Source organism: Chrysemys picta, chromosome 5 (assembly GCF_011386835.1).
Source record: "Chrysemys picta bellii isolate R12L10 chromosome 5, ASM1138683v2, whole genome shotgun sequence".
NCBI classification, from domain to species: domain Eukaryota; kingdom Metazoa; phylum Chordata; order Testudines; family Emydidae; genus Chrysemys; species Chrysemys picta.
The window spans coordinates 106805091-106949269 of record NC_088795.1 but is presented as its reverse complement, the minus strand read 5'-3'; the positions used below and the strand labels follow the sequence as shown (position 1 = coordinate 106949269).

The 144179-nt window shown below is 41.4% G+C and overlaps 1 long non-coding RNA gene across 1 annotated transcript; it reads right to left on the bottom strand.

The window, feature by feature from the left end:
* Nucleotides 1–40550: 40550 nt before the first annotated feature.
* On the bottom strand, nt 40551–109706 carry LOC135983750 (uncharacterized). Its single transcript, XR_010601529.1, has 4 exons — nt 109565–109706; nt 52938–53103; nt 48547–48648; nt 40551–41214 (listed from the first exon to the last, which is right to left on the bottom strand). It is a non-coding gene; the product is annotated as an uncharacterized LOC135983750 (long non-coding RNA).
* Nucleotides 109707–144179: the final 34473 nt, after the last annotated feature.

The following is a 144179-nucleotide window of genomic DNA, read 5'->3' as shown; positions in this document are numbered from 1 at the left end:
TTATCAATCTTCTCAGATTTATTAACAAAGAAATAGTGCAGCTAGCACATGGAAAAAACAAAATACCCCCCCAAAATGTTTTTGGGAGCCCACAAAATAAGATAATGATTTTGCAAGATTTTTCAAAAGATGTGGTTGACCAGCGATCAGCCTTTGGAAGAACTAGGGAACTTATCAAGCAGCAAGGGCATGCATATTTTGTGACGTTTTCAGCTCAGTTTCATGTCAAGATTGGTGAGGAAGAGCATCTGTTTCAAAAGCCACTTGAAGCAGAAAGTATTTTAAACAGCCTATGGTGAACTGAGTATCTGTTCTGTTTTATACTAAGTTTACTTCCCAATTGTTTGTGTGTCCTAATTGCTCATAGTAACTTATCCAGTGACTGTGTCTAACTTCCTTACTTTTTTGGGTTCTCTCTTCTGGCTCAAGCTTATATTTTATTAACTTTTGGAACACGAATCTCAGTTCTCATCAAATGGCTAAATGTGACATGCCTCAACAGCAGAGTTGAGGGAACACCATCCTAAATTGATCTCATGGGAGAGAACTGATTGTGGAAAGTATGTATTTAAACCGTATATTAGCACTATTAAGTGCATTTGCTCCTATATTTCGGTTTGGGAGTTAATGAAACATTTCATATAACTGGACACAAACCAATTGTTTCTAATAGATGAGTAAGGCTAAGATTTTATCATGGATAGTTTTAGTAAAAAAGTCATGGACAGGCCATGGGCAATAAACAAATATTCATGGAAGCCCATGACCTGTCCCTGACTTTCACTAAAAATATCCCCGACAAGAGGGGTGGTGGGTTCAGCACCTACTGCTGCTGGGGCTCCTGGATCTCCCACTGTTGCAGGGGGCTGGAGCTGGGCTGCTGCAAGGGTCCCTTCAGCCCCGGGGCAGCTGGACAGCTAAAGGGTCCCCTGGCCACCCACCGTGCATGAGCACCTGCAGGGGTTCCTGCCACCGCCCACCACGGTGTGGGTGTCCCCCGCTCCCCATGGCAGCTGGGCAGCTGCAGGGTCCGCCAGCCCTCTGCCGCCTGCTGCAGCTGGGCAGTAGCAGGGTGGGAGATGTGGGGGCAGGTCTGGCTGGGAGCTCCAGCCGCAGGACAGAAAATCTCATGGAGGTCAATGGAAGTCACGGATTCCGTGACTTTCGTGACATAATCATAGTCTTATAGATGAGGTCTTTGTTAGCGTGACACTGAAGTATACCAAAGAGATTACCAGAGGGCAGTGCAGCTCCCTGTTGCTCTGTAGGATTTAAGGGCTCTCATTACTCTTTTCAAAATTGGTGCCAATGGGAGACCCTATAGTGTTGCCACATCTCATCACTGGAGGCCTCAAAGCCTGGCAGATTGACATTTGATGTGCTGGACGTGTAATAGGTATTACCTCTCGCTTCAAGACATCATGGAAAGGTTCACAGGAGCCGAGCAATGTAGTTGTATCTCCTGTGGGCCAATGGGCAGAAGAGAGGATCAATGCAAGTTGCTGATCTACATGGAACAGTGATATCTGCCCTCTCTATTACCTTCTAACTACTTCCTTCCTCTCCCCTTGCCCAGGCCATTTCCCCAGATCCCTTGCCTTCTGTTCCTCCCATGTCCTACCTCATGCTCCCTTTACTCCCTCCTCTACTTCCCCCCTCTTTTTTCCACATCACCCTGCCCTCTGAATCCCCTTCCTCAACCTTTTCAGCCCCTTTCCTGACCCTAACACATTCTATAATCTCAGACCCTGACTACATGAACATGGAATATGAAATTTGTATTAAGATTCACTTGCTGAATAGAATTGTTTGTTGTGCTCTTTTGTGCAGAAATTCACAATTTCTGGGAGCAGTTAGTTTTCTCCCCTATGCATTATATGTTCACTTAATATGGGGAGAGGAATGTTTGTTTGCAAACCAAAGAGAGGGGGTTTTGTGGTCCTAGACATAATCCCCACAACATACTTAGTACACTAAACTGTATTACCACTATTCTGGTGTTGTGTGTGGCAAACTGAAAATATTGCATTTGGGGGATAATACACAGGCATATCCTTGGCATATCAGGTTTAGAAATACCATTTGTGAAGTGTGTACTCCCTTTCTATGTCCTTACAATGTACTTTCTACTCTGTGGGATGGAAAATACAGAATACCTCTTAGAAAATATAATGTAAATAGTGGCAATTGGTAGAGCTCATACCTGGAGGTGTCTCACCAGTCCACCCCCTCCAGAATTTACAGTTGCTTTAGTTTTATTTACAGTGTTAAGTGTTTGATAATTGCAGATTTTTCATTGTGATTTTATTTTAAGTGGTAAGTGGAGAGATACCACTTAGGATAGAGTAGGCCTGTAATCCAAGCCCCACACACTGAAGATAGCCAGTCATGCTTGGCAATAGGTTTATGCTTGGCAATATGTGTATATGTTATGTATTTTTATGCTTTTGCTTTCAGCTGTCATTTTGTGCTCTTCCCTCCCCCTCTCCTATATCCCTTTGTCATACCACTCTTCCCTACCCCTTCCCACCTCCTTCTCAATCAGCAACACTCAGGAAAATTACACCCTACATGACTGATTTGCATCAAGCTTCTGCAGTAACATTCCGCAATATTCTCTGTGGATCCTAGGCAACACTTGACACAACAAAAGATTTTATTCAAAATGTATTGGTTTCCACAGAAGTTGCACAAGTGAAAGGCCTTATCCTCTGATGTTTGTTAGCACAGTAACAAAGAAAAAGGAACCCCAAAGCACATGCTATGGGATTGGCCAACAGTCAGGCAGCTGTGGAAAGAGGTGGACACAAGAATTAAAGTAGTTCTTGGCTTCAGCAGCCAAACCTCATCTGGAAATGATATCCTAGGTTACTTATCTGCTAAACTGGGTTTAACTCCACAGGGGGAGGGATAGCTCAGTGGTTTGCACATTGGCCTATTAAATCTAGGGTTGTGAGTTCAATCCTTGAAGGGATCACTTAGGGATCTGGGGCAAAATCAGTACTTGGTCCTGCTAGTGAAGGCAGGGGGCTAGACTCAATGACCTTCCAAGGTCCCTTCCAGTTTTAGGAGATAGGATATCTTTATTAATGTTAATGTAACAAAGACTTTGGTTCTTGAGGGCTGTAATGATCACCAAGCAGATGATTTTACAAAAATGGAAGAGTCAGCTTATGTTCAGAAGAGCAGTATTAGGAGCTGTCTGAGTTAGCAGCCAAAGAAAGAATAGCTTGTCACTATAGAGAACAATTATATGAATTTGAAGAAATTCCAATCCTATTTATAGATACATTTGGAGATAAATGTTGAGATGGTCAAAGAATGCCAGAACTCCATTAAGCACAACCCCTCCTCTTTTTCAATCTCCTTCCTGTCTCTTCCTTCCCACATCTCCATCCATGCATGTCTTCTCTCTTTTATTACATTATCCAAACTTAACAGCTGTTTTCTATGTAGTATAGTCTGGTCATGCAGCTTTGACAAGTTGTAAAATTGTGTAATTTCATAATTCTACTGGTGATCCCATGAATCATGTTTTTTTGGAAACATATACAAGTTATGATTTACCTTTTTGTACTTTCCATTGTCTGTTTCTTTGACTGGAAGTGGTTTAAGATCCATAATTTGAGAGAATGAAAACTTCCCTAGATTAATTAATGGAAAACATACCGTACTGAACAAACTCGCATTGGCAACATCATCCCCAGTAGATTAGCTATCTATAACTCTCTAACCACTACATACAGCTCCAAGTATGCTGAACAGCTGTGCTGAAGAACTTCTGAAAAACTGAGGAACCCTCTCCTACACCCCACATACTCCAGAAGAGACCACGTTAAATAAGAAATCATCACCTACTCCCATACACTGCACAGAGAAAATCAGGAACCTTACCTATAGATCATGCAAGAAACCCAAAACAACTATCAGAAAAACCTGATGACAGCCATCCAAGCATAAATACAGAAAGTGGAACAAACTACAACTCTCAACCTACAGAACACCTCTTTGGGAGAAATCATAACACAGGGACTCACCACGACTACCTGACACTCCAACATCATCAACTTATCAAGACTACCCCTAACCAGAGCTGAATTATCTTTACTCTTCATGAGACCGAACTTCTGCCCCACCACAGAACATGACCCCATACAAATGTGCGGAGAACTAGAAGAACTATTTCTTTAATTCCCCCTCAAATAATTCTGTCACAAGAAATATGACACCACCCAAAACTACCATGTCCCCACCAATAGTAATAAGAAAAAAGAATCATCTGACTGACACCTCACAGCAGATGAAACCAAATACTTGATCATTACATTAATTGCTTCAGGAAAAGAAACTGACTGTGAAATCCTTAAACATTACATCCACCACAATTTCTCCCCTGCAAGAGGACAGCTATACAGTCCCTGAAATCCAACCATCAGATAGTGATCAAACCAGCAGACAAAGGGGTCACCATTGTTGTCCTCAGCCACGTTGACTACATCTACAAGGCCAACCAACAACTCTCCGTCACCACCTATTACGCAGAATTCAAAAAAGATCCCACACTACAGTTCCCACAGGAATTTAAGGATATCATCAAATCCTTCCCCAAACAACTCCAAGAGAAAAATCTACAACCCCATTCCCCCTGCCCCCAGGGACCTTCTACATTGGGTGTTCTCAAACTGGGTGTCGTGACCCTTCAGGGGGTCATGAGGTTATTACGTGGGGGGTTGTGAGCTGTCTGCCTCCACCCTCAAACCCTGATTCACCCCCAGCATTTATAATGGTGTTAAATATAAAAAAAATGTTTTTAATTCATAAAGGGAGTCACACTCATAGGCGTGCTGAGTGAAAGGGGTCACCAATGCAAAAGTTTGAGAACCACTGTTCTACATGCTTCTTAAGATGGAAAATGAAAAAAAAATACAGGGAGGATCTGATGAGAAACAGTCAAATGAAAAAAAGTCCCATTCAATTATGCCATGCAATAGGGGACAGCCAAAAAATGACAAATTTTTAAAATGCTTATATACCAATGCTAGAAGTCTAAATAATAAGATGGGTGAACCAGAGTGCCTTGCATTAAATAAGGATATTGATATAATATGCATCACAGAAATCTGGTAGAATGAGGATAATCAATGAGACACAGTAATACCAGGGTACAAAATATATCAGAAGGACAGAACACGTCGTGCTGGTTGGGGAGTGGCACTATATGTGAAAGAAAGCGTAGAATCAAATGAAGTAAAAATCTTAAATGAGCTAAATTGTACTATAGAATCTCTATGGATAGTAATTCCATGCTTGAAAAAAAAGAATATAGCAGTATGGCTATATTACGGACCACCTGACCAGGATGGTGTTAGTGACTCTGAAATACTCAGGGAGATTAGAGAGGCTATTAAAATGAAAAACTCAATAAAAATAATGGAGGATTTCAACTATCTCCATACTGACTGGATACATATCACCAAAGGAAGGGATGCTGAGATAAAGTTTCTTGACACCTTAAATGACTGCTTCTTGGAGCAGCTTGTCCTGGAACCCACAAGAGAAGAGGCAATTCTTGATTTAGTCCTAAGTGGAGCATAGGATCAGGTCCAAGAGGTGAATATAGCTGGACCACTTGGTAATAGTGACCATAATATAATTAAATTTAACATCCGTGTGGCGGGGAAAACTCCACAGCGGCCCAACGCTGTCACATTTAATTTCAGAAAAAGGAACTACACAAAAATGAGGACATTAGTGAAACAGAAATTAAAAGGTATAGTACCAAAAGTAAAATCTCTGCAAGCTGCGTGGAAACTTTTTAAAGACACCATAATAGAGGCTCAACTTTGATGTATACCACAATTTAAAAAACATAGTAAGAGAACCAAAAAAGAACCACCGTGGTTAAACAACAAAGTAAAGGAAGCAGTGAGAGGCAAAAAGGCATCCTTTAAAAAGTAGAAGATAAATCCTAATGAGGAAAATAGAAAAGAGAATAAACTCTGGCAAATGAAGTGTAAAAATATAATTAGAAAGACCAAAAAAGAATTTGAAGAACAGCTAGCCAAAGACTCCAAAAGTAATAGCAATTTTTTTTTAAATACATCAGAAGCAGAAAGCCTGCTAAACAACCAGTGGGGCCACTGGACGATTGAGATGCTAAAGCAGCACTCAAAGACGATAAGGCCATTGGGGAGAAACTAAATGAATACTTTGCATCATTCTTCACTGTTGAGGATGTGAGGGAGATTCCCAAACCCTAGCCATTCTTTTTGGGTGACAGATTTGAGGAACTGTCCCAAATTGAGGTGTCATTAGAGGAGGTTTTGGAACAAATTGATAAATTAAACAGTAATAAGTCTCCAGGACCTGATGGTATTCACCCAAGAGTTCTGAAGGAACTCAAATGTGAAATTGAGACTAATAATAGACTACTAACTGTCATCTGTAACCTATCATTTAAATCAGGTTCTGTACCAAATGACTGGAGGATAGCTAATGTGACGCCAATTTTTAAAAAGGGCTCCAGAGGTGACCGTTGAAATTACATGCCAGTAAGCCTCACTTCAGTACCGGGCAAATTGGTTGAAATTATCGTAAAGAACAAAATTGTCAGACACATAGATGAACATAATTTGTTGGGAAATAGTCAACAGGTTTTTTGTAAAGGGAAATCACGCCTCACCAATCTACTAGAATTCTTTGAGCGGTTCAACAAGCATGTGGACAAAGGAGATCCAGTGGATATAGTGTATTTAGATTTTCAGAAAGCCTTTGACAAGATCCCTCACCAAAAGCTCTTAAGCAAAATAAGCAGTCATGAGATAAGAGGGAAGGTTCTCTCATGGATTAGTAACTAGTTAAAAGATAGGAAACAAAGGGTAGGAATAAATGGTCAGTTTTCAGAATGGAGAGAGGTAAATAGTGGTGTCCCCCAGGAATCTGTACTGGGAACAGTCCTATTTAACATATTCATAAATGATCTGGAAAAAGGGGCAAACAGTGAGGTGGCAAAATTTGCAGATGATACAGAACTACTCAAGATAGTTAAGTCCCAAGCAGACTGCGAAGAGCTACAAAAGGATCTCACAAAACTGGGTGACTAGGCAACAAAATGGCAGATGAAATTTACTGTTGATAAATGCAAAGTAATGCACATTGGAAAACATAATCCTAACTATACATATACAATGATGGGGTCTAAATGAGCTGTTACCACTCAAAGAGATCTTGGAGTCATTGTGGATGGTTCTCTGAAATCATCCACTCAATGTGCAGCGGCAGTCAAAAAAGCAAACAGAATGCTGGGAATCATCAAGAAAGGGATAGATAATAAGACAGAAAATATAATATTGCCTCTATATAAATCCATGGTATGCCCACACCTTGAATACTGCGTGCAGATGTGGTCGCCCCGTCTCAAAAAAGATATACTGGAATTGGAAAAGGTTCAGAAAAGGGCAACAAAAATTATTAGGGGTATAGAACGGCTTCTGTATGAGGAGAGATTAATAAGACTGGGACTTTTCAGTTTGGAAAAGAGGCAACTAAGGGGGATATGATAGAGGTCTATAAATCATGAGTGATATAGAGAAAGTAAATAAGTAAGTGTTATTTACTCCTTCTCATAATACAAGAACAAGGAGCCACCAAATGAAATTAATAGATAGCAGGTTTAAAACAAACACAAGAAAGTATTTTTTCACACAATGCACTGTCAACCTCTGAAATTCCTTGCCAGAGGGTGTTGTGAAGGCCAATACTATAACGGGGTTCAAAAGGGAGCTAGATAGATTCATGGAAGATAGGTCCATCAATGTCTATTAGCCGGGATGGGCAGGAATGGTGTCCCTAGCATCTGTTTGCCAGAAGCTGGGATTGGGTGACAGGGTATGGATCACTGGATGATAACCTGTCTGTTCTTTCCCTTTGGGGCACCTGCCATTGGCCACTGTCAGAGGACAGGATACTGGGCTTGATGGACTTTTGGTCTGACCCAGTATGGCCATTCTTATGTTCCTAAGATACACAAACAAGGGAATCATATCTGTCCATGTCACTTCTACTGAAGGAATACCAGGACTCATAGAAACCATGTTCAAACCACTCACCACACACAGGGCCAGTTTCCTCCAGGATACAACTGACTTTCTCCAGAAACTCCGCAACATTAACAACCTCTCTCAGAACACCATTGTTGTCAGCATGGATGTCACCTCTCTATACACAAATATCCCTCATAAAGATGGCACTGCTGTCTGCCTTTAAATATATACTAGACCAGGAATTCTCAGGACAAATTATTTGATGACCTCAGATGTGACCACCAACGGTTACTGGTGGCCGTTGTCATACTTTTCCCTAAAATACTTAATTAGTTGTAGGAAAAACAAATAAATATGCCATCACTACCCATTCAAACTGTTCCTAGAACACTGCCACACCAGCATCAACTTCCTGGACAGCACAATCAGCTTCAGCAATGGAACCCTACAGACAACTATTTACAATAAACCCACAAATCACCACTCTTTTGTTCAGAACAAAGTTCAAGATACACATCTTAATACTCCACCAGGGAAGTAGATTGCATTATGGGATGGGCCACCCAAAAATCTTGAGAGAACTTGCTTCAGGACAGAAAAAAAAACCTCTGACTGCACATCTCTAGTTGTCATCTACCAAACCACACTGAATCCCAGATGGGGTATCATTTAAGAATACAACCCAGACTCAATGGGGACCACATCCTGAAAGAAACCTTTCCTGAATCCCCTCTTCTGGCCTTCAAACAACTCCCCCACCTTGCCAAGCTCATCATCAGAAGCAAACTCCCACATATCAGGATCCACCAACTCAAAATGGCACCAGACCCTGCAAGAACAACAGATGCAAAACCTGCAGATATATCTCCTGCTATGATGATCAATACCCTCCACAACACACTTTTCAAGATCATATGTCTACCACAACATGTCTAGCACAATAAAAGCCCTAATAACTATGTAAGTGAAGTGAAACAATCATTACACTCTCAAATGAACTCACACAGAAAAATGATAAAAGATAAAAATGATATATCACTCATAGGCAAAAACTTGTCACAAAATGATCACTCCATACAGAACCTCTTAGTCCTCATCCTCAAAGGAATCCTGCACAATACCTTCAAAAAATGAACCTGGGAGAATAAATTCATAACTTTGTTAGACACTAAAAATCATGGATTTAATAAAGACACTGGATTTATGGCTCATTACAACAACATATCTTCCTTCATCCTATGACTGCAGAGGTGTAAACTGCATGCTTCAGCTTGAATGATCTCTTAAAACAAAAAACTCCTTATGCTAAGCAATCTGTTCCACCCTGTAGTTACCTGTGACACTGAGTACCTTTCTCAGACCTGAAGAAGAACTCTGTGTTAGCTCCAAAGCTTGTCTCTTTCACCAACAGAAGTTAGTCCCATAAAAGATTTTCCCTCACCAACCTTGTCTCTCTAACATCCTTGAACCACCATGCCTACAACAACACTGCATAACAATGTGTCAGGCTCATTTTCTAGATTTGCCTTTTAAGGTGTTTGAAAGTGAAACAAGTAACAACACTGGCAAATGTTATAATTAAGTTTCAAAATTAGCAATAAATGCTGTAAAAAAAGAAAGTTTAAATTTTGCAGCTGCAAAGATTCTTAACACTTCCATGTTTCTAATCATCTCAGGTAATAAATGAACAGAATGGGAAATGGAACAGAGGGTCCTGTGGCACCTTTAAGAATAACAAAAGTATTGGAGCATAAGCTTTCGTGGGTGAATGCCCACTTCATCAGATGCAAGTGGGCAGATGAAGTGGGCATTCACCCACAAAAGCTTATGCTCCAATACTTCTGTTAGTCTTAAAGGTGCCACAGGACCCTCTGTTGCTTTTTACAGATTCAGACTAACATGGCTACCCCTCTGTTACTTGACAGAATGGGAAATGTTATTCGAATAATTCATACTCATCTGGACTAATACAAACACCTTTTGTTCTTACATCAGTACTAGTGCTGACCTGACTTCCTTTTTTTCTTCAGTTCCCCTATCTTTCACCTTTTATTTCTTCCAAGCACCACCACCTACATGTATGAATGACAAAAACTTCCAGAGCTTTAACTGTAAACATAAAAAAGAAAAGAAAAAGAAAAAAAAACAAGAATATTGGAAGGGATACAAACCTTCATACTTCAGTGCATGAACCAACCTCTAACTATAGTCAGGGTTAGAGGGAATCCTGGAGCTAGTTATCCAGTAACTTGTACAGCACTGTTTTAAGCACCTTTCTCTGAAGTATCTGGTACTGTCCAGTGTTGGACACAGGATTCTGGAATAGATGGACCATCGACTAGTATAGCATTTCTTATAATTCTGTGCTCCTAAATTGCTGTGTTGCAGTAGCCATTCCTCCATCCAAGGAGGCTGATGCACTGAGCATCAGCAAATGAAATGATGATGATAATAATGTCTGTGCTATAGCAGTGCGTATGGGACCCATTCTTGGAACAGGGCCCCATGTATTATAAAAACACATACCAAACAGATGGTCCCTGCCCTAAAGAGTTTATAATCTAAGTATAAGATAATCAATTAAGAGCTCCAGTTTATTGTTCAAATGCATAGCTATCAAATATAATTTGCATCAGAATGGAAGATGATAAGCTTTGGATGATACAATATTAGTGATAATTTATTCTTTTATCATTTCTCCTTATTATATGGGTTTTAAAACTTTTTTTAAGACACTGTTTATCAGCCTGGTTCTGTACATTTTCACTTATCTGAGCTAGGAACTTTGAGTACTCCAAAAGCTTCTAATTAGGGATAAAAATGATACTAGGTTGATTTTTCAGAATTTGAAATTTTAAAGATGAATATGTTTGGGACATATTTTATTATAAAGTGAACCTGAGGCAAAATAATTAGGCATAGCCCATATTTCTCAGTAAGAGTTTTAATGAGCCTCAATCTCTGCTGTACTACAGGCAGCCATTCTGCAAGATGATTCATTGTAAGGCATTAGGAAATACAGTAATGAGATTCTGATCTAGAGGAAAAAAAGTGCTTCTAACTGATACCCAATATAGTCACAGCAGAAACAAAATGTGCACTTTCTGATCAGTCAACCTATTATTTCATCAGCAATTTTCCTTATACAAAACTTGAAAAAAACACAACACTAGAGTAAAATAATACATTGGAAAAAGTTAGCCATGCTATAGGACAGTGAATGTGGGCATCATTGTATGTAGGAAAACATCCTTGAATAATATAGAGAGGTTGGCTGTCTCAAAAAGGACAATAGGTGGAATCTTTTCAATTTCACTGAATAACTGGGATTCCATTGGTTTTCTTGTATATCCACTTGAAAGTTTTAAGGATAATTTCAATGTTCCCTACCAAATTTTTGTTTATATAGGGAATTGGTCCATTATCAAATTGTGCTCCTATTTGTATACGTGCTAATTTATTTGCACTAACTATAGGAACCCAGTCATTATCAAAGGAATATTCATTAACATTCTAGAATTATGCTTGGAACTGAAATGCCAAATACCCAACCCACTAATCTCCAATGACATGTCAAATAAAAGGCTGCCATATTACTATTCATATAATCACCAAAATAGCAGAAAGATTCTGATGCCATTTACCTTGAAAGGTTATACTCCCAAGAAAGGTATTTGAATACCGACACCCAAGGCTATGATTTCTAATGACAGGAAGTTGTAATTGTGCTCTTCCGCAATAGTTCTTAGAAAAAAGAAGATTGCTGCTTCTACAAGGAATTGAATTACTGATGCACAAAAAATATTTTAAAAGTTTTGTTTATTCTCTCACTGGTTGCTCACTGCATGCACACATAGATTTCAGTATTACTTGTAAAGTAAACTGCAAAATCAAATATTGCTGTCTGTCCTAAAAATTTCCCTAGTGAGTCTTCAAATCCACTGCACTGTCTCCTCTGAATGGGAAGATCTACAACTAAGGGATTTACCAAGGAAATGGCCAAAAGAATACATAAAAGATGAGGCTCTATTGGATGAACAGTAGAAATTCTGGTGGATATTTCCTTACCTGCATGCAGAAACCTTGACTTCTTGCCAATCCCACCCTTTATAGCACTGCCATCAGGGATGTCATAAATACACTGGTTTCCAACATTGTGTTCCTTGACTTCTCCCTCAAGCTGGTCACCCTCCGTTTCTTTTTGGATTAAGATGTCACTGAGAGACAACTGGTGTCATGTTCTTCTGTTCTTGATATGGACTGGCTAGAAAGCTCACTTCTACAGAAAAGATGAGTTCATCATTATATCCTTTAATGGTTTCCAGGTCTGGCTGAGGTTCATTTAAATGAAGTATTTTCCCCACACCACCACCTAGTGACTGAAGAATGTGATATAGTTCACCATTCCATTACATCTTACCCTTTAAGTTCCACATTTCTTCTATGTACAATATTTACACACTGTCTATGAAGTTCAGTATGTAGCAGTCTATTAAGTTTCTCTGAATTGTACTGGTTTTCTAATTACACAACTGGAATGCATAACAACTTAGTCATCTAGCTGTCCATTACTTGCAACAACTGGCTGCTGTCAGTCCAGAAGCTTTAAGTTTTCTTCTTCTTCTTGTTCTGCATCCGCCATCTGTAGAGTTTGCGCTGTTGATTGTTCTCTCTGAGGGACAAACTGTAGATGTTGACAGTGTCTGTTGAACTCTCCACTGTCAGTCTCAATCACATAAGATCTAGGTGATGAACTCTTTTTCTTTACGACAGCTGGAGTTGTCATGCTGAACAGATCCATCCAATTTGACATGAACACAGTCACCAGGTTCTAGACCTAGCAGTTCTCTGAATGACAACTGTTGTAAAAGAATTAATAAGTTTTTTTTATCCTTTTTATCTGATTTGGCTAGTTTCTTCATGTCTGGTCACTGTGGTATTGCAGAACACTAGTGATGGACAACAGGCCACAAGTCACTGCAACATAATTTAAGTCATTCCAAACAAAATATTACCCACAAATGCCCAATACTTCCCACAAGCAACTGGAGAGGTAGAGAAAGCTGAACAAGACAGCCAATTCTTCCCTCTCACATATTTCATAGCTTTTTCTTAAACACTGGATTTCAAGGTATGTTGTGGATACATCTGTTGGAGACTGAAAGGAATTTTTCCTTCAGTGCAGAATTGCCACAGGGTTTTATGCCTTCTTCATACCAGACTGGAAACCTGCTTGAGAGATAGGTAATTGTTCTTGTATTGTTGGTGCATCTGTTGCCAAGGTACAGTGCAGGACTGTGCTGATGTTAACGGGCCAATACTTGGGTTGAACCCAAGCATGGTAGCGGGAGGCTGTAGATATGTGCTCTGAAGTGGGCTCCAGTGTCCTATGCAGATCCAAGCACGCTTAACATTCATATGAGTTAAGAGTGGTTGGGCTTTCAGCAGTTGGGCTGAATAGGACGCATGGGTGGGGAATAGCTAAGGGTAGACTTTCCATCTTTATTCTGTGTCTTTGATTTAAAGAGCCATGGCACCATTTGTTTCTAGATGTTTGGAGAGGATGTTCACTCCTCAAGGTATGTTTTAGTTCATAAAATTCCAGACTCCACTTTAACAGCTTGTCATGTCTTCTATGTTTGATTTAACCTACTATTTACACTCAGATGATAGGCAATGTAGATTGTAGGGCTGTTTTTGAAAATTTGCTTTTCCTTGGACATATTGCATTGAAAAGAAAAACAAACACCAAACATAAAAATCTGCCTAGCTTTTTACTTTCATATGTAAATTGCATTTTCTTTGGGATTACAGTAATATACCTTCTCGTTTTGATGCGGTAGACTTTATTTTGTCTCATATCATACATCTAGCTGTCTAGCAGAGAGATTGGGGTCAACACTCTTAAAAATTAGAAATGAGATACCAAAATTAGGAAAAGTCTGAATCAAATAAACTCTGAATGTTATCAGATTCAAGAGGTTAAAACATTGAAACAAAGCACAAGTATACAATTTTATTTTCATTTTTTTGAAATGTTCCTCTTAACTGAGGGACTGCCCCAGATCTACAACAAATGAGGAATTTTTTTTCCACAAAGTAGTCATGAGGAAAGACCTGGAAGACCACACACATTTCAACCAATTGATCAGTCTCTGATATTGTACATCTCATACAAACATGAAGAGGAATAAGGGTTTCATGAAATACACATCTTCACTGGCTTTGCAAATATAATTCATAAGTGCCTTCTTGGTTTTCAGTTTTCTATTGCCTCCCTGAACACATATCCAGCTACAGGATTTCCCTGCTGTCTCTCCACATTTAGGGTTCACTCACTTGTGCTTCATTATTTATATGTAAAGGCCTCCTCCCTCCCTCTGAGCCATTTATTTTCTCTAAATTTTGTTTTAAATTCCTTTAGAATGACCAATGTTTGGTACCTTGAATGGAGGAATCTGCATGAAAATAAAAGATATGAAAATGTAATTGTAAAATGGCTCTTATAGCATTTAATTGATGTATGAGCTAATGATATGAATACTGTACAGATTTTCTTGTTCAAGTATGTCCCATCCTCAGAGACCCCAGAAGAGTCCAAGGGATGAAAGACTTGAGAGGAACAGGGGAACAATGAAAGCTGCATGACTATAGACCCATTCCACATAATACAGGAAAAATCCTGCCATAGTTGTGGGTAAAGTGGTCTCCTTGTTCTTTTGGTGGTCCCCAATACAACCAGTCACTGTAACAACTCATGTATACAAGGTTGAAGGCTCAATCAGCAGTTCACTAGTCCAAGCTTCTCTTCACTTGTAGCTCTCTACTCAGCTGCAAGAGTATATGGAGTCCAATCCATGGAGCCACCCATGAAACCTATGTTAAACTGCATGTAGCCTTCTGGTTAGTCATTGGAATTAAAAGGGAGCCACAAGAAAAGAGGAGTGAAAAACATGAGTGAAAATTAATTAAAACAAATTAAAAGAATCATAGAATCATAGAATATCAGAGTTGGAAGGGACCTCAAGAGGTCATCTAGTCCAACCCCCTGCTCAAAGCAGGACCAATTCCCAGCTAAATCATCCCAGCCAGGGCTTTGTCAAGCCGGGCCTTAAAAACCTCCAAGGAAGGAGACTCCACCACCTCCCTAGGTAACGCATTCCAGTGTTTCACCACCCTCCTAGTGAAATAGTTTTTCCTGATATCCAACCTGGACCTCCCCCACTGCAACTTGAGACCATTGCTCCTTGTTCTGTCGTCTGCCACCACTGAGAACAGCCGAGCTCCATCCTCTTTGGAACCCCCCTTCAGGTAGTTGAAGGCTGCTATCAAATCCCCCCTCATTCTTCTCTTCTGGAGACTAAACAATCCCAGTTCCCTCAGCCTCTCCTCATAAGTCATGTGCTCCAGACCCCTAATCATTTTTGTTGCCCTCCGCTGGACTCTTTCCAATTTTTCCACATCCTTCTTGTAGTGTGGGGCCCAAAACTGGACACAGTATTCCAGATGAGGCCTCACCAATGTCGAATAAAGGGGAACTATCATGTCCCTCGATCTGCTGGCAATGCCCCTACTTATACAGCCCAAAATGCCGTTAGCCTTCTTGGCAACAAGAGCACACTGTTGACTCATATCCAGCTTCTCGTCCACTGTGACCCCTAGGTCCTTTTCTGCGGAACTGCTACCTAGCCATTCGGTCCCTAGTCTGTAGCAGTGCATGGGATTCTTCCGTCCTAAGTGCAGGACTCTGCACTTGTCCTTGTTGAACCTCATCAGGTTTTTTTCGGCCCAATCTTCTAATTTGTCTAGGTCCCTCTGTATCCGATCCCTACCCTCTAGTGTATCTACCAGGCCTCCTAGTTTAGTGTCATCTGCAAACTTGCTGAGAGTGCAGTCCACACCATCCTCCAGATCATTAATAAAGATATTAAACAAAACCAGCCCCAGGACTGACCCTTGGGGCACTCTGCTTGAAACCGGCTGCCAACTAGACATGGAGCCATTGATCACTACCCGTTGAGCCCGACGATCTAGCCAGCTTTCTATCCACCTTACAGTCCATTCATCCAGCCCATACTTCTTTAACTTGGCGGCAAGAATACTGTGGGAGACCATATCAAAAGCTTTGCTAAAGTCAAGGAATAACACATCCACTGCTTTCCCCTCATCCACAGAGCCAGTTATCTCATCATAGAAGGCAATTAGGTTAGTCAGGCACGACTTCCCCTTCGTGAATCCATGCTGACTGTTCCTGATCACTTTCCTCTCCTCTAAATGTTTCATAATTGATTCCTTGAGGACCTGCTCCATGATTTTTCCAGGGACTGAGGTGAGGCTGACTGGCCTGTAGTTCCCCGGATCCTCCTTCTTCCCTTTTTTAAAGATGGGCACTACATTAGCCTTTTTCCAGTCATCTGGGACCTCCCCCGATCGCCATGAGTTTTCAAAAATAATGGCTAATGGCTCTGCAATCTCACCCGCCAACTCCTTTAGCACCCTCGGATGCAGCGCATCCGGCCCCATGGACTTGTGCACGTCCAGTTTTTCTAAATAGTCCCGAACCACTTCTTTCTCCACACAGGGTTGGTCACCTTCTCCCCATGCTGTACTGCCCAGTGCAGCAGTCTGGGAGCTGACCTTGTTCGTGAAGACAGAGGCAAAAAAATCATTGAGTACATTAGCTTTTTCCACATCCTCGGTCACTAGGTTGCCTCCCTCATTCAGTAAGGGGCCCACACTTTCCTTGATTTTCTTCTTGTTGCTAACATACCTGAAGAAACCCTTCTTGTTACTCTTAACATCTCTTGCTAACTGCAACTCCAAGTGTGATTTGGCCTTCCTGATTTCACTCCTGCACGCCTGAGCAATATTTTTATACTCCTCCCTGGTCATTTGTCCAATCTTCCACTTCTTGTAAGCTTCTTTTTTGCGTTTAAGATCAGCAAGGATTTCACTGTTTAGCCAAGCTGTTCGCCTGCCATATTTACTATTCTTTCTACACATCGGGATGGTTTGTTCCTGCAACCTCAATAAGGATTCTTTAAAATACAGCGAGCTCTCCTGGACCCCTTTGCCCTTCATGTTATTCTCCCAGGGGATCCTGCCCATCTGTTCCCTGAGGGAGTCAAAGTCTGCTTTTCTGAAGTCCAGGGTCCGTATTCTGCTGCTCTCCTTTCTTCCTTGTGTCAGGATCCTGAACTCGACCATCTCATGGTCACTGCCTCCCAGGTTCCCATCCACTTTTGCTTCCCCTACTAGTTCTTCTCTGTTTGTGAGTAGCAGGTCAAGAAAAGCTTTGCCCCTAGTTGGTTCCTCCAGCACTTGCACCAGGAAATTGTCCCCTACACTATCCAAAAATTTCCTGGATTGCCTGTGCACCGCTGTATTGCTCTCCCAGCAGATATCAGGGTGATTAAAGTCTCCCATGAGAACCAGGGCCTGCAATCTAGCAACTTCTGCTAGTTGCCAGAAGAAAGCCTCGTCCACCTCATCCCCCTGGTCTGGTGGTCTATAGCAGACTCCAACCACGACATCACCCTTGTTGCTCACACTTCTCAACTTTATCCAGAGACTCTCAGGTTTTTCTGTAGTTTCATACCGGAGCTCTGAGCAGTCATACTCCTCTCTTACATACAACGCAACTCCCCCACCTTTTCTGCCCTGCCTGTCCTTCCTGAACAGTTTATATCCATGCATGACAGTACTCCAGTCATGTGAGTTATCCCACCAAGTCTCTGTTATTCCAATCACATCATAGTTCCCTGACTGTGCCAGGACTTCCAGTTCTCCCTGCTTGTTTCCCAGGCTTCTTGCATTTGTGTACAGGCACTTAAGATAACTCATCGATCGTTCCTCTTTCTCAGCATGAGACAGGAGTCCTCCCCTCTTGCGCTCTCCTGCTTGTGCTTCCTCCCAGGATCCCATTTCCCCACTTACCTCAGGGCTTTGGTCTCCTTCCCCCAGTGAACCTAGTTTAAAGCCCTCCTCACTAGGTTAGCCAGCCTGCTGGCGAAGATGCTCTTCCCTCTTTTCGTTAGGTGGAGCCCGTCTCTGCCTAGCACTCCTTCTTCTTGGAACACCATCCCATGGTCGAAGAATCCAAAGCCTTCTCTCCGACACCACCTGCGTAGCCATTCGTTGACTTCCACGATTCGACGGTCTCTACCCCGGCCTTTTCCTTGCACAGGGAGGATGGACGAGAACACCACTTGCGCCTCAAACTCCTTTATCCTTCTTCCCAGAGCCACGTAGTCTGCAGTGATCCGCTCAAGGTCATTCTTGGCAGTATCATTGGTGCCCACGTGGAGAAGCAGGAAGGGATAGCGATCCGAGGGCTTGATGAGTCTCGGCAGTCTCTCCGTCACATCGTGTATCCTAGCTCCTGGCAAGCAGCAGACCTCTCGGTTTTCCCGGTCGGGGAGGCAGATAGATGACTCAGTCCCCCTGAGGAGGGAGTCCCCGACCACCACCACCCTCCTCCTCCCCTTGGGAGTGGTGGTCGTGGAACCCCCATCCCTAGGACAGTGCATCTTTTGCCTTCCAATTGGTGGAGTCTCCTTCTGCTCCCTTCAACAAATATACAGAAAGGACAACAAAACAGAAGGAAGAGTGAACACATTCAGAAATGAAGAGAAGAAATAAAAAGTAGAGACACAAAAGGAGAGGAGGGTAACTTCGCCAGGACTTAGTGTAAATCAACACAGGTACAAAATGGCAGACTGTCAGTGCAAGTGAGTAGGCCTCTCAACAAAAATGTTAAAGGGCTCATCTCCTTATAATGTACATTACACTCCCCATTGACACTAATATCATTTATGAATTTATGCACTGAGTGGAGCACATAGAACAAGCAGTGAATTTCATCCCTGTGGAGTCATCATGAACCTTTTAGAACCCACATAAAACCTAATTTGAGGGCCTAATTTGAGAATGAAAGTGGTGCATAGGCCTTGTGCTGGGCCTATACATAGAGGGAAATTTCACCCCTTGGAGAATTACAATGGTAAAAAAAAATGTATTATGGGAAAAAATGATGTTGGAGCAAAGCAAATGATTCCATCTCTGACTACCTTGAATTAAGGGAAGTTCTGATCCATCTCAGGAGACCAGCTAAGCATGAACCCTTGTAAAAGTTGTTCCTTTGCAAAGCATATAATGTTTATTCAAGATAAAGCTTGAGTGTAACTCCTTATCAGACTGCTCAATGTCTTCATTTGTCATGGTTCTGAGAGACACAGGACATATACTTTTGACCCCCAAAATGGATTATTTCTCTTAGGAGAGAAAATGAGTGGATGAGAGAATAGAAGGTTAGTAATATTCATCTACATTTATTTAACTCCACAATTCCTGCAGATAGTTTTGGGAAAAGCTGAGTTTGAAGAGCAAAAACTGCATGATCCAAGCTTTCACTAAGAAGCTTTCCTCAAGGGGATCTTCTGGAGCAATTATTAGAGTTCTTTCTAGCATGTCCAGATGCTTTCACCACACAGCTCTTTCACTGTTGTTCTCTGCAGTAACTCCTCCTAGTTGCTCAAAAATCTCTCTGTCTGAAGCCTCTCCACAAACACTTTTTTGCTTTCTATAGCCATGGTAGGAGTTAGAGTCTCCTATGGACTAGTACAAATGGAGTGAGAACATTAAAATAGAAATGTTATGAAAAAATAAAGTCCTTCCTTGGAGCTATGCTGATTTATGCCAGTTGAGGATCTGGCCTGCACATTGTTTAAATAATTCTAGTTAACCAAACCAAGCGTTTCATGAATTTCTTGAATGTTGCATGTTTAAGATAACGTCAGGGCTGGCCCACAACTTTTTGGCACCTGAGACAGGGAGCTCAAATGACGCCCCCATGCCACCTCGATTGGGCCAAAACTTTGAAAGGTCTCCATTTTGCCTTCTTCCTGTTCTACTCCTCTCATGGTACAGCTCTGTTACCTACCCCAATAAAGGAGAACTAACAACTTAAAATGACTTGTTCAAAAATTTTAAGTAACACTTAACTTTCAAACACCTGAACAGCAAATGTAACTTTTCTTGTTTGTATAGTAAACACTGGCATTTTTATCTGTTTGAATAATCAAAGTGGTGCTTTCTGTGCCTTCTTGGTTGCAAAGATTTGAACTGCTTCCTGCTGAAGGTCCACAGTCTGGGCCAGCTCATGCTCTATTGAGATGGTTGCAAGGCCGACCAGCCTCTCCTGTGTCATTGTGGAGCGTAGACGTATTTTTATTAACTTCAGCTTGGAGAAGCTGCATTCTCCACAGGCAACTGTTACAGGAAGTGTTAGAAGTATGTTCAGAGCAACAAAAGCATTTGGAAAGAGGGTGGTCATCTTATTTGTGCATATATATTCCAGAACAGCCTTTCGAGTCGATCCTGCTGAAATGTATCTTGAAAGAGCTTTCAGTTCATCACCTAAATCACTTGCATCAATATCGTGCATGTCATTATGTGTCAACACTGTCTCTCGTGCCCTGCATTGCTGGTGTAGGTCGTCTTCAGGTATAGTGAGGAATTTTGGAATATCATATAACATCCCAAATATACTGCTCTGTTCCTTGAGCTTCATGAAACCTTCTTCAACTGACTGTATTGCACAATCTAGCACCTGGTTAAAGAATTCAACTTTGAATTGTTGTTTGGGGTCTCGTAATCAAAATGTCTTCTTCTTTGGTGACTCCTGTATTCTTGAATGGTGGGAAAATAGCTTCAGTATGAAGTTCCCCTGCCAACTTCTGAGCACTCTTCAGAACATTTTGAAATCCCTCATCTGACCGGTAAGACGGTAGGTATGACTTTGCTTTGTCCAGTTGTTACATTGCTCCAGATATATCAAGGTCAACATTTATTTCAAACAGTATGTCATGCCACAACACTAAGCCACACAGAAATTTGAAGTTATGTATGTTTCTGGTGATTCCACAACACTCTTCTCTGATCTACACTTTTCTTAGGAATGTGCCTGGTTACATCTATTTGAGATGGAGATATGGATGCTGCAGTAGCTGCCAGGTCACCTTCATTCTAACTGGAAGATCAGGCATCTCCTCACCACTCACATCCTCACCATGAACATTTGTGTCTATGTATCTCAGGAGAGCTCCTTCCTGTTTAGATAGAAAAGGTTCCTTTGCTTGCTTGCTTTTTCTGAATGCTGCCCCAGAGGGGCATTTTCTTATTTCACTCATGACTTATTTCACTCTGTGCCAGCTACAGTGGCTCTCAATACTCAATTGAAGGGGACAAATAAGCAGGCTGGTAGCAGGGTCTGAGTGAAGGAAGATATCAACATCTTAAGGGCCTAACTGGCTCCTACTACTTCAGTTGACTGCCTGTTCTCCTCAAGTGGGTTCAGGGAAGCAGCAGGAAACAGGAAGCTCCCTGAGAAGCTGGTGTTAATCAGTCCAGGCTCCTGGGGGTGCTAGAGAGGTACATAAGAGGCTCCTCCTCCTCTCTCTCCCTGCAACTCCTGCTGCTTTCTGTTATTCTCTCTCACCGTTTCTCCTGCCTGCCTGTTATGTCTCTTTTGCACTCCTTCCTCCAGCACAGCACTCCACCATCTCTGTGCGTATAGAGCAGAGAGAATACATATGCACCAGCAGCAGACACAATTTTCTTCACTCTGGGTCCTAGTGGCGTGCCCCTCCTGCCCCGCTGTCTGGCATCTGAGGTGTCTGCCTCAGTTCGCCTCATGGTAAGGCCCGCCCTGGCTAAAGTACAGATTTGAGTCTGCTAGAAAATTAGTTTCATTAATTAGAATATAATGATAAATCATTACATAAAATAAAATAAAAATGGTTAGATGGCAGTGTTTGCAATGTAATGAATGAAAGACTGTAGCAAGTGTGTTAAACTGTATCAAGAAGTAATCAAAGCACAATAAATTAAATACTCATCTCAAATTAGTAAACTTATTCTGCAATACCCCCGGATTTGGTTTTTGGTCCAGAGTGGAACTATGACCTCTTACTGCAGCTCCTTACCATGTTGTGAGAAACAGACAAGTTCTTTCCCAACTGAAAGTTATAGGATTGTGCAATCAAAAGTAATACTAAACTTTCGGTAATTTAGAAATCTTTATCATTATTTAACTACTAATATGTCAAATCGGTTAAAAATTACCTTTCCAAACAGTGATAACACAGAACTGTCCCTTTTCTTTTCACATATACACACAAAGACATGACACATTAATCTCAGGTAAGTGCAGGTTTGTAAAGGTATTTAGGCACCTGAAGATGCAAATAGGCATGTAGGGCAATTTTCAAAAGCACCTGGATGACTAACTCCTCTTGATTTCAATGGGAGTTAGGCACCTAGGAACTTTAGAAAATCCCATATCACACTTTAGTCTACTCACCTTCCTCCTTATTCTTACATCAGATGATATCTCCCTGAAAACCACCAGCCCTCTCCTCACCTTTTTCAATCTCTGTCCCCTGCTTCCCTCTGAACCCTCCTTGACATATCTAACAACTGTGCTTGGCTAAATTAAGATTTGTTTAAATATTTCCTTACTTCAGATCACAAGTAGGTTCCTGCCATTAGCATCAGATCATTAACACACTCCTGACTTGCTGGATAATCAGCATGAGCATGAACATGAGCTCCCACTGCAACACAGTGGCTAAAATGGCTAATGCCATATTCAGGTGCATAAAGAAGGGAATCTTGAGCAGGAATAGAGGGATTATATTACCTCTGTATTTAGCACTGGTGCAACCACTGCTGGAATACTGTGTGCAGTTCTGCTGTCCGCAATTCAGGAAGGATGTAGACAAATTGGAGAGGATTCAGAGAAGAGACATGAGAATGATTAAAAGATTTAAAAACTTGCTTTATAGTGATAGAGTCAAGAAGCTTATCTTAGTAAAGGGAAGGTTAAGGGGTGAATTAGTCACGGTCTATAAGTACCTACATGGGGAATAAATATTTGAGAAGAGGTTTTTCAACCTAGCTGACAAAGAACCAATGATTGGAAGTTGAACTTACAAATTCAGACTGGAAATAAGGCCTTTTTTTTTTTTTTGCAGTGAGGGTAATTGATCATTGGACTAATTTACCAAGGGTTATGGTTGATTCTCCATCATTGGCTATTTTTAAATTAATATTGGATGTTTCCTCTTAAAATATATGCTCTAGATTTTATAAAAATATTATGGGGTTGCCCTATGCCAGTGTTTTTCAAACTGGGTCGTGGCATGTAAGGTGCTGGGTCGCTTTTCTCTGGTCAGCATTGCCGACTGGGATGTTAAAAGTCCGTCGGCGGTGCTGCCCAGCTAAGGTAGGCTAGTGCCTACCTTTTCCGACACTGCACTGTGCCCCAGAAGCAGCCAGCAGCGGGTCTGGCTTCTAGGCAGGGGGACCATGGGGCTTTATGCACTGCCCCTGCCCCAAGCACCAGCTTCGCACTCCCATTGGCCGGCAACCAGCCAATGAGAACTGTGGGGAGGTGCCTGTGGGTGAGAGTCATGTGGAGCTGCGCCTCTGCCTAGGAGCCAGACCTGTGGCTGGCCACTTCCAGCGCGCAGCGTGGTCCGCCGTGTACCTCGGCTGCACTGCTGACCGGGAGCCGCAGGAGGTAAGTCCGTGCTCATGCCCCAATCCCCTGCCCCAGCCGTCACCCCCCCAATCTGGAACCCCTTCCTGCACCCCAAATCTCTCATCCCTGGCCCCACACGAATGCCTGCACCCCCAGCTCAGAGCCCTGACCTCCTCCTGCATTCTTGTCCTAGCCCAGAGACCCTCCAAACCTGGAGCCCCTCCTGCACCCCAAGTCCCTCATCCACAGCGCAGAGCCCTGCCCCCCTCCTGTACCTCAACCCCCCTGCCTCAGCCCTGAGCCCCCCCAAACCCAGAACCATTTCCTGCACCCCAAACCCATCATCCCTGGTCCCACCCCAACCCTCTGTCCCAGCCCAGAGCCCCCTCCCATGCCCTGAACCCCTCATTCACAGCCCTCACCCCCACACCCCAATCCTCTGCCCCAGCCCCTGAGCCTCTCCCACTCCCCAAACCCCTCATCCCCAGCTCTCTTGGGTTGCAGGCATCAACAATTTTCTTCAACTAGGTCCCCAGAAAAAAAGTTTGAAAACCATTGCCTTATGTAATACAGGAAGGCAGACTAGATGATCACACAGTGGTCCCTTCTTGTCTTTGGACCTATGACTATCTATAACCTGCTTATGTATAAAGTAAAAGGTTGAAGTGTAGCTAGAATCTAAAGGAACCTTGTTTTTAAATGGTTCTATCCTCCTAATTAAAAATTTATCTATATCGCCAATGTATAAAGTATCAGGAGGTAGCCGTGTTAGTCTGCATCCACAAAAACAACAAGGAGTCTGGTGGCACTTTAAAGGCTAACAGATTTATTTGGGCATAAGCTTTTGGTAAAGAGCCACTTCTTCAGATTTTCACTCCATTCATCTGAAGAAGTGGGTTTTTTACCCACGAAAGCTTATGACCAAATAAATCTGTTAGTCTTTAAGGTGCCATCAGACTCCTTGTTGTTCCAATGTATAAAATCTTTTAAAAGTTTGTATTTTTTTTACCTTTGCCACATCTTCCATATCACTGGAAAACTACAGCACAAGTTTTCAATGTGATCTCAAAGTTAATAGTATATTCCTGTTTTCTGCATCAGAAAATTTAGTTTCAGTTAGTCAGCTGTGGTTGTAAAAGGTCTGATTTTGTCTGGTGAATCACAGCTCAATAGGATTTAAAACAGTCACCCACTGTATTTCTAATCCCCGACTTCTTTAAATTGCAGTTTATTTTCAGATCTTTGTATGACCTTCTCAGGACATTCTGTACCCTGACTACATGTAGCAAGCGCGAGCCTAGCATTCTCCCTTGGATGATGCACACTATGCAGCACATCAGCCTGCTGTCCTGACTGTCATCCTCACTTTCACCATGCATGAGTGCCTCACTTGTTTGCATTCCAAAAAGTCCACGCTGTTGAAAACTGATCAGTTGAACTTTAAAATAAAGCCTATTTGTTTTCCCACAGAAAAAATTGGTGCTCTTTGAAAACAACAACAAATGCTTGATTGGATTTACACAGTTCATAATAAGGGTTCATAGTAAGGATTGGCATGCAGCTGCCACTCTCCAGAGGGAGCACCATGAGGCACTTTGCCTCTGGAAGGCTTCAGGGAAAGCAGTCTCTACTTTCTCCCACACAGCAGCCCAACTCTGCAATCTGAGGGTGGTGTGGATCCAGGTCCCCATCCCTCCCTACTCTGTTAGGGAACCAGGCACTCTTGGAGGCGTAGGAAGGAAGCAGTCACACCACTCTCCTGAGTGTAGGGATTGGAATGTTGCCTCATCTTTACACAGGCTGTTCAAGGGCAGGAGGGGACTCCTTATCGTCTCCTGTCCATGTACACCGATGTAAGAACCATACAGAATCTGACCCCCAGAAACTAAGGGTTTGATCCCATGCCTCTTTAAGCCAATAGAAGTGTTTCAATATATTTAAATGGGCTTTGGATTAGACTGCTGGTTTCTAATTTCTACATTTTTCAGTTAAATGGTATTTCTACTTTCTTGTGGGGGGATGGGGTTGATGGTTTTAGAAAGCCAGTTGTGAAATCCAAAGCCAAACTTCCTTACATAGTCAAAACTCCTGTTTTGACTTCTGTGGCTGTGGTGCTTAAGAAAGGATGAAATAATCCCCTTGGAATTTGGCTCAATATTGGTGGTAGTTATTTTGCTGTGGGGCAACTGATGTCAGGAAGAAATGTTGGTGATGTCATTTTGAGGCAGGAACATGTGTTATTAATGTAAATTAAAAATGTCATTCAAAATCACTGTCAATCAAAATAAATACACATGATGGTCACTTCCTGTTAGCCTTAGATAAGCAAGTTGCACTAACTCTACACTAGCACTTATGTCGGTAAAACTTATGTCACTCAGGGGTGTGAAAAACACACACCCCTGACCAACATAAGTTACACCGACAGACGTGCTGGTGTGGACAGTGCTATGTTTATGGGAGACACTCTCCTGCCAACATAGCTACCGCCACTCTTCCATTGGCATAGAGCGGCTACATCTTACATGGGAGATCTTACAGTGGCACAGCTGCATCAGTACAGTTGGCAATGATATATCAGAACCTATTTTAGATAGGAGGCAATGGGCTTGATAACAGGATCTATCAGGTTGGAATATTTAGGCTAATGAATACATTGGAAGCCTGAGGAACACACGCTATATTGTGGCCACTGTGTGTGTGTGGTAGCCCAGTGGGCTAGTTTACCTTTATTATATTCACTGGTTTGTATTATATTCTGCTTTGCCTATATTCAGCAGTAATGCAAGGAACCTACAGGCCTGTATCCTGTAAGACATTAGCGTCAGCAAGTTAGCATAAGGCTTGAGGCCTATGAACTTTGAACAGATAAACTTTGCACAGATAAACGGCCCAACAGAAAATCCCAAGTATTTGGGGAGCTGAAAATAGAGTTTAAGGGGAAGTTCTGACCACAGGTACAAGAAGTGTCCTGGCAATGAATTGATGTACATAACAGGTACATGAAATACGTCTAAGGCTAGTCTGCTTGCTTGCCTACATATCTTTTCTTATAAGTTTCTTATTTTCTTAAGGGTTTGATTATTTGTTTTATTATAATAGGTTTATATTAGAGTATATTTTGGCTGTAACGCAAGAGACCTACAGGCCTCATCCTGTATGTTGAGCTAATAAAGTTAGCAGACATATGTTTGGGACCTTTCACCTAGATAGATGGTGATGAGTTAAAGCATAAGATCTATAAACGGCTGCGACCTTTATCATGGAGGATGCATTGTAGTAAGTTTATACCCTTTTAAACTTAACAGGTACATCACAACTTGGAACGAGCCAAAATAACCAGTTAGGACAGAAATAACAAATGTGGTACCTAAGCACAAAAGGGCAATTGTATCGAATTGACTTATATTATAATAAGTTGTGATTATTGATATATTAACCTATAGAGAAAGGACACTCTAACATTAGTAAGGTGAGGAAATACAAATAAGGAAAAGGGGAAATATCCCCTCCTAAATATGCATCAAACATAATGGTGTCAGCATAACATGTTATAGAAATGACATCCCAGCATAGAGGTGATAGGAGAAGGGGATGTAATCCTTGGGAGGTGCCAGAATGATGGCCACTGGTGATGATGGGGAAGGTGATGAGGAAGATGATGGCTAACATTTCAGGTTGTTGTACAGGAAATGGTGTGAGTATATGGATGTGCAGATGTATATTCTGTAGTATCTCTATCTACCTTACTGAATTGGGGGTGTTTGTGACTGTTCTAAATGTATCCATAAACTATATTTGTAAATATAAAAGAGTTTCTACAGTGAGTGTTGCAACTGTGCACATCGGGGTTCCCAACTATATAATAATTTAAATACTGAGCCTGATCTTGAGACAAGAACCTGTCAACCCTTAAAGTGATAACTGGGGATTGTTAAGTAATTAATATAATTAATATATAATCTAAAGACCAGGCAACAGTATACATCTAGGCATACAAATAGACACATCTTTTAACTGGTCATTTTCTTTGGGGTATGGGACAGACAAAAACTGTGCTCAATTTCAGTTGCAATTTGCACATTAATGGATAGAAAAATTCATGCATCATACATAATTTAATACACTAAAACATAAAGCATCTGTTCACTGCAGTTCAAATAGTCTCCTTTCTTCCAAGTGCATATTTCTCACTTGTTAGAACTAAAGAGCATTGAGACAAATTGGTATTCCTTTAAGAAAATGAACAGGTGCTGGAGTTTATTATAGTCTTTATCAATTTTAGAAGAGCATAATGAGTTTGTCTTAAGGGCTATATTTGTTAAAAATACCAAAATTCTCTGCCATTTATTCAGTCCTCTCCATGATATCTGTGGTATGTAACTGCCACAGCATTCTATAAATAAAACATGTCCATAAATTCTTTATAAACTAGGTACTTTAGGATATGGTTGTGAATACAGTAAGGATTTGTCTTTAGAATAATATCTCCTTGTTGCCATATTTTTTGTGTAGGATAGGCTCCATGACTGCTTGACTTCTTTTAAAGGAATCCTATGAATACACAAGATATGAGAAGTATGGTTGAAGAAGAAAGTATGGCTGAGAAAATGACACATAGGCCTGGTCTACACTACGACTTTAATTCAGATTTAGCAGCGTTAATTCGAATTAACCCTGCACCCGTCCACACAACGACGCCATAAATAAAGGGCTCTTTACATCGATTTCTGTACTCCACCCCAACGAGCAGAGTAGCGCCAAAATCAATTTTAGCATTTCGAATTAGGGTTAGTGTGGCCGCAATTCGATGGTATTGGCCTCCGGGAGCTATCCCACAGTGCACCATTGTGACCGCTCTGGACAGCAATCTGAACTCGGATGCACTGGCCAGGTAGACAGGAAAAGCCCCGCAAACATTTGAATTTCATTTCCTGTTTGCCCAGCGTGGAGAGCACAGGTGACTACAGATAGCTCATCAGCACAGGTAACCTATGCAGGCCGATAATCAAAAAAGAGCACCAGCATGGACCGTGAGGGAGGTACTGGATCTGATCGCTGTATGGGGAGAGGATTCAGTGCTAGCAGAACTTCGTTCTAAAAGACGAAATGCCAAAACTTTTGAAAAAATCTCCAAGGGCATGATGGAGAGAGGCCACAATAGGGACTCAGATCAGTGCCACGTGAAAGTCAAGGAGCTCAGACAATCCTATCAAAAACAAAGGAGGCAAACGGTCGCTCCGGGTCAGAGCCGCGTACATGCCGCTTCTACGCCAAGCTGCATGCAATTCTAGGGGGGGCCGCCACCACTACCCCACCTGTGACCGTGGATTCCGGGTCGGGGATAGTCTCATCAGCTACACCTGAAGATTCTGCGGATGGGGAGGAGGAGGACGAGCTTGCAGAGAGCACCCAGCACTCCGTTCTCCCCAACAGCCAGGATATTTTTCTCAGCCTGACTGAAGTACCCTCCCAACCCAGTATCCAAGACCATGACGTCATGGAAGGGACCTCAGGTGAATTTACCTTTTAAAACATAAAACTTGTTTTAAAAGCAAGCGTTTTTTAATGATTACTTTGCCCTGAGGACTTGGGATGCATTTGCGGCCAGTACAGCTACTGGAAAAGTCTGTTAACGTGTCTGGGGATGGAGCGGAATCCTGCAGGGACATCTCCATGAAGCTCTCCTGGAGGTACTCCAAAAGTCTTGCCACAAGGTTTCTGGGCAGTGCAGCCTTATTCCGTCCTCCATGGTAGGACACTTGACCACACCATGCATGCAGCAAGTAATCTGGTATCATTGCCTGACAAAGCCTGGCAGCGTATGGTCCCAGTGTTTGCTGGCATTCAAGCAACATCCGTTCTTTATCTTGCTGTGTAATCCTCAGGAGAGTGATATCGCTCATGGTAACCTGGTTGAAATACGGGAACTTAATTAAGGGGACAGAGGTGGCTGTTCCTACTGGGCTGTTTGCCTGTGGCTGAAAAGAAATCCTTCCCTGCAGTTAGCCAAGTGCAGGGGGAGGAATTGGCCCTGAGCTTTTCGCGTTTGTCTAGCAGGGATCTTCCCTGTTACCAGCCACGTGGTGGGGGGAGGGGTACAGCGATCATCCCAGAGAATTCATGGCGGGAGGGGGTGGGGGGGGGGTTAGTTTGGTTTCTGCAGGGATCTTCCCTGATACCTGCCACGCGGTGTAGGGAGGGATAAAGCGATCATCCCAGAGAATTGGATGGGGGGGGTTAGTTTGTTTTCTGCTGCTGAAGGTTAACAGGAAAACCGCAGCAGTCAACGGGCTTTGCTTGGTATGTGGGAAAGGAGGGCGCAGAAGCCGAAAGACAATGGCTTACCATGGCTGCATGCAAGCTGAATTCTATTGCCCGGACCTGCGTCTGTGATCTCTAAAGCCACAGGCACTCAATATTAAGATGGAAATTGCGACCTTGTACTGAAATCACATGTGCTATGTAATGTGAATAGTGTTTTTCACCAAGAAAGAGTATAAGCATTGTTCTGTAAAATGTATCATTTTAAAAACTTCTCTCCTTTTTTTCAACCCTCCCTCCAGCAGCTGCAAATTTTTCAAGGCTCCCTCCTCCATCCCGAAGGCTATCTCAGATAAGGCGGCGTAGAAAGAGGACACGAGACGACATGTTCACGGAAATAATGGAATGCACCCGCAATGAAAAAGCTCATTTGAATGAGTGGAAGGACGCTGTATCTAAATTTAGGAAAGATGCCAGTGAACATGAGGTCATGAGGGACGCTCGAGATGAGAGGTGGCAGGCTGCAATGCTGGGGCTGCTACGTGAGCAAACGGACATGCTCCGGCGTCTGGTGGAGCTTCAGGAACGGCAGCAGGATGACAGAGTGCCACTGCAGCCGCTGTATAACCTCCCTCCCCCCTCACCATGTTTCATATCCTCCTCACCCAGACGTGTAAGAACGCGGTGGGGAGGCTCCGTGCACCCTCCCACTCCATCCCAGTGGACAGCCCAACCAAAAGGCTGTCATAATATTGTATTTGTTCTGTGGCCTTTTACTTCCCTCCTATCCTCCTCCCAAACCTCACCCAGATTACCTTGTTGGTTCTCTCCCTATGTTTATAATCAGTTAATAAAGAATACATGATTTTTAAACGATAGTGACTTTATTTCCTTTGAAAGAAAGCTGGGGGAATAGGGAGGGTGGGTTCCTTACAGAGAATGAATGAGTCAATAAAGGGGGCGGGTTTTCATGAAGGAGAAACAAACAGAAATTTCACACTGTAGCCTGGCCAGTCATGAAACTGGTTTTCAAAGCCTCTCTGATGCACAGCTCTTCCTGGTGTGCTCTTCTAATCGCCCTGGTGTCTGGCTGCACGTAATCAGCAGCCAGACGATTTGCCTCAGCCTCCCACCATGCCATAAAGGTCTCCCCCTTACTTTCACAGAGATTGTGGAGCACACAGCAAGCAGAAATAACAATGGGGAGATTTCTTTCGCTGAGGTCAGAGCGAGTCAGTAGCGATCTCCAGCGACCTTTTAAACGGCCAAATGGACATTCTACCACCACTCTGCACTTGCTCAGCCTGTAGTTAAAGAGCTCCTGACTCCTGTCCAGGCTGCCTGTGTATGGCTTCATGAGCCATGGCATTAAGGGGTAGGCTGGGTCCCCAAGAATAACTATTGGCATTTCAACATCCCCAACGGTTATTTTCTGGTCCGGGAAGTAAGTCCCTTGCTGCAGCCCTTTAAACAGAGTAGTGTTCCTGAAGACGCGAGCATCATGAACCCTTCCCGGCCAGCCCACGTTGATGTTGGTGAAACGTCCCTTGTGATCCGCAAGTGCTTGTAGTACCATTGAAAAGTACCCCTTGCGGTTTATGTACTGGGTACCCTGGTGCTCCGGTGCCAAGATAGGGATGTGGGTTCCATCTATCGCCCCACCACAGTTAGGGAATCTCATTGCAGCAAAGCCATCCACTATGACCTGCACATCTCCCAGAGTCACTAGCTTTCGTAGCAGCACCTCAGTGATTGCTTTGGCTACTTGCATCACAGCAGCCCCCACAGTAGATTTGCCCACTCCAAATTGATTCCCGACTGACTGGTAGCTGTCTGGCGTTGCAAGCTTCCACAGGGCTATTGCCATTCGCTTCTCAACTGTGAGGGCTGCTCTCATCTTGGTATTCTGGCACTTCAGGGCAGGGGAAAGCAAGTCACAAAGTTCCAAGAAAGTGCCCTTACGCATGCGAAAGTTTTGCAACCACTGGGAATTGTCCCACACCTGCAACACTATGCGGTCCCACCAGTCTGTGCTTGTTTCCCGGGCCCAGAATCGGCGTTCCATGGCTATAACCTGCCCCATTAACAGCATGATCTCCAAAGCACCGGGTCCCGTGGTTCGATAGAATTCCATGTCCATATCCTCATCACTCTCCTCGCCGCGCTGCCGTAGCCTGCTCCTCGCCGCCTGGTTTTCCAGGTTCTTGTTCAGCATAAACTGCACAATAAGGCGCGAGGTATTTACAATGTTCATGACTGCTGTCTTGAGCTGAGCAGGCTCCATGCTTGCCGTGGTATGGCGTTTGCACTGTTCACCCAGGAAAAAGGCGCGAAACAGTTGTCTGCCATTGCTTCCTGGAGAGGGGGGAGGATATACCCAGAACCACCCGCGACAATGTTTTTGGCCCCATCAGGCATTGGGATCTCAACCCAGAATTCCAATGGGTGGAGAAGACTGCGGGAACTATGGGATAGCTATGGGATAGCTACCCACAGTGCAACGCTCCGGAAATCGACGCTAGCCCCGGTACATGGACGCACACCGCCGAATTAATATGCTTAGTGTGGTTGCATACATTCGAATTTATACAACCTGTTTTCCAAATTCGAATTATATAAATTCGGATTAATCCCGTAGTGTAGATATACCCATAGGATCCAATTCTCCACTGCCTTGTAATTTGCATTGTCATTTACACCAGTGCATAACACTCAGAGAATTCTGATTTGGTAATGTTTTACAACTCATTTTAGAGAGGTGTAAATGATACTCCCATGGACTGCAAGTAAGTTTTGAATATGAAACTTTCAACAACTAGGCACAGATTTGCCCCTTGAGTTTAAGGAGTAACTCCTTTAGCTGTGAAGAGCACTAAACTGTTATTCTAATTTCGAATTAGCCAATGGTTGTGGATGAGAGACATGTTTTCCAAGCATATTACAACTACACATGGTGAAAGATCCACAGAGAACAATCTTTCCAACCTTCCTTAGGAAAACTCCCAGTGGCTTCATTGTGGAGTTTTGCTCAAGGAAGGAAAAGATTGGGTACACACTAGATAAGGGCTGTCTACTAATCTGAGCAATTTTATAATTTTCTTAGAAATAGTTTTTAAGAAGCATAACAACATCCTGGAGCTGGGCAAAAACAGTACTGCAAAAACTTTGGGTTTACTTCTAATTTACATTCTGTTTGTGTTCACTTTCCATGAATATTCAACATGAAGCTGGACCTCAAGAAAATCATTCTTGATGCTTAATTATTATATCTGCTCTGTTTAAATCTAGCAATAGCCTAAATTCCAGATGTAGTTTCTTTTTTGTTTTTAATAAAATTTACCTTTTTTAAGAACAGGATTGGGTTTGTGTCCTAAGAGGTTTGTGCATATGTTGTTTAATTAGCTGATGGCAACAGCTGATTTCCTTTGTTTTCTTTCTCAGCTCTTCCCTGGAAGGAGGGTGAAAGGGCTTGAGGGTACCCCACAGGGAGGAATTCCCAAGTGCACCTTCCTGGTTTCAAAGGGGCTTTTTTGCATTTGAGTGGTGGCAGCATCTACCCATCCAAGATCAGAGAGAAGCTGTAACCTTGGGAGTTTAATACAAGTGGATACCTATAGTTCAGTCCCCATGCTCATTGACCCATTGCTACATATGCTGAGTTTGGCATTAATGGTGACAAGTAAAATTAGCCACTAATAGCAGTGTGTGAAATTATATACTGTTCTCTAGCAATTGGAGAAAATCCACTAATTCAGTCTACATTGACAACTGAAGAATCATCAGATAGTAAAATGATCTGTTTATTCTATACTAAAAAGATAGTTATAAATTGGTTCTCATTACCAGTCTCCGAAACCATCTAATATCCTGTCTGGCTATAAGTGTAACTTTTATTCATTTGTGCACTGGATACATCACAGCAAACAAGTTCAAGGTCATCTAAGAAAACTCAGGGATACGAAATGGCCAATTATAATAAATATGCATATTTTATATTCCATAACAAATCCAATCCAAAATGCTTGTGCTCTTGTTCTATGATCTCAAATAAGATTGACTACAGTGACCATTATAGTGTACGTCCACTAGTGATGTATACATGTATTATTCTTCCCCACTCTAGTCAATGTCTTGAGTTGCTTAAGTGATATATGTTTTCACAGGTTTTCTCCCCATGCTGGCTCAGCCAACCCTAATTATACAAATATTTAAGATACAGATTTCTTCTTGTGCTGCATATTCACATTAAAAAATGAAATTGATCCCTCGGGGATCTTTCTACTAAAACCTTGATTCTGACTCTCTGTGTGTGTCAAGAGAACTGCCACCTCTGCAGCTAAAGCTCTTGAATGACCAGATAGGATCTTTGTCACACCTGTGAATTAAAACAGCATTGTAATACATAAATTTTACTCTATCTAATGCAGAATTCTGATGATTTTTTTCCCATTTGCTCTGTAGTTTTACACTGAGGTAACTTGCTAACATTCTAGCAAAACCGACAAGTTATTGATGTAGGAAACTTGTTAGATCCCATTTACTCCATCACCATCAAACTATGTTGGTTACAATATGCTAACTATAGCCAGATTTACTAGCTCAGTATTCCCCAAAATACATAAAATAAACTTTCATTATTATTACCAAAATGTGAAGGAACCGATTTGCATATTTTGCTTCTTTGGAGGTCTTTTGCTCTTGATTCATAAATTCCACAGATTGTAATTCTTTATCAAATATCAGATTTTACTTAAAAAAGATACCCAGTAGGTGGTCTGAGTCAATGCCTCTCAAAATGTGTGCTGTCATTCACCCTGGATATGAGCAAAAATGAGCAAAGACTTGCATATAATGATAGATAGTCATTGCAGATATTATAAATATGTTCCATTTTTAAATATGATCTTACTTTTGTGTTTTCTAGTAATCATTAAAGGGAGCATACTGCCCTTCACTGTACAAATGACCGCCTCCAGTATGAACTTGTAATTCATATGTTAATAAAGTGTTACTAAAGATATGCCTGTGAAAGGTTTTACTTACAATCTCAAGCAACACAAAAGAAGTAGTAAAAGCAAAATATACAAAGGGGTTCTTGATCCTGAATGCATATCTCTCTCACAAATGAAACTAACACTAACCTCTAAATCAAAGTAATGTTTGATAGGGATATAAAGTCCCAATGTTTGTCGGAATGAGTGACAAAGGAAAAGATAGCCTAATAAAACACCAATCTGTATATCTTAAGAACCAGGAAGGAAATTAGACTTTTAGGGACAAAGATAGCTTTCCCATGACTGATCTGAGTAGATGAGTTGGGCACTGGACAGCTGTTTGGGGTGAAGGGCAAGGGAGAGGAATCTTCACAAAGAAACCACAGACATGTAAACGCTATTCTGTCCCAATGGCTTCTCAGATGCCATGGTGAGGAGCACTGTATACAATCCTACTTAGACATACTGACAGGCTGGCTCTGAAAAATCCTAATGGATCCTTCAGCCTTGCCCCTCAGCCCATCAGTGCCAAATTCCCCCTTCTCAGTCCCTGCCTAGTGCTACACAGGCAGCTTCTATGAGGCTGATCTCTGTGCGGCAGAGATGGTGTCCATCCTCTGCCTACGCTCGCAGCCCTTGCCCTTGGTGTGAGGCAGTCACACCATTTCTGTTGACAGGGGACTCTTGGTATTTACATTGACAGACTTTGCCTCTTTGTCAATAGTTTGGTTGTCAGAAGAGATTTCCACCATATATTTTACCTGTTTTCCCATAGGTACCTTGTAATCTTAGGGCAGGGCTAGTGTGAAAAGATTGTTATGGTATCCATACCAGGCATTTCATGCTCAATGTATCTGTAAGTTTGTTTTGTCTGCCGTGAACTTTCTGTAGTTTTATTGTTTTATCTAAGCTGCATTATTTTTACACTTATATCTCAAAAAATCTACTGGACAGTGCTGCCTAGAAGAATGTCTCTCTTAAATGGGTTAAGGAAAAGTCTGAGAAACAGCCTTTCCTCTAATTGTGTGCATAAAGAAAGCCACAGTCTTTCCATCGGACTAGAGCCAAAATGACCTGCAAGTGTTGGGCATAAGACTGCTTAGCAGTCCTAGAGTACAAGTTTCCTAATTTTGATTTCTTTGTGCTAATCAAGATTCCTATCAAACATTCAACAGGTTTCAAGGATAAACAGCTGGCTAATCTTCTGTCCTGTGTACCACATCCTTATGGTGACTGGCCTTCTGCACAGGGGACTCAAACATAGTTAGAAAGTGTGTATATTGCAGTCAACAGCAAGTGTTAGTCCAAAGCACATTATACTCCTGCAGAGAGGAACAGTAAACAGAGTCTAGCCAGGGCCAGCGCAACCCATTAGGCGACCTAGGCAGTCGTCTAGGGCGCTAACATTTGGGGGCCGGCGACCGTGGTGGTGGATCTTCAGCCGCCCCGGTTGTTGGGGGTATTTCGGGGGCGGGACCTTCAGCTGCCTCTGTCGGGGGTGGTATTTCGGGGGCGGGACCTTCCACCGCCTAGGGCGTCAAAAAAGCTGGCGGCACTCCTGAGTCTAGCAATGCATTGCAGCAACCTCTCCTAAACTTTCCTGTTCTGGAACTGCAGAATGGTGCTTGTGCTGGACCTATGGCTGAGAGCCCTCCACTATGTCTGCCTATAATGCAATTGCCCATAGTACAATTTGTATTCTATCACTTAAAGTCAGAATGTAGCTAGACCCTGTCTGGGTGCAGAACTGGGGATAAGGAGCCTTTCCCTTTGTTGGTCATGCACAGGTGTCAGAAATGATTACATTTTCTTCCAGAGAGGAGGTATGGAGTTGAGGAGACTTGGTTAGCTGTATAGGGGAGTGTATACTTCATCACTTAATGGTATAGCACAGTTGCCCCTCTGCCTGAATTCCTCCTAACATGGGCCAGTGTTTAATACATCCTTGAAATGTAACACTATCAGAAACCTAGATCAAAAGATTTCAAAGTGCAAATTTAAAAGAGCATGTTTCTTAGGTTTTGAATTTACTCCTGAATGTGTGATATTTTAAAAACATTCATCTTACTAGGAACCTTTACATTAGCTCAATCTAACATAACACCAAACTTAATTGGTGTTAGCATAAGTGACTGCTAAAAGGCTGTTTTACACTATTTTTGATGGAAATGTAAACAAACAAACAAACATAAAATCTTCCCCACTCACATGCTTGAATTAACCAGAAACCAACATACTCAGTAAAGAATAGTATTTTATATAAAAAGAGAATTGTATCTGTATATAAAAAAATAAACCACACTTTTATGGACCAGCTGCTGTCTGATTGGCTGGATCACATAAAGAGTTCGTTCTCTATACTTGTCATCATATAGCTACTCAAATTAACGGTAAAGTCAAGAAATGCCGTTCTACTGTATCCTTCAGACAAAATGATGACATCTACATCAATCATTTGGTGTAAAAGAAATAAAGTCTACTGGAATAGAACAGATTTCCAAGTTAATTTCTGCTGTTTTGAAAATAAATGTACTAGTATGTTTGTCTCTGCTTATTGATGCCAAGGCATTCATTTAATAGCAGAATCCCATTTGTCTGTTACAAAGGTTTATCCCTGACATTACCTCTCATGTAATACAAACCTAATATGATTTTATCTCCTGTTGCTGATACTCATGTGCTCATTGTTATTCAGAATGTGCCCTGTTGCAGTGCAGTTTAGGATCCTAATCTTGCAAACACTTATGCATGTGCTTGACTTTACACATGAGAGTCATAATATTGATTTCACTGGGGACTCCTCACACGTTTAAAGTGAAGCAGGAATGTAAGTGTTTGCAGGTCCTGGGCCTTTGCAGTGCTGCCAAAATAAGTCAATATCCCATAACAAATATGCTCAATAATTTAAAAAGAAAAATCCAGGTGTTTCTGTGTCATTAAAGTATGGCTGGATTTATTTTTTTGATTGATTTGTTTATCTAGGTACTTCTATGGCTCCATGACCATAGTATATAAGCATCTCTTAAACACGAATGAATTTCTCACAACTCACAACAGCCTTGTGAGTTAGGGAAGTATTTTTGTTAGTATCATCCCCATTTTACAGATGTATAACTGGGGTAACTGGGAGAAGAATCTAGGTATCCCAAATCCCAGTGCAATATACTAAACCCAGGACTATCCTTCCTCCTGTTAGTATAAGGGGGAGGATCATGGTAAATTAATGGACAATCTTGTTATAAAAATATATACATTTATTTGATTTTCTTCCTTTTAGCAGGTGAAGCCCTGGCCCTGCTTGGATAGTTTCAGGCACCAGACCAGGGGAAGAGAACAGTGCACCCTCTAGCACCGAAGCAGCAGAGTCTGTCTCTAGAGAAGAGACTGTTACTGCTTTTAAAAGAAGCAACCCACCCATGACCTCCCATGACAAAGACCATTTCTTCGAAATTGAGAAGAAATCACTCCCTCCTAACCATGGCAACACATTTATTGTGGGAACGCCAGGCATCCCAATCAGAATTGGAGAGCCATTGTGCTAGATGCTGTACAAACACACAGGAAAACCTGGTCTGTGCCCAGGAACTTATAATGTGAGAGATAATTAGATTGTAATTATTTCCCAGTTTTAGAGGGTGAAATTATGTTCCTAAGATCAGAACAATATTGTGACATCAGAATTGAGGCCCAGTTTCACTTCAAGTTCTGGTGAATTAAGCCTATGTGAAAAGACAGAAATTTTTCTACATCAAACCCTGTTTATGGGTTCAAACTAAGATTCAGATATGATAAAACTGAATTTATTTAAATGTGAACTTTTATGAGCCTCAATACCTGCAACCCCCAGAACTGTTATGATGCAAAAATTCACAAACATCTTTCCCCACAAAACGTGGAATGTTTTGAACTTCTCTGCTCATGTAGCTGTGCCATCTTGCTCAGAACTGAAGAGTTGTTCTCCCAGCCAGCTTTCACAAAAGGTTATCTGACATCTGTCTGTCACTGATCCAACATGCTCTGAGTTTAACCACATTTAAGATAATTGGTTCAGAAGACATGAGGTCAAACTTACTCCCTGAACTTATTAAGCCTGGAACCTCTCTGAACTTATTAAGTCAATGTGCCTGCATACACCACAGAAAATGGTTGCTTCCCCCTGGAAAGGGTTTTACCCAGCATGGTAGAGTGGCGCTGATTTCTATGCTTCCCCCCAGCAACTCCAGAGCAGAGGCATACTGGGGTGGGGAGGATCCGGGGAAAATTTTGAGGATAGTGGCCAAATGATGCAGATTAAAGCAGCCCACAGGATACTTTTACCTGTGTTGGACCATGATCCAAGAAAACAATTCATGGATCAAATCCCACCCCTCTCTGCTTCACTGAGTATAAACGCAGCAAAGCAGTGAATCTGGACTTATATTTTAGCTTTACCTAGCCAATGCTCATCCCCTGTGTCTAGAGAAATAGTATTAATCACATTGTAAAGTGACAATGTGTGTCACTTTCTTTAAATGTTTGCTAGTTGAACAAACTTCTTTACTGGACCAGACCATCTGAAGTGGTGTCAGCTCTCCTGCAAGAGTTCAATTCTTATCATCTTGTTTAAAATCTATTCTATTCAGTTTATACGTTCTCTCTTGTTCCCACAAATCACAACAGCACTTTGGTCAGTAAGAAAACATGTAGAGACATGAAAACATTTAGTGAAAAATTAAAAACAGCAAAACAAAACTACCAGTAAAGCTGTAGGTTTGCTTCAGTGAAGGCTGCCTGTTGTTTTAATCATCTCTCAACTTGTCCACCAACAGTTAAACTGTAATGAAGAAATTACATCCTTGGCTACAATGAAGTGCCCAATCCTGTTCTTACTGAAGCCAGTGGCAAAACTCCCACTGATTTGAATAGACACAGGCTTGAGCTGCGCAAATTGAGCCAATTCCTGCCTCCCATTCTGGTTAATTTGTGCCACTGTGATGTCACAAAGCAGCTATAAATCCCACATATCCAGTCCTTAGGGTGATTCTAGGGTGGCATGGACTTTTTGTAACAGTTCTTATGCCACCACTTTTTTCTCCAGGGGATAATGGTAGGTGCTCAGGTACCACAATGATGGATGTAGGATAAAAAACTGAATAGAATAGTATAATACAGGCATGCCTACACTTCATTGATCACCAGCTAATGGAAGGGAAAAAGGCAGCTGGACATAAGTCACAATAGCCTTAAGAAACAGGCACAGGACCCAACAAACCCTAGAATTGGAGAAGTGGAAAGATGGCTTGCAGCCACTTTTGCCCAAACTCCTCTGGTTTTGCACAGAATATAATTTGGCCAGAACAGAAAAAAGGTCCATTATCTAAACATATTAACTTCATATTTTTGTGCTGAGCCGTGAAGCAAATTTGATATTCCAGAAACAGCAAAAAAAATAAAATAAATAAATAAATAAATGTGTTGTTCAGTCTTTTAATAGCCAAAAGGATGCATTTAAAAAATCTTTAGCTAACTGAGATTGGTGCCTAAAAAGCTTCTCATAAATAATATATCATTAAAAACTAAATTGCTGTACTTGTTAGCATGTTATAGGCTATGAGAAATGGGTCAACAAGACAAGTAAGGTTTTTATATTTTATTTTAATTATATAAATATTTTTTTCAAGTTGTTTATCCCATAGAGGGCAAGAAACATGAATGACAGACTGGAGATCTTGTACTCTATTAAAAGTTTACCTAATGTGGAATTTGCAAAAAAACTCGCCAGTGTTTGAAATATTTGTGGAAGGTGCATCTTTTAAAATGAAAAACAAAATATTCAGCTAAGTCTCCAATATCATTCAGCATCAACAGAATGCTGAAATCTGTATGCCATCTCAAACATAATCATAAATAGATAGAAGTACAGGAATAATGAAATACAAGGATACAGCATGTCAGAAAGAAATGAATGGGTGACTATATCATGATAAATTTTCAAAAGTGCTAAATTGCATCCACAGTCATGTTGTCAGAGACAAGATGGAATTTGCCAGCATCTTTATGGTACTTCTTTTGGCATATGGCTTATGATGCCACAAAAGATGAATCAGAAGATGGGTAAGCGATGTAACCACTCAGTCATGGCCGCATCAGTCAGACGTCAAATCCATCCATCCATCATCAAGATGATAAAGAGGGCACTCCTTAACCAGATGGCATATTGTTTGTTCTTGACCTCCACAGGGGCAGGAAAGGGAACTCAAGAAGCCCCAATTATAAAGATGCAAGTTAAACCGCCTGTGACCACAACATACCTACTGTAATGAGGAAGGATCTGAGGGGCATGCAAGAGCTGATCTGGAGAGACTAGGGGATGTAGATCTGAGCTGTTTATCTGCAAAGAAAGGCATAGTTAACCCAAAATACACTCCAGCACCACCTTTTGCTGCTGTTCCCTAAGGCCTTCTCTACACTACCGTGGTAAGGCAACCTAAATTATGCTACTCCAGTTATGTGAATAACATAACTGGAATCAATGTAGTTTAGATCGACTTACCGCAGTGTCTAAATCACGCTCCATCAACTTACCTTACTCTTATAATAATATAATATATGGAGATATACCTATCTCATAGAGCTGGAGAGGACCTTGAAAGGTCATTGAGTCCAGCCCCCTGCCTTCACTAGCAGGACCAAGTACTGATTTTTGCCCCTATCCCTAAGTAGCCCCCTCAAGGATTGAACTCACAACCTTAGGTTTAGCAGGCCAATGCTCAAACCACTGAGCTATCCCTCTTCTTGTTCCAATGGAGTACCAGAGATGACCATCTGCCATCGATTTAGGGGGTCTTCACTGGACCCGCTAAATCGACACCTGCTACATCAATTGCAGCAGCGCCAATCTACAGGTAAGTGTAGACATGTCCTTTCTAGACATGGCCTTAGAAAGGTCATGTCTGATGTAGTCTGAGATGCTCAACTATTTCAGAGAAGAGGCATCTTGACTTAGTCACCATTTTTTATGCAATTTTGAGATACAACTGTGAAGTAAACTGTCTTGATAATTGGCTGCATGAAGTAATATGGCATGGGCCCTGCTTTCATGCCTAATTGCCAGGGGAGCAATGCCAACACAGGGCTGGAAGGCTGGACATTGGAATTGTACAGGCTGCACTGGTGATGATATGAAAGACAGAGCTGATTGTTGAGTCCAGCTAGCCACAGTGATGACTGGTAGTGATATGCTCAGAACTTACCATACACAGCATTGTATGTGTGGTTTCAACAGAGAGATAGTCACCTCTCTTCTCCATCATTTTACCCTTTTGCTCTGTGAGCTGATGTTTAATTTGCTGCCCACATACTATTCATTTGGTTGTCAACTCTAAGTATATTTATGCCAGTTGTGTCTCAGGTAATTATTCCTCAGAGGTATTTGCTTGCATTTTTCATGGGTGGTTCTGAGAATTGAACCAACTGAACCTAAATCTATTCTAGATAGTTACCGACATAGAAAGGAAAATATTGCTTTGCTAGACTCTGGGAGGAATCCTATTGTGGAGATCCCCAATATCCTACAGCACCACCTGGGACCACTGTTATGTATGGGTATATTGTTTTTCAACAGATTTCTAAATCTGAGAAATTCATCTTATTTTCATAGAACCCTATACGTATTTACATATAACAGCAAAGCTTTTGTCACGTGGTAGCTAAAATATACCACAGATTCTGCAACCTTTCATTAAGATTTGTGATTATTTGGCAGATGGTTCTCTAATTGGGATTTATAAAGATTATTGTCCTAAGAGCTGCCAGTTCATTGTGCTAATATATACTCAAAACATACTGTTCATGCCACAGCACTGACAATCAATTCAGGTAATGCTAGTGACAATGAAGCTGTCATCTGTTTCAGCAATCTGGACAAAAACATCTGATGTTTTATGGTAAATATATACAATATTGTTTCATAGTTACGTTAATACTAATAAAATACTCCCATGTGGCTTGTGGTTACAGGTAATTTTTATGTGCCATGAGAAAGGATAGAGAGAAAAAAGAATATAAGGATCATATTGTATTTAACTGAAGATTATTTTGATTTTTGAATTTTTCCAACAAATATCTAACGATTTGTGTGTCCTTGTTATTCTACAATAAACCTAAACATGTCACAAATGGTAAAATCTAATTCAACGGTAATCTAACAGGGGTGAGCAAAATGTCTATTTTCAAAACCATGCCCCTTATCCTTGGATCCTAAATCTTAACGTAGTAGTATTTTGTCTGAGATTGATTACATACCAGAAGAACAGTTCAATGAGTATTCAGTGAGAGCAGTAATATGAGAAAATTCTAGGCCAGAACCTCAGATGGTGTAAAATGGCATAGCAGCACTGACATTAATGGAGCTGGAGTGACTTACACCAGCTGAAGATCTAGCCACTGTTCTCAAATGGTTATATCCGGACCTCACTAAAGTCAATTACTTTTGGTTAGGGCCAGGATTTCTTTTTTGCCTTCAGCTTCTCTGCAGCATCTTGCCATGCAGCACTGCTTCCAAACAGTAAACACAACACAACGTGCTGAGAATGGTAGAAGAGATGAAAAATAATTTGGAGATTTTCCTCTAACATCTTCAAATATTTTTTGCTACCCTAAAAACATAGGTGTAGTTTGACTTCTATATGGGGGAGGAGCAGCTCCAGCCAGGCCAATGGAGCCAGGCATGGGGGGAAATTTAATGCCTGCCAGAGGCTTGCACGCCCCCACAAAACTTCACCGTGGCTAAAAATAATCATACATTAAAATAAATTCTGAATCCTCAATGGATACAACTGATAAAACTGAACCTGCTTATTTAAAAAGGCTCATCTTATTGCTTCATCACTGAATCAGCATCTGAGGCTAATATTAAGGAAAAGTTGTGACAGTGTACCCCATAAGGCTTTATGGGGAGGGGGTGCTTATAAATGTATGTATGACATAACTGGAATATGTTTTGTGCTGCCTGTGCCATGTAACATATCTCCGTAAGGGTTGTGATCTACTATATCTATTCATCCTATTTGTACGTATATATCATTTTCTACTCGAGCTTAAGAATATGGGCTGTATGCTTGCCTGATTTCTAAGTAAGCTTTGTGAGGCATTTGGTCAGCTTCTTTAGGAAGGAATTTCCCAGGTTAAGTACCTGATCAGGAGACACTTAGGGAACAATGCATCTTGGAATGCTCCAATCCACATGAGAAGTCTTCCTGGAGACATGCAAGATGCCATGTGGACAATGCAAAGACTGAGTCATGCAGGGGCATGTGACTTGCCCAGGTGACTCCAAAACTCCATCTTGGAGCTGGGCTTTGCAGAGGAGGGAGGTCTCCACCCACAAGAGAGAGTCTACTTAAACCTGTGGGAGACCCCTCCATTTTGTCTTCAGCTGGCTAAAGAAGGAGCCTCTCCACCCCCCCCAGGATACTTGAAGGAGACTGAAACAAAGGACAGTAACTACAGGGGGTGTGAGTGATTGCTGGACCCAGGCTAAAAGGAGCTTAGCCTGTAAAAGGGAGCACTCTGGAACTGGTGAGGAAATTATCTGTATTCAGTTTGATTAGGCATAGATCTGCGCATTTTATTTTATTTTGCTTGGTGACTTACTTTGTTCTGTCTGTTACTACTTTGAACCACTTAAATCCTACTGTCTGTATTTAATAAAATCACTTTCTATTTAGTAATTCACTCAGAGTATGTATTAATACCTGGGGGAGCAAACAACTGTGCATATCTCTCTATCAGTGTTATAGAGGGCGAACAATTTATGAGTTTGCCCTGTATAAGCTTTATACAGGGTAAAACGGATTTATCTGGGTTTAGACCCCATTGGGAGTCGGGCATCTGAGTGCTAAAGACAAGCGCGCTACTGTGAGCTGTTTTCGGGTAAACTTGCAGCTTTGGGACAAGTGATTCAGACCCTGGGTCTGTGTCTGGAGCCAGACGGGAGTGTCTGGCTCAGCAAGACAGGGTGCTGGAGTCCTGAGCTGGCAGGGAAAACAGAAGCAGGGGTAGTCTTTGCACATCGGGTGGCAGCTCCCAAGGGGGTTTCTGTGATCCAACCCGTCACAAAAGTCCTATGCCTTTTATATTCTATTGTTTAGGAAAAGGAAACAAGATCCTACAATATGTAAGACTCCATAGCACATCTGCTATGGAAACGATCCTTCTGCAGTGAGGCTTAGCAGATAGAGCAAAGGACTGGGACTCAGAGCTGGGTTCTGTTCCTGGCTCTGCTGCTGGATGAGATTGGACAAGTCATTTATGTGCCTCAGTTTCCCTATCTATAAAAGGGGATAATGATACTGACCTACTTTGGAAAGCACTTTGAGATCTACTGATGAAAAGTGTGATATAACAGCTAGGTATTATTTAAAAAGTAGAGCTGCTCCTCCTACTCTTCCTAATGCAAGTAAGGATCCAGTTGCTGTAAAGTCTTATGTAATCTCAATAGCTGAGTACCAAGGGAAGTCCAGAACTCCCAGACAGCTTGAATATCCAGTGCTGTGCATTATATTCACAGAAAAAAAAATCCTCCTTCTCTGAAAATTCCCCCAGTTTTATGGTCATCCAAAACTGACCAGCTAAAACCTCCACAGATCATCCAAAGGAACCCTTTGAAAGTTCCCCTGCAGATGAATTGAACAATAGTCATTGCTACTTCTGTAAATTGTAATTTACTCAGATTAGCAGGATACCAAGTATTTGCTCACTCACTTGCTGTTTGAATCTAGACCTTTACAAAGTTGTATAAGGAAGGCTGCAAATTCTGAGGCATGCATCTCACCATTTGTATAGAAGATTATTAACATTTTGCCCATTCTAACATGAACTCTACATTGGTGCAGCAATTAATAGCTCATTCATGAACAAACTATGATGGAATACATTATTTATTTATTTATGTTATTTTATGTATTTATTACATTAAAAGCTGCTGGGTTTTTTGTTTTGTTTTGGTTAATTTTTGCTAACATAGCTATAAGTGCTGGAACTAGGTGTGCTGGGGGTGCTGCCACCTCCGCTGGCTTGAAGTGGTTTCCATTATATACAAGAACGGTTCAATCGTTCTCAGCATTCCCACTGTACAAATTGTTCCAGCACCCTGAACATAGCAACCTAAGTCGGAAAACGGGGCAGTCAAGTTACAGATATAATAAAAAAAAAAAGGCAGCAAAGAACAGGTGTACAACACACAATAATTACAACAACCTAAGAATTAGGCTGAACCTTTTTACCAATAGATGTATGTAACCCAAATATATACAGCCTATCAGAATCAGACTGCTGAACCATTAAAAGCAAAGAATATTCATAAACAACTAATACCCTATGAATGTGGAACCCCGTTCTTGTTTTCTGTAGAATGAAGAAATGCTTTCTTACTTTCTAATACTTTCTTTGTTGCTATGCTTATTGTATTTCATTTTTTCAGAAAATATTTAGGTTCTTCATGCCTTTATTATGAGAATTTTGAGGTGGAAGTTTTGATGACCAAAAAAAAAGTCTTACTTAGGCCCCAATTCGGCAAAGTGTTTAAGCACCTGTTAAAGCCCATCCTCATTCAACAAAATAGTTAAGCATATGCCTACAGTCAGCAGTCCATCCCTCAACTAAAATGTAGAGTCACGTTTATGGTGCTTCATTAGTCCTCACTATATTCAAGGACTTTATGATTCAAATGGGTTTATGCTCTCATTAGATGCAAATAATTTAAAATTAATGAGGTTAAAGTGTGTGCATCAAGAGGAGAATTAATTGTTGTGTAATATACATCTGGGTACGGGAGATGGGATGTAGGAGAGGAGGAGAATCTTAATGGGCCAGAGAGAGTACGGTTGAGCAGCTGAAGTGTTGCAGGAGATGGAGGGGGTGGGATGACAGGAAACTAACAACCAATGGACATGAAAAAGTGCCCTAAACTCAGTGTCAGAATTGAATGAATAGTGATACTGGGAGGATGTGAAAGAGCCTCCTGGTTACTGTTGTTCTTGTCCCCCAGATGAAGTGATAATGTTGGACCTGATGCTCTAAGTGGGTCCTTCTGTGTCAGATAGAGGATGAAGTTATGATGGAAGACCTTAAATTGTTCCCTGTGACCTTGGTTGCAGCTGGTGCTGGAGTCTTTGGAATCAAAACAGTTTGAAATGTACCCCAACAAATTCCTCGTGGCTGTTTCTTTTGATTTCATGGGAAGAGGCCTGGTGACCTGGTGAAATCCAATTGCAAGCAGTATCATGGGAATCTCTCCTGATCATGTAGGGTAAAATCAGTCTGTCAGGAACCAGAAAACCTATCATGTGACTTACCTCATGACCTGGGTATGAATTTTTGCATTGAACTCAAAACAGGTACTATAACAAGTTCATAGGCCCATGTGACATGGTGCACCACTCATTGCTAGGATGGCACCTCCTCCTGGTCATTCTGGGGAATAGCTCACGAGGTCAATGCCCCTTCCAATGGTTGCACACTGTCTCTCTGCCTTTCTCTCTGGGGCCATGGCCCCTCTCTCGCTCCATGAACTGTTGCTGCCTCTTCATGACTTGGCCCTCCATCCAGGTAACCGAATGGTTTCCCTTTCTGGGCTGGAAACTCTCTTCCCACAAACAGATTAAGGCAGTTTTCCTATTCACTGCCTCATAGTACCATTCCTCAGTGGCTGGCAGGGGAACCCGGGCCCACTCTCTACTATGGGTTCTGGCTCAGGGACACTCTAACCAGCAGTCAAAGTCTGTTCCCTTCGAGACCTTAATTGCCTTTCCCTGAGCCCTGTCCTACCTTCCTGGCTTCCCCCTACTCTGGGTTTCCCAACACAGATGAACTTCCCTTCTCCCAGGGAGTGATTGCAGACTTTTCCAGCAACAGCCTCTGCTGCCAATTTCCGGTCTTTATAAATCCCAGCCCAGCTCATTCCTCCTTAGCTGGGCTCCCTCACTGCAGTCTGGGGATTACTTAGCCACCTGAGTCCTCTCAGCTGTGGCCTTTTGGGTTAATTATCCCCATTCTGAGTCATCATTAACCCTTTCAGGGCAAATGTGTAGTGAACACACCCAGCACAGCCCAAAAAAGATTTTGTCTCTACCCAGCATGTATGTGTGAACCCAAGAAGAGTTCTGCATGGCTTCAGTTTTTGAATTAAAACATTTTGACAGCTCTACTTTTGTTATATGAGTTCCTTAACTGGCATCAAACAACAATCTATGATTTGCTGAGTTTCACTGCAGTAAGAAACAAATGCTGGAATTGATAAGGCATGTCTCATTCTGATTTGATAATCCTAGTCTCTCCATATACCATAGACCAGCTAAGAAAATATTTTCCCCACATTTTTTTAAGCTATAGTTAATTAAAATAAAACACTTGTCTAAATAATCACAGAACCAAGACAACCGGAGCTAAATATTCCTTGTTCATTCACTTGCTTATTATTACCATAGTGCTTATGAGTCCGGCTGCATCCTTAACCTAATACATGTGTGCCTAGACTGTAAGCTCTTTTCTGAATCTTGTCCTCATATATGTTTGGAAAGTGCCTGGAACGTATTTGGCATTCTATAAATAAATAAATAAAATACTAACAATAGCCACAGTAAACAAGTTCACAATAAAACTTTCACAATAAACAAGTTCACAATAAAACTTTCACAATAAACAAGTTCACTGACTCACTTACCATTGATGAGCTGGGTGTAGAATTCTCCAAAGACATGGCTTCCAGGATTTGTTCCATGTTATGCTTTAGGGTACCCTTTCAATGATCCTGATAATACCAATCCTGGCAATAACATTCCAGTAAACAGATTGGAAACCAACAAAAGAAGAAGAAAAAATGGAGAGCAAGGCAATATGCTCTTCAGAAATGATAACTGAAACAGGTGAAAAATCACTCAACATCATAATATCTTCAGGAGGCTCTGAGTCAATCTTTGGGTTGCTTTAAACATGAAACCAGGAAAAGGTTAACTAGTCTTGAAAGATTTCCAGCTTTGCATGTTGGTAATAAACGCACAATTTGCACAAGTCTTTTCAGATCTCAGATGTTAAAATTAATCTGCAATAGGATACAGAGAAATCAAGTGATTCTCTTTCCATGTGTACAGTTATTTCCTTTCAGAATGGCTCTGCACACTTTTGATTTGTTTCAAACCGTATTAGTATTTAGAAAGGGAGTGTTATGTTTGAAATTAAAAAATGTGAAAGAGACATATATATTCTTTAAATGGATCAGTGAAGTACAAGAAACCTATGGAGGTGTTCTCCATGCTATGGAGAAAATACTGTGACATAAAATCAGAGTAGATAGTATGTGTGGGGAAATAGAACAGGAGGGCCTTTTTTTTTTTAATAGCCAGAGCTGTGAATCTGAAGGCCCCGAAATAAACCCTCTAACAGAGGACTGTTATGCTGACTGCGTTTATAAAAAGTAGTACAGGCCAGGGCCTGAACAAGACTGAACTGCACAGTTCTGTGCCAAATTCGGTCAAGGGTCATGACCAGAGGAGGGAGGGGGGGGGAGTAACAGTGGTAAAGGCCTCGGCAACCTAATAACCGCAAGTTTATGAAATATAATAACCGCTTGTATGAAGAAATTGCTTTTGCAAATGCCAACGTCTCCTGTGATTCCAGCTATCTGCAAAATTAGCCAATCATAGATCTTCTTTTAGCGTCCCCTGATAAACCCCCCCTTAACCCTTCACCAAACCCCCCCAGAAAATAACATGTGCCTTGCCGAAAAATGTACTCAAACTGGTGCCAAGTACCACCCCTGGGGAAAACCACCAAACGCCCCTCTACCCAAATAAACGCCCAGCTCTTGGGAAATAATGAGGAGGGTACCGGGTGGAGGAGGGGGGGGCTGACCCCAACCCCAATTTCTTAACTCATGACGTATTGTTTGTACTTTGCTTGCGGTTTAATGAAATAAAAACCCGCCGGCGAGCGGTCCTCGGGGTGTCAGTCTTCGGACTGCATCCCAGTGCACTGGTATGTATGTCAATAAACTGGCCTCAGGCTTGAGTCTTTGAACTAAAATCACTGCGTGAGTGTCTTTGACTACAACATATGTATTTGCAGCATCTTTCATGTACCAAAATCTGTAAAACTAATTATCTAGTATTGAATTTTATATAACATAATGCATAGCTGGTAATCTCATCATTCTCATGGATATACCCATCTTTCTGATGAGACATAAAACCAAGGTTTTGACCATTGGTAGCCAAATAAAAGATCCCAAGGCATTTTCATCACAATAGGAATGTTTAACCTGAATTTCTAGCCAAATTCAAACTTCATTCTGCCTTCCTCTGTTATAATTAAAAATATTGCCACTAATTTCAAAGATATTATTCTTTGTTTCACTTATTAAAAGTTGTATGTAGCTATGGGCTGGCTCAGAGCTAATGTCATGTTTCACCCTAGAAGTGGCTGCATTTCAATACTAGGCAAAAGTTTATAATGTGTATTGTGAGCCCTCTGAAAGGAAGTTGCTACATAAATATTTAATCTTAATTTTTCATTGTAATCTATTTTAATTTCCTTCTTATCTGAAACCAAGTTTATCTGAAAAATGTCAGAGTTTTGCATGGAACTAAGCTGAATTTTCTTTAAGATTATTTATTTGTACGATAATTATTTGAAAAGTTACATTTCTGAAAAATGAACTTGAAATCTATTTCCTGTCCCTGTCCACCTGATATAGTACATGGTTGATGACCATCTGCAAACTCAGTTACCTGATATTTACAAGATAAATATATAATCTTACTTAATCTAACCAAATTTGAACAAAGGTGCCATGTGTTCAAATGTACATGCCATGTGTTCATGTGTACATGACTGCAGTGGATGTATATACAGTGGATCAAATTCTTTATTTTGTTAAGCCAACTTCATACCCACTGAACAGCACAAAGCAGACTTACATTGTCCATAAATGACATGGAAAGAATTCCTTCTGTGCAAGAGAACTCTCTGATAGAATGCTGGTACTAGTAGCCTACATGGCTCCTGCACCACTGCTCACTCCTACCAGCAGTTCAGGGATGGAGAAGGTTTTGGTGGAACAGCACATTTCTGTGCCCAGTCCTCCACTGTCAGCAGATCATTGAGGGACCATGTGCCAGAGCCATAAATTAGAGCTGTTCATCAGCAACTCTAATTTATGCTAGGGAGCTGCAACTGACTTTCTGTGCCTATTTCCTTCTTCAAAATTTGGGCAGGCTGGAGAAGAGAGAAGATGGTCTCATGGTGAGAGCAGTTGAATGCCATTCTGGTGAACTGGATTCTATTCCTTTGCCACCGAGTTCTTGTGTGATGCTGTTCTTAACCGCTTAGGCCAAACACTTAACCCAAAGTTTTCACAGGTAGCCACTAACTGTATGTTTCTCATCTTCTGAGTATCCAAAATGAGACACTCGTGGCCACATTTGCAAAACTGCTGAGCACTTGCTCATGCAACTGAAGTTGTTCGGAGCTGTGCTTTGAATGCATAAAGTTGATATAAAACTGCTAAGTATTCTGGACATTTTTGACAATTTTGGCCTCAATCTGTGTGACTCCATTCCACAGCTGTAAAATGGGGATATAATTCCATCAGATTCCACAGGGAAGTTGTGAAGATTAATTGATTAATGTTTGTAAAGCACTTAGGCTTTACACATGCTACACATGAACAGCTATAGTTGCACTTGTGGCACCTTAGAGACTAACAAATTTATTAGAGCATAAGCTTTCATGGGCTACTGCCCACTTCTTCGGATGCATAAAGCTTATGCTCTAATAAATTTGTTAGTCTCTAAGGTGCCACTAGTACTCCTGTTCTTTTTGCGGTACGGACTAACACGGCTGCTACTCTGAAACCTATAGTTGCACTGTATATATACTGGAGGTATAGCTGTATCTGTGCTGATATAGCTGTTCAGTGAAGATGCTACCTACACTGACAAGAGAGGTTTGCCCATTGGCGTAGGTAATCCATCTCTCCGAAAGGTAGTAGCTACGTCAATGGGAGAATTCTCCTATCGACCTAATGCTGTCTACACCAGTGGTTAGGTCAGTTTAAATGCGTTGCTCAGGGGTGTGGATTTTTCACATCCCTGAACAACTTAGTTATACTCACTGAATTTCCTACTGTAGACCAGGCCTTAGATTCCCTGGTGAGAGCACCACAGAGAGAGCACCATGAGGTAATTAATAATTTTATATTCGGTGCAGCATTTCAACAGTGTGCATTAAATAAGGTCTGGTGCAAAACACCGAATGAGGCGGATACAAATAATATTAAATAACTACCCAGTCACTGAATTAAGCAATCATGTAATTAAAGACTGTATCATAATGAAGATGCACAAGGAGAGCGAATTAAGATTGCATGGTCAGCTTGAAGTCTAGCATTTTTTAACTTTTGAGGGCATAGCTTTCCATCCTTATTTTAAGGTAGTTTTTGGATTACACAGATGTGCACAACCTTTTAGATGGGGTTCAGATGTCATTCAGCTAAAATTATTATTAAAAAAAATAAGTTAGGCTTTATCTACTTCTCTACATGACCAACTGGCATCATAAAAAAGAAACAGAATTCCCTCCTGCACTCTACCACTTATGATTTCAAAGATAGCAATTTTGTTATATACTCAAAATTGTGAGAGCGCTCCACAATTGCTTGAAATTTGGGCGTTGTAAATTGTTGATCTATATTTTTTTCTGGGCCAGTTTCCCTTTAAAATCAGCTTGACATTTGAAACTGCAGCTTTTTAACAGGGGAGCATCTCATCTGCAATTATGCTGAAGCCCACTCAGCAATCTCCTCGCTATAATAATAAACCTGTTAAAAGAACACGTTTTATGTGCCAGTCAGTACAAATAAAACATAAAACAGTGAATCCTGTTAACTGACTGGACCTCCCCCAAACCAAACAATAAAATATATTGTGTGGTGTGTAGTGCTTGTTCTGAGAAGCATATTATATAGCAGAGTCCCTCTGCTGCTTTAATGAACACTGGCCCAATGATGATCAAATCCTTTCATGTCTAACAAGAATATTAATTAACAGTAATGCTTACCTCTTTTTACCTCATACATTTCTTTTGTAATGTGGAAGAGACACTGAGTTAATAACAGTCCTTGTGTCCTTTGTAATGATGAGAAGCTTTTGAATGGAAGTTTCCATTAGAGGATGATGGAATGTCTGGATTCCGCTAGATGCAGGTTACAATTAGACTGTTGCAGCTGAAGAAACATGAGTGAATAGTTCATGAGTTTTAGTAGGTATGGTGAGCCTGAGTCTCTTCACACACAGGTTGTACACTGGGGTAGCTCCATTGACTACAGTTATTCATTATTCACACTGCTGTAAAGTGAGAGGAGAATGATTATCAAGTCAAAAACTTGGTGAAGAGAATAATTGTTTAGGACTAGTGTACTTAAAAGTCACTTTGGGTGCATCTAAATGGACAAATTTAGGACATATAGTTCAGCATCATTGCACCTTCAGTGGCAGTAGCAATTGTGGAGGTTTCAGTGTAGACAAGGCTGAGATGTTTTGACTACTAGGTCATCTAGGCCTGTCCTAAAATGGAAAGTGCTTTAGGTATGGCACTACTGTTTACACATTTAAATTAGTATGCCTCCTAAGTAATAATAATGGCCACATTTATCAAATTTGAGCATCCGGAGTTAGGGTCCTAACTCCATAGTTAGGTTTAATTTAAATTAAAATGTTCTGAGCTGCAGAAGTGCTCAGCACCCACAACTTTCACTGAAGTCAATGGCAACTCTAGATGCTCAACATACTTGTCTATTCCACACAACAAATGCAAGTTTACCAACAATAACCCCACTAAACTGGCATTTTTTGTAACTTTTTTCCATGCCTGGGTATTGATTTGCAAACTCGTGATACAGTTTTTACATACATGTAATTTGACATGGAAATCTCTGAAAACTTAATATCTTGAACTTATATATAACAATAAAGGAAATTAAGTGTGTGCAAAATTACCTATGAATGATAAAATCATTAAGAGAAAGGAATCTTCACAAAAACTCCCCACTGTGTGGTATAAAATATAAAGGACCAATATCTTTATGTGCTCAAGTAGGGTATTAACTTTGGTTCTATAAGAAGTTGCCTCCTTAATCCAGAAGTTGGTAGAAGATAGTATTCTGTCCTAGTTCACTTCCTGGTCATTAAACCCATACCATAAAACATCCCTAATGGAATTTTCAAGAGTTTTGTTTACCTTCCTAGGTATTAAAGAAACTGACGTTTTGAAACATCGGATTTTAAACCTAGCTGCAGTGAGTTGTTTTTATTTATGTTCCATTATGTGTTTTTCTGAGGCATGTACAAAAGTAATCTTCAAAAAGCTATTTGTACTATTTGGAATTTCTTAAGTATTTAAGCCTTAGTTTGAAAAACCATCTGGAAAATATATATAGCTTACATCCTGGACATTAAGCTCAAACTATAAATATACCTAATAGGTTTTTCAACATTTTCTTTTATCTCTCTGAAGACAAAAGAAACCTGTCATAGTAAACCATCAGTTTTTTAAATGGCACTGCATGCCACAGTTGCTGTGAGGTTTTATTTATGACTTCCCATTCGTTTTCTGAAAACTAGAGGTGTGTGGGGTCACAGTTAACTATTGCTGTCTTATCTTGGGTAGATAAGAAATATCCAAGTTGTTTTCTGGTTAATTGCCTGCCCATACACATGCAATCTCTTTTTGTCAGTGACTGTGCTGATGACAGAAAATGACACACCAATACAAGCACTGCATTTGGTATACTTTTTAGGGGGTGGGAGAGTGCTTGATACAGCAGGGCAATGAGGTTTCCAAAATCGCTTCCCAGAGTCCTGTCATAGAGGCAGTTATTTGTGTCTGAAAAGGACCTGACTGCATTCTTTGCAACTAGTTGCATACATTGAAGCAGAATTATTTTATATAAATGTGATGAGAGTAAATAAAATGTAGATTTCACACTAAGCTAATAAATGTTCCACTATCCTATTTTTCCCGTGGCAATAATCCCACAAGAATGGCCAGCATAGCCCAGAAAGTATAAGGCTTAACTGATTTATAAAATTCCCTAATCCTGTACATCTTCTAACTCTTAGCAATAGTCAAAGCCCCATGGAATTCTTCAGGATCCCATTTTGATTATGAATTTGTCGCTCATAGGTGTAAGTGGTAGTAGTGTGCACAGTGCTATGTCAGCAAGAGAGAACATAAGAACATAAGAACGGCCATACTGTGTCAGACCAAAGGTCCATCCAGCCCAGTATCCTGTCTAACGACAGTGGCCACTGCTAAGTGCCCCAGGGGAGTGAATCTAACAGGTAATGATCAAGTGATCTGTCTCCTGCCATCCATCTCCACCCTCTGACAAACAGGCTAGGGACACCATTCCTTACCCATCCTGTCTAATAGCCATTAATGGACTTAACCTCCATGAATTTATCCAGTTCTCTTTTAAACCCTGTTATAGTCCTCCTAGCCTTCACAACCTCCTCAGGCAAGGAGTTCTACAGGTTGACTGTGCACTGTGTGAAGAAGAACTTCCTTTTATTTGTTTTAAACCTGCTATACATTAATTTCATTTGGTGGCCCCTAGTTCTTATATTATGGGAACAAGTAAATAACTTTTCCTTATTTACTTTCTCCACACCACTCATGATTTTATATACTTCTATCATATCCCCCCTTAGTCTCATCTTTTCCAAGCTGAAAAGTCCTAGCCTCTTTAATCTCTCCTCATATGGGACCCGTTCCAAACCCCTAATCATTTTAGTTGCCCTTTTGTGAACTTTTTCTAATGCCAGTATATCTTTTTTGAGATGAGGAGACCACATTTGTATGCAGTATTCAAGATGTGGGTGTACCATGGGTTTATATAAGGGCAAAAAGATATTCTCTCTTTATCCCTTTTTTAATGATTTCTAACATCCTGTTTGGTTTTTTGACTGCCGCTGCACATTGCATGGACATTTACAGAGAACTATCCACGATGACTCCAAGATCTCTTTCCTGATTAGCTGTATCTAAATTAGCCCCCATCATATTATATGTATAGTTGGGGTTATTTTTTCCAATGTGCATTACTTTACATTTATCCACATTAAATTTCATTTGCCATTTTGTTGCCCAATCACTTTGTTTTGTGAGATCTTTTTGAAGTTCTTCACAGTCTGCTTTGGTCTTAACTATCTTGAGCAGTTTAGTATCACCTGCAAACTTTGCCACCTCACTGTTTACCCCTTTCTCCACGTCATTTATGAATAAGTGAATAGGATTGGTCTTAGGACTGACCCTTGGGGAACACCACTAGTTACCCCTCTCCATTCTGAAAATGTACCATTTATTCCTACCCTTTGTTCTCTGTCTTTTAACCAGTTCTCAATCCATGAGAAGATCTTCCCTCTTATTGCACGACAACTTAATTCATATAAGAGCCTTTGGTGAGGGAGGTCAAAGGCTTTCTTGAAATCTAAGTACACTATGTCCACTGGATCCCCCTTGTCCACATGTTTGTTGACCCCTTCAAAGAACTCTAATAGATTAGTAAGACATGATTTCCCTTTACAGAAACCATGTTGACTTTTGCCCAACAAGAGCTTCTCCCATGACATAGCTACCGCCATTCATTGAGCTCTCTCTCATTGGCACAGAGCAGCTACGCAAGCAATCTTACAGCAGTGCAGCTGCATAGGTACAGCTGTGCCGCTGTAAGCTCGTTAGTGTAGACATGGGCTAAGCGGCCACCTTGCATTCCCTTATCCTTGTGTGTGATCCAAGAAGGGCAGAACAAAATCCTAGCCACAATCCTGCACACCATTTGCCAACAGCTTCCACACTGTAGCATTTGTACTCTTTGTTGCAAATAACTCATGTTGTAAATTTAGCCCTGTTTTCTGTTTGTGAATTTTTTTTACAACAAATCCTGATTTCTGAAAATGTATTAGCTATTTGCAAGTGTTCTTAAAATAGATTTGACAAATAATTTTCAGCCTATAGGTTTGTATTGAATCTAGTTGCTTTGAATATGCATTATCTGTGTTGTGTGATTGGACAACTAAATCACACAGCATTGTTCCTGCTCTCTTTTTAGATGAATTTTAAGCAAGAAAATAAGGAAACATCAACTTTTGCCATGAATTTTTGGATTAATAAACTTTAATGCTAAAATTCCTGAAGTTTTCATTTAAGAATGTGAATGCTCTGCAAATCTGAATACATGTAAATATAAAAATTCAGGTATCAACCAATGGGTACCTTTAAATTTGCAAGACTGAATAGAGAGATATCTTCTTTTATGCAACTACAAAACTATCAACCAGAGAAGGTAATGTTCTGTTCCTTATTTGCTTTCCTTCTCATAAGTATAATAATATCCCAAGAAGGAGTACCAAAAGCAAATAAATAAATAAATAAATTCAAAACAAAAAATTGTTCGAACTATTCGGTTACATCATTAGCAGACCTGTCAGAATGCAAAAGGCTTATGAGAATGTAGTTGATCGTAAATATGTGGATATATGCATAATCTGAAGGCAGTTGTAGGTACATGACTTTAGTATCTACTGAATTTCTCATAGGGCCGTTCCAAGATAAAGTTCTGGGCCATATTCTGATCACAGTGACACTGGTGTAAATCCACACTAGCTGTGTTCCAGTCAATGCAGCTACTTTGGATTTACAATGGTGTCACAAAATTTTAACTATAGCCCTGTGAGTGTAATTTTTGTTTTAAGAGGAATGTCAGACATAAGAATTTTAAAGGTGAGCTGCAAAGCTACAATGACTGTCGAGGAGAGCCCAAAAATATGTGCTAAATGACCCCATTAATCAAGCTGTGGGAGGCATTCAGTATATGCTTAATTTAACCTTTTAAAAACTTTTTTTCCTCTATGAAGTCTTCTGGTGTTCTTGAGTTGTTAAAAACATATAAAATGCATCAGTAGGTGACACGATTCTATTTTTATATGTCATATTGTAATCACACTATGCTTGTTGTATCAATTAATTATATGATACTATACATGTACTACAAAGTTAGCATATAGACTGTTCAAACCCTTCAGTAATTCACCATATTTGGTTGGGATTTAGTCTGTTGCTGTTAGGCATAGGTAAAAAGGTTCTGAAAAAATCAGAACTATTTTAAATGGCAGGTAGGGGAGGTGCTTGAACCTATCAACATATTTTAAGGATTCACATTGTTTCATTGACTCCTGCCTCTCTCTCAAAAACTGTGTGCAATATTTCCCTTCCCTGCTTGCAATATAAGCACAGCTGTGCAGCAAGGAACTACCCAGAGCTGGGCACAATCTAAGGTGAATAAGTAGTATTTGCAGGATGTGGTCTTACGCAAGCAGAAAATAACAGAAGGGCCAGCAGTCTGGCTTTCGAGCAGATAGAGTGAAAAATAACTTCTCATTCAGTTGGGGTATATTCTTTGTCTTCTAATGACAAATAAAACAGAAGGTTTAGAAAAGAATGTGAAATATCTAGTTCTCAGAAGTAGAAGGCTAGTGAGAAGGATAAAGTTTAAACTCAGACTTATGATAACTACAATACTGGGTCCAGAACTATGGCATATGAGTGTTAACTTTTGCCAAGGCAGATGATATGTTATTCCATCTCCTACATAAAAAATGTTGCTTTTTTACTAGTTCCTCATGCACAAATGTCCAGAATGTAAAAATCAAAATTGCACTTCTTTTGGTATTCTCCTTTGAGACATCACTCTTGGGCTGGCGAGAGTGAGAATTGTAGTCCCATGTTTTCAGATTTGTCGGAAAGGTTCTGTGTAATTTGTCCCTTGATCCACAGCATTCTGGTGTAGCAGTTTGCAAATTTGATTCATTTAAATTTAAAAATGGAAATTTTTCTTAGATACATACCTTAATAGCTGTTAAGGTAGAAGAGACTAAGGATCAACTCTGACTGGCATAACATAGGCCATAGGATTTCACTCAGTAATTCTTGCAGCAAGCACATCATTTTTTGTATGAGCTAGAGCATATATTTTAGCGATACCCAATCTTGATTTAAGTAAAGACTTTAAATGATGGAGATTCTATCACATTACCGGGTATGTTGTTCCAATCATTAATTCCCCTTACTGTTAAAATTTTGTGTCTTACTTCCAGTTTGAATGTATCTAGCTTCATATTCCAGCTACTGGATTTTTTTTATGCCTTTGTTGGCAAAATTAAAGAGCCCTCTACTATCAGATACCTTCTCCCTATGCCAATTCTTATAAGATATGATCAAGTCATCTCTTAATCTTTTTTAATAAATTAAATAGTTTGAGCTACTTAACTCTTTCACTGTAAAACAGATTTTCTTCAAATCATTCTCCTAGCATTTTTTTGCATATCCTTTTCAATTTTTCACATCATTTTTGAAGCATAGACACCAGAACTGGACAAGGTATTCCAGTAATTGTTTAACCACTGCCTTGCATAAGAGTAACATTACCTCCATATTCATACTTGAAATTCCCTGTTAATACCCCAGGATAGAGTTCCTAATCCAGTAAGTGTGACCTACATTTTTTTCCCTTGGACATATCACCTTGCATTTGGCAGTATCAATACATGTTGTTTGCATAAGCCCAGTTTACTAAGTAATGCATTTAGTGCCATATAACTGAACTGTCATTATCATTATTTCATTAATTTAATTTGCAAATGACCAACACATTGGTACAGTATCACCGCTTATTTAGATATTACATCTCAATTTTCAATATGCTGTAGATTTTTGAACTGACAATTCATTCTGGTAACTGCAACCGGATAGCGGGAGGTTAACATACTTGGAAAATGGGAAGGGTGTAGACACAGTTTCAGATTATAGGATATTCCGTTAGCTGGATATTTCTGATAAAAAGATCAGCAATTAAATAGTTAACATTGGAATTAAAATGGAGATATTTAGGATTTAGAATTAGCAACACATTGAGATAAATGTGACAGTCCACAGTTCTCTGAACTATTATTTTTGGCCGTAGACTCAGGAGGCAGTAGTACATAGATGTACACTCGGTTCCTGCTTTCAAAGTTCATACAATCTTCAGAGAACTATGATGCTTAGAATATAAAGAGAATCATAAAATCATAGGGGCCTTGAGCAGTCATCTAGTTCAGTCCCCAGCACTCATGGCAGGACTAAGCATTATCTAGACCATCCCTGACAGGTGTTTGTCTAACCCGCTCTTAAAAATCCCCAATGATGGAGATTCCACAACCTCCCTAGGCAATTTATTCCAGTGCTTAGCCCCCCTGACATAAATACATATATAAATACTGTGACAAAGTTCCTCCTCTAGCTTGGTGGGTCCTGCGCTTATTGGCAGATTTGCTCACCTCAGAGATTCACCTTGTGGGTCAGGAAACAGCCCAGAGACCTTCGCCTCTGATAGAAGCCACAGTCCAGGTCAATTCCTCCTGTGTCTGATCAGGAGTTGGGAGGTTTGGGGGGAACCCGGGCCCGCCCTCTACTCCGGGTTCCAGCCCAGGGTCCTGTGGACTGCACCTGTCTAGAGTGCCTCCTGGTACACCTGCATGACAGCTACAACTCCCTGAGCTACTTCCCCATAGCCTTCTCCCAACATCTTCTTTATCCTCACCACAGGACCTTTCTCCAGGTGTCTGATAATGCTTGTACTCCTCAGTCCTCCAGCAATACGCCTTCCCACTCTCAGCTCCTAGTGCCTCTTGTTCCCAGCTCCTCACATGCACGCTACAAATTGAAGTGAGGTCCTTTTTAACTCAGGTGCCCTGATTAGCCAGCCTATCCTAATTGATTCTAGCAGTTTCTTCTTAATTGGCTCCAGGTGTCCTAATTAGCCAGCCTGCCTTAATTGGTTCCAGCAAGTTCCTGTTTGTTCTGGAACTGCCCCTGTTCCCTTACCCAGGGAAAAGGGATCTACTTAATCAGGGACTAATATATCTGCCTTCTAACATTCTCCTGTACCCATCTGGCCTGACCCTGTCACATACCCCCTCCCCCCCCGCTCAGCACCACGGGGTTGGGCAACTTGGTACGTCAGGCAGTGTACCCGTGACAAGCCATCTGCATTGCCATGATGGCTGCCAGACCGGTGTTGTATGGTGAATTGAAAAGGTTGTAGGAGGGACAGGAACCATCTGGTAACCCTTCTGTTCTTCTCTTTATTTCGCTGCATCGACTGGAAGGGTGCATGGTTGGTCACAAGGGTAAACCATCATCCCAGAAGGTAATAACATAGTGTTTCCATGGTCCACTTCACAGCTAAGCACTCTCTCTCAACCATGGCATACTTCTGCTCTCGGGAGGAGTTTTCTGCTGAGGTAGAGGATTGGGTGTTCTTCATCTCCAACCATCTGCGACAGGACAGCTCCCAATCCTACTTCAGATGCGTCTGTTTGTAAAATTAATTCTTTGTTGAAATCCGGGGCTATAAGCATGGGGTTACTGCAGAGGGCTGTCGTAGATCCATGAATGCGTTCTCCGCAGCGTCAGTCCACTTCACCATGTCTGGACCCTGGGCTTTTATCAGGTCTGTCAGGGGACTTGCTCTGGTAGCGAAATGGGGAATAAATTGCCGGTAGTACCCCACCACACCCAGGAATGCCTGGGACTTGCTTTTTCCGATTGACCCATGGTATTTAGCCTCAGCTAGCCCTATAGCACACTTGGCTGGGTTGGCTGTGAGGCCAGCCCGTCTTAGTGTGTCCAGAACCGCTTCCACCTTTTTCAAGTGGGTCTCCCAGTCAGGGATATGGATAATTACATCATCCAGGTATGCAGCTGCATAACCGTTATGGGGCCGCAGAAGCTTGTCCATGAGATGCTGGAAGGTGGCAGGTGCCCCATGCAGTCCAAAAGGAAGAACAGTATATTGAAACAGACCCTCTGGTGTAGAGAATGCCGTCTTTTCTTTTGCATCTTTGTCAAGGGGAATCTGCCAGTATCCCTTTGTTAAATCAAGGGTTGTCAAAAATCGGGCATTGCCCTGGCAGTCAACTAACTCATCCATGCGGCGTATGGGGTATGCATCAAATTTGGATATCTCGTTCAGCTGGCAAAAGCCATTACAAAATCTAGTAGTGCCATCGGGTTTGGGCACCAACACAATTGGGCTCGACCATTGACTGTGGGATTCTTCAATAACTCCTAGTTCCAACATCCTTTTTACCTCTGCCTTGATCTCCTACCTTTTTGCCGCTGGGACCCGGTAGGGCCTTAAAGTTACCTTTGCCCCAGGGTCTGTGATAATGTGGTGATATGCTTCGGTGGTCCAGCCTGGTTTGGTTGAAAACACATCCTGGTACCGGTTGATCATCTCAGTTACCTCCTTCTTCTGGTTCGGTGTCAGATCAGGGGATATCCTGATCTGCTCATGTAGGTTATTTCCCTGGATGGGGGCCTCTTGGGCCACCACACATGCCTCTTGCTGGTGCCAAGGTTTCAAGAGGTTAATGTGATAAATCTGTTCTTGTTTCCAGTGTCCTGGCTGCCACATCTTGTAGGTTACTTCCCCCACGGGGCTACACCTATAAAAATGAATATCAGTCTTTACACTAACTGTAAAGGATGTTCAGAGACATAAGTCAGCCACTAACTGCCTGTTGCTGGAAAGTAACTTCTGTTATGAACATATTATCAGCATTATATAAAGTTACATCTTTTTCTGAAGCATCTGATATTTGGTGTCATTGGAGAGAGGATACTAATTTATGTTAATCATTAGTCTGAACTGGTCTTACATAAGAATATCCATATTCCTAAAAGAAAACAGGGATGAAATCCTGGCTTCCCTAAAGTCAATGGGAGTTTTGCCACTGATTTCAGTGGATCTAGGACTTTTCTACAGGATGAGAATAACAAAATAAATACAAATTCTGAATGACAGTTATAATGATTTGTGTGACAACCTCTGGCTTGTTTCTTTTCTTTTATGAGCAATAACATTTTTATGCAATAATGAGCAATTTCTGAGTGCCAATGTATTTTCTTCTACTAAAGAAACATACTGAATGTTAGACATGATTTTAAAAAAATCTTATGAGTCAAACAGTATCAATTAAGTGTATTAAAAAAGTTGAATGTTAGAAAAACACCCTGAATTAATCACTGTTATTTACTTTTGCAACACACAGAAATTGCTGGAGGTGCTCAATAGTACTAATAGAGAGGAATGATCTCTGCCTTGAAGCACTTGCAATCCAAGATCCTGATCCTGCAACAGGATTCATGAGAATGGACCCACACAGCAGTGGACTCATCTGCTCCCATGTGCTAGGCTCAATTAATGCATAGGCAAACTAGGCTCATGCTGAGGGCCCAAATGTGTTTTGTGGGACACAAGGCCCAACGAACAGCTGTACAGTACCTTTATAATACGCAATTGGGCAGGCCTTGCCATGGACCCGCTGGGACCAGCTGCTCATCCTCTCTGCTGTTTGGGGCATCGCTCGCCACGATGGAGGTCAAAATGCCCCAAGCAGTATCAGAATGAGCATCTGGTTCTGGCAGATTTACAGCATGGCCACCCCAGCCATAGTGAGAGTATTGTATGGCTGTTTGTTGTTATTCATGAGACAGCATGGTCCCTTAAGTATGTTTTGCTTAAGGCTCACTGATGGGTTAATCCAGCCTTGCTTATGCAGAGTCCCACTGATCTCAATGTGTAGATTCAGGGATCTACTCATACAGATCCAAATTCAAGATCAGGACTTAATTTAAGATGTAATGCAATGATCTCAAATAGCAAACGTTAGGAACGACATGAGGTGGTGGAGAACAAGGGTTACAAAGAAAAGGCAGCCCATGCTATTATTTAGATTCGGTACATGAATTTTATAGGTAACGTTAAAACATTGGGGATTTGCTGTTGGTGATTAATAAAAGTATGTTAGAGAAACTTAGATTGTTAATTTATGTGGTAGTGAACAAAATGATGAAGCCCAAACTCCACATCAACAAACTTCAAGAGCGAAAGTTCTAAACATCTATAAGGAGTTCTGAAATTTTTCCTGGATCTGCCTGGCTGCAAAAATCATGTTGGTTGTGCCTCGTGATGGTCTGAAGCCACACTGGGACTCTGGAAGTACTTCCTCTGCAAGAGGAAGCAGGCAATTCAGTAAGATTCTAGCAAGAATCTTCCCAGCAATGGAGAGGAGGCCAGTGTCTCGATAGTTGCTATAGTCGACCCTGTCTCCCTTTTTGAAAATGGTGACAATGTTAGCATTACATAAGTCAGCAGGGATTTCTTTGGTGTGCCAGATTTTGAGGAGCAGCAAGTGAAACTTGTTAGTCGGTGTTTCTCCCCCCTCTTTCAGTACTTCAGCTGGTATGCCATTAAGACCTAGTGCTTTATTGTTCTTCATTTGTTTAATTGCTCTGCAGACCTCCTCAGGTGTTGGTGCATTGGCAAGAGTTTCCCAGATTGGTGCTGAGGGTTGGAGTCAATGGTGTCGTCAGTCAGTCAATTATCGATTTAGAAGTTTTTGAGAGTGTTCCTTCCAGCACTCTTTGATGGATTCATTATCTTTAAGAAGGGTACTACCATCTTCGGATCTCAGAAATCTGAGGCTACACGAGCTTGGTCCATACAAGGTCTTTGTCTCACAAAAAAAGCTCCACATATCATGTCTGTCAGTGAATGTTTGGATTTCTTTTGCTTTGTCCTCCCACCATATGTTTTTGATTTATCAGATCCTCCTTTCAACTTCAACTTTAAGCTGATGGTAAGAGCTCTGCTTCTGACTGGATAGTGGTTGGTTTTGCCAGTCGCAGAAAGCTTTTTTCTTCTGGTCTAAAAGGGCTGTAATCTCAATGTTGTTGTTGTCAAATCAGTCCTGATGGTGGTGGGTAGCAAGGCCAATGGATTCCTCGCAAACCTCATGGATGGTCTGTTTTAGGGGTTCCCAGTCTTCTTCGACACTTGTGTTGTCCTTTCCAGGTTTGCATGTGGCCAGTTTTTCACTGTGGAGTACCGGAGTCGACTGAAGAGCACTCTGCCATCGATTTAGTGGGTCTTCACTAGATGTGCTAAATTGACACCCGCTGCATCGCTTGCAGCTGCATCGGTTGCAGCAGCATCGATCTCCCCAGTAGTGAGGACAAGCCCTAAATATGCCAGGCAGACAATACATGCCTAACACCTGGGCTTGCCTAACACCTGGGCTATCTTAGCTAGGCTCGAGCCTGTGTTCATGGGCCAGGAATGAATACATAACTCTGCTCCTTGATAGAAGGGTGTGACACCTGCTGCTCATGTGATCTTTGACAGCAGAGACTGTTACCACATGAACTGCCCACACAACCATGGGAAGAAGTGGGAGTTGACATATTTACTTTCAAGGAAAAGAAGTACTTAATTACAGTATACTACTACTGACATTTCTGGGAGGTCAATGTCCTACCTGATACATGAAGCAAGTGAGTGACTGAGAAACTGAAGCCCAGTTATACCCAGATGTATGGCATTCCAGACATTCCATTTCAATTTGCCTTGGAACAATTCAAGTAATTTGCATCAAATGGGAGTATGACCACCACAACACCTCTCCAGCTTACCAATAGATTAATAATACCCAAGGCTATTTCTTCTGATTCAGACCCCTGTTTAGCATTTTTGAAACATAGGAATACTGCATCACAGGGGTGCCAAAATGCTATAGAATAGGCACTGATGGGACAAAGGACCAAAACCCTGCTAGCAGTGAGGGGAGTCCTTTTGCAGCCAGCCAGATGGCGATATCAGTGAGAGGAGATGGCCAACAATCAGTGAGAGCACTACAGTAAGAAAGGTCAGCCAAAGACCTACAGACCCTGGAGACAGGCACTCCTGTGAGGATCCAGCCATTAGAGAGACACCAGAAAGAGTGAACTAAACAAGTTGTGAGGGGTGCAGTATCACCCAGGCCATATGCGGTGACTCTGCAACAGAGACAAGTGATCCAAAAGAACACAGGCACTTATGAGCCAGCAGAGACAATACCCAGTGAAGGCCTACAGAGATACAGAGATCATCACAGAACAGAAAGACAGAGAACCATCCAAAGGCCTATCCCCCAGGGAGCGAGTACACTTCACAGAGAGATAATTTGCTATACTTGGTGACAGGGAGACAGAGATAGGGGGACTGGATGTAGGGAACTAAGAGGGAAGTGTGTGTGAATCTGGCTGCAGTGGGGAGAGCACGGGTCTGGGTGCACATGCAGTATGAAAGAGACCAAGACTGGGTATGGGGGAGCAGCAGAGGGAGAGCCTGGGACTAGGTATGAAGGAGAGAGCTTGGGGCTGGGTGCAGGGCAGGGGAGGAAAGGTTCTGGGCCTGCTCCTTAGGAAATTCTCTTTGCACCCCTGCTAATATGGATGTGGAAAAAGAATCTTCCCGTTGGGCCTTTCAAGCCACACATAGAAATGCTACTGATGTCCACAGAAGTGACACATGCAGAATGAAGTGTGAATATATCCAGACTATTTGGGTTTTTTTTTTCTAGCATTCTATTTGACTGATTTCTCTTTTTAAAAAATGGAGTTTCTTAAGGAAGAAAACAAACACCTACGCTAAAAAACCTGCAGAAATCCCCATTAGAAAAACTGAACAGAGGTAAATGGTTTCAACATTTCTGTATGCAGGATATTTGTGGGGGCATGTGTAAATTTAGAAGGTATTGAACCCAGACATAATGATTTTGGATCTCTATTTCTGGAAAGAGTGCAGGGTTGGGTTTAAAAACTTTCCCATCCCTGTGTATATCAGCTAATACATTGCTCTTGTTCTTTATCATGGCAGGCTATTCCAAGAATGGCAGTTAGGACAAGGTGTTTGGAAGAGATCTGCTGTTTAATCCTCCAGTAATTGGAAGGCAGCTTTTTGCTGTGCTAAAGACTGATTTATTAAAACTGTTCTAATTCTGTAACCAGATTTCACTGGACTTTATTTAGTGTGAGCTAATGAACCTACAATGTAGAACTCTTGCAGCATGAGGCTGGGAGGATTACTAGCCCCCAGTCTCTGCTTCTCTTTCTCAGCTGTTTTAGGTTGCTTTACTACAGTGCTGCTAGCAGGGCTGGCTCTGGCTTTTTTGCCACCCCAGGCAAAAAAGCCTCCCGCCACCCCCCTCCCCTGTGGGGAGCGTGGCAGGGGAGGGCGGTGAGCGGGGCTGCCCTCCCCACTGCGCTCTGGCCGGCTGGAGCGCCGGGGGAGGGCGGCTCCGCTCTTCCCGGCCGGCCAGAGTGCCGGGAGAGGGCGGCGAGCCCGTCCGGGGCTCCGCTCTCCCCGACCGGCCGGAGCGCCTGGGGAGGGTGGCCCCGCTCTTCCCGGCCAGCCGGAGCACCAGGGGGAGGGCGGCGAGCCCGGCCGCGGCCCCGCTCTCCCCGATGGCTGGAGCACTGGGAGGAGGGCGGAGAGCCCAGCCGGGGCCCCGCTCTCTCCGGGTGAGCGCCGCCCGCTTCCAGGTGTCGCCCCAAGCACATGCTGGTGCCTGGAGCCGGCCCTGGCTGCTAGGAAGTGTGGCTCTTGCTATAAACAAAAGTAACAGTAGCAACACTGCTTTGAAAGAGAACAGTTTTGTTTTCCCCTTCTAAACTTTTACATTGAAGAATAGATTTAAATTTGCAGGCCCAGAATCTGGGTCACTTACACCTGTGTAAATCACTGATGTCCACTGAAGACATTGCAGTTACATGGTGAGATTAAAATTCGCTCTACAGTTCAGGAAATCTTTAAAAAAAAATTTTTTTTCTTATAGCTTGCACTTACATTACCTTGCTGTCCATATCTTATTCCTGCACTGTGGCACATACCATATGCAGTCAACTCTCAGTCAAGGTTAATCAGGAAAATGTACAGATATTTTAAATTATGTTTGCATTTATATCATCAACATCATTTGAGTTCTGTATTCTCTGAGATCTGTATGATTACGAAGTGGAGAAAATTGACTATTTATGGGCATTTTAAGACTCACCTCAAATATAATTATATTATAACAACTACATTTTGCGTTCTATTCTTCCTGCTTTAAAGCACTGACATACATAAAAATACTTTCAAAATAATATTTTCCATTTTTTCCTCTGAACCTTATTAAAGGAACGCTGCTTGTTTCACAATAAAAAATTAACTGAATTGGCTAGTCCCAGAAGCATAAGGGTAAATTATGAAAGACTTTTAAAGGAAGGGGGAACCTTAAAGTAAATTAAAGTCCTTGGATTACTAGAGTAATCCAAATTACCTGGTGTTACAAGAGCTTCAAGAGTTCTATAGAAAAGATAGATCACATAATGTGAAATTATGCAAACAAATAGCTAGTTACTATAAAGAGCACCATCTAATGGCATATAAGAATATATAGCAGGGGTCGGAAACCTTTCAGAAGTGGTGTGCCGAGTCTTCATTTATTCCCTCTAATTTAAGGTTTTGCGTGCCAGTAATACATTCACATTTTTAGAAGGTCTCTTTCTATAAGTCTATAGTATATAATTAAACTATTGTTGTATGTAAAGTAAATAAGGTTTTTGAAATGTTTAAGAAGCTTCATTTAAAATTAAATTAAAATGCCGAACCCCCTGGACCGGTGGCCAGGACCTGGGCAGTGTGAGTGCCACTGAAAATCACCTCGCATGCCACCTTCGGCACAGGTGCCATAGGTTGCCTACCCCTGATATATAGCATTGTTAAGAAATGTGTGTGTTCAAAAAATATGTGGTTATATAGGGCAAATGGGTTCCTAATTGCAGTTTTCAACAAATAGTGTCGAGCTGAGCATACTACTAACATTCAACAGATTAATCATAACCCAGACACTCACTGGGAAGCTTACTGATAATAGTCTGCCCCACGTTCAGAGCACCTAAGTCTTTAGAACTCTCTAATATCTTGTCCAGACCGTTATTGTGTCCGTTACAGTCAGTTGCTATATCTTTTGGAATACCCACATGGTTTAATTCATGTCGATTCATTAGCGGTGAAGGCTGTGGAGAGTTAAATGTGCAATTCCTGTTGACAACAGCAAGATTTTTACAATTTCTTTCCTGTATACCTAGCTAAAATGTGCCTCTTACGGTAAAAATTAAAATGAGCATAAAAAGACAATTAGGAGAGGTGACGGGTGTTCACTTGGGGCAGTCAATTTATTTTTTGAAAGCAAGAAGCAGGCACAGTGTTAAGTCATTCAAAGAAGATAAAAAGCTGAAGAAGAGGGATGATATGGAAAATTTACTATTATGTGTGGAGGCTTTCTGGACATTTGCCATAATGTAGCTATCATCGGGGCAATGAATGGAGAACTTGACCCATATGCATTAAGGGATTATTAGAATGGCCCTTATTATCATTCAAATTACTTCACTGTGGCTCATTGCAAGAATGGATCTTTTTTATAAATGTGAAAAATTTACATAAAGAAACTCAATTTGGCCTCATCAATATATAAAACCACTTTTTGACTATTTATATTAATCACTAAAGTAACACGGAATAAATTGCCCAAGTATGGCTATCTATATTTTGAAGGGTTTTATGGAAAACCATATGCAGGTCTGGAAAATGTATTTGTTAAATCTGTTGAGAGTCAACAGAATACTCAACAGTATATGAGACACAAAAGAAAACATTGTTCATGGTCCAAAGAGTTTACAAGCTATCCAGGTAAAGCATAAGAAGAATTGTAGAATCTCAATCATGCATAGCTCTACCACTAATTTACTAGGATAGTTTTCTCTTTTGCTGATTTGTGACCTATCCAATACAATCCACAATATAGCTCAGTGACTTCTGTTCACCTATTCTCATAATAAAAGGACAAGGGGACATTCAATTAAATTTCAGAGGGAAAAATTTAAAACTGATAAAAAGAAATATTTTTATATAACACTCAATTAACCTCTGGAACTCATTGCCATGCGATGGCATGAAACCAAAATCTTAGTGGGATTCAAAAAAAGAACTAGACAATTACATTAACAACAAGAATATCCTGAGTTATAATAATAAATATTAAAAAATGAAAGAGATACTTGGCTGTAATATAATCCCTTATGCTTCAGACCATAAACCAACCTCTGATTTATGAGGGTTAGGAAGAAATATTTCTTGTGGACAGGTTAATCCATAGCTGCCTTCTGAAAGGTTTCCTGCAATTTCTTCTGAAATAGCTGGCATCGGCAGAATACTCGACTGGTTGGATATAACAATTACCCTATCTGTGTTATTTGTGGGGGTTGAAATGACCAGGTCTGACTGAATATGGAAATTCCCATATTTCCTATCCTGTAAATTACAAAAGCCTAGCATTGGTTTAGTTGAGAAAAATGAGATTTGTGGATGCTGAGCAATCCCCAGGAAGTGCCGAACTCAAGGAACTAGACCATGATGAAGATGATTTTCATTAAGCACAATGCAGTAGCATTCGGTAAATTCTGTGTCCTTAAGTATAGCAAAGATATCAAGTGCCACAACTTACCAGAAAACTGTCTACAGCTCATAGATTTTAAGTCACAGTATGAAAAGCAATGTATGAATTCAATCTTTTCTTGTTGTTTAAGTCCTTAATGATGCACACTGACACACACCCCAACCTTCTAGAAGGTCAGTAATCTTGTTTTCTTGATGTAGACTTAGAACATTGACATTGTTAAATTTCTAAATTTTTAAAATTTCTCTCCAGTAACACTACAGTATGAGCTTCTGACTCCCCACACTCAGTCTCTCATTTACCGAATTGAAGTGTACAACAATGTTAAAGTGCTTATTTATTCACCAGCTATAGATTACCTAGCCACGATCAACCAATAAGAAAGAACCATAACATTATTTTCTTTGTAATGTACCTTTAAATGTGGGCCTGTGTGGGCAGGGCACACCCAGTAATTTAGGAGTTAGTCCCAGGGGGTTCCTGTTACAAAATGAGTCTCTCATAAGTACTTTATTTTTGTACTTTTTTTGCTGTTTCCTTTAATTTACAATAAAAGGTATCCAGCTTGAAAGATATTTGCTCTTTGTCTCTGGGAAAACAGAACTCATTTAAAAAGTGATATTCTACTATGTGGCTCGACAGTGTGTCAACCACAGTGTTTACACATCAAGGGACTAAAATAGAAGGCTCTTAATTTTTTTTTTAAGGCTGTTTCTCTTAGGAGGGATGTGGAAAGGAAGATCTGATGTTTTTGTGAAAAGGTTGGCTATGTGGAATCTGGTTGTGAGTTTTACCAAGGCAAGTAACTGCCTCAGAGGCACCTTTAGTAAACTGAAGGATCAGAATTTGTGACACTCCAGAGTGAAAAACATTCACAGCTGCTATACTAAAAAATTGGCAGAAGCTTCTCAAGAAAAATGGCTCGCTGTGCTGCATATACCCTCCATTGTAACCCTGAATGTACCTAGGCTGGACACATACTGGAAACAGTAACAATGAGCATGGGATTCCTTGTGATGGTTTACATTCACTCTAAAGATCTCTAAATTGCTAAGTATTTGCCTGCTTCATTGGCTAGTTTCATCAAGTATAGTTAGGATTTTAATGTACATTCCTTTCCTATTATATCTTATTCATACACGGATCTGGCCATTTTTATTCTTTGCATAGTTCTCTGAAATATAATACATATGATGAAAAATATTCTGTAAATTGAAGTACTTATTGTAAAGGTTAGTAAAATATAATATATATATATATTTTTTACTGTGGCTGACATTATATTGATCTAGGTGGAAATCTGTCCATTACAGAGACAGATGGGGGAGCTCTGGGACTCTTAGTCTAACATGGTTGCAGCTACTGCTGCTGCTGCTACTGCATACTGACAATAGCTACAGTCTGGAAAGCAGAGTTTACATGCCTGAAATAAATTGTTTTGATTAGAACCTTTAGGAGAGAAAGTCATAAGGTACAGTTTTATTGACTACTTGCCAAACAGCACAGACCCATGCTCTGTAAGCTTGTTTTGCTCTTGTAAGTCAAGCACCAACTGGATTTTTATTTTCTAAGGTTATGGACTTACAACATAATACATTATTATTTGCGCCAAATGATTACACAGATTGTATACTGGGAAAAACAATACTCTTTTAGTTTGAAATGTAGTTGACCTTAAGAAAAATATGTTTAATGTTACCAGGTATTTTTTCTATAATTTAAATGATTAACAAGACAAAGATTATTTTTTTTATTTTTATAGATGCTTTCAGACTCAAAGAGAAAAAGATGTGAATAAACCAAATACAAAGAGAAGATAAAGGAAAGAAGAATGCTAACGTGGAAAGAGAACCTTTGCTAGTAACTAGCCATTTTGTCAGGGTTATGTGAGAGTGGAGTCATTTCTTTTTATTTTATAGGGTGTGAATCAGTAGCTGCTATAGTCATGTCAGAATGCAGTTGCAATCAACTAAATAGAATTTAGAATGATTGTTGTGAAAGACAAAATGAGGACCTTTTTTCCTCCCAAAGCAAGATCTATATAATACATTGCACTAAAGGCATCATTTATTGTGATGTCCTTTTAAAAAATTAGTATGTACAGGTACGGTTTGTCTATTTATCATTTGTCTGTTCTGGTCTAATGCATTTAAATATTTAGTTTTGTAGCTAAACCTGAGCCCATCAAATTTTCTATTATGTTTTACCCACTCTAATGATAGTGTTGTGGCTTGTTTATTGCCACTTAGTTTTTAAAATCAGCATCTTCCCTTAGAGATAGCATGCAAAAAGTAAAATACATTTTTTTCTAAAATGCAGTGATTTGAATTGGAATAAAGAAGTGGGGTCATTTAACTGAATTTTCCATAAACAACAATATATTTTCAGAATTTCCAAGGCTTGATGCAATATGAAGCTTCTGCCTCATGCCCAGTTACTTTAGCATATTGATTTATATTATTGGATGTAAAAAGCCATGTGCCTTTTGAAATGAACATTGCAAATGTTCTTTTGTATTTGATTTCCCACTGGGTTGATTCATATTGTAGGAAGCTTGTTATTTTGATGCAAACCACTGGTACTAATGAAAAGTAGGCATCATAATACATATATACCTTTACTTGGCTATTATAGCATTTGATTGGTATCTACATAACAAATACAGCAAAACCTATATAAGAGACCATGCTTATTAATAATATTGCTTAGTAGGCATGGAACATTTTAAAATCTGTGTGGCACTTTGGACATGCAACTAATTGTGCCATCTCTCCTCACTCTGAGTAAGTCCTCAATCCCCTTGATTTCAATGCAAATACTTATTTTGTAAGGTAATCATCAAGAATAAGGGTGCCACAGTTAGGCACATAATTATTAGGCAACCTCCTCTTTCAGGAGACAATCTCAAACTCTCCCTAAAGTACTTAGTATTAGAGCTGGTCAGAGAAATTTTGATAGAACCATACATCCCATTTCAACATTTTTGGGATGAAACGTTGAATTATTTTTTTAATTTTGAAAAGACTTTTTGCTTTGTATTATATTACAATGGAAAACACCATATGAAACAGTCAAAGTCAAAAGAGAATTGTTTCAAATGACCCTAAACTGCAGTTAAAAAACATCCTTCGCAGAGAGTTTTGAATTTTTTGGTGTTTGCTCCAATTCATACCTAAGCCAAATTGCAAAATCTTGAAATCCTTGTGAAACAAAACTTCCATCCTCAGTACAGCTCTACCAAGTATAATTCCCCCTGTATTAAAAGAGCACCTCTGTTAAGCAGCTGATTTTTGTCATGTGCTCTGTGCTGCTAGGTATTTTACATGTGAGTGACTGCCATTGTGTGAGGCAGTTGGATGCAACGTGTTCCAGGAGCTGTCTAATTTGCAGCTGTGGGTGTGAATGGCAGCTGGTGTAGAATACAGCTAGCCTGGGTACCTCTAGCTAGCTGTATTTCTAAAAATAGAAATGAGGACACTGGCTGCCTGGGCTTTAGTGTGGAGTGCATAAAACTACCTGACCTCTCACCACTCCTGGTATGTGCAGCTGGCGCTAAAGACCATAACACAGCATCCTCACTTCTATTTTTTAGTGAGCTAGCTAGTATACAGTTAGCTTTGGTACATCTACATAAGCTGCAAGTCACACTGTTGGCTGAAATGTAGATGTATCCATAGAAGAGACACACACACATTGGGCTGTCTCATAGAGACTGTTTTTATTCTCTTGTTGTTTTTCTAACTCTACATAAAACTAGTTCAGATTGCAAGTATGAGTTTGTTCTTTGAATATGGGAAACATGACACTCTGTGCCTTGAGTGGTCACTCCTGACAGGTTGTACTGTGTTCCCTCTATTGGCCAGATCGTGCTCAGGCACAGTAGGCAGTAGATAAGTGTTATTGTGAAGCAAACATAGGTCATTAAGGCAACCCTAACTCCAAATGTAATGCTAAACTGGAGAGTAGCCCAGGGGTAGCTCTCACAGATGAAAAGGCCAACTATAGCTTGCCAGGAGTGAGGAGCAAAGTACATGGTCTGAATAAGGACAATGCAATCAAAGCTTTATCTAAATTGTACAGTCACACATAAACACATTTAAGGATATGAGAGACAATGCCCTGAATTGAGGCATCATTCCTTTTCCTTTCATCTACCTTTTCCTAAAGGTAAAAAAGGGAAAGGCCATGTGACATTGAAAAACCCTTATTCCACAGTTATCAATGTACCTCTGGAGGAAGCAAAGTCTGGCAATGGGAAGGAAGGGAAGTATAGCATGAGGCATGTATCTTTGTCCTCCTGGAACATTCCCACATGCAGTGACCTCAATCTCTAGCTGTTTCTCAGCGATGTAATGGAGGGACAGAGAGCAAGGCAGATCTATATGCCATCCCTTATTCTAGGCTGAACTCAGTGGCTCAGTCTAGCCTTTCTTATTCCACATACAGTACTTCACAATTAAGGCAGAAATATATTTTTAGCTCAGTCCTGGCTACTCGCCCTGATTTTAATTTGTAACCTAGCTCCTTTTAACTACAATGAGAGCAAGGTCAGGTCCTCAGTGAAGATCTGTTTTAAAGGAGTCCAGCTCTGGGCATGTCCTATATTTGCCTATTGCTTTTTAAAACTACTGCCTGAGCTTACAATGTGGCGGAGGAGGCTGGGGGTAGTGGGTTACTCCCTCACAGACATTTAGAGCTGGATGTTTGTCACATGTGACTAGACTAGATTTCTAACTAAAACACTAGTTCAGCAAATTGTGTAAATATACATGCGGACAAAATTGTACATAAAATAAACAGGGTGTGGGAGAGGCTGTGTATGATACCTATGGAAATCATGGACCACATTAAACATTGCTTGACTATCAATAAACCCTGTACATTGAGTTATAAGATGCAGAGTATGGCGCTGATGGTATGGAAACTGTGGGTTGCATGTCCTTAGGGTTACCAGAAGTGGCGATATCGAGATTCTTCAAATATGAGCTTGCAGATTTCAGTTTGCTAGGAGGATCATTAGCTTCTCCAGACTGTGCTGGGTACTGACAGGTGGTGCAACAAGAATGCTGATCCACTGCTGCCCTTTCTCAGTTCCAGAGCTGGACAGAGTGCTAATAGAACATCAAGCAGAGCCATAACTTGGCATTTTGGCGCCTGGGGCAAGCAAACATTTGCGCCCCCTATCAGAGGAAAGACGGGTGAGGGTATGTGGGGTCATATGCCCCCCTCTATTTTTTTGGTTACACCCCCCACAACGCATCTGGGTGGCCCGCTGATGTGAGTCAGGGGGTGCAGGTAGCACTCCCACCCCAAGCCGCTCAGGCGGAGTTTGATTTCTGTAGTTGGGGGCATGGGGATTAATAGCAATGCTTGTGGATAGAGAATATGAAAGTCAGACACACAACTGTGTGTATGTAAAGTGGTTTCACATTCACTCAATCACACAGCAGAGACAATGTGGTATGATTTATCTGACCATTCATTATTAAATAACACATCTTGACTTCAGAATATTGGGCAATCTAGAATGCAAACATTAGGACAGGATATCTGTTGAATAAATTTGACGAAATTATGATCCCACAACCAGAAAAATAAGTTATTGCTGAATAAGTTATTCACTCAACTCTATTTAAAATCAAATGTCAGAAGTGGAATAGACATATTGAGTTATCGTGTTTATCCACTTCCAAACCAGGAACAGACCTTGTTCCAGTGCATTCACTGTACTTTATCTAGTCCAATTTCATGAGGGTGGGGCTCTTATTGTTGCCTTTTGGACACTAGTCAGCAGTATAATAGGCCTCTCCATGCACCCCAAATTTTCCTTTACTCAGTTTCACCCCATAACTCATAGTTGTAGTCCACTAGCATTACGCTCAACCAGTCCATCTCAAATTTGATCCACTGATCTTTTCCTGGTGGTTCTCAGAAGAAAGCATTTGAGGAACCACATACTGGGGGTGAGGGGGGGGGGGGGTTGAGCATGAGGGATCTATCTTGTATGAAGTTGTCCACTTAATGAAAGAGCTGGAAAACTACTGCTGTAAATAACAACTTGTGAGGGTCAAACCTCAAATTGTTCAGTTCAGATATTAATCCAAATCTCTTTGTTCTGCAGAATCATACTAGAAATTTCATAACAACAACACGATTTGTGGTGCTTCCTGCCTAGTCAGGAATATTCCAAGAACAGTCTTTCTCCCACTATTATATTGTCATTTCTGGTTCTGGTTCCAGCCACAGTCTGGAACTAAGATGAAAACAAAAAATGGAAAATAGAGGGAAATAAACAGAAAATGTTAATCTATCATTTTCAAACAACAAAAAAGTTCTATAGCAGTAGAGCTGGGTAAATAATTGATTTTTTTTGGTTTGGTAGCCCCCCCCCCAAATTAATTTCAAGTCCAATGAAAGAAAACATTTTACTTTAGTTTTGGGTATTTGTTCTTCTTTTTGTTGTTGTTGATAAATCTAGTTAAATTTCTAAACAGAACATATTTTTAGAAATAAAAAAAACTAAAACATTTCATTTAGAAAATATAAAAACAAAATATTTCCACTTTTTCCAACCAAAACAATTTGTTCATGAATTCAGGTTGAATTTGGTTGTTTCTGTTGATCTGAAACTGCATTTTTTTCCAGCAAATAAACTATTCACCAAAAATCTTTCACTCAGATTGATATATCAGATTACAGAGCTCAGACTGATGACAAGCAGTAATGCAGGAGGTAGAAAAATCAGCTGGATATAGGTGAATAATGTTAGGCCATAGTCTTACAACCTTTAGTAGAGTTCTGCACAGTAAAAAACCAACCCAAGCCTAATTTACATAGACAAATTATAGTGTTTATACTTCAGATTATACACATTATCTCCAATCCTTTACTCACAACCCAATCAGATTGAATTTACTGGACATTAGACAACATATCTATCTTATACAGACATAAGTAAAAGCAAATGTCAAAGAAATACCAGTTTTTTTCCTGACATTTTCGGGGTTCTGAGATAGATGAACATAGAAAACAAGACCAGGGAGAAATCTGGCCATATCCTGTAGGCACCATGATATCCTCTGTGTACTGTGTAGTCATCTATTGGTTTTACCTATTAAAGACAACATCTCTAGAGAAAAATTGACAACCTGTAGTTTAATTCGTGACGGGTGAGCCTCACATTTTCAGAGATTCAGTTCAGTTTTGAAAAGAACCCCAAATTATTCAGAGGGAGGATTCTGCAACCCATTCTGCTGCCAGATGCTGCTCTCAAGGCACTTTGGAGCTGTGAACAATTGCAAAGGACCAGTGGAGAATTCCCCAGCCTAGGCCACAACAAGTACACATATGCCAAATCCTGATGTGGGAAAGGTGGAGCCAGGAGGAATAGGGACTATAATACACTCTGATGTGTCCATTGTAACTTATGCCATAAGCCATAGCAGTAGTGGGGAGGCTTCTATAATTCATAGCAGCCCCAATTTGCTGCAGAAGTAATACTGGGGGCAAGGAACCAGTGAAACAACACCCTTAGGGGGGCACTTGCACCCGGGGTGAGGGTGGCCCATTATTAAATATCTCCTTTCCCTAATCATACAGGCAGTGATGGGAGAAGGTGAACGTTCTCTTCATGTGGCCACAATGATCAATATATTTCCCTGATGGTCACATGTCGGAAGTTGAGCAGAGAATTCAGAGCAGGAACAGAGAATGGCAGGGAAACTGCATGGATGTGTTTGGGTAAAACTACTGCTTCCTCCCAACCTTAAATGTTGGCCTTGTTAATGTGCTGGTGCCACTGGTGGAAGAAGGCCTGACCTTTGGGGAGAATAAGTCCTAGTGACTTCCATTCACAGCCCCAAGCGGGGGCACACATTCGGATAGAGGCTCCCTTGCATTACTAATGCAACCAGGGTGCCACTCACCTTGCCACAGCCAGGGGGAATCCAGAGGATGATGGGGGGATTTCACGGGCTTCCAGCAGGAACCACAGCAGGGTCTGTTCACCCAGAACTTGATTCTGCCCCATATAGTCCCCCAAGGTATCCGGCCACAGCTTATCGGCCAGGGGCTTCACCTCCAGCTTCTGAGTGATGGTCTCCTCACTCAGGGTATGTGCACAGCTTATGGGGCTGGCACCCAGCCTGGAGCCGGACATTCCCTCACTCCTGATCCCGGGCCGCAGCAGCTGCTCCCCTGTGAGCCACTGGTTGGTGTCCTGCCCCAAGTTTACAGGGATACTCTGGCCGCCCGGTCCTTGTGGGGAAGTTTCACCTGCCTTTGGATGCCCTCTCCCCCTGCCCCCAGACTCCTAGACGTTGACTTGGGTACTCTCCGAGTGGCACTTGGGGATGCAGGGGAGCAGGAGTGCTCAGCTGGGGAAGGGAGCCCTTGGAGACCCAGCTGTCCTCCCCTCCCCTCCTGCCATGCACTGAGGTGACTCAGCTGTGGTAGGCAGATCCTGTGCACATCACTTTGGATGGGGGAGTGACTCTGGCAGGCTCTGGAGCACTGGGACCGGTATACAATTTGCGGGGGCTGTCCTGACTGCCCTCCACTGTGCCCCATGTGGCTTTGTGCCTTCGGCTGCCCCACTCATCCCACCCTGGTTACGGCCCTGACATCAAGTCTGGCACCACTGCTGGCTTTGACAATATCCTATCAGAGTTCCCAAAACATCTTGGGCCACCAGCCTGATCTTGGTTGGCTCAATTCTTCACAAGAGTCACCAATAAAGGAAGACTGCTGAAAATCTGGTGCATGTCAAAAGTTATCGGTCTTCCAAAACCTGGTAAAGATCCAAACCAGACATCAAGCTAACATCCACTATCGCTGCTTTCTGTGTATTTCAAGGGTCTAGAGCACCAAATAACATCAGTGGTGGAGAACATCTTGAATGTTGAGCACAAGGTCGAAGCACACGCAATCAAGTACTTGCACTAACCACATTAATCAAAAACAGTTTTCTGTTTCTGTTTCACAAAAACAGAAACCTGAAAATAAGCGCTATTTTCCTTGACCTCACTGCAGTGTATGATATGGTGTGGCACATGGGTCTACTTGTTAAAGTATCAAGAGTCCTCCCATCATGGATTACTGATGCCATCGAACTGCTACTCTGAGACAGACGTTTCGGGGTGAACACAGATGAGAAAACTAGTGTTTGGAAAAAAACGATGAACGTGTTATGCCAATGGTCTGTCCTAGCCCAACTTTGTTCAATATATACATCAGTGACGTGCCACTGACCCAGACGGAAGTTCATCTATGCAGATGACATCTTCTGCGGGCTACAGGCTCCAACTTTCTCTGAGCTGGCAAAGATCCTGAGTGACAATGCTGCAAAGCTGGCCAATTTACTGCAAGACATGGTGCCTTCTGTCTAGCACCAGTAATACAGTCTCTAGCACATTCCACCTCCACCATGCCAATGCTAAAAGGGAACTAACCATCATACTGAATGGCCAGAGTCAGAAATATGAAGCATATTCAGTTTACTTAAGCGTGACCCTCGACTGAAAACTGACAAACCTGCGCATTAACTTATCCTTCCAGTTATGCTAATTGAAGGGTTTATTCATACCCATCAACCTCACTGACATTTTTTTTTAAACTCAAACCATGATAAGGGTTCACCCAACTCATAGCAGTACTTACACACCGTAATCAAGTCACCTCTCAGCCTCCTTTTTGATAACCTAAACACACTAAGCTTTTAAATTCTCTCATTATGAGGCGTTTTCTCAAGGTCTCAAATCATTTCTGTAATTTTCTCCTGCACCCTAATTGTTCAACATCCCTTTTAAAATGTTGACACCAGAATTGGAAAGAATGTTCCAGCATTTGTCACTAATGCCCTCTTTTGTATATCCAATAATCACATTAGTTCTTTTCCCCCAATGTATCATACTCGGAGCCCATGTTGAGTTGCTTTCTTGCATTATGACTCCTCCCCACCCACACACATCTTTTCAGAGTCATTGCTTTCCAGTATACAGTTCCCCATTCTGTAGGTGTGGCTTGCATTCCTGTTGTATAATATATTCAACAAAAAAAATTCTCCCAGCACAAACTGAAAATAGGCTCGTATAGTATAGAGATAAAGGACAGATTTTCCATATTCAGCAGCACTAGTCATTGAGAAAGTAGGTAAGCAGAGCTAATATTCCCTCCCTCCCTCCTTTCTACTCCAGAAACATTAAGTCCTGGTAACCTGCCATACCACACCGTGTTCACTCCATGTGGGGCACCATCACCAATGAAAGCAGAAGTAGCCTCTCAGAAGTCTTCCAGAAGTAGCCTCTCCAGCTCTCCTGGAAGGCCCTCTGCCATATCCAGAGAAGGACATCATCATAGCCTCTGGAAACAATAGCTGCTGCATTTTACTCCTGTCTCTAATGCCATTCTCACTTGCACCCTTCTGAATTCATCTTCACAGGACTAGAGCTCTAAGGGATCAAAACCATTCCATAGGTCCTGCTGGGAAGGCTACAACCTTCTCCTCATCCAACACAAGATTCATCCCTAATATTACATCATTATAGTAAATATCTGAGGGACAGATCCAAAGCTCATTTAAGTCAATGGGAACCTCTCCGTTGATTTCAAAGGACATTGGATCAGGCTGTAACAAAGAACCAAGCTTTGCTCATTTTACGTAGGGTGGAGACAATAAGAGTCAGGGACTACTATGACTAAGGTGAGCAAAATTTGGCCCTGACAAAATACAATAGCATAGTACTGTAGTCAAACAATTTATTAATAGCTGGCTGTTTTTGGTGATGTACTGCTATTTCAATAGAGACAATTTCTTTGAAAAATATATTTCATTGTATCTTATGAGTAAATTCATTTTGTTTTAGTTTATATAAAATGTTGTTTTAATTAATGTTAATTAAAATGTGATACTGGCAAAGTCTTTAATATTTCTCTAGTGATCCTGTTCAGCTGCTCTCTGAGGGCATAGAGAGAAATCAGATTTTTTTTAATTGCTGTTTAATGTGTTTTTCATGTACAATGGAATAATCTTATACTGAAGTACTTTTGTAGAACAATCTCATTAGTAAGTGGTCTGATCCTGCAAAGTCCTGTGTGCAATCCCAATCCAAAGGGCCATGCATTATGGACTAAGCACTAGGCAAGACAGTGCTTTCAGAATCACCTTTAGAATTGTAATCTGGACACTGTAATGCACTGAAACAATATGACACTTTTATTCTAATTCACTATATCTGTACAACTGGATCTGTAGAATGTGTGCACAGGATAACAAAGATGCTACTGAGATACTGTAAAAGGCTAGCAAATAAATTCAATTTTAAACGCACAAAAATGCAATGTTTTGGAGCCAGATTATCTTTTCTGTTTGAGTTGTGATTGCCACTGGGAGCTACTCAGATGCCAATGGCTGCAAGGTACTATTCTGGCAAATGTAATGGACTTGATAATTATAAGAACATTAGAATGGCAATACTGGATCAGTCCAATGGTCCATCTAGCCCAGTATCCTTGTCTTCTGACAGTGACCGCTACCAGATGTTTCAGAGGGAGTGAACAGCTTTATCAAGTGATCGAGTGTTACACATCCATAAAATGTGCTATTTATGCCATAACTCACACATGAAAAATGTGTGATTTCTCAGAAGGGTTTCTCAAACTGGGAGCCCCCACCCAAAATAGGGTTGCTAGCCTATTTTATGAGGGTTGCAGTTTTCTGCTCTTACATCTGCACTACCTTCAGTGATGGGGGGGCAGAGAGTGGTGGCTGATGGCGGGGTGCCCAGATCTGAAGGCAGTGCCACCGCCAGCAGCAACGCAGAAGTAAGAGTGCCATGGGATGGTATTACCACCCTTACTTTTGCACTGCTGCTGGAGGTAGCACTGCCTTCAGAACTGGGCGCCTGGCCAGAAACCACTGCTCTCCACTCTGCCTTCAGAGCTGGGTGGCCAGAAACTAGATTTCATGGGGAAAACCAGATTTCTTGGTCCATGATGCAATTTTCACTGCCATTCATTTGGTAGATCCCCTACCCATGACAGCTTTCTTTGCTTAAGTGCCTTTGGTGAGGGACCTTGTCAAAGGCTTTCTGAAAGTCCAAGTACACTATACCTACTGAATCACCTTTGCCCTCATGTTTGTTGACACCCTCAAAAAATTCTAATAGATTAACAAGGCATGATTTCCTTTTACAAAAGCAATGTCAACTTTTCCCCCAACACATTATGTTCATCTATGAGTATGATAATTCTGTTCTTTACAACAGTTTCAAGCAATTTCCCTGATATTGATGTTAGACTTGTAATTGTCAGGATTGCCTCTGGAACCTTTTTTTTTTTTTTTAAATAGGCATCACATTAGCTACCCACCTGTCATCTGGCACAGAAGCCGATTTAAATGATAGGTTACATACCACAGTTAGTTTTTCTTGCAATTTCATATATGCATTCCTTCAGAACTCTAGAATGATCATCTGATCATGGTGACTTATTACTATGTAATTTATCAATTTGTTTGAAAACCTCCTCTATTGACACCTCAATTTGGGACAGTTCCTCACCTCTGTAACCTAAAAAGAATGGCTCACATGTGGGAATCTCCCTCACATCCTTTGCAGTGAAGACCAATGCAAATAATTCATTTAGTTCTCCCCAATGACCTTGTTTTCATTGAGTACTCTTTTAGCACCTTGATCATCCAGGGGCCCCGGTGACTATTTGGCAGGCTTTCTGCTTCTGCTGGACTTAACAAAAACATGCTGTTAATTTTTTTGCTAGTGGCTCTTCAAATTCTTTTTTAGCCTGCCAAATTATACTTTTGCACTTGACTTGCCAGAGTTTATGCTCCTTTCTATTTTCCTCAGTAGGATTTGACTTCCAATTCTTAAAAGGATCAAGACCTATACGTTCTCAAAGCAAACATAATTTGGCTCCATTTCATATATATATAGATAAACTGTATTACTCAAGCAAAACACCTAACATTAACTTTAATGCCTTAATATTAAATCTGGTCAGAAATTTTTACTGTAGCATTTTTTCAATGAAAATTGGGGTGTTGAGCAAAAAAAAATTGTGGTAACTTTTCATTTTGCTCAGAATTTTCCAGTGAAAACTGGGAACAAAAAAAGGGGTATTTTTTTTCATTTTTCTGTAAAAATTTTGGGTTAAAGGTTTTGGGGTTTGGGTTGGTTTTCATTAACATGGTATTTGGTTTTCTGAAACGAAGTTTTTAGCAAAAAAATGAAATTTTGTTCTGATTTTTTTTTAAATGGAACATTTTTCCATTTTCATGTCAGTTTTTCATTCATGGGTAATTTGGGGATAAAACAAAAATGCTTTAGAATTTCTATGAAAAATTGGCATTTTTAATGTTCTATTAAATAAATTCACTATGCACTGTATGGCTGAATTACTATTAATTATATGTATTATTATAGCACCTACAAGCTCTAGTCAGGGACTAGGACTCCATTATGCTAGATGCCATATAAGCAGAGAACAATTCCTGCCCCAAAGAGGTTACAATTTAATTATAAAACAAGAGACGACAGATGGGGACAGATGAATTGATAGATTGGGGGAGTGCAAGGAAACAATGAGACAATTTTGGTCAGCATGATAGGCCGTTATCTCAGCACCATGGCGGCCTAATCACTGTCAACTGTTCTGTAGGCATCACAGCAAAGGAGAGTTTTAAGAAGGGATTTGAAGGTGGATAATGAGATAGTTTTGCAGATGTTTATGGAAAGCTTCTACCAAGTGTGCGGGGCAGAATGGGAGAAAGCATAAAGGTTCTTGCTTGAAAATGTAACAAGTGGACAAGTGGTATCATTGGCTGGTCAAAAGTGGGAGTTGACATCTCGATAGTGAGTGAGAGAAGATAGAATAAGGATACACTGTGAAGGGTTCTGAAAGTGAAACCAAATAGCTTATGTTTGATGCTATGGAGAAATGGGAGCCAGTAGAGGGATGCAAAGAGAAGGATGAGATGATCAAAGTGTCAGGCTATGAAACCAGATATTGCAGAAGCATTCTGAATGGATATGAGTGAAGCAAAATTGCATTTGTTCAGGCCACCAAAAAGGATATTACAGTCATTGAGACACACAATCAGAGTTTATCTGTGTGAATGGATAGGAAAGACTATATTTTAGAGAGGTTATGCAGAAAAAATTGGCAAGATTTAGATATAGCCTGACTATGAGGATGTTGAAGAGTAGTCTATGTAGAAGAGGATACAAAGATTATGACTCTGAGTGAGATGCAAGATAGTGGTGTTTTCCAGTGTGCTAGAGAAAGGAGATGGGGGAAGGGAAGGTTAAAATCTCTGTCTCATCCAGGCTGAACTTATGTCTAGACAACCACAAGAAGATGTTAAACAGACAGGCCAAGATTTTAGTTTGGACAGAAAGCGACAGGTCTGAAGTAGAGAGGTAGATTTCTGAGTCATCAGCATAAAGATTGTAGTTGAATGTGTTTACAAATTATGTTTGCTGTGATGTTTCTTTTGTGTATTTTGAATTTAAACTATACCTGTGTATTAAAAGAGATTTTATTCTTTAACTTTATTTAAAAAGAGGAGAAAGAGAACTTTGACAGTACAATCAAAAATACACACTAAATATGCAATGTCAGATTAAAATAAACACTGTTATGGGCCTGATTTGACCTAACTCAGGTTCTCTTACACTGGTATAATTCCATTGATTTCTGCTGGGTTACTTTTTATTTACACTGAAATAAAAGGACAGACTCTCAGTGTTTGTATTTAAATATTTTCCCATCTGCAATATATGATTTCACATGCTGGATAGCCTTGTTTATTCTTTCCCAGCAGGTTCTGAATATTCATTAATTATGATTCTTGCCAAGACAGTTTGGCTTGTATAATTTTTAAACTAACTCACCGACCCATAAGAAGTGTAATAGAAACTAATTATTGACAGATATATGAACTCTCCACCAATGTTTTACTTAGAGTATGGACCTAGATCTGCTCTCCTTTAAATGCGTGCAACCCCTTCTGAAACCAAAGGGTTGGATTCTCTTCTTGTGTAAAGCAGGAATGATCCATTAAATTCACTGTACAGGTGTAAGTGAGAGGAGTATCTGGATTTACTGATTTAAGCAGAATTTAGTTATATATATATATATATTATTATATATTTAAATGGAACATATATATATATCTTAAATTTAATGTGTCTTTTCTTTACCACTGGATAGGTACATTGCCTTTTAGGCATGATCATTAATCAATCCAAAATCTCTGGCATGGACTGGATAACCAGTAATTGGCAGACTTTAGCTGAATACATATGGAAAAATGGATTTCTTATATAGGGACAAAAGAATCCTGCAGTATCTGCTTTTAGAGGACACCTCACTGATCCTGTTCTAATCCCAGATATAAAAAGTGTACATAGTTTCCATTGCTAGGGAAAGCCCTTAGTGTACATGTGTGCTATGCACTGATCCAATGTATGCTCATGCACTTCACTCTAGAATGGAATCTCTTGTGTGCCAATTCTGCTTTTCAAGTATTTTTTTGCGTGGAAGTACAAAAATAGTTTGTCACCACATAGCATTTAGAAACAGGTTTCAGAGTAGCAGCCGTGTTAGTCTGTATCCGCAAAAAGAAGAACAGGAGTGCTTGTGGCACCTTAGAGACTAACAAATTTATTAGAGCATAAGCTTTCGTGGACTACAGCCCACTTCTTATGCATCCGAAGAAGTGGGCTGTAGTCCACGAAAGCTTATGCTCTAATAAATTTGTTAGTCTCTAAGGTGCCACAAAAGTACTCCTGTTCTTCATTTAGAAACAGTTAATCTCAGATCACACAGGAGAGCTACCTTAATAATGGAACTAGGCAGACTTTGGGTGCAAGTTATACATATAAAAAAAACCCCATTCATTTTGTCAGGCTAATGAGGCCCTAGGATTATTACACTGAAAGTCAAGCAAGGGAAATATCTAGGAACTGAAATGGCTGTTTTGGATCTGACGGAGCTTGAAAGAGTAAATTATTACTTTTGAGGCTTGTTCTGCATACAGAACACAGGCCCCTATTCCTCTTTCCTACCCCATCACTCCCAAATTCTTAGCTAGATGTGGTCTACAAGAATCACTTCTATCTGCTGTACATGTCAGTCTATGATATTTCTAAAATACCTATCATTTCAATTTAGAAGTGCCATGTCTCTTAACTGGTATCAGTGACCAGATACTGCAGCATGTGACACTATATAACTATATACCTAGATGACAAATAGACCTTTCTTCGCTGCTTTCCATTTTTCTCAATCTCTAAAGTCAATTTTAGGGGTGAAAGCATTTTTATTAAGACCTGGCTGAAGATCACAAAACTTGACAATTAAATTTGACAGACGGCATTCGACCACTTCTAATGTTAACCGAGAACAGTCCATGCTCCTCTTTTATTCTCTAATTAAGTCACCAGTTGGGCATCAGACTTGCCTGACACTCTAAAAGGTTTCAAATGGAATTTTTGATGTAGTGATGGTTTTGAGAATATTATCTTAAATGTAAGCAGCTGTTCTTCATTGCAACTGACTAATCATTTTAGGTCTTCAGAGTTTATAATACTCCTACTGGGGTGTTCCAGTGGTTATAAACCAGGGTTCAGTATAATAAACACATGGACACTCCAAGTAATTTTATGCATCAATTTTTAATCTATCTGTAAGGCACTGAAGCTATATTCTTTTCTGTTCATACTGCTAAGGATCTGGTCCATGATTTTTGCTTCTGAACAGCTACCTTTGACATATTGATTTCACCTGCAAATCCAATGAAAATCTGATTTCCCTCCAATTCCATCAATGATCATTTATCATTTTTACCAACTCTGAAAAATACTGCAATGGAGAGTCCAACAACTGCTCTACTGCCAGAAGATTAAACATTCCAAATTAGGGGCTTAATTTTGATTTCAGATATGTGCGTACAACTCCCATTGCACTCCACTGGAGTTGCACCAACTTGCCTGAGGGCAGAGTTTGGCCTTCCATGATTAATGTTTTCTGGCAAATTAAATTGGTTTTAAAATCATTCACTTGTTTTCTTGCTTCTAGTGATCAGATTCCTGAATGTGTCACTCAGCATTGGGGAACTTTCCTCCCAGTTCTAATGCATAAAAATTGATTGGATGGCTATTTTACATGGAGTTAATTGTTACATACTTATTCATGTAAATATAATATATTATTCAGCTTATAATAATGGGCACATTTTTGCCCCATTCAGTTCAATAGTGTGGTTGAGAGCAGAAAAACATAATAAATTAAGCTTAACAAGAAAAATACAAGAGAAAGTTCACCATGCAATATTATCAACACCATCAGCCTCCTTACAAGTTTGTATTTGATAGCATGAAAAGGGGCGTGTGACCTCCAGGACACATATTCCTTGCAGGAGCTGGGAAACATCTGCTATCCTTGGTATGCTTCCATCAGCAAAGTATAAAAATAAAAAAGAATAAAGAAAACTTGTGATGAGTTACTACTGCTGCTCTGAGCAGCTGCTCTTGTTCACAGTAATTACCATATGAAACATGTGCCAAAGTCTAGTCTTATTAAAGTCAAGAGGAGTTTCATTTACAAGGAAGAGGATTTGCCTTTATGTGAACAGCCATTGGGAGCTCATTGTCAACATGGCATGGGACACAGCCATGTGGGTTGCACTGGGTGTCCATTCAGTGTTTGGAGGCAGGGATTCCGAGCATGTAGGTGCCAGCGTATACCATGTTTGGGCCAGATTTAATGCAGACCCTCTAATTATGTATGGTGAGCAGTCTATGCCTGGTGTGTAATCATGGTGTGACACAGGAGTGTCTATAAGGGATTAATCTATATCTCTTGGCACAAGCCGCCTGACATGAGTCAGGGGTTACATTTACACTGCTTCTGGGAATAAGCCTCCCAGCCCAGAGCCACAGAGTTGTGTTAGCAGCACTCTAAAAGTAGCTGTGTAGATGTTGCTGCTCAGGCTGGAGTGCAGGCTCTGAAGCCTGGTGGGGAAGGGGGTTGGCTTCAGAGCCTAAGCCACAACATCAAAGCACCATCTAACCAGCTATTTTTAATGCATTAGCATGATCCTGCTACAACAAATTTGTGGACTCGGAATCAGGATCATGCCCAGGACGTGGGCAGCCAGGCCTAAGGTTGGAGCCATGGGGGTGGCCAGGCCTGCAGGTGTGAATGCACTTGAATCAAACCAGAATCAAAAATTGGGGCCACGGGGTACCCATGGGCGTGGCTGAGAGCAGAGCCTAAGGTCAGAGCCAATGGGCAAGCTGAAGTTATGGTCAAGAAGCAGAGCTTAGGGTAAGAGCCAGGGGTGTCAAGGATGGGAAAGGGCAGAACTGAAGTGGGCACAAGAGCAGATTGGGCAGGAGCAGACACAGGAAACAGGATCAAGCACAGCTGTCATGTGGAATGTGTTGGGCAGCCAGCATGTTCTGGCTGCTACTGGGTCACATAGGAGCTTAACTCCTGCCCCTCCATCACTCAGGAAGTGTGGTCAATCAGGCAGCCCGTGCCAGGATCAGCTATGCCCACTGTGTTGCTAGGAGAGTGACCCTGCTGCAGCCGGCTCTTTGACACACAGGCTGGGAGGCTTGCTCTCAGATGCTGTGTAGACACATCCAAGAGTACAGAAGATTAATGTTCTTGTCACAAAACAGGGCTCAGTATTCACTGACTCTAGTGGCTACTGGGCTCAGCTGCTGAGGGAACCAAAGAAACTGTGGCTTATTTGGGAATAATGCTTCCTTCCACGTGTTTGAAAACTGAAAGAGGACAACATGAGATGTCACAAATATGTGTAGTTCATCATGTTCAGTTTCTCACGTCTAACAAACAGAATCTTACAACAACAACAAAAAACACGGACATTTTAAACAATATATCAAAATGTGTTAATTTTCATATACGTAAGAGACACAAGGAAACTGAGCACAGCTAAAGACATATCTCAGGGTGCTGATTTCATCCAATTTCGACCCATATGATGTATGTAGAATTATAGAATCATAGGACAGGAAGGGACCTCAAGAGGTCATCTAGTCCAGTCCCCTGCACTCATGGCAGGACTAAGTATTATCTATCTATTCTATGAAATATGCATTTAAAAAATGGGCATCTGATTGGTTGGTTAAGTGATAGGTTTCCTGTATAGCAATGCAGGTCCGTACTTGTTAGGCAATTTGCCCACCCTCAAATGAGTCAAATCATTATTACCTTTTCAAGAAGGAAAACATGGTAGGGAAAACATCTATAAAGCTCTTACTTCATTTCCACTAATCCAATAGCTTTTTCCATTGAATTACAAAATGCTAAATGACTCATGAGAGTGAGCCATAGCAAACAGAATCTGGGTGTTCACTTTCTTATTATACAACATGACTGTGAAAAGGTCCCAATGGGTGTAAGAAGAAAATGAAATAAGGTGATAAATAATTTATAAACTAGAGAAAACTAATCAGAACTCCTCAATTCCCGTTGTCCCCACAAAAAGTGCTCGATTACTTCTTAGGAAAGGCCAAGAGACCCATAACCCAACATCTGGGATATAGATGAATTTTATTATTAAGGAAGATATTAAAATTTATATAACTATACTAAAGTAGCTAATTTAAATTCTGTACAGATTTTCTAACAACCTTCCATGTCCCCTTCCTGACTGGGCTTCTTGCTCTGCAGTCCCTTTTATTACAGCGATCTGCTGATCTCACTCCTAGCACAGTGATGTCACCTTTGCACAGTCAATTTTTGTGTGTGGCGTGTCCTGAGTGGCTTTTCCAAGTGTCATTTCTTTTTTAAATGTTTATTTAATATTCTTACCTGAAGGACAAATTCATACATAAAGCACATGTAGTATGTTACAAATTACATAAAACCAGAATAATAACTCCACCTTTGTAACTAGTTATGGTATAACAATGTCTGACCATTAAAAATAGCACTAATAATTTTACATAATAACCTGAACAGCATGCATGACACTAATCCTAATAGTGGATACTACATATTTACAGCAGATGTCTTTGTAAATGGATATTATGTGAGTTAAAGATGGAAAAGATCTATTAGATCAGCCATCAAGGCTGGTCAGAATTTTTCTAAACCGTTTTTCCTTCAATGAGCTTTAGATCCAGCCCCAAGCACAATTCCACTTCTGCTTAAATGTCTTCACTTATTTTGCTCTAATCCTTCTCCAGCTCTATCCAAGCTATCCTCATAACTACTCACTTTATCTTTGCCTTTCAATTGTGTTTTATTTTTAAACATTCCTTTATTTGATTTGATTTTAAATACTCATATCACTCCACATTCAAAGCCGCAATTGAGAATGTGTTATTAGTACAGAAAAACATGCATGTAGTGTAATAAAGCACACATTGGTTTCTAAATGAAGTGCCTTCTCTAACAAGGCACCATAAAAGAAGAACTTTAACAAGTATTTTCTTTTGAAATATAAGGGTAGGGTTCAATACATAAAGGTAATGGCCCATCTGCTAGGCAACAAAAAGCAGTTTACTGGATGAGGTACGGTATAACACTATTTTATCACCTACTAATGATCCTAATACATACTGCTTCAAAAAATACTCCTTTCTAGTAATATAAATCCCTGTGCAGCAGGTCAGCACAGGGGCTAGGAACCACTTAAGTCCCACATATGCTGTATTCTGAAGGATCATGTGAGTCTTAAGCAGTACTCAGACCTTGTTCACTGCACACAGATGAATTTCAGTTGTAATTCATTTTCCCATGATCCAAAGAAACCAATCTGTTCCTCCTAAAGAGGTTATCACCAATCTGCCAAATCTCACCAAGTTGTGCAGACTATCTAACCCTCTCCAGAGCTGGGCACCTAAAATAGCATGATACAACACACACATCAATCTGGAACACATTAGATGTTACTTATAACTAATACACTATGCATATGCAACACTAGAAAACTGGGAGCAGTACATGAACACAAACTATTATAATAAAAAACAAAGCTAGAAAATACAATAATTTCATGTAGAATAAATTTGGTCTAACTAATTTTTTGCAACAACTTCCTTCTCTACAACACTTCTGCATCTATTTATTCTGTTTCCCTCCCAGCACCTGAATACAGTATCCTTGGGACTAGGGAAAATATAAGTATATCCACCTCCAACAGCATCCCTGAGCTTTGCTATGAACAATCTATCTTAGTTAAAGTGTGTAATTATGTTTTTTTTAAACTTCAGGGAAGGCCCTACATTTTTTTTTTAACATAGAGTGGTGAACAGTTGTGGAAGAGTAACCTGTGTAAGTTACTTCTCTGGCTTTTTTGCAGCTCTTAAAATCTGATTCCTCTCATCTCTGCTCCTCCTTCCCCCGCCATGTTCCTCATACCGCAACCCACTTTTTTGACAAAAGTAGGCATTTGTCCCATTTGCTCTTGCTGACTGATCACATCAGCAAGAGCAAACAGGACAAATGCCTCCTTTTGAAAAAAAAATTGGGATGGTCAGGACAGGGCTTAAAAAAGGGACTGTCCTGCCAAAACGGAACGTAGGATCACCCTACGTGGAGCAGGACTCAAAAACTGAGGCTGAGAAGAGGTAAAAGGGCTGATCTCCTCCCACATCACAGTATATAGAAATATCTGTGAAAAGGGGTCATAGTGGGGACCCCCCGCTTGCATAGTTGTGAAATGGGAGAGAATAAAAGAATAAGAATGAAAACTATCTTTTCCAGCAGCTAGAGGGGGATGTAACTTCAAATGTAGTAGTCCCCTGCTAGCCGGAGGCTAACATGAGAGAATGAAGGAACCACCAACCAGGGTTCTAGAGCAGCTTCTGTGGACGGCAGCAGGGATGAGTTTCCCGCCAGACTCCCTGGTCCTTGCTGCTGATATTTCCTCTGGCTACCAGGTTTAGTTCTCTAGCTAGCAGGCGTCTACTAAATTTGTCAACCCCACTCTGATCTGTTCAACAGGCTTACACCTTTCCCTTCTTTATGTCCTTTTGAAACTAAATTCCTACAGGGATGCCTATGATCCCTAGATCTCACCTCCTCATCTACCTTGCCTTACTGAAATAATGTGCACATAAAAGAAATTGTAGGCCTGACTTGACATGAGAGGAGGCCTCATTTCTTGGGAGAGAGGATTAGGGAGGTAAACTGGTCAGCAGGCTGGAAACAGAATCTCAGTATTAGCTCAGATAAGGGGGAACACCTAGGGAACCATTTACAATGGTCAAGATAACAATGGATAAGATAAGTCAGGAATATAAAAATGAGATAAAGAGTAAGTTGCACATGAATAGTGTGTGGTCAAAGAATGCTGTACAGGGATTGGTTCTTATACAGTAACCATGCCAATCCCAACACGTGTAATGCAATGGATAATAAATTCAATGTAATTTGTAAATGTATATAAAGAGGTTTGCTGTGTAACTTTGGATGTATGATATGCCCTGTATCCAACCCCTACACGTAAGCCTAATCAACTCAAGTTATTTAACAGAATGCTAATAAAAAAAATCCTCAGTGATGAATTCAAAGTCAAGCTTATTTCTTAGGAACTGATGGAATAAGAGGTTTTATATTACTAAATGAATAAGATTCAAAAGCCATCTCAACAGAAATCAAACAGAATTGTGGAAACAAGTCTAAAGTTTAACACCACTATTCAATCACATTGGTTTTTGTTGTTCTACTTCTCCTCTCATACTTTTCTGTACATTGTCTACAGAGTTTGTAAACTCTATGGGGAAGAGACATTGAATGCGGTGCAATGTCAGGAAAAATGTATATGTACTGAGGATCCAGTAGAAAGTTGTGTTGTCACAGCCAACATCTACTCTTCTACGTCACATAAGCAGTTTCCCTTCCTAGTTTGTTTTAATATCACCACTTAAGAGTTTACAGTTTTAAAAATCAAGATTAAACTTTTATAAACATTTTTTTATGAACAGGGAACTGAATCTTTCAAATAACAGGTTTAAATGACTAAAGTTAGTAGTTGGAGCACTTCAATGAGTAAATGCACACCAACTAAATTGAAATGTTCTCCTGTCAATGGAAGGAATAAACTCTTCAACTTCTGGGTGAATGCACAATAGTGACTATATAACAAGCCTGAGCACAGCAGGAGCCTCTCCTGTATCTTCAGACAGGTTGGAATAATCATACAGTACTCATTTAGGAGCTGGATTTCCTACATAGAAGTGATTTTGGTCATTAGGCCCTAGGTTTAGAGTTTAAAGTCACCAAAGGCCACAGAGCCAGCTAAAGGCACTCTGCATGACTCTGAGAATATGTAAGACAGATTGCTTTCTATATCAGTAAAGTGACACTAAAGCGATTCAGTATCAGACTCAAAATAGCAAAATAGCATTGCAAGAGAAAATTTTGCACTTACTTATATTTTGTTATTGATTTTAATAGTTACTTTACCAGATTTGAGATGCTCACTTAAAATGTCAAAGAATTAAGTCTGATTAAAGTAAATTATCCTTATTTTTCCTTCCGGTGGAATTAACTATAAATATACCTCTTTTACTGCTACTTGAAAAACACTGAGCAGTAATAAACCAGTTACAAAGAGCTACAGATTCTTTCAGTCACATCATGAATGTGTCTTTCTGACTACCTGTGTACACACATACGGTTTCCTTGTTAGTAGATCTTCCACATAGGATAGGCAATTCTTTGAGTGTATCTAAATTGTTCACATTGTATACAAGGGAAAAAAGCTTATCAACAATATTGAGATATTAGCTGCTCATTATTACTCTGATTTGCTAATGATTTACATAGTATTAAACAGTTAAAAAGTAACTTTCTATTATCATGCAAGTGATTTATTTCATAGCATGGATAGCATTGTAGAATTACCATTACAGTTTTCTAGCCTCTAAATTCAGTATTTACCATCCCATGTACTGACAGTGCAACAATTGAGGCATTTCCCCTTTCCACAAATAATGAAGAAGAATGGAAAAACGTTGATAATACTTCCCTCTATAAGTGGTTTATACAGTTTTAAGACACTTGTTTTAAGAGGGCTGGGAGGAGCAGCCCTGTTTGGAAAAGGTTAAATTGGAACACTGGCTACTGGTAGGGAAATAATCAGGAAGCTAGGAACAGGACAGATGTTGATGGTGTTTGCTACAGCAAACAGGAATTTCTTTAAGTCACCCCATCAGCTCCACAAAAGCACAAAGAAGTTAACACAACCTGCAGCTCTATTATTATTTATTATTATTAACTTCCCCCTGGAGTCCCCACAGGCAGTAAAAGCTTGCTTTGAATGGGGGAAGGAGTCATAGAAAGGGAAATGGGATGAGTGCTCTGCCTGGGGAGCTTCTGTGCTGGGGAGAGCTGGCTCAAGGCTGGGAACAGGGCGATGCTGTACTTGCCAGAATGTGTAGCGGAACAAGGTGAGAGGGCAGAAACAGATCAGCCCCCAACATTTCCATTATAGGGGCACTAGCTTCCATTGCCCTCCCAGTTCTGCTGCCCCAGGAGGCTCTCTATGCTGGGGCACCCACCTTTATAGGGGCTTCCAGAGACTGCTTACTGCCTCTTCAGGGGCTCTATTTTCAAAACTGTATATTTTTCCGTTTTGCAGTGATCCACTAGGTACAGTCATAACAAGTGATTCAGACATAATTCCATAGAGATTAAGGCCAGAAGGGACCATCTAGTTTGGCCTCCTGACATTAAATTTCACCCATTTGCTGCTCTGTTGAGACCAATAACTCAGGAGACTGAACTTGAGTGTGCAACACACAGAGACCAAGACATAACCAATGCCTGAGGCTCCTGCAATGGCAGGGAATTGATTAGATGGGATTTGCCCAGATGAAAGGAAGGGCAACAAACCCAAGGTCTCTATCAATCTGACCTGGTGGAAAGTCCTTCTCAACCCCCAGATCTGGTGATTATTTGCCCCTGAACATGTGAGCAAGACACACAGTCAGCCATCTAAGAAAGAGGATCCTTTGTACCATGTCAGAACACTAGTGCATTCAGTTCAGTGTCTCATCTCCAACTGTGGCCAACTCCTGATGCTTCATAGGAAGGCAAAAGCCAACAAAGACAGAATACATCTGGCCATTGTGCAACAGGGAAAAAAAAATCTGCTTGACCATGCAGGCAAACGGCTAAAGCCCTGAAGCTGATTATTTGTTTATAGCCATTGTCCTACTGCAGAGCTGCAAGTATTATAACTGTATTGAAAGCAATTCAGACCTTCCAACTCTCTCCATGTCCCAAGAAGGAAGGGAAAGAACAGAGGATTCATTAATTCACAGAATCTAAGGTCAGACGGGATCATTGTTTCAGTCACAAGGAGTGAAGTTGACTGCAGATTAAGTTCAACAAGTGGAACTTTAATGAACCCTGTGGACTGCTCTGTCCATGTGGCTGGGTTGCTTCCACCCTATTTACCTGGTGTCCCCAAAATAAGAGTTCCTCCAAGGAACATGGGCCCTCTGACTTCAGTTCTATTGATCATGATACCTCTTCCTTATTTTACAATTTTTTATAAAAAAAAGAAGCCCCAATCCTGCTCTGCCCTACATCCCTTTGGCTAGTGATTGGTAGCACATAGCCAAGTTGGAATCTTGTTTTACCACAGATTCAGCTGGTTACATAGCCTTTGAAGTAGGTCGCCTCTGGTGTGATCTTCTGTTAAGGAGACCAAATTATCTGTCTTCCTGTCACCAAGTGTAGCAAACTCTCTCTCAATTGGTTGGCCTCCCAATGGTTCTCTGTCTCTATGCTCTGTGATTATTTACTGTAAACTCCCTCTGTGTAGTCACCTCATATGCCCTGGATGCCACTGCACCCCTCATGACTACTTTAGTTCACTCCTTCTGGTGTCTTACTAATGGTTGGTCCTCACAAGAGTGCCTGTCTCCAAGGACAGTAGGATCCTGAATGACCTGTCATACTCTAGTGCTTGCTTTATCTGATTGTTGGCTAGTTCCAGCCTTTTAGCTGCAACTGGTTTTTCTTCATTGGTAGCAGGGTTTTGATCCTTTGTCCCATCAGTGCCTGTGTTAGATTATTTTGGCACCCCTGTGATGGGGTATTCCTGTCTGCCAAAAATGGTAGCTAGGTATCTGAACCAGAAGAAACATTCTTGTGTAACAGTCTTAGCTATTTTCACCCCTGATTTCACCTTACCATTGCTCTGTGGGTGGGCTGGATAGGAGATGTGATGGTCAAACTTCCATTTTCATTCAGGTTCCTTGAATTGGCAACTTAGAGTCCATTGTCATTGAATGCAGTATCTCACGAAGTGTCTTCAGTTTGCCAATCACTGACAAGCTTTTTATATCAGGAAGGGCATTGACCTCCAAAAACTATGAACGGAAGTCCACTATAATTAAGTACTATTTTTCTTTTAAGGTAACTAAGTCCGCTCTCACCCTTTCCTGTAGGCAACACGTGTGGTCTCTTTCTGCTGGGGGCTATCACATGACGAGCAGGTTTCAACTCCTTCAAATAATGGAGTTGAATATTAATGCCTGGCCAAAAAACATACCCTTAAGTCAATCTAAGACAGCTGTCAATACCCAGGTGTGAGGCATGTATTTTTTGCATAATGAAGTAGGGGCAACAGTTCTCTGATCTCAAAATATGATTCAATCCTGCACACTCAGCTAATCTTTAATTTGATATGTGAGTCTGCTCCTCCTGGTACTTGTTTTTTTGTTTTCTAGACACCCTGCTAGTATGGTTCTCTTGCCTGCTTGTAGTTGGATGTCCTTTTCTGTACCCTCTTTGATTTCCATCAGCTTCACAGTTGAAACCGGAGGATTGAATCCATTAACAAGCTGCATTATGTCCTGTTCTCTTTCCCCTAACTTGCTGATTCTGGGTATATATGCCCAATTAACACTGGTAATTGTACTGAACAATATCTGATCTCTACTTTGTAGCTCTGCAGGACATCAACATGTGCAACAATCTTTTTGGAGAACTGAGAAGGGCTTTTGCCTTGACTGTGTCTAGATGTTTGTGTCTGGTTAAAACCCCTTAACGTGGGCTGTCTGACTTAAATGGTGAGAGTGCAGAGTAGAGTCGTGGTCAAGAGTCATACAGGGAGTCAGCATAAAAGTTAGAAGCTACATCAAGGGTTAAACAAGAGTCAGAATAGAGACAAGGTAACAGGAACAAGGAGCAGGGACAAGGTGAGGAGGCGGGAGGTCTCAGCGGCCTGGTCAAGTGACTACTTTCCTCAGACAAGGGATGTGGCAGGAACAAGAAGCTTTATGCTATAGGGCATCCAATCAGCTGTTGGCTGCTAGTCAGTTGATCCTGCTGTGTCAGCAAGTGTAGCCCTATTTTCAGAATATAAGCTGCAGGTTCATTGCCTGGCCTTGCATAATGGTGGCACAGAAAGTATAGTTCTCACTTAGCAGCCTTCAGGCTAGGTTTGAGACCCATGGCACCTGATGGTATTACAGGGTGGCCAAAGGTATACTGATGGAATCACTGCACTCCAAATACCACATCCAGAAGCTTCCCCCACCCTTATTTGGGAATATCCCTTTTAATTCTCGAGTTGTGCTGGCATAAGAGACCAGTTGCTACAGCAAAAGAGCTGCACCCAATCTTTTGGATGCATTACATTGTAGTGTCAGTGGCTTTCCTGGCTAATAGTATTTCCTGTCATCGGGGGCATCTATTATCATTTGTTTCAGAGTATTAATGCTTGCTGTTGGGGATCTGTCCAGTCCCACTCAACCTACTGCAGCCAGGTATGGACAGAACTTGGACAGAAAAAAATATCATTCCTACAAAGTGCTCTAACCCTTTCACCTCTGGAATTGACATGTCTGTGACGGCTTTCAGTGCCTCTGCTATGAGCAGATTGTAACACTCTTGGGATTCATTAAATAACAAATCAATGAATGAGAAAGGAATAAAACTTTAATAAAACAAACTGAAGAGCTTCTGTGGTGAGCTGCTGCGCACAGCCATGGAGTGTACCCAACTCCTGCCTACAGAGCTTCTCTTCAAATGCCTACATTCATAATACTGTCCCTTCTGAGTCTCTAAATTATAATCAAACATATCTCTACATCTTTCCTCTTCAAGAAAAACAAATTAATTCTTATAAAAACACACATATATAAACAGCTAACAACTATCTAATAACACATGTATTAAACTCTCAACCCATGTAGTATATTTCCATAAACCAATGTGTCAATTTCCTATAGACTAGAGGTTACCAGCAAATCACTCTCAAATGATTCTTTACCACTCTCTTTCCTCAAATACCCCTTCTCCAAGCAGGTTAGCAAGTCACTATGAGTCTTTCAGGATGTTTAATCTGCTCCTCTGATCTTCTCAGTATCAGCTTTTCATTAGAGAGTGAGTTGTTCTCTTGTTCTTTGACAGTTTCTCGTTTGTGCATTGATGATAAAGGATTAGATGGGAAATGCCAGAGTCCACATCTATTGTCAATGTGGTGGAACTTTCTGGGATTACTCGTAGATCCTTTTGAATATGTCAACATGTGTCTCCCAGGTCGGTTTGGACTATATAAGACCTTGGATGCAGCTGTTCTTTAATGGTACCCCTTTGGGCCCAAGTATTAGAGGTGTGATTTCTCAAGCACACTATCAACTGGGTTAAAAGATGGGATATGACAGATCCTTTTGTCAAAATAATATTTATGCTTCCACTTCTGATTTTCTTTCATCTTCCATATAGTTTCATTGTTATGAGATTTCAGTAGGTTATCAGTAATTGGTAAATTAGATCAGATCCTTCTTCCCATTAACAGCTGAGCTGAAGAAGAGCCATTCTCCATGGGTGTACTTTGGTAAACCAGTAACATTTTATACAAATCACCCCCACTGTGAAAAGTCTTTTTCATAAGGTTCTTTACTGTCCGTCAAGACCTTTCCAAAAGTCCATTTGATTGTGGGGGTAATTTGGATTTGATGCTTTGTGATGAAAATCCCAATCTATGGCAAATTGCCTAAAATCTGTACTGGAAAATTGCAGCCATTATTGCTAAAGACTTCATCTGGAATTTCATGTCTAGAGAAGAGTCCCTTCATGCTGGCTATCACTGACTTACTATTAGTACTGCACAGTGTGAAAATTTCTGGATATAGAGAATAATAATCTGTGATTTTTAAATAATCCTTTGATTGCCCGGTAAATAAATCAGTGCCTACCTTCTTATAAGGCCTTTGTGGAACTGGATAAGGTCTCAGCGGCTCTGTCTATTGGTATGGCTTGTATTTCAAGCATGAAATGCAGTTTCCTACCACATTAGTAATGTTGTGATTGATCCACAGGCAATACAGCACCTCTTGTGTTCTTCTCAATTCCTAAATGGCCCTTATGGATCTTCTCTATCATTTCTATTCAGAGACTCATTGGAATTACAACCTTACTGCCCTTGAAAATCTTCTATCATGGTAAGTTCCTGTTTGCAAGCAACCCAACCCTTGAGACAGGTCATGATATTCCTGAAAGAATTCCTGCCTCATAGCCAGGTTCAGTATGATCTTGTAGTGAGAGCACCGGTTTTACCAAATTGAGCTTCTCATGTGCAGCCAGGCCTAAAATTGGTGTCACTCTCTTTGGCACTAGAATGAAAGGGAGCCTGTACATGGTGTTTTTATGGTTGTTGCTAGCAGTGCTCCTCCCCTTCACTGGTATTTTTTTCCCAGAATAACCAGTTACCGTATATACTCAATCATAAGCCGGTTCGTTTATAAGCTGACCCCTCCAAGATGAATAAGTAAAAATGGAACTTTTTTATAACCCGTTCATAAGCCGACTCTATAATTCAGGGGTCAGCAAATGTTGGCTCCCTGGCCATCAGGATAAGCCGCTGGTGGGCCAAGATGGTTTGTTTACCTCGAGCATCCGCAGGCACGGAGGTAAACCTAAGTAAATAAATTGTCCTAGCGTGCCAGTTGCTTACCCTGACAGGCCGGGACAGCAACCGGTGGGGAAATTTTTTGGGGGGGGGAGAAGCTGGGAGTCAGGGGAGTAACCCCTGTGACCAACCCCCACATGATCCCATCCTTACCCGGGACCCCCACACTCTCCCCATTCCATTCCTTCCCACCTTATCTGGGGAGGGCCAGGGGAGGATGTCTCTGGCCTGGCTGGAGCTGTTCCGGTGGGCAGCGTGGCTGCAGTGTGCTCTGGCGGGCCGGGTGGCACAGCCCTGCCTCTTCCCTTCTGGCTCTGCTGGCTGTACTGCCTCTCCTTGCTCCTTCTGTTGGGGGGAGGAGCTGTGTCCCACCTCTCCCTCTCTATACCTGTTCATAAGCCGACCCCCTTCTCTGGTGCTTCCCTTTTTTACTAAAAAAAGGAGGCTTATGATCAAGCATATACGGTACTTTTATTTTTGTTTGTTCCAGTTTTGGTCTTATTTTCAATCTCTCAGTCTTGTTCAGACAGAATATTAACCTGAGCTCCTGTGCTCAGTTTCAGTGGAATAATTGTTCCATTCACTGTCACAGGCAGTATCCAGTTCTTCTCATCAAGCTTGGTAGATCCCAATATGTCTATGAAAAACTCCTTAACCAGATTGTCTTTAACTGAATGCACTTGAATTTCCTGCATTTGGGTTCGGTGTCATTTTGCAAAATCATTATTTTTCCACATTTATGACACATTCTCAAAATCAACACATTGTTTGGGGCTATGCTGTGACCCACACCTTCCACATATCCATTCCTGGTCTTCCGTCTAGAAGTGGTTTTCATAGTAAGTGGTTCCACTTTCTGATTTAATCTATTCTGGCTATACTCTTTAGTACATGGATAACCCCTTCTGATGAATTAAGCTTTTTGGCTTTTGCTTTCACAGTTTCTTCTGCCCTGCATATTTGAAGAGCTCTTTCTAAAGTTAAATCTCTTTTACAAAGCAGTCTCTCTCTTAACACATTTTCTTTAATGCCACAAATGATTCTGTCTCTGACCAGAGAATGTCAGCTCACCGAAGTCACAGGTTTTACTGAGTTTTCTTAATTCGGTGACATATTGCTATAGGTTATCATCAGTTTTTTGCATGCATGTAAAAAAATTGGGTCTCTCAAAGGTTTTCATGACTTTTTGACATGCAATGTTCCGCAAATTTAGTAAGTATTTGATTTAACTTCATGCTTTCACTTTCTTCAAACTTAAAGTTATTATAAATATCCAATGCTTCCTCTCCAACAACATACAAAAACAGATGATTTCACTTTATCATTTTTCTCCCTTGAAATGAATTCTCTGTCTGAATTTTTTTCCAGTTCTCTGCACCATTGCCTGACAATTGCAGACTGGAAGGAGGTTGCAACACATCAATTTTTGGCATTTTTCCCTTCTTAAGCTAGTCAAGCTAAGATTATGCCCACCAAATACATGCAAAAGTCATGTGCTTCTGTGGTGCCTCCATTTATCTCTGTTTTCAGTTGCAAACACAGGCAGGGGCTAACTTCAAAATGAGTGCAATGTTCTTCTCATTCTGCACTTCTGACTCCATGTAACAATCATTAAATAACAAACTAGTGAATGAGAAAGAAATAAAACTTTAATAAAACTAACTGGAGACCTTGGATAGTGGCATCTTTTCAATACCTGGTGTCATAACTATAAAGGGAAGGGTAATAGCTGTCCTGTGTACAGTACTATAAACCCCTCCTGGCCAGAGACTCCAAAATCCTTTTCCCTGTAAAGGGTTAAGAAGCTCAGGTAACCTGGCTGGCATCTGACCTAAAGGACCAATAAGGGGACAAGATACTTTCAAATCTTGGGGGGGGAAGGCTGTTGTTTGTGTTCTTTGTTTGGGAGTGTGTTCGTTCTCGGGACTGAGAGGGACCAGACATCAATCCAGGTTCTCCACATCTTTCTAAGCAAGTCTCTCCTATTTCAAACTTGTAAGTAAATAGCCAGGCAAGGCGTGTTAGTTTTCCTTTGTTTTTCTCAACTTGTAAATGTACCTTTTACCAGAGTGTTTATCTTTGTTTGCTGTACTTTGAACCTGAGACTAGAGGGGAGTCCTCTGAGCTCTTTAAGTTTGATTACCCTGTAAGGTTAATTTCCATACTGATTTTACAGAGATGATTTTTACCTTTTTCTTTAATTAAAAACCTTCTTTTTAAGAACCTGATTGATTTTTCCTTGTTCAAGATCCAAGGGGTTTGGATCTTGATTCACCAGGAGTTGGTGGGAGGAAGGAGGGGAATGGTTAATTTCTCCTTGTTCAAGATCCAAGGGGTTTGGATCTTGATTCACCAGGAGTTGGTGGGAGGAAGGAGGGGAATGGTTAATTTCTCCTTGTTCAAGATCCAAGGGGTTTGGATCTTGATTCACCAGGAGTTGGTGGGAGGAAGGAGGGGGAATGGTTAATTTCTCCTTGTTTTAAGATCCAAGGGGTTTGGATTTGTTTTCACCAGGGATTTGGTGAAGGTTTTTCAAGGTTTCCCAGGAATGGAATCCATTGAAATGGTGGCAGCAGAACCAGAGCTAAGCTGGTAGTTAAGCTTAGAAGTTTTCATGCAGGCCCCTACATTTGTACCCTAAAGTTCAAAGTGGGGATCCAGCCTTGACACCTGGTTCAATTGCTTTGGAGCTATGTAGATGTGCAATTTACTTGAGGACTTCCTTAAAACCACAATGCTGTTTACCCCGGCTCTACTAGCCTCTACAGGTGCAATGATACCCCTTCTCTGCAGAGTTTTTAGTTCCCTGAGTACTGGATAATGTAGTGCCACTGGAATTGTACTTCATGACAAGCAAACAGGTTCCATTATGGGTTCTAATTCCAGTCACAACTTTCCTTCAAGGCACCTCTTGCGTTTGAAACCATCCCCATATGCTTCTAAAATTGTCTCCATTTTCTATGGGACTCCCCCTTTTGCTTTTTTTACTACTGCTATAAAATTCTCAATTTTCACCCTGATCAGATTCAGGATTTGTAGGATGTATTGCCCAAGAGGCATCTGTGGTGCTTACCATCCATCTCCAGAACTTTCAGAGGGTATTGTTGGTCATTCTTCAGGTGAGCTACTTTGAGGTCATATTTTATATGGTCTTCATTATGCTGTCATTGTACATTACTAGATTGTGCCTGCTCTTTGCAATGGGGGGAGGGAGGTTCAAGTCCAATACACCAAGGAATCTCACTGTAGGAGGCCCTGCAATCCAGCTGACAGTGTGCATGGTGTTTCCGTATTAGCATTGTGGCATGCACAGAGGTTGATATTTTCCCTTCTTGCTTTCCTGTCCTGACAGCCTGAACCTGAAGTGCTTCTGGACTCAAGCAGAGAATCAAGATATAAAAGAATAATAGAAGATTAGGATTGGAAGAGACCTCAGGAGGTCATCTAGTCCAACCCCCTGCTCAGATAGTATCATCACTGTCTGATATGACCTTGCCCCCGGTACAAGTCTGAATGAATTTTTCTCTGCTCTTGCACACACTGCTAAAATTGTTCCACTTTCAACATTCCTTGAAATGCATCCTAGTAAGGGGCACTTCTTCATCCACTCATGGTGTCTCCCACAGTAAGAATCATTTAGAGAATCAATCAGAGATTCTCACTGTGGGTATGGAACCCTGGCCACGCACTCTCCTTTGCTGTTGTCTCACTTTCTGAACTTCTGCAGGTGTTGTGCCTCCTTGAGCTTTCATCCCTTCTCCTGAGGATTCTGCTGCACTCCTCTGTCTAATATTAGATCGCTTTCCCAGAGCCACTCCAAAAGCTGGTGATTCCAAGTGCATCAGACTATCCTGTCCTGAATTAAGGAATCTGTCAAGTTCCCAAAATTGCATGCAGCTTCCAGTGTGTGTGTAAGGCAGTAACATAGGCGATCTCTCCCCATTCCTTCAGATTGCTCTCTAATGGAAAAGCACTGTTGCTGCACCATTTAGTTCTGCTTTGGGGAGCAATAGTTCACTGAGGCTCCTAGGACTGCTGTAAGAGTTGAGGCAGTGGGGAGCTTCAGAGTGGTGCAGCTCTCTCCGCCTTGTTCCTCAATAAGTTAAAAGTTTTACTCACCTACTGTCATCCTCCTGCATGGCCTGCTCTATGTAGACCTCAGATTCTTCCCTCCACTGGCTCCACTGCTGGGCTAGGTGTGTCTGCTAAATCCAGGGCTCAGGGGGACTTTAGACTGAGTTCTATGGCTTATACTGCCAGCTGCTGCCTGCAGAGAACTTACCACTCAGAAGCTGCCACCATATTTCATTTGCAAAGAGTCAAATGCAATGCAGGTTACATTGAAGAAGTATAACTTTATTAAACTCTGCACTGCATTATCCATATGGTTGCATGGCTTCCAGCTTGACTCCTCCCATTCCCTGTTCCATTTTTGTCCCATTAATAACAGTCCCTCCAGGAAACAATGGGACCTCTGTTCTACTGACCATGATACAGAGATAACCATGCAGCCCAACTCCCACTGCTACACATACAGGCAGTAGAATCCCAGAAACTGGATTCAAGCATCTTTTCTAAAAGATAACTAATCACACCTTAAAGACTCCAAATGGTGGTGAACCCACCACCTCCTCTGGTAAGTTGTTTCAATGTATAATTATTTTTATTACTGGGAAAGTGCATATTATTTCAAGGTTGGATTTGTCTATCTTCAATTTCCAATTGAATTTCCAACCTCTCGCATGATGCAGGCCACAAAAGCTGATCCACCCACTTTCCCTTAACTCAGCTGTTGAAGTCCCCAGATTGTGATTTAAAGACTTCAAGTCGCAGAGAATCCTCCAGCTAGCGACCCCTGCCCCATGCTGCGGAGGAAGGCGAAAAACCTCCAGGGCCTCTGCCAATGTACCCTGGAGGAAAATTCCTTCCCGACCCCAAATATGGCGATCAGTAGAACCCCGAACATGCAGGCAAGATTCTCCAGCCAGACCCTCATTGACCATTGATACTATTTACCAGCGATGGCATGTTATTGACTAATTGACTAAAATCCCGTTATCCCATCAAACCATTATGCTTCATTCAAAAGGTCTCTTGTAAGGTATCTTTACAAAGCTTATGATCTACTGAGTGTGTTCATCCTATTTGTTTGCATGTATTATTTCTAGGTCTGGAGTTAGAAGAATAAGATGTAAACTTGTTTTACTGATGTAAACATATTAAGTGGAAGCCATTAAGGGTGCTTCAGAATCTATGACCTGTAAATGGCTCTGTTTACTTGCAAACCTTCCTGGGTACCTGTGGGCCAGCCCTGGAAGAATGAAGGCTGGGGTCTCACAGGACATGTGGACATGCCACCTGACACTGGAATCCATCTTAAATCTGGTTCTTTTCCCATTTAGAAGGAGGTGTGGGGACCCAGAGACACACAAGATTCCAGCCTTGTGCCAAAGCTATAAAAGGGAGTGGAACAGAACATAGAGGGGTTCCAGTCATGAGAAAACCCCTAGTTTCCACCTAAGATGTCTGCTGAAACTAACAAAGACTGTACCAGGGGAAAGGATTGGGCACAGATTAGGAAGGAGTCTAGTCTGTGAAAGAAGCTTATTGGAACATCTCTGAGGGTGATATTTTACCTGTAATCAGTTTCTTAATGCATTAGGTTTAGACTTGCATGTTTTTGCTTGGTGACTTACTTTGTTCCATCTGTTTTTACTTGAAACTACTTGAATTCTACTTTTTATACTTAATAAAATTACTTTTGTGTATTAATGAACCCAGAGTAAGTGATTAATAGCCGGAGGAGCAAACAGCTGTGCATCTCTCTCTCTATCAGTGTTATAGAGGGCAGACAAGTTATGAGTTTATGCTGTATAAGCTTTATACAGAGTAAAATGGATTTATTTGGGGTTTGGATCCCATTGGGAACTGGATGCTGGAGATAGGAGACCTACTGATCAGTTTTTAGTTAAAATCTTCAGCTGTGGGGGCATGGACCAGACCCTGGGTCTGGGTTGCAGCAGGCTAGCATGTCTGGCTCAACAAGAGAGGGTTCTGGAATCCCAAACTGGCAGGGAAAACGGGCTCAGGGGTAATTTCAGCATGTCAGGTGACAGTCCCAATGGGATCTCTGTGATCAAATCCGTCACAACCCATATACAAGTTAATAGTTCATACTATCAAAATATTCATATACTAGATTGTACAGACTTTTCAGTTGTTTTTGCCAAGGGACACTTACATATCAGCAAAATAAAAATGAAATAAAATCCGTTCCAAAGAACAGAGTCCTCAATCTCCCCTCTTCTGAAAAGCCATAGAGAAAAGATGAGCTTTGTAGTATGTTTGGAAGGTTGATGAAGACAACTGCTTGTAAAACCAGTGCTCAATCCAAAACCCATTCAAATCCATTAAAAAAAATCCCACGGACTAAGGTGCCAATTGGGAAGTGAACTCTAAAGTTGTGAATCCCTCATTCAGAACATACTGTCCATGATGGAGGAGATATAAATATTGCTTTCTCAGGCAGAGAACTCCCCCTCCTCCCCATCCATTTTGTTAATAAATGATTTTGGGTGGAAATTACATCATGTTCTATATAGGGCAGAATAGTCTGTCCTGTATTTCTCTTCAAAACCTCAGCTTTAACGCTGATCATTAATTTGTGATAAAAGCGGTTGACATCTAAACCGAAGAAGAAGAAAGGTAGAATGGTGTTTCTAGTACTGCTTCAAAATTTAACCACCTTGATTTTTTTTAAATACAGAAGCTTCAAAAATGCCAAGAGCACATTTAAACACTTTTTAATTTTGTGACAAACATTTTACACAGCTCCAATAATAAATGAAAAACCCCTGTTTTTATTCTATGCTCATAGAATTTACTTTCCTACTGAGAACTCTACTGCATTTGTCATCAACCTGCTGAAGTACTTAAATGTCAAGATCAAGTACTTTGGGGATATTATTATTTTTTTTCTAAAAAGGTCTGATCATGTAACTTGTTGTTCCTTCCAATTGCTCCTCAGATGTAAACACGCAAATGTATTTGCTTTCACATCATCCTAATTATTTACATCCTGTAAATAATATGCATACCTACAAACAAATACTGCACATGGATTAATAAGCATACCTGGAGGTTTGTGGAAGTAAATCTTTGTTAATTTTTACTTAAATATTTTTAATGCTGGAAAAAAATTGCTCCTATAGTTTTCAATGTTGCTTGCTCTATAGCAGAGAGGAATCTTTTTACCTTGTTAAGGAAGTACAGCAGAAATAAGTTAAATGTGCCAATACCATTATGGAGCCCTTGACATTCATACCCTGAAGTCTTATAAAATTAATAGAGGAGTATTTTGGTTTGGAAATTATTAAAGATATGCAAATACAAGTAAACCATTAGTTAGACTGTACGCTGTTTGGGGGAGGAACTGTCTTTTTTGACCTAGCATAATGGGATGCTGGTCCTTGACTAGGGCTCCTAAATACTACAGTAATAGAAATGATAAATATAATCATCCTGTAATGCAGTCAGTAGCCATGACGTCTTAGTCCAGGCCCTGATATATGGAGACCTTTTGTGGTGACACTGGGCAGCACAAGCTGAGTTTAGGGAGTCTGGATATCAGAAACCTGAATAAAGAATCCCCTTTATACTTATTACAGCTGAGTTTGTCTTTTCCGTACCACAAATCCAAGACCAAGTTTTGTATAAAAAGGATTTTGTTTCCAGTAAGTAGGAGAGAGACAGGGATATGCTATTTTGCTGAATCATGTAACAATTATTATAATGCCTTTATCATGTGCATATGCTCTTATATGTGAGTATTCACGTATATGGAACTTCCCTACTGTGCCCTTAGAGCAGCATAGCCACACATTGTCCCTTGATATGGGCTGAGCATTCAGTCCAATTCATAGACAGTGAGTTTAACTCTTTTTTGAGGGGTCATCTCTTGTTATATGTATGTACAGTGCCTTGCACAGTGGTACTTTGATTTAGATTGTGATCATTAGGCGTTATATTGATATGAAGAAGAAAAAGGAGAAGCAAAAGAAACTGACTACTTTTTGCTTTTATAGCATCTCCCACCCAGCATTTTAATAACACCAATGAATTAAGATTCACAATGCCCAACAATTAACCCCAAATTTTAGATTGGGGATCTTGAGCATACAGAGGTTGCCCAATTATCTCAGTGAGAAAAGTAGGACAAGAGGCCATTTTGTCCTACTTCCAGTCCTTTGATTTAACCACTTGAAACTTCCTCTTTTAAATACTAATTGAATATTTGAAATTGACAGTAAATAGGGGTTTCCCCACAATAGTGGGTGTTCTCTCCACTGAGAATAAGTGTTTTGTATGCCTCACTCAGGAAAATGTAAAAGGCCTTCAATTTGATCAAAGGTAACACTTTTTCAAAGTAGCATTTTCCACTTTTGAAGGGTTTAGTAGCTTATTTCCTCTTCCTTGCTCAGCAAAATCCTCGCCCATGTCCTCACTCTCATATTTTCTGTGTATTTTGTCATTTCATGGTACTGTAGCACTGGGCTGTCAGGAAGGCTGCTGCTGTGTATAAAACTTTATAATTACTTCACCGTCTGGTGTAGTGGCCTTTGTTCTTGGTTTTTAAACACAAACAAACAACAAACCTAAACATTTTTCCCAGTGAGAGAGGGAACAGGGAATAGAACTCTCTGCCAGAGCTACAGTACATTTTCAACATTGATAGCTAAAATCGAAGCTTTACTTCTCTACGTATGGAGCTTATAAGAGGGAGAAGCGTCTAGTGGACATTACTCCAGTGACATTTATCAATGCAGCATGGGTCTGATCCAAAGTTAACTGATGTCAGTGGAGAGACTCCCTGATGTGGGTATCCAGTCCTTTAAAAAAATCAGGCACCATAAAGACGTCTCAAAGTTGTGCCTCTGTTTTTTAGTGTCCTCAAAATCATTAGTTACTTTTGAAAATCTTGATGTCAAAGCTTGTGTCTCAAGGTCACTCCCTTGGGGTAAAAGCAGCTGCCTCACTAATCTCATACAACATTCCTCGAGCAACAGCAGTCCTATAGTCCAATCCTGGGGCATAGGCCTCCAGCTGTACCTCTTAGCAAGTCTACCCCTTCTGTCTGAACAGGGGGAGGGAGGAAGATACAAAACAGTCTGAACAAAAAGCAAATAGTTCCCACACCCACACAGAGCCAGCCCCCCTCCCTCACACAGAGGAGGGGAAACAGTTTTTCAGGCTCTGCTGGAAGTCTCAGCTCCACCCTCCTACATGGCTAAAGGCCAATAATTTGGGGGATTTTAACAACAGAAACAAACCAGTTCATCTTCTTCTCAGAAGCCTCAAGTTGCTGGTGCTCTCAATCTGTTCCTCAGCAAATAACCCAATATCCTCCCCTGGAAGCTCTAGCTCAGCTTGTTTCACTGTAGCACAGCAAATGGCTGAGTTCCTCCCTTTGAAGGGCTTCACAGGTGCAGCGTGTTGGGACTGATTGTGACCACAGGTATGTTTTAAACCCTTCTTGGCTAGAGTGTGGTTTATCTGACCCATGACAGTTGGCCTTAGTTTTCCTTTTCAAGGGTTTAAAAACAAAGCGATAATGAGAACAACATTTTAAAAATGTTCTCCCAAAGACAGTGTATAGATTCATAGATTCATACATTCTAGGACTGGAAGGGACCTTGAGAGGTCATCGAGTCCAGTCCCCTGCCCTCATGGCAGGACCAAATACTGTCTAGACCATCCCTGATAGACATTTATCTAACCTACTCTGAAATATCTCCAGAGATGGAGATTCCACAACCTCCCTAGGCAATTTATTCCAATGTTTAACCACCCTGACAGTTAGGAACTTTTTCCTAAAGTCCAAACTAAACCTCCTTTGCTGCAGTTTAAGACCATTGCTTCTTGTTCTATTCTTGGAGGCTAAGGTGAACACGTTTTCTCCCTCCTCCTTATGACACCCTTTTAGATACCTGAAAACTGCTATCATGTCCCCTCTCAGTCTTCTCTTTTCCAAACTAAACAAACCCAATTCTTTCAGCCTTCCTTCATAGGTCATGTTCTCAAGATCTTTACTCATTCTTGTTGCTCTTCTCTGGACCCTCTCCAATTTCTCCACATCTTTCTTGAAATGCGGTGCCCAGAACTGGACACAATACTCCAGTTGAGGCCTAACCAGCGCAGAGTAGAGCGGAAGAATGACTTCTCGTGTCTTGCTCACAACACACCTGTTAATACATCCCAGAATTATGTTTGCTTTTTTTGCAACAGCATCACACTGTTGACTCATATTTAGCTTGTGGTCCACTATAACCCCTAGATCCCTTTCTGCCATACTCCTTCCTAGATGGTCTCTTCCCATTCTGTATGTGTGAAACTGATTTTTCCTTCCTAAGTGGAACACTTTGCATTTGTCTTTTTTAAACTTCATCCTGTTTTCCTCAGACCATTTCTCCAATTTGTTCAGATCATTTTGAATTATGACCCTGTCCTCCAAAGCAGTTGCAATCCCTCCCAGTTTGGTATCATCCGCAAACTTAATAAGCGTACTTTCTATGCCAATATCTAAGTCGTTGATGAAGATATTGAACAGCGCCGGTCCCAAAACAGACCCCTGCGGTACCCCACTCGTTATGCCTTTCCAGCAGGATTGGGAACCATTAATAACAACTCTCTGAGTACGGTTATCCAGCCAGTTATGCACCAACCTTATAGTAGCCCCATCTAAATTGTATTTGCCTAGTTTATCGATAAGAATATCATGCGAGACCGTATCAAATGCCTTACTAATGTCTAGGTATACCACATCCACAGCTTCACCCTTATCCACAAGGCTCATTATCCTATCAAAGAAAGCTATCAGATTGGTTTGACATGATTTGTTCTTCAAAAATCCATGCTGGCTGTTCCCTATCACCTTACCACCTTCCAAGTGTTTGCAAACTTAATAAGCATATTTTCTATGCCAATATCTAAGTTGTTAATGAAGATATTGAACAGAGCCGGTCCCAAAACAGACCCCTGCGGAACCCCACTTGTTAAGCTTCAAATCACCAAGGAGGCAAAGTGATGTTTTAAAAATGTGCAGAAGTGATATCAAAGTACAACCATTTAAAAAGATACATATTCTGTCCTCCCCAATACTCCTCACATGGCCACAGATTAAACAATAAAGTCACAGTCAAGGAAAAGACATATGGCTAGTGACAGGATTTATCATGTCAGCTAACTGGCTGTGTTGGAACCTCTCATCTTTTTTCTTTTTTTTAATTTAAGAAGCTTGAAAAGGATTGTTTTTCCACTGCTTCCTGCCATAGAAATACAATCTAGTCTGTGAAGAACAATCAGGGAAAATAGATGTGCCAAGGGGGCCTGAGGCCTGACCAAATTAACAGCACAGTTGGATCCTTTACGTGTTCTAAGAACACTGGATGTCACATTGCATATGTACCGTATCGATATCCCCTTAGTAAAAAGTAAATTCTGCAGCTCTATTTTTGGATACCTTCCAAGAAGAGAAGTGTACTGGGGTGAGCTCTGTGGCAGTGATAGATGGAATTATTTCTACATAGGAAAACTACACAAGCTAAATAATTAGCAAGTTCAAATGATTACTGTAAGAGAGTGACCCTGGTAAATGACAACTCAGTACTCAATTTTCCCTTTACCATGAGCAGCACTGGAGGATGTTGGATCAAAATATTATAAAATTTCTCATTCTGTTTTGTGTAGATCATGATTTATGATTAATTTAAATGTTAATCCCAAAATAAACCATTGCTGAAGAAGAACTATTGGCTTTATTGGAAGGAAATGACTTAGTGATCTAAAACTTGAGTATAAAATACTTAGACCCTGTGGATCACAAGTTCAAACTCTGTCAGTATTGATTTAGTCTCCTGAGGCAGATAAATTATATATTATGAAGTGATGACAAGAGAGCCTGTGATATAAGACTGAGCTTGCCACTTTCTCTTTATGGACATTAAGGAGTCCATGCCTTTTTTTTTTTTTTTTTTTTTTTTTTTTAAAGAAAATGAAGTTTTCCTTCAGTATTTTTGACAAAAGTTCCTGGTATCTAGTTGAAAATATTAGTCAAACTTTCAGTTGTCCCATATCTATGGGATAGTACCATCTTATACAATTTAAATTAATGTATTGTATTTTATGACTGAAATTTAAGCCCTCACTCAAATAAAATACAAAAAGATAATTTCAAATTCTATAACCATTTTCATGATTATTTCCTTTTACTGAAGGAATAAACTGTACACATACACTGCTATACAAAGGCTTAATCTTTAGTGGTGCTAAATGCCCTGAGTCCCACTGGGGCTCAATGGTTGTAGGATTATTATTGGAAAATTACTGAGAAAAATAGCATATTTTTGGATTAAAAAGCAGATTGAGGATCATTTATTAGGACATACTCACACTTATTATGAACCATGTTTAGAAATAACCATCTACCTTCTTATTTAATCCTGAACAGTGCTTCTCACCTTTCAATATCAGATGCAGAAGCAAGAATGGGGAGTAATAATTGTTTTTTCTGTTTTTTAAAAATAGCAAAAATAATATTTATACTGTTACCCCTTCTTTTGACACCTGTTTCATTTTTCTGTTGACTGTTAGCAGACATCCAGGAACTTGTAAATCAGCTTCCCAATCAAGAAGAAATCTGTGACATGGAGTCTAGGTATATTATAAATGGAACTTTGTTTTATTTACACATATACATCAGTCCTGGAACTATAATGGTTAAACAGCATTCAGGCAAACTGTTCTCCAAGAAATTTAACCCACTCTAAAAGTATTGATTCTACCTGGAAGCAAGGCAGAGAGCAAACTCTTCCACTACTCATGACCCCCCCAGCCCCTCAAAAATAAAAAAGAACACTACCTGGACAAGATATGAATGACATAGAATGTCTTCCCAGGACTGAACATTTGCTTGCATATGAAGAAAAAGAACTTTGGAGACTATGTGTAACAGCATCACCTGTTGATGTCTGCCATAACAATACACAAATGCAGAGACTTTTTATTTTCTCATGTGATACAGTGATTTTGATCCAAACTCTGGGATATTTTTAAGGTCAAACACCTACAGACATTGATAAACTAAAAGTCAGAAAGGTTGTCTAGCAGCATAAAATGTATTCAAAATTTGTAAGGTTACTGAATATTTACTAACCATTTCTTCCACCTTCTTAATTTAAATATACCAATACTTTTGCAAATATAAACAGAATAGGCAAATTTGGTACTATGTAAAATAAGGATTGCTCTATTTGATCAGGTCTATAGTCCATCAGTGTCCTGGCTCTGAAAGTTACTAAGGCCACATTCTTCAGAGAATGATGTAAACCTTCCCATAACTGACCATTATAGAATAACATACCTATGTAGAACCTTATTCCTCATATTAGTGGTTGGCTTATGTCCTGAAGCATGAGGGTTTATCTAATTTTTGTGCAATCTAATATGATTACAGATTATATTATTCATGAAACTCATTTTTGAACCTTACTAATTACTTTACTTCAATAATGCCTTGTGGCTTCAAATTCTGAAAGTTAATTATGTTCTGGGTGAAAAAAATATTTCCTATTAGCTATATATGTTTGTGGTATATCCTTTGTGAGATGGGGTGACCAACTCCTAACACACCTAACACAAGATTCAAAGTGATGGTCTGACACGTAAATTAATGGTAATGGCATTATAATAATTTAAGTATTATCCTCTATCCCTTTGTTAATATAGCCTAATACCTCCTTTGTTTTTTTGCCTACCACTTTGCATTATGAAAGCAACTGTTCAGAATTATCCATTCTTTTTCCCAACCTGAGTAATAAACCATTTAAAACCTAAACACCCAGTGTGTATAGGTAGGTCAAATTGTTCCTTTGTATGTACATTACCATGAATTTGTCTACAAGGGATTTCACCTGCTATCATGAATTGTCTAGTTTTGTTACGTCCATATGAAGTTCCTTACATGCTTCCCACCCCTCTCATCAGGACAGGGAAGAGAAAGGTTGGTCTTACTGGTAGGGAGATGTCCCCTGGGGCACTTCCTTGAGGGGAAGAAGGTGGAACCCACACGTTTCCCTGGGATGAAGGTCACTGCCTCCCACATCTTTTCATTGGCTGATTTGAAGGAGCTGAAAGAGATTACTGGCTCCCTCTGCCCCCTCCCTCCTATCCTTAATTCCCTCTAATCCCTGTGGCCAGTATCTCAAGCCTTGTCTATACACCTCTACCCCGATTTAACGTGACCCGATATAACACGGTAAAGCAGTGCTCCGGGGGGCAGGGCTGTGCACTCCAGCGGATCAAAGCAAGTTCGATATAACACGGTTTCACCTATAATACGGTAAGATTTTTTGGCTCCCGAGGATAGCATTATATCGGGGTAGAGGTGTACTTGTTTTGCAGACAAAAGTCACCTTTCATCGACAAAGACACTGCGCTTGGTTATGTAGCCCTAGTTGGCCTCCAGGAGGTGTCCCACAATGCCCATCCTGACCGATCTGGTCTTTTTTCATATGGCTGGTGTAGAGCAGCAACTACAATTTCACCTGAAGTTGATGGAGTCAAATGGCTACATCAGGAGTAGCAGAATTCATTGCAGTAATGCCTCTTTCATATTTATAAATTGGACAGTAGGTAGTGATATGTATGATTGTCTGTCATGGGGAACGACACACACACACTGGGGAGTCCTTGATTTTCCATTTGTGCATAGCTGTCTGGATCTACCATGGTAGGTTCAGATTCAGGTCAGAGTTGACCAAGATGATGGTGGAAGGTCCAACCCAGGAATCTTCTGCGTGGGATCTGGCACAGGTGCTTAACTTTTTAAGTCTTGTTTAGCCCAATCTGTTTTCTAAGCCTCCTTCTGATTGTAACCTGATTGCATGAGGCTAACCGAATGTTCCCAGAAAGGCTTGCGAGACTTAAGACATTGCAGGGGAGGGTGGGGGTGTGTGTCAAGGTCTTGGTGGATAGGAAGACATCTGTTTTTCTGGATTCGGTGAGTTTCATGGAATGTCACAATAATTCCGCGTATCGGTGGGGGAGCAATGTTAGACAGAATAGATAGCCTTGGTGTTGGAGTTGACTTAAGGGTTCCCAAGATGCACCGCATCACTGTATTCAGCTGCGTATCCACAAATTGCATTTGCCTACATCTTCTCCATACCAGTTCACAATATTCAGCTACTGAATATACAAGTGCTATTGCAGATGTTCGCAACACTGATGCTAATGCACTTCAAATTGTTGCTGCTAGTTTCTGGATTGTGTTTTTTATCATTGCAGCTACTTTCCCAAGATTTTCAGGGAAGGTGAGGGTGTGATCGAGTTTCACTCCAAGATATGTTAGAGTGTAATCCAAGTGTTGTACATTTTTACGACAGAAAGCTACTTTAAGTGTTTCTGGTACTTCTATTATCAAGATGAAATGTGCTTACAATTGTTTTTCCAGGGTTTGGTTTGAGCCTCCATTTACGGAAGTATTGTTCCATAGTTTGGAGGTCCTCAGTTAATGCTTTGCCAGTGTCATGGAGGTTTGGTGCTCGGATTGTCATGGCAAGGTCACCTGCATATCCACATTTTCATGATTTAGTTGGAGGCATGTCACTTATTTAAATATTAAAAATGGTTGACGCAAGTACAGAGCCTTGTGGTAGCCTATTGTTTATGATATTGGGTGAGCTGGTCTTATTACCCAGGTACACCCATAGGCATCTGTTACTCAGCACGGTCCACAGCAGGCAAAGTGTTTGGCAGCAAGGTATAATTTTAGCAAGTTTCAGCCTCGGGCCCTTAATCCATTCTCGACTGCACTGAAGGTACACAGGTATGCACCCCTCTCTGTTTAAAGCCCGGAGAATTTTTGAAATTCTTCTTGTTTACTCGGCATGCACAGTTCACACTGTTGTGTAACTTTTGTGATTCATGGCTGTGAGCTCACTCACAATACTGTCTCTGTCCATTGTTTCTTTGGCTTCTGCAGATGTGCCCTTGAGGACCGACTCCTCCACACTGGCAGAGCACCTCCATCAGATAAGGCAGTGAACCAGGAGGAGTAAGGAGGATATGTTTTTAAGTGCTGCAGTCAACAGATATAGCACATAGTGAAACAGGAGCATGGAGGGAATCAATTAAAGAAAAACGCAGGCTGGATAGCCTGAAAAGGAGAGAGGACGCAGCTCCTGGAGGGCTAAAGTCCCTCATTAAGCTGCAGTTTGAGCACATCCATGCACAACTCCTGCTGCAGCCAATACAGAACTCCATTCCATATCACCCCAAACTCCTCCATTACATTTCTCCTGTGTCCCTGGTCCCAACAGTACCCGTGCACTCCACGCCTAGGGACTGGTTTCACAATGAAAGCTGGAATTACTAACAGCTGTGAGCCATAACCAAGAGACTGTTCCTCATTGCCATGTCCCCTGTTTGACTGAAAATTTGTGTTTTGTTCTGTTATTAAACTTGAGTCTTTGAAATAAAATGAGTCTTTATTTGTGTCATACATGTGTTAGTTTGTACTAATATTCAAACATAGTGTCTATAGGCAGGAATATTTGCTTAGTATTATTAATGCTCAGGAAGCAAGCACTACAGGGGTCATTCAAGGCAGCAAGTAAACACTGCCTGGCTGAATGCATCACATTACTGGGAATCATTATCAAAATGCTCTTTCAAAGTCTTCCTGATTCAAATAGCCACCTGCTGTGCTCCTCTAATTCCTTTGGTATCTGGCTGCTCAAAATCAATGGCCAGCCAATCAACCTCAGTGCTCCACCTCTGGGGAAACTGTTCCACCTTCACTTCACAAATATTATGCAGAGTACAACAGGCCACAATGGCCATCGGGAATAGTTTCCTCATTGAGGTCTAACCCTGCCAAAAAGGCAGCTCCAGCAACCCTTTAATGGGCCAAAGGCACATTCTACAGTCATTCTGCACCTGCTGAGCCTGTTGTTGAAGTGCTCCTTGCTGCTGTCTAGGTTCCCGGTGTAAGGCTTCAGGAGCCACAGAAGCAAGGTGTAGTCGGGGTCTCACAGATCACTATGGCATTTCCACATCCCCCACTGGAATCTTCTAGTCTGGAAAGAAAATCCCAGCGCGTTCCTAAAGATGCATACATCATGCACCTTCCCTGACCACCCCACATTGATGACAGTGAAACAGCCCTGGTGATCCACCAGCACCTGGAAGACCATGGAGAAGTAGCCCTTTTGATTGATGTACTCTGTTGCAAGATGGTCAAGGGCCAAAATTGGGATATGTGTGCCATCTATCACCCCACTGTGGGTAGGGAATCCCATTGCCTCAAAGTTATCAATTATTTTCTAAAAAGCAACAGAGGGTCCTGTGGCACCTTTGAGACTAACAGAAGTATTGGAGCATAAGTTTTCGTGGGTAAGAACCTCACTTCTTCAGATGCAAGACTTGCATCTGAAGAAGTGAGGTTCTTACCCACGAAAGCTTATGCTCCAATACTTCTGTTAGTCTCAAAGGTGCCACAGGACCCTCTGTTGCTTTTTACAGATTCAGACTAACACGGCTACCCCTCTGATAATTATTTTCTACACATTACCAAGAGTCACAGTTCTTTATAGCAGGAGGCAATTAATGGCCCTGCACACTTGCATCACTGCAATCCCCAGGGTGGATTTTCCAACCCCAAACTGATTTGCAACTGACCAGTAGCAGTCTGGAGTTGCAAGCTTCTACACAGCGATCACCACTTGCTTTTCAACAGTGAGGGAAGCTCTCATTCTGGTCTCCTTGCTGGGGCAAGCTCTGCACACAGTTCCAGGAAGGTGGATTTGAGCAAAAGAAAGTTCTGCAGCCTCTGCTCATCATCCCATATATGCATCACAATGTGACCCCACCAATCCGTGCTTGTTTCCCTAGCCCAGTACTGACGGTTCAATGTGAGCAGCTGCTCCATGAATGCCAGCAGCAATCTTGAATTATTTCTTTCCATGGCACACAGCAAGGCAGCCAACTCTGATTTGCTGTCTGTTTTGCAGCCCACGAAATACTGCAGAACCAGCGGCATTGTGTTCATAATGCTTATTACCAGAATGGCCAGCAGTTCAGGATCCATACTTTTAGGCAGAGCTGTCAGGCATACAGTTTACAAGGGCTGTTGAAAAACGGCACAAAATGAAGTTGGAAGCCCATGGAATGATGGAATGGAAAGAACTGCATCATGGAAAAGTGAGCATGCCCCCATGATGTACCACAATCTGTTCCCAGAGGTCACAGCAACTGAACGTAGCAAGTTGCACTGTGGTTTACTCAAATTCAAAAGGGGTACCTGATCCATAGAGTCAAGTATGAGGGGGTAGCCGTGTTAGTCTGTATCCACAAAAACAATAAGGAGTCTGGTGGTACCTTAAAGACTAACAGATTTATTTGGGCATAAGCTTTCATGGGTAAAAAACCACTTCTTCAGATGCAACTGAAGAAGTTGTTTTTTTACCCACTAAAGCTTATGCCCAAGTAAATCTGTTAGTCTTTAAGGTGCCACCGGACTCCTTGTTGTTTTTCTGATCCATAGAGTTAGGGAAGTCAAGCTAGCTACTTTACTCCCTTCTACTATTGGTATGGAAACTGAGATGCCTTAAAACTGTGCACCCTGATAAGCCATCTGTGATTTGGGGTAGACTTTGAGTTGATATTGGATAAGTGAGGAGGGTTTTTGTGGATGTCATCTTCTCTCTCCATCATAACTGCAGTTTTCTGAGGCTAACCTCAAGATTCATTTATCATATTAGCAGAAGTTGGATTTTTGTGTGTCTGGATTTGCTGTTAGAATAATATCTATTAAGACTTGGATTACCAGACAATTGGGTCCAGAAAATAGATTTAACTTTAGTCAGGCATCATGTGTTAAATATCTATTATTTGGTAGTTTTGTCAGCTGTCAATAAAGCTACTGTTTGAACTCCCGTAAGGACTGACAATTGATAGCAAGCAAACAAAATAAAAAAGATGGAGTTCAAATATATACATGCTTTCAAACAGGCACTCACTTCCTACATACTTATTCAGGTACTGTATGTATGGACATACAGCATGGAATCACAGAACTTTCACTCACTGGCATCTCATTGGGAGCTAGAGATTGTTCTGTTAAAAGTGTAGGCATTATTTCCAGTCTGAATTTGTCAAGCTCTAACTTCCAGCCATTGGATGGTATTACACCTTTCTCTGTTAGATTGAAGAGTCCCTATTTGCTCCCCATATTGGTACTTATAGACTGCAATCAAGTCATGTCTTAATTTTCTCTTTGTTAAGCTAAATAGATTGAACAACTTGAGTCTATCACTATAAGGCATGTTTTCTAATCCTTCTATCAGTCTTGTGACTCTTCCCTAAACCCTCTCCAACATCCTTCTTGAATTGTGGGCATCAGGACTGGACACACTATTCCAGCAGTGGCTAATTAGCCATTGGAACAATTTACCAAGGGTCATGATGGATTCTCTATCACTATCAATTTTAAAATCAAAGTTGGATGTTTTTCCTAAAAGCTATGCTCTAGGAAGTTTTTCAGGGAAGTTCTATGGCCTGTGTTATACAGGAGGTCAGACTAGATGATCACAATGGTCCCTTCTGGCTTCAGAAAATGACAGTATGCTAACATAGGGACCGATCCTGAAAGATGCTAGGGCAGACCATGAATGGTAAGGCAAAAATATAGCAATCATGCAAAGCCTGGTGAAATGACAATAGGTAGGTTAGCACAACATAATTGGCTCATGGGATGTATACTAATATTCTTTGTCTTACTCAAGCTGGAAGTCAGATAAAAAAATCAAACACATAACAGTCAATCTCCATAAATTCTTCAAAATTGCTAGGTTCAGACAGACCATTTGTCTATACTACTTTTTGTTTCATCCCATTTTCTTTGGCAGTAGGAACTTACTCCCCATTGTGTTTGGCTGTACACTATACCTTTTCAAAGGAGCACTGTGTGCTTTATCCCTTTTCATGTTCAATTATGCTGCTATTGGTTCTTACTGCAAACCCACTGCATGTGCTTTCTCTCTCTCCCTTGAGATTGAATGACTATCTTTCTCCTCAAAGGCAGAAATGTGGTACACAGTTTGAGATTCACTATGAGGAGTACTTTTTTTAAAATTTATCTCGACATTATATCAGCAGGATGTTACATTAAAAACAACAAACACAAAAACCAACCAATCACAGGTTCTCAAAAGGGCATTAGTAGTTCTAAGTACAAACAAAAGGCTAGCTTATGCCTTTAGAAACAGCCCAGAGCAAGAAGTGATATGAAAGGTGCATCCTTCCAGGAGTAGCCCCAAGAGACTTTTAGCCTTAGAGACTCCCCCCCGCCCCCCCAGAAAATAATCATTCCTGTTGCTCCAAAGGATAGTATTTTGCCACTGGCTATTACTTTCATAAAGTTATGACAAAGGCTCAGCTGTCCACCTGCTTCAAAGTGGCATATTTGACACATAGCGCTCACATACTTCCATGCACCCACAACCCAAGGTCCAGGGAGCCTGTATAGAAATATAAAAGGGAAGTAGGGAGTGTGTAGGTCAAGTTAAATATAGCCCCAAAATGTCTTAGGACTAGATTCTGTCACTCTTTCTCCTTCTGAGTAGAACTATATATGGAATAAGGCACTATTAGTTTCAGTGGCGCTGGCTGTGGATTAAGATATTACTCAATATAAGTAAGAAGGACAGAATCTGGGTGCTATTTCCTACACTAATCTGCATCTGTGCCAATGCATGTATTGTATTTTCTCAAATGCCAGGGACAGTACTTTCCAGAGCATGACAATTCCATTTCACTGCAGCTTTCAAGGTTTCAAAGTTGGTTTTCATTCCACATTGGAACAAAATCAAAACCTTTCCAACATTTTTGTGAAAACAAGATTATGTCAAAAAGTTTGTTTTCAGATCAAAACCTGAGCTGTTTGATGTGGGAAGCTATGTGTCTATAGCCTGGTGATTAAGGCCGTCAGGTGGGCTGTAGAAGATGGAGATTCAAGTCCCTGCTCTGCCTGCTTCAGAGCTGGGATTTTTCATCCCCAATAACTGAATCAGGCAGAGCAGGAAAGTGTCCTAATCAACTGGCTGTGGAGCACCAGAAAGTTTATTTCTCTCTCTGTGTCTCTCTCTCAAAACATTGTGGAGACTGATACATTTGTGTGAAACATTTCGTCTTTGACAAAAATGTTCTTATTGGCTTTAGAATGCAATGTGATGTACAATGTAATTTGACACAGCAGTTCAAAAAAAAGTTCAGTTAACATCTTTTTTCCCCACAAGGAATTTACCAATTTTAAGCCAACCCTGCTGCAAAGGAGAGAAGGGATCTCCGATCCACTTCAAACTCAGTGATTGTGGAAGATGGACTAAATTAGTGTTTGTTTATTTTTTTCTGTTATTTCATGTGTGCTATTAATTTTGGATCTGATCATTCCAGCCTTAGTAACACTATCATTTATTTAGTTTCAGTGGGGTTACCTGTGGAATAAAATTCTCCTCAGTGTGGATACAGGAGGCAGCAATGAGTCTTACTTTCTTTGTACTAAAATATAGTTTGGTAAATAACACTGTATGGCTGCTGTTTCTGAGCCCTCCAGAAAACAAGCTGTAAATCATGAGATTTTCAAAAGTTCAAAATTGTACACAAAGAATATTATACTATGGGCATGAAGCTAAACAGTTGAATGTTATACATTGGAATTTGCTGGAACAACAGAAAATGTGTCCCCAAAACTAAAGAAACGTAAATATCCAATGTAATTTGTTTTGGTTTAAGGATATGCAATCAGTGGGGAGTTGGTCTTCTGAAGATCCCACACGGGGCCTATCTGTACCTGTAAGCACTTAAATACATTTGAAAATTTTGCCCTTAAAAATCTAAAATCACATTGAAAGCCAATTCCTGTGTCTTTTGAAAATGGGAGTTAGTTATTTTTGAAAATTGTACCCAGAGTTATCTTCTTCCTTCATGTTTCGCCTCCCACACAGGACACAGGTGCTCATATGTAAATACTTAATACTTAGTTTTTCAGGAATGCTACTGTACTACAATTTGCTACAGTAAAAGTAAGGCTGTAGGAACCTATCAGAGATCTTTTATATTGTGCTCATCTGACTGGGTAGCAAACTACACAAGATGTGCCCCCTTTTAGCTACCTGTTGTCATATCTGTTGATTGATAGCTGTGCAGTACTGTAGAGGAGGGAGAGAAAGAAACTACATTCTCAGCAGTTAAAACAAAGACATTTATATCTGTACATTCCTGTAAAATGGGAAAACAAAGATGGCCCACAAAGCATCAACCATAAGAAATCTCCTCACTTATGTTCTTACCTTGAGGTAAGAAATAATCTCACTGAATTATGTCTTCCAAGATACTGTAGTATAACCTATCACAGAGGCTGCTCTCTATGATGTATTCTCATCCTGGCTTATATTTCTATCTCTATGGCTCTAGAGGACTGCAATACTTACAACAAAATGTTTAAAATTTAAAAAATAAATTTGCTGTCCAGCATAAACAATTTAACAAAAATAAATCCCCTCATCTGAATCAGATACAATTTAGACATACCAATATTCATCTGGACTTTTAAAGTGGAGGGACAAATCATGACACCATGCATACACTATGCCGGAGGCGAAGGAGGAGCCTGTTTCCCATCAGGAAAGCAAATCATAGAAGAAGAATCATAGAAGATTAGGGTTGGAAGAGACCTTAGGAGGTCATCTAGTCCAACCTCCTGTTCAAAACAGAACCAACACCAACTAAATCATCCCAGCCAGGGCTTTGTCAAGATGTGCCTTAAAAACCTCCTAAGGATGGAAATTCCACCACCTCCCTAAGTAAAGCCGCCTCACTGCCGTGCTTGGGGCGGCAAAATACATAGAGCCACCCCTGCCCAGGACCGACCCCTGGGGCACTCCACTTCATACCGGCTACCAGCTAGACATCAAGCCATTGATCACTACATATTGAGCCTGACAATCTAGCCAGCTTTCCATCCACCTTATAGTCCATTCATCCAATTCATACTTTTTTAACTTGTTGGCAAGAATACTGTGGGAGACTGTTATGGGGTGATCACCTGCTCCTGCCCTAGGAGAGGGCTGTGGCAGGGAAAACAGCTAATAGTCTGATTGGGGAAGCAGCCGCAGCTGGACCACCCCCCAATCAGGCCTCAGCTGGCCTTATATAGGAGGCTGGGAGCCAAGAGCTCAGAAGTTTCTCTCTAGCTGTAGAGGGAGATGGACCTGGCTGCAGGGACCTGAGTGGAGCAGGGCTGGGGAAAGGCAGAGGAGCTGGGGAGCTCCAGCCTGGAAAGCCCCAGGCTGTGGCCTAGCAGAAGGCCAAAGGGTACTGGAGGTTGCAGAGGACAGCCCAGAGGTAGGCAAAGGCATCAGGTCTAGGGTTACCATTCGTCCGGATTTACCCGGACATGTCCTCCTTTTTGTGCTAAAAATAGCGTCCGGGGGGGAATTTGTAAAGCACTCACAATGTCCGGGATTTCCCCCTCCCCCGGCACAGCAGAGCGAGCGGCTGGGAGGGCTGCAGGAAAGTCCCGGGCTGGACTCCGGAGCAGCTGGAGAGGAGCTCCGCCCTGCATTCTGAGCAAGTGTCTCAGCACAAAGTGCAGCCCTCCCCTTTTGCAACTGGGAGCGGTTTCTGCCATGCAGCGTAGCAAAACGGGAGCGAGAGCACTTTGTGCTGATACAAGGGCAGCTCTCCCCTGCAACCCGGTCCGGACCAGGGACCGGGTTTTGTTGTGCAGGGCCAGGGACCGGGGTTTGTTGTGCTGGGGAGCTTAGCCACGTGTCCGGCTCGCACAGAGCCCAACACCCTGTTCTGAGCAGCAGGGTAAGGGGGGGCAGGAGAAGGGGCAGGGAGGTTCTGGAGGGGGCAGTCAAGAAACGGGGGGGGCTTTTTGGGGGGAGTGGAGAAAGTTTTGGGCAGTCAAGGTACAGGTAGGGGGTAGGGTCCTGGTGGGCAGTTGGGGGGGGGTCTTAGGCGGGGGCAGTTAGGGGACAAGGAACAGGGAGTCTTAGGTAGGGGGTGGGGTTCTGGAGGGCAGTTAGGAGCAGGGGTCCCAGGAGGGGGCAGTCAGGGGACAAGGAGCGGGGGGGGGGTAGGGGGCTGGGAGTTCTGGGGGGGAGCTGTCAGGGGGCAGGAGTGGGGAGAGGGATCGGAGCAGTCAGGGGACAGGGAGCAGAGGGGTTTAGATGGGTTGGGAGTTCTGGGGGGGGGCTGTCAGGGGGTGGGGAGTGGTTGGATGGGGCGTGGGAGTCCCAGGGGTCTGTCTGGGGCTGGGGGTGTGGATAAAGGTTGGGGCAGTCAGGGGACAAGAGGCAGGGAGGCTTAGATAGTCCTGGGGGGCAGTTAGGGGCAGGGGTCCCAGGAGGGGGTAGTCAGGGGACAAGGAACGGGGGGAGGGTTGGGAGGTCAGGGGGGGCGGGAAGTGGGAGGGGCAGGGGCGGGGCTAGGGCGGGGCTCCTCCCGTCCTCTTTTTTGCTCGCTGAAATATGGTAACCCTAATCAGGTCCAAACCCAACTTTGCCGGTGATGAGTAGGCTGATACTGCAGTCTGACCCAGGGCATGAGGGCTAGACAATGACTGGCAGTAGCCTTATACTGAGGCAAGGTGGGGATAGTGGTGGGGGTTCTCCGGGGAGGGGAGACCCTGAGACTGAGGGGTGTACAGCTAGAGGGCAGCACCCCAGATAACGGGGCACCGGGTCCGGGAGGGACATGGGGGCCAAGCAGCAGTGGGACACTGGCCTGCAGAGGGTGCTCCGGAGGCTGGACAAGCTAATTCCCAAAGACAACCAGCAGGAGGTGCCGCAGGGGTGAGTCCCACATCGCTACAGAGACCATATCAAAAGTTTTGCTAAAGTCAAGATATATCACGTCCACTGCTTTCCCCGTATCCCCAGAGCCTGTTATCTCATCATAGAAGGCAATCAGGGATTACTCCAGGTATAAGGTGCTGCTCAATTTGAGTTTGAGTGGCAGAATCAGGCCCTGTATTATTTATCAACTTTAAGTGAAGTTCAGCAGGAAATCAGGATGTGTCTTGAATCCTCACACCTAGATACTGTGGGTAACTGTAGACTTTTTTCTTTAAATTTTCCATCTATTGCAACCACTGTTGCATTTCCGGCAACAACAAAGGCAACGCTGCTGCTGAATGAGCTCTGTAGACCATTTCCTGTACTTCAGACAGTGCAGGTGTTGTACTCTTCTATCAATCCCACAGCACTAACCCTGCTGCCCAGTGGCCATCACTGAGGAGATTTAGACAATACATTGGTTAAAATTCAGATAGCTGATCTACACTAAAACTCTCAATGTTGCTACTGGTGAGAGTGACAATAGTCTTTGATAAAATAGTGTAATATTGATAAGGCCACAAAGCCAGTTTTCTTCACAAAGGAAGAAATGCTCAGATCAGTACTACAGGGCATGTGATGGCCAGGGGAATTATGTTAAAAATTCATCCACATTTTCCAGTGAAAGTCCAATCAAATAACACCAAAATATACCAAATTACCCACTTGTAATGCTGAGATACTCAATACAGCATGCTATGCACACCAGTCTAATTAATACAATCAAGTTTTGAAACCAGATAGAAGTTTGTGCCTTCTAGCTATTTTATTGCCAAAGTCACTAATGTAATAGCAGAGATTTTAGTATTCAGTGGCTTTTAGGATTTCATAGAAACTGGTCTGCTTACAACCAAAATATTACAAAACTTAGATTTTATTTTATTTTTTTGATGGGAAAAGAAGAAACCCAAACTTCAATTACTGGCAGCTGAAGGGAGAACAGTAAACAGTAAAACTGACATTTCAACTAGTCACAGTACATGTAATGCATATTTGTAACTGACAGCTCATTGGGTTACATGTAATTACTGATGATTCAATCAGTCATGTCTTCTTCCACAGCACAAAAGAAAAAAATGGCAACATACTGTAGAGTCTCTCTTGAGAACATGTTCTTTCACATATCAAGGTATTTCCAAAGCATAACTTTACAGTTATTAGCATAGCTGACAAAGTAAATGTCATGAGAGATAAATGGATCCATATAAACAAACTGAAATCGAGCATGAGTATCAGACTAATGGATCTGACAATTCCAAAGATTTTCGACTCTACGTGTTCTCCGTTTTGGAGGAGCAAGTGGACATTATCCTTACTGATTAAGTAAAAGTGCATCATGACCCATGGAGGAAAAGTCTATATCGTTTACTCACGCCTGCTAATCTGTGAGTTTTGGTCAAGAATATTTACTTCTTTACATTGATCCCAGAGATTCCTGCAGTGAACCCAAATTTTATTGATCAGGTTCCCATAGTATTTTTCAGAGAAATTATTCCTTAGTTTCAGCAGGGACAAAATCCTCAAATGAAGTAGAAACTTATTGGAGCCACTTGCAGAAGTTAAAGAATCCCATAGCAGATAACTCAGTGTTAAGAATATTTCTAGGACTCACATTTGGTTACAGCAGTTCATGACTATTCTAGTATTACATTGCTAAAGGCTGATGCTGAATGTGTACCCAAAGATGGTAAAGGAACAGTAAAAACAAAAATAAATGACACAAGTTTTCCACGTGGCCTGGAGATGAGAGGCAACTTGTAACCCAAAGGAACAGATTCTGAATGGTTACTTCGCCTCTGCCTGTTTCCTATCTCTGACCTAACTTGCCCATGGAAGTAAGGAAAGTGCTAGGAGAATCGACAAGCTAAAAACAGGAATGGAGACTAAAACCAGGGATGGTTGGACCCCAGATACTGGGCAGCAAGACGTTCATCTGTCCAGCCTTGAGGAAATTTTCTAGTGACTCCTCATTATTCTCTGTGTAGCCCGAGGTCTAGTGTGCTTCAACAGCAGCCGTGGGAACTACAAGTTGTGGACTACAAACTGCGGCATGTTGGGAGAATTTCCTGGTTCCTGCCAGGATGTACCCTCTGTGCTCGAAGCAGAAGGTCTCAGGACTGACTGAGCTGGGAGCATGTAGCAGAGAGGAGGCTGCTGGACTGTAATCCTGTTCTGTGTTCTTTACAGAATAAAACCTTGTTCCTGGTAGTTTGTCTGAGTGGGTCTGGTCTGAGGTGAACACACACTGACACACAACACAGAGCACACAAAGGGGCCTCAGGCCCAGTTTCCCAAAGTTGTGTAAAAATTGCAAGGCAGATTTCTGCTATCTTGAACAACCTCATACTGGGCCAGTGAATAGGAGGGGGGTATATGTGGGATAGGAAAATTATCATCATGATCAAGTATTTATATTACAGGGGCACCCAGAGGTCATAATCACAAAGAAGGCTCCACTTTGCTAGGTGCTGTAAAAACACAATCCATGCCCTCTCTCCCCCCCCCCAAAAAGAGAAAAATGTGCAGAAGAGTCCAGAGTTGGGCAAAACAGGCTTATAGTAATTTGAAATGGAAGCTTATAATTGTGCAAAAAAAAACTTGGAAAAGAGTGAGTGTGTATGTACGCATACATGTGTGTGTAGGGGAAAGTTCATTTAGGGTATCTCAGAGGAAATACACTAGTACCAATTTGGGACCAGGAGACAGCAGGCCAAAGCCCACCCAAAGCTAAAGGCCCTCCCCCTCAACCAAGGGAGTGGGATGAGTGCAGCCAGGCCACAGCTGAATGCTAGGGACAAGAAATGAAAAGACAGGGGTGAGAAGGTCATAGGGTGAAAATCAGGGAACCAGAAGGAGACAATGAGCAGAGAACCCCTGTGCACTGCTCCTCAAAAGCATCCAAGTAGTCATTGGACACTGCCCAATGGAACTCTGCTGGGAGGTACGACTGAACAAGGGAACAGAAATAGGCACCAAAATACCCATTCTGTCCAACTTTCTCCTCCTGGTATGATGGATGCCCATCTTTGCCAGCCCCAGGAGGAGGTTGATAAGGCAACCACATGACTTTGTGGGACCATGGATGGGATGTGCAAGGATCAGGAGGTGCAAGGGAAAACACTCATACTGAAGTAGGAAATAACGTAGATAAAAATAACAAGAAAGCAAACAAACAAAAATGTTAATTGGCTGCAGCAGCTCCTGGTAGATACCCTTAACAGTGAAAGTGCTGATATATTGCTATATCAGAGTAGAATATGGTGTTCCTCAAGCACTCTTCAGGCTAAAGGAATTTAATATGTATAAGGTCACAAAGACACAAGACCAAGAAATTATACTGATGATAGATTGGAATTTGAAAGTAAAGTCTGACAATGATTTTAATAGGAAAGTGTTCTGTGAAAAAATCAGGAATTTATAGTGATACACAATGGCTCCACAATGGTTAAAGTTCTGTTTATTACCCCACGATTCTTGTTTAAATTGACTGTGGGCTGAAACTTGATATACATTTCAACCCAAGTATGACATATTTTACATTAAATAATGTTCCCTCATTTTAATGAAATACAAAATAATCCGTACTCATTTCTGATACATTTCTAGTGTCCAGTAACTAAAAACATTTGGGCTCAATCCTGCACTCCTAGGATGATTAAGGAATAGGATGAAAGATTTGCAGCAAGACTGTGTCTGGCAACTCTGAGAGGGGATGTCGAGCCCTTTGAGCACCATGTGTAGAATGACTAACTGCACTTCCTGTGCTCCAGAGAGTGCAGGTGTTGTACCCTCCAATCAAACTCAAGGCACTCTTCCTGCTCCACATGGGCCAGCAGTGCTGGCTGGACATGGGAAGTTGCCAGCTACACCCGTATTTAGGATGGGGGGAAGCGACGTTAGCTCTGCATACTGAAGAGTTCTAGACTGGATTGCTCACTGCCACATTCAATGAAAGGCTGTATCTAATCAGCATGACTTAGTCCTATGCCTGTAAACCTAGATGGTAATACACTGTGGGTATGAAGCATTACATTACTAAAAATAATGAAATGAAAAGCAATCAGTTTAGCTCAGCAATTAATTTAGCTTATGAACATTTTAGAACATGGTGGGAAAAGTCCATTGAAGGAGAAAAAAATAAAATAAACTGAAGTTAAAACATCTATTCCCTTCATAACTGTTGTTACACTTTATCTAATGCCTAATTGATTGCTATTTATTGGTGAGCTCTTAGCCTTTGAAAATTATTTAGTCATTTGCTGGCTCTGTTTATTCTTAAGATGGTAGAAAAGGGCTTCCTATTTTTTTCTGCAGTTTAAGGGACAGCTCTTCCTGTCCTTTGTTTAGGGTGAGGTGGGGGCTGCTTCCATATCCCCCTGGGAAAGTCCCTGACTCCTCTGAAGCTACACAGGTTGGAGGAGGGAATGGTGCAGGCAACCTTTCCCCAACCCCACCCCTGAACACAAGCCAGAGCAGTTACAGTTCGTGATCTCAGAGAAATCATGGACTGCTCCTCTCTGCATCCCAGGGGCAAAAGTTAATCAGAGGGCCCAGTAGGAGGTTGGGGGGGAAAGGGAGGCAGTGCTATGAGCCTACTTCTGACTTCTACACCAAGCTAGAGAGTTTGCCAACTGCAATAGGAGGGAGGGGGGAAAGAAATGAGGCACAGCCTGAGTACACACATCACACACTAGGGAAGTTGACACAGGGGCTTTTTTCTCTTGCTACCTCCTCAGTCTTCCTAAAATTTTCTGAGTTTGAAATGTAACATCCTAAAGTCTGAGTAATCCCCCACAACCATAGAGTTATCCAGCCACAAGCACAGAAAAATGTCATCTGTGCCCTTGAGCTGACTGAATAAGGCACTATTATAATCCACCCCCAAAGGATGTTCTTTATGAACTGCTGAACATCTGGACAACGTACACAACCTCATTATAATCAAACCTGGATAGAGAGTTGGTGTATTTGTTTTAAAGCTGGTAATAGGCATCATCAAACTCCAGGAGGGATTCTCCAGGAATTAAAAAGGTTCTGGCAGTCACTCTTTGATTTCAAAATGCAACATCCTCCAATACTATAGGGTATTTGCTCGTTATTTCTCATAAAAATTACTGAGGGCAGGTCTACACTACTCGCCTGAATCGGCGGGTAGAAATCGATCTCTCGGGGATCAAATTATCGCGTCTCATCAGGACGTGACAATCGATCCCCGAATCAATGCTTGTATTCCACCAGCAGAGGTAGGAGTAAGCGCTGTTGACGGGGGAGCTGCGGAGGTCGATTTGCCACCATCCTCACAGCGGGGTAAGTCGGCTCCGATATGTCGAATTCAGCTACGCTATTCGCGTAGCTGAATTTGCATATCTTAAATCGACCCCCCCCCCTGTAGTGAGGACATAGCCTGAGTTAAGGGTCCTCAGCCTTACTGCAGCAGCCTGATCCTAAAGGGAAAATGTGTACCTTCTGGTTTTAATTTCAGAGACAGGCACACTGGCCTAACCTATGCTAGAATTTTCAGTCCAATTGTAATGTTTTGTTTCCAGATTAACAGCTGATAACACATTTGTAAATATTCTTACTGATTCTTCAAAATTATTTGCTCCAGGAATAAATGTTTGTTTACCATTGTGGTTCACCTGAATTCATAAGTCATATGGTATTGTTTGTGTTCCAGATCAGACAGTTTATGCTACATAGGCTTTGTCCACACTAGCACATTTGTCAGGAAGACTTTTGTCTGTCAGGGGTGTGACATAACATACCCCTGACCAACATAAGTTTCACCAACAAAAGCACTGGTGTGGACAACACTATGTCAGTGGGAGAGTGTCTCCCACCGACATAGGTACTGCCGCTCATTGGGGTTGGTTTAATTATGACTGCGGGAGAGAGCTCTCCCCCCAGCCTAGAGTGGCTACACAGGAGACCTTACAGCAGCGTAAGGTCCATAGTGTAGACATAGCCTGAGGCTATATCTGCACTTAAACTGCTACAGTGGTGCTGCTGTAGCCCTTCAGTGTAGCCACTCACTTCAGCAACAGGAGGGATTCACCCATTGCGGTAGGTAATCCACCTACCCGAGAGATGGTATCTAGGTTGAGTGATGTTGTTCAGGCGTGTGGATTTTTTACACATATGAGGGCTTGTCTTCACTACTGGGGTAAATCGACCTAAATTATGCTACTCCAGCAATGTGACTAACATAGCTGGAGTTAACCTAGCTTAGGTCTACTTACCCCAGTGTCTTCACTGCGCTGAGTTGATGGGAGACGCTCTCTGGTCCACTTACCTTACTCTTCTCAGGGAGCTGGAGTACTGGAGTCCACCAGAGAGTGCTCTGCCATCGATTTAGCAGGTCTTCACCAGACCCACTAAGTTGACACCCGCTGCATCGATTGTAGCAGTGTTGATCTCCCTAGGAGTGAAGACAAGCTCTGAGTGATACCAGTAGATCCACCTAACTTTTTAGCGTAGACCTGGCTAAACCACTACAGCTGGCATTTCAATTGTTGCAATTGAATATACAATTCAAAATTCACTTTTAGCAAATATTTGAAATTAAAATGAACTTTTGAAAAGTATTTGTACAGTAAAACTCAACCACTCCATTGTTTTCCTTCTGCAAACATGACAGAGTTGTGAATGTGACTGATCATAATTCTCTTTAAAAATTCAACCAAATATTCATGAACATTTTGTCCACTCTTCCCTCAGCTCTAGTGTTTACACCCTTCAAACATTTGCAGATTCTTGCCTTGTCCTCACCTAGATGGTTCTCAAACTTTTGTACAGGTGACCCCTTTCACAAAGTGAGCCTCTGCGTGTGATCCCTCTTACAAATTAAAAACACTTTTTAGATATTTAACACCATTATAAATGCTGGAGGCAAAGCGGGGTTTGGGGTGGAGGTTGACAGCTTGTGACCCCCCACATATAGTAACCTTGTGACCCTTTGAGGGGTTCTGACCCCCAGTTTGAGAACCCCTGGGCTAGATGGAAAGCCCATTCAAGTCAATGCAAAAATTCCCGTTCCCTTCAATAGATTATGGGTCAAGGCCAACAGTTCCCAGTTCAACAAGGTATTTAAGTGTATGCCTAACTTTAAACACACAAGTAGTCCCACTGACTTCAAGAAGGCCACTCAAATGCTTAGAGTTAGACACATGCTTAAGTCCCTTGCTGAATCAGGCCATAATTAGCCTATTGATTTCAATGGAAAGACTTACATGGACTTCCATGGTCTTTGGAACAGGACTTTATTGCATAGTAGAACTTGTAAAAAAGTGTCAACACAATGTTTTCTATCAAAAAAAGGCTATTTTGTTGAAACAAAATGTTTCATGGAAACATTGGTTTCAACAAAAATTTCCTCAGGACCAGGTCAAAACTAGGGAGACTGACTGACTATACATCCTGCTTGTTAGTGTACTTACCTGGGATGTGAGAGACCCAGTTTCAAGTCCCTGCCTGATTTAGGGAACGAAATTGAAGTTGTGTCTCCCATATCCCCAGCCAGGGGTCTCTATCTTATCCTTTTTTTTTTCGGTCAAAAATGTCAAGAGGTCTCATTTTCATTCTACATTAAAACAAAAACAAATTTTGAAACCTCAAAATGTTTTGTGAAACAGAATTGTGGTTTTCTGGACAGTCCTATTGCATAGGCAAGCTATAACTATAGCTGTAGATACAGGTGAAGTTCTGTAGTGATAGCTAGCCTCCTTATTGTTGATTCATGCACAATCCCTGCAAGCTATTGCCTCCATTGCTGCAGCACCCCCTAGGGTCAGGTTGTGGCATTGCAGGGGTCCTTTGCCTCCAGTGCCTCCCTATTCCCACTGTTCTGCATCTTCCGTGTCCTAGTCTTTTCACCTGGGCACCTTTCAGTTTGGACCCCTTCCAAGGTAACCAAACCTGTCTGGTCTCAATAGTCCTTGCCTCTTTCCTGTGACTTACATTGGTGCTCCTGTGTGGGATTGGTAGGGGAACCCAGACCCACCCTCTCTTGTGGGTTCCAGCCCAGGGACCTTGCGATAAGCAGCTATGGTACAGTTCTGATAATCCCTTACTAGATCCTTGGGCTATTTCCTACCTTTCCCTGCTTCCAGGCATCTATCTTGGAGCTGCACTCTCCAGTCCCCTCACTCTGGAGCTAGTCTCTCTTGCAGCTTTTCCTGGCCTTTTGCCAAGGAGTTTTCCCCATGTGTCTCTTATTCACTCTAGCAACTGTCTGACCACTCTAGCAACCTTCACCTTTACAACCCTGCCTTTCAGAGCAATGCCAGGTATGAGATCCCTTCAGTAGCTTTATACTCTCAGTTGTTCCTTATTACCCCTGCAGTCCTTCTTTTATAGGAATCACACAGTCTGTCTGACCCCAGCTGGATCTATTCCTTAATTAGTTTTCTCTCCTGGAGTTGCCACAGAATGGTCTAAGTGTGTTCTCAGACTCCATGTTAATCCTGTTTTTGCAATAGAGGGCATATGATCCATCACAACCTCCTGACCAAAGGCTTCCTAGTGCCATGTCCCATCACAGTTGCTAATGTGCTTCCATTTTCTGTCTTGTCCTATCCTTACCATCTCATCTTGTTTTTTCCTCCTGTGTTTTTTTTGTTTTCCTTTTTATGTCTCTCTCCCCCCTCTGATCTCCATTCTTCCATATCTCTCCAGCTGTCTTCCTGCCCCTGCTGATTCCCTAACCTGTGGGTATGTAGTGCTTGGGGAGGATGGTCATTGGAGGCTCTGTGGACCATATGCATCCTTGTAGCTTAGCAGAATGCACTGGGAGCAAATAAGAGAAATTTGACAGGACAAGCTAATGACAGAGCTCCTAACTACATATGTGAGCAGCTACTGTGACCATCTGTATTGTGGGCAGGAAATGCAGGAGGCTTTCAAAGTGTCTCCTGAGGCTTAATTCACAAGCAGTACAATTTTATCAGAAGGCAGGATAAATGCAGCTTTCCTTGTCCCTCTGTCTATATCTCAGTCCCTGGAATAGGATGTGGTATCCTCCAGGCTGGGAAAAGCACTATCTGGCTTCTTATATACACTCTACAAATCAGTCAGCTGCTCCCTCTATACTCAGCTTTCCCAGTTTGCACAATTAGTATAATTATCTCAGTTCACACCTCAGTTCACAGCACAGACACTCTAGTTTAATGGACTGAAGCACAGATGAACTCAAAAATAGTTCAAATTAGTGTTCTCTCAGTTTCTGTTCCAAACTCCCTGTTCTATGAAAAATTGTTAACATAAAATGTCTCAGTCATATTTACCCATTCAGTTCTCACATTAGAGCAAACTGCCCATTTGTTTATCACTGCCCTCTATATGCCTCATTCCACTACTGCAGGCCTACACAACATGCGGCCCAGGGGCCGCATGCGGCCCGCATGGACTCACTGTGCAGCCCACTGGGGTTGAGTAGGTGGGCTCACTGTGCGGCCCGTGGCGGGGTGAGTAGGCAAGCGGCGTGTGAGGGAGGGGGGCTGAGTAGGCGAGCGGGCGGTCAGTAGCGGGGGTAAGTAGGCGAGCTGGGGGAGATGGGGGGGCTGAGGAGGCGAGCGGGCAGGCAGTGGCAGGGTGGGCAGGTGAGCCGGTGAGCCGGAGGGGTGGGGGGCTGAGGAGGCGAGCAAGCGGGCAGTGGCGGGGGGTGAGGAGGCAAGCCAGGGGGAGGGGGGCTGAGGAGGCAAGCCGGGGGAGGGGGGCTGACCTGCTCTACTGATCTGGTCTGGCTCCCATCCCCTCTCCCAGGGCCGGATCCAGGCACCAGCAAAACAAGCAGGTGCTTGGGGTGGCACATTTCTAGGGGCGGGATTCTGGCGCCGGCCATCGTAGGCGCTGACTCCGGGGCGTGGGGAAAAAGTGCTCCTGCCGCCCCAGTTCGTTGCGAAGCTCGCCTCTGCTCCGCCTCCGCCTGCTCCCCTGAGCACGCCACCGCTGCTGCTCCGCTTCTCCCCGCTCCCTCCCAGGCTTGCCACGCATGAAACCGCTGTTTTGCGCAGCAAGGCTGTGAGGGAGGAGAAGTCGAGCGGCGGAGCGCTCGGGAGAGGCTGCGGAGGTGAGCTGGAGTGGGGAGTGGTTCCTCTACCCCCCCGTTACTTCCTGCGCAATTGCACCCTAGCTCAGCTCCTCTCCGCCTGCTCCCCTGAATGCGCCACTGCTCCGTTTCTTCCCCCTCCCTCACCTGAGAGGGAGGAGGGAGAGGCGGAGCAGCGGCACGCCCGGGGGAGCAGGCAGAGCAGAGGTGAGCTAGGATGGGAGGTCACGGGGGGCCTGCAGGAGGCAATGGGGGGGGGAGAATGCAGCACGCCGGGGGAGGAGGCGGGGCTGGGGATTTGGGGAAGGGGAGGAGTTGGGGCGGGGCCAGGGGCAGAGGGGCATGAAAGAAAAGGGGGGGACGGCCAAATTTTTTTTTTTTGCTTGGGGCAGCAAAAATCCTAGAGCCAGCCCTGCCCTCGCCAAGGGTTGTAGCTGTCCGGAGGTGCTTGCCTTCCACACCTTCCTCATTCACTCAACAGGGCAATTGATTACAAAGTGGGGGGGAAGATCTTATTCTACTTCTAGCAAAAATACATTTTCTTTGACTTTAATTATACTACCTTAAGGGCCCGCTATAACAAATTACCGAGGTTCAATACTGCTGTTTCGGTGGGGCGGCACTGGGGAAGGAGGGTTTGTTTCCGCGGGGCAGGTGGCGCTGGGGGGGGTTGTGTTTCGGCGGCGCTGGAGGGGTTGTTTCCGTGGGGTGGGCGGGTGTTGCTGGAGGGGGGTTGTGTTTCGGGGGGGCTGAGTGGCGCTGGGGGTGGGTTAGCGGTGCTCGGGGTTTTTTGGCCCTCAGCTGTTTTCTTTGGAGTAATATGGCCCTCACCGCTTTACGAGTTGTGCTGGCCTACACTACTGGTTCCTCTCTCAGCTAATCTCCCACATTAAAGATTGGAGGAAAATATCTCAGGGCCAAATTCTGCTCTCAGTTATACATGTGTAAGTCTAGAGTCTTTTTTTTTTAATTTATTCATTTATTTATTTAGAGACATATTGGCATTGACTAAATGGCACGGCCAAGTCTTTTACCGCCTCGGACTCCAAATGCTCTTATTACAACTAAAAAATTTCATAAGCATCTCTCTTTTTCAGAAAAGTTACTTGTGTGCAGACGTCCATCTAGCCTTTAGAAAACTAATCAAATCACAATGTGTTCTAGCAGCATAAAATAAATCAGTGATAGTTGTAGTGATTAGTTAGTGTAAACTACCTCACAGTATGCTTTTCTGGAATCATACATTCACAGTTCATAGGAACTGCTCTAACAGAGCAGAAAAATGTTACTTCTGATAGTTCCTGCAGGCGCTTGGCCTAGAAGATTCCTGACAAGTCCACACAAAACAGGAACAGGTAGGACTAAATGTTGCAATTAAAGGCCCACTCCTGCACTGGGAGCTAGGTGGAGCCAAGTAGCCCCAAGGGTAGGTTGAGAAGGGATTTGCCCTGACACACAATCTCCCTTCAGCTTCCTGGTGTGCTAGCAGGTTGGGAAGGGGAATGTCACACGGAAGGAGCAATCCCCATCTTCCTGTTTCTGCAGCCTAGAAAAATCAGGCCCATTCCCTGACTGGGGGCTTTGCATGTTCCCACAATGCAACTTATAAAATAACAATGATTCTTTTCATTACCTCAATAGATTATTATTTAAAAAAAAAAATCACTGAATATTTTGGGGTAAGAAATAGTGTTCATTGATAACATTCCTTTCAGCTCCCGGGTTGGTAGTCTTACAAGTGAGGGATGAGGCCTCATTGACCTACATGCCATGCAAACGCACAGGAAAACAGGAACAGCTTCCTCTTGTGCACTCTCCAGCCTCAGCACCTTGGTGAGCTTGGGACAGGTTGCACCTCCTGCAGCCATTAAAGACTGCTCTAATTTCTGCTGGGGGCTGTAATGTCTGCTGTGGTTGCAGGGGGTTTAAAAGCCTGAGCCCAAGAGTATAAGGGTTTTAAAATATCTGCATCCACTTAAATTTCTATAAGAGTCCTTGCAAATTTGGTTCTAGTTTTCTTTCTGCTTATCTGGTTACATATTTGTTTGTCTCCACATTATTGATAAACAAACAAACAAACAAACAAACAAACCTGAAATGTGTGACAAATAAAGGGTGATATTGAAACAAATGTATGTAGCAACTAATAGAAATTATAGGGGGAAATCAACTATGTTTAAAATTATCCATATTTAAAAGGAATCTGCTTTACAAAATAGCATGCTACATATTGTCTGAATGTTATGTTGACCTTTAATAGACAATGATGCTGGTGAATCTTGCTTTCTGCACCTACTATGTTGACTGGAAAATATGTAGAAATGCAAAATGAACTGTTCAGATTTGTTTTAGATTTGACATTACCTTCCGTATAACTTAAGAGTATAAATTGTGATGATCGTGAAATAGTAGCTGAATATAAAAAATAAAAGTGGGAAGACAGTTGCCAGCAGTTATTTCAGTTTAATTCAGTTTCAAAATGCTTATAAGAATGCAATCTACATATCAGTTAGCACCTCACTTCCCATTGAGGGCACTGGAATTAGTCATTCTCAGGTCTTCACACTTAGAATCTCACATATTTGAGAGCAGGTCTGGGCTAAGAAAAATCACCTGACCCAGGGTTTCAAATTTTGCAGTTCTAGTCTCCCACTCAGAATGAACAAGTACATTTGAGGTACCCCTTTCTTCCATTAGCTTCGCCCCCCCTCCACTCCTCTGAAATATGTGGCAGGTATTGGAGGTATTTATGGCCAGTCTCTCCTTCATGTTAATGGGAGTTCAAGAAGCCATAGCCATCTTTTTGAGTACCAGGTGAGTGTTGTTATGCTTTTATTTTTCAGGTCTAACACTGCTGATATTTTTCTTATTTTTTCCATCTTTTTTGAAAACTAATATGTTTATATTTTGCATTTTTTTATTCACTGTGACTATAAAATAGAATCCATGATTCCTTTAAAATAGGTAGATTGGGGATTTGTAGGTTCAAAGAGCATATATAGAGAGAGATGGGGGGGAAGGGGAAGTCAGGAATAGAACTGCAAAGAGCTGTTCACACCACAGATTCAAATTAAATTAAAGGGTGTTTTATAGACCTGTAGGTTAGGTTAGTTCTCATGCTATTGTGCTTGGAATGCATACCGGCAAACAAATACGTTATATACCTCCATGATGCTTTTGTGCATTATGGGGTAGGCTGCCTGTGATGGACAAATGTTTGTTGACACCACCCTGCCATTGTGCTTGAGGTCTACTGGAGGGTCTTTTCCATCCTGCTTCCACTGGGTCAAAGTCAGAGATGATTTTTTTCAGGGAAATGGGTAGGCCTCAGGAACAGATGACTATACCACCTTAGACAAGGTTGCGTGACCATTTGAGAAAGTGGGACCTGTTTAGTTAGAACACCGAACTCTTCATTTGATTTGAATTTGTACCGTTAATTGTTTTCAATCGTTCAGAGATGCTTCATTAGAACGCCCAACTTCTTGTTAAGAATAACAGGGAAGGGCCATATTTCTGTCCCATAGGTCAGAATACCGGTCAGTTATATGGCTAATACTGGTCATATATCCTCAGCTTTCTGGTGTTTGTCTGAGCAGCTTTGGATTTGGTATTGTACCAGTTGCCTTGATCATACTGCCACAGCTCACCAGTACGCAGCCTACCCACCTGCAATAAATGCTCCAGACAGGCTGGCTCCAACATTATAGGAGTGGGTGGAGCTCACCCCCAAGTTCCCATGTCTTTCTGTGCGACTCAGGCATAGGGTCAGACAGAGTAGTGGAAAATGTGTTTGTCTTGGATCAACCTAATTCACAACCTGTAAAATGATAAACCTTTACATGGTAAAATTTTCAAACACACCTAAGTGATGTAGAAGCATAAGTCCCTTTTTCAAAAGTGACAAAGATATTTTCAAAGGTTTTTAGGTGCCTAAAGATGTAGATAGGTGTCTAATGAGATTTTCCAGAGAACCTAAGCAGGCTAGTTGCTTATCATCCATTGAAATCACTAATTCCCATTTCAAAACCTTTGAAAAGTCAATGGGACTTAGGATCCCAAGTATCTAAGTCTATATCTACACTACGCTTATGTTGGCGTAACTTATGTTGCTCAGGGAGGTGTTTTTTCACACTCCATAGTGATATAAGTTTTGCTGACATAAGTGGTAGAGTAGATAGTCTTAGTCTTAGCCTTAGCCTTAGCCTCCCTGGGAAATGGGACTTAGGGCTTTAACAATTATACATTTCCAGTGTCTCCACAAACATTCACAAAGAAAAAAAAATCACCAAAGAGTTCAGTTATCAGAAAGTCATAGTTTAAATGGTTTTTAAAGTGAAAAAGAATAACAGGTCCAAGAGACTTCAAGTCTCCAGGTTCATCCCATGTTTAGTATTAGAAAAGCATATTGTTAGAGGCCCTTCGTTCAAAAATGCCTCACAGACCTCAGTTTATTGGAAGGCATACTATCCTAAGTGAATATGTGAAGACCATGACATTCAGCAATGTCCTGAAGGTAAATGCCTAGTTCTGTACAGAAGGTGGATGGAAACAATGCTGCTCTAATGCATAGGTGCTAGAACTAGGGGTGCTGATGCACTCACTGGCTTGAAGTGGTTTCCATTATATATAGGATTTACAGTTGGTTCAATTGCTCTCAGCACCCCCACTATACAAATAGTTCCAGCACCCATGCTCTCATGCCTTGTGCACATATTTTGAACTCAGCATGGATGATAACATGACCTTAAATACGCTTTGACAAGAGTTATAGTAGCCAACAATAAGAGACTTAAGCATTCAAAATAATAAATAGCTATGAAAATTGCTACAGCTCCTAAAATCATTTGACATTCAGTACAGATAGTGGCGTACAGAAAGAAAGATTGCTTTAACTTTAAACCCAATTTTTATTTTTTTATTCACTGTGACTATAAAATAGAATTCATGAGTCCTTTAAAATAGGTAAACTGGGGATTTGTAGGTTCAAGGAGCATATATAGAGAGAGAGATGGGGGGGGGAGGGGAGTCAGGAATAGAACTGCAAAGAGCTGTTCACACCAGAGATTCAAAGTGTCTTAAAAAGCTCCCACAGATTTTCATGGAGAAACTCACAAACCTGGGTGGGAAGAGGAGTATTATAGATCAGATGTGAGATGAATAGCAAGAGCTGTGGGGAGGCTTTGGAGCACCTGCTTCTCCCTTGCTTTAGATTATGCCAGTTCCAGCTTCCTTCACAAACATTAATTCATCCAATATGGATGCTTTAAAGAAAAATGACTACCTGGGCTGCAATTCTGTTATATGATTAATATTACCTTTATTTTGAGAATACTCTGAGGCAAACCAACACAGTGACAATGTTGTGGCTGACAGAACCTTTCCCAGAATTCAAATGCAGACAAAAGAGTGGTGTCGGAAGGATAAAAATCCTGTTTCTAATTTGGGAATGACTATGTAAACTTGATGATGTAATTAGACCTGGTCAAAAAATTGGATTGAAGAGGCACAAAATATTAATAACAAGCCAAGTAATATGATCCTTTGCCTCTCTAAAACCTCAGTGCTACTTTTTGGCTTTTTATCCCCTCTTCCCTCCCCACACACACACACACTTTGTAGGGAACAGTCTCTGGCTTTTGATTACCTTTTGAGGTCTCTGGTGACATTTCCAAGGCTTTGGGAGCAGTTTTTGTCCTTTTATCACTCTTCCTAGTTGGACTGTCTCTAAATGAGCCTCCTAATTCCAGAGGGAAATAATGGTAGGGGTGACCATCAATGGTAAACACAACAAGGGTTACACAGATGTACAATGCTTTAACAGAGAAGTAGGAAGAAGAGAAAGAGGATTTGGTATACGTTATGGATATATTTTAGAGGCATTTTAACCCCAGAAAAAATATTAGTTATGGGAGACATATGCAAGGTTATTCTTAATAAGGGTCATGGACTTAAGTATGAGCTTGCATGTCTGACTGAACTGAAGCTTATTGCTCACGTACATTTGGTTGTTGTTGTTATTATTATTATTGTAAAGCAGCCCGAGAACTCACTCATGAGAAGGTGCTCATTGTGTCTGATGGCAGACATCCCTCAACATTCCTTTTTCGTTTTCAGAGATTCCACTTTCATGGATAGATGAGGCAGGAAGGGGTGGAGGGTCAGAGCATGTGGATTGGATGCTGCCTGTGTTTTCATTGGCTCTATTAAGGGAGCTGCTGTATCTGAGAACAGGGATGTCAGGGTGTTGTACAGTAAAAACTCTGAGAATGACAATATCTTCTGTAGGGGAAGATTGATAAAATGGATTGCTAGGGTCAAGCAATTAAGGTAGGAACAGTGGTGGCTGCAGTAAGCAGTGACAAAGCAGCTGGTTGTGTAGTGGGGAACCACTGTTTCCTCAAATTTACTATGAATAACATGATGTTAGGAAAACTACCATGACAGATTTACAACCCTTGTAGCTTTCATTGAACTTAAAGGGCTAAAAAGCCTAGTTTAAAAAAACAAAGTTTGAATTAGGTGAAAGGAAGCTTGAATCGTTAATTAGGTTCTCTCACAACAAAGTGACAACAAATACAGAATTTGAACATATCTAATAATTGTAATCCTGCTTAGGAAAAACAACAACAACACTCTTCTTGGGTAGTTCTCACGGAGGATAACTATAAAACTTTAGATGTTTTTAGCTTGTGTCATTTTTCAGTTACATATAGATAAAAAGTTTAACCAGTGTTGAAAAAGTGAAATACCAACACTTCTGTAAAGTCCCAGAACAGAAAATGGCCTATCTAATTAATTTCAAAATTAAGAAACTTTAAAATATCCCCGTGGCAGACATTATAGGTTCCATCCTCAATGATTACTCCTTTCCAGGTCGTCTGATCACACATGTAAATGAAGGCAGGTTCAACCGAGGAACAAGTTAGAGCAGTCTCAAGACTACACTAACTTATGCTAGCAGGAATGGCCCCTAATGCCTTTAGCACACCCTGAGGTATTCCTTTGTAGCACCTTACACAAGAGCAGTGGAAAGGGGATTATGCAGGGTTGATGAACTGGCCGTAAATATGAAAAATATTACATTTTATATATTATAAGTTTTATATATAAATTATATATGGGGCTGAAGAAGGTAAAATCGGGCATGTAAATAAAAGCATCTTCCATTTTTAACTAAGGAATCACAACAGTCATAATATTTGTAGTCACATATTAGTCTAGGAAGTTAACTATTTGAAGGTTTTTATCATCTCAATTATTCTCTGACTGTATTTTTTGGTTTGGTTTCTATATTCTAAAGACTATAGAAGACTACTGAATTAATTTTGTTCTATCAAAAAATAAATACAATTATGAAATAAATGCAGTACTAAAATTTATTCTTCTTTGAAGTTTCTATTTCAAATCTTGTTCAATGAATTTATGAATTAACTTTTGGCACTCTTAGTAAGCGAAGTTTTATTAGCTGACACATAAGCAAAGGGATAAAATAATAATAAACTACATAACTATTAGTATGGGCTCTTTGGATGAGTATAGAATATTGCCTTAATAGGATTTATAAATAAATAAATTAATTAATGGAGATATCTCATCTCCTAGAACTGGAAGGCACCTTGAAAAGTCATTGAGTCAAGTCCAGCCCCCTGCCTTCACTAGCAGGACCAAGTACTGATTTTGCCTCAGACCCCTAAGTGGCCCCCTTAAGGATTGAACTCACAACCCTGGGTTTAGTAGGCCAATGCTCAAACCACTGAGCTAACCCTCCCCCCAATCTATAGATAGATAGTCATTTATCTATCTATATTCTCAGAAGGAAAAATAAACAAACAAATAACCATATAAATGGATGAAGACATACTTACACAATTTATTATAGAAACCATCCTTAAACCATTCATCACAGAAAGGGCCAGCTTCCCTCCAAGACACTACCAACTTACCCTAGAAACACTGCAACATAAGAACATAAGAATGGCCCTACTGAGTCAGACCAAAAGTCCATCTAGCCCAGTATCCTGTCTTCCGACAATTGACAGTGCCAGGTGCCCCGGAGGGAACGAACAGAACAGGTACTCATCAAGTGATCCATCCCCAGTTGCTCATTCCACAACCTCTCCCAGAACATCATCCTACCACCATGGATGTTACCTCCCTATACACCAACATCCCTCACCTCATGATGGAATCACCATCTGCTTCAAATACATACAAGATAATGCACAATTCTCAGAAATACACCCAAAACACAGCTTAACCATCTATAATGTCTTGCTAACACATACTCGGAACTTCCTGAAAAACTCTTCTTTTGACACCAAGAGTGATATTCTTATTTTTAAAACATTTGAGCAAAGTCAATTCACCACACTTTGAGTGACATTATGACTTTTTGCAAACACAACTAAAAACGGCCTGGACTTTTTATGTGGCTAGCCTTACTCAGGAATAGTTTCCAGTTTAACTTGCGAGGAGAGTATGTAAAAAATGGTTACAAAGAAATTGAAAAGTCATTTTTGCTCAGTATGAAATTTCCACTAAATATATAATTATGGTATTTATAGGACTAACAAATAATATAAAAACATACATACTGGGACTCTCTCTCTACTGAGTTAAGTTTCTGCTTGGTACAGCAATAAGCCTATGTGTGGGAGGGGTTGTGAGGAAATTAGATAAGGCTCCCTGATTCTCATAGACTTTAAGTCCAGAAGACACTATCATGAACATGTAGTCTGACCTCCTGCACATCTCAGGCCACAGAACCTCATCTACCCACTCCTATAAAAGACCCTTTACAACCAGCTGAGTTACTAAAGTCCTCAAATCATGATGTAAAGACTTACATTTACAAAGAATGAACTATTTATTCTAGTTTAAATCAGCCAGTGACCTCTGCCCCATGCTGAAAAGGAAGGCAAAACCACCCCAGAGTCT